The 144,179-nt window shown below is 36.4% G+C and overlaps 4 protein-coding genes and 7 pseudogenes across 4 annotated transcripts; 2 read left to right on the top strand and 9 right to left on the bottom strand.

Moving 5' to 3' along the window:
* Window positions 1–1,819: 1,819 nt before the first annotated feature.
* On the bottom strand, window positions 1,820–2,753 carry LOC136144486 (olfactory receptor 6C1-like; annotated as a pseudogene).
* An 8,347-nt stretch (window positions 2,754–11,100) lies between these two features.
* LOC136144487 (olfactory receptor 6C3-like) lies at window positions 11,101–18,226 on the bottom strand (annotated as a pseudogene).
* A 3,188-nt stretch (window positions 18,227–21,414) lies between these two features.
* Window positions 21,415–22,367, bottom strand: LOC136144428 (olfactory receptor 6C1-like; annotated as a pseudogene).
* An 8,508-nt stretch (window positions 22,368–30,875) lies between these two features.
* On the bottom strand, window positions 30,876–31,818 carry LOC136144434 (olfactory receptor 6C3-like; annotated as a pseudogene).
* A 15,156-nt stretch (window positions 31,819–46,974) lies between these two features.
* On the bottom strand, window positions 46,975–48,555 carry LOC136144488 (olfactory receptor 6C76-like; annotated as a pseudogene).
* Window positions 48,556–54,883: 6,328 nt separating this feature from the next.
* Window positions 54,884–56,824, bottom strand: LOC136144489 (MLV-related proviral Env polyprotein-like). The gene has a single exon (XM_065902385.1). The coding sequence runs from the start codon at window positions 56,822–56,824 to the stop codon at window positions 54,884–54,886; it is 1,941 nt and encodes a 646-aa protein (XP_065758457.1).
* Window positions 56,700–62,279, bottom strand: LOC136144406 (uncharacterized). The gene is given in 1 exon segment (XM_065902241.1): window positions 56,700–62,279. A coding segment is annotated over 1 exon segment (5,229 nt). The 5' UTR covers window positions 62,053–62,279; the 3' UTR covers window positions 56,700–56,823.
* Window positions 62,280–67,730: 5,451 nt separating this feature from the next.
* On the top strand, window positions 67,731–68,659 carry LOC136144223 (olfactory receptor 6C74-like; annotated as a pseudogene).
* A 19,400-nt stretch (window positions 68,660–88,059) lies between these two features.
* LOC136144491 (olfactory receptor 10C1-like) lies at window positions 88,060–94,783 on the top strand (annotated as a pseudogene).
* A 30,482-nt stretch (window positions 94,784–125,265) lies between these two features.
* Window positions 125,266–126,213, bottom strand: LOC136144169 (olfactory receptor 9S13-like). The gene has a single exon (XM_065901841.1). It carries the CDS (start codon window positions 126,211–126,213, stop codon window positions 125,266–125,268), a length of 948 nt encoding a protein of 315 aa, XP_065757913.1.
* An 8,202-nt stretch (window positions 126,214–134,415) lies between these two features.
* On the bottom strand, window positions 134,416–138,585 carry LOC136144492 (endogenous retrovirus group K member 19 Env polyprotein-like). Its single transcript, XM_065902390.1, has 3 exons — window positions 138,530–138,585; window positions 138,077–138,196; window positions 134,416–135,137 (listed from the first exon to the last, which is right to left on the bottom strand). Exons 1-3 carry the CDS (start codon window positions 138,583–138,585, stop codon window positions 134,459–134,461), a joined length of 855 nt encoding a protein of 284 aa, XP_065758462.1. The 3' UTR covers window positions 134,416–134,458.
* Between the last annotated feature and the right edge of the window lie 5,594 nt (window positions 138,586–144,179).

The raw sequence follows: 144,179 nt of genomic DNA on the forward strand, positions 1-144,179 counted from the left end.
TAATCAGTACATTTTCCATATGATGTCATACTCTAATACTTAAAACAAGCATTTTTAACAAGAAAATCTCAATTTTGTATATAGTAAAACTTTGCTACTGCTTGTTTCTCTACTACTGATAAGGCATATCACTTAAAGAGGCAATTAAAAGAATTGTATGTATAAGGTATTATCTCAAAATAGCCACAAATATGAGAAAACTATTAAAAAAAAACAACAAAAAAACCTTAGTTATTGATTATCAAAAGACCAGCTCAACATCAAGCATTTATTTAAACATACAACTGACCATAGCAACTGTAGTCATATTTGGTATCCAGCAACTACAAATTGGCAATTGGCTTGGGTGCTTGCCATATAACCACTACAAAGATTAAATCATGTGCTGCTGCAACTGCTGACCTTCAACACCCCCTGAAGGAGTGAGGGTAGAGAGAGGAAATGAGTCATTCTCTGCTCCAGGAAAACTGCCAAGACAGGTCTTCAGATAGTTAGATACACTCAGGAGCTGATTTTATGTGCCCAATTATTGTATCTCCCCATATCTAGAAAAGTACTAAAATTCTTCATGGTGCAAATTATTTCTCACAACTGGCAGAAGCTTCACAAGACCTGCAGAAATTCTAAAATAAATATGTGCTTAATTGCATATAATCCCCATTTGCCAAAATCACATGTATACTACCCTTCCCCTGTACCTCTTTGGAACAGTTTTTCAAGTTTCTCAGAGTTATTTGAGGCACTGTCTCCTGGGTTGCTCATATTGCTCACCTAAAAACTTAACACAAACTCTCAAATTTTTTTAAGTTGCCAGTTTCTTCAGGCTTTTTAAAAGAGTTGTTATCATATACATGTTAATATTGACATTCCCCCAAAGCAGTGTCTGTATCATAATTTTCCCTAAGCAACTATTCATTATAATAGTTTTTGAATTGAAGAATAATATAGTGATGTTGGAATGGTATCACAGACTCAATGGACATGAGTTTGAACAAATTCCAGGAGATAGTGAGGAACAGGGAAGCCTGGCTGCAGCCTTCTGCAGCCGGGGAGTCTGCAGTGCAGCACAGGGTCGCAAAGAGATGACTGAGCGACTGAACAACAGCACAGAAAATGTTAAACTCGATTACGGGAAAAGCTTTTTGATTTCTCAAGAAAATATAATTACATTTTTCTTTTAGTTGTACTGTTTTTCACAAAGTTACAAAGCAGGCCACAGTATGAAAAGGAGAGCAATTGCAAGATTCTAGTAAGACTGTCAGATTATGTTTACAGTCTTTGTGTAGTAAATTAAAAATAAAGCTAAATATGATTTGATATTCATTTAATTTCTAGAAAGATTGATTTCTGGTCAACTTGTACAACACTATTCTCTCTTGTGTGCACCTGCTCTGCCTCTTTCAGACTTTAATTTTCTAAAAATTAGTGTGAAATAATGAAATAAAAAATGGTTCAAAGGAAATAAAATCACTCCCATAGTTACAGACTGGAAAAACCAGCCCTAAAGGAAGAAAAGTACATGAGAGAAGGATTGCAAATTGAATGGAAAAAAAACTGTACACATATGTATAACCATATATTTGTGTATATGTGTATATATATATAAATATATATATATGAAGAATTCAAATTTGAATGGCAAAAAGAAAATATACATATGCAAATATCCTTGATAAACTGCTGGCAATAAAAATATGAATGATGAAAAATGAATCTAGGGAAGCTGTGTGGATATTAGTAGATTTTGAAATTCCTGGATTTTAATTTAATTGATTTTCATTCATATGTGTCTAATTCATAAAACAGGACTTTTATTTTTTCAAATGCTTGAGAAAAATACAGTTCTCCTTACCATTTCCATGAAGGCTTGCTTGACTTGCTGATTCCTTAGGGTATAAAGGGGTTCAGCATGGGAGTTATGAAGGCGTTTAGCACAGCCACTCCCTTGCTCAAAGACACCCTGTCCTTTGCTGATGGATTCATATACATGAAAATGCAGCTGCCATAAGAGATGGAGATGACAATCATGTGGGAAGAACATGTGGAAAAGGCCTTTGTCCGCTGAGTGGTAGAAGGGGTCGTCAAAATTTTTTGATGATATATTATATATAGGACAGAATTATTAACGCTAAAGTGAACAATAGAATAAACACAGCACAGGAAAACCCTACTATCTCTAGAAATTTGGTGTCTGAACAAGAAAGGTATAATAAGGGAAAATAACCACAACTAAAATGGTGGATAACATTGGACTTTCAGTAATCAAACTGTAGGAGGAGCTTGATTAAGATTGAAGCCAGCCAAGAGGCCAAGAAAAGGAGTGTGCAGACTCTGTGATTCATGATGGTCATGTAATGCAGCAGTTTGCAGATGGCAATGTAGCAGTTATAGGACATGGCAGTCAGAAGGTAAAACTCAATGATTCCCAAGAAAATTAAAAATAATAATAATAATAATACCTGAGCTTTACAATCATTAAAAGAGGTGGTTTTATCTCTTGTAATAATGGTGGCCAAGAACTTGGGTATACTGACAGTTGTGAATGAAACTTCTACTAAGGAGAAATTTCTGAGGAAGATATACATGGGGATTTGGAGGTGGCTGTCCCACAGAATCAGGGTGATAATGGTCAAGTTCCCAGTGATGCTGAGCATGTAGGTGATGAGCAGAAAGATAAAGCTCACAACCTGAAGCTGTGGGTTATCTGACGGTCCCAGGAGAATAAACTCTGTTATTTCTGTGTAGTTTCTCATTTTTTCTTATTCTTCTTTTGAGTAACCTTCAGGAGAAAACACAAAGAGAAGACACGGAAAAGGGGATTATCCATGTATAGCACTGGGATTTGTCTCTGGAAGTAAACCTACTATGCCCTGCTAACATAATTCAGGAGATTGTTTAAAAGTTAATGAAATAGATAACTTGTTTTGAAGAAAGTTTTTACTATATGTCAGATTTGTGTTTCACATAGAATGTTATTTTATAAAATTCCTAATTTACAAATTGACATCAGGCTAAAAATATTTTTAAAAATCTTATACCAAAAAAAAAAATCTTATACAAGCAACAAATCCTTCACAGGAAAACCAGGAATTATATTCTATGTTTTTCTCAAACCTAGTATTTGCTACCTGTTGACTCTTAAAAAGAGTCTCCACAGGATCCCCTCCTACTGGGATACTCTTTATCTTTTCTTCAACCTCAGCAAATCATCCTATCCTCACAGGACTGAAAAAGGTCAGTTTTCATTCCAATCCCTAAGGCAATCCTAAAGAATGCTCAAACTACCGCACAATTGCACTCATCTCACACGCTAGTAAAGTAATGATCAAAATTCTCCAAACCAGGCTTCAGCAATATGTGAACCGTGGACTTCCAGATGTTCAAGCTGGTTTTAGAAAAGGCAGAGGAACCAGAGATCAAATTGCCAATATACGCTGGATCATCGAAAAAGCAAGAGAGTTCCAGAAAAACATCTATTTCTGCTTTATTGACTATGCCAAAGCCTTTGACTATGTGGCTCACAATAAACTGTGGAAAATTCTGAAGGAGATGGGAACACCAGACCACCTGACCTGCCTCTTGAGAAACCTGTATGCAGGTCAGGAAGCAGCAGTTAGAACTGGACATGGAACAACAGACTGGTTCCAAATAGGAAAAGGAGTACGTCAAGGCTGTATATTGTCAGCCTGCTTATTTAACTTATATGCAGAGTGCATCATGAAAACCTCTGGGCTGGAAGATGCACAAGCTGGAATCAAGATCACCAGGAGAAATATCAATAACCTCAGATATGTAGATAACACCACCCTTATGGCAGAAAGTGAAGAGGAACTAAAAAGCCTCTTGATGAAAGTGAAAGAGGAGAGTGAAAAAGTTGGCTTAAAGCTTAACTTTCAGAAAACTAAGATCATGACATCTGGCACCATCACCTCATGGGAAATAGATGGGAAGACAGTGGAAACAGTGTCAGACTTTATTTTTTTGGGCTCCAAAATCACTGCAGATGGTGACTGGAGCTATGAAATTAAAAGACACTTACTCCTTGGAAGGAAAGTTATGACCAACCTAGATAGCATATTAAAAAGCAGAGACATTACTTTGCCAATAAAGGTCCATCTGGTCAAGGCTATGGTTTTTCCAGTGGTCATGTATGGATGTGAGAGCTGGACTGTGAGGAAAGCTGAATGCCAAAAAATTGATGCTTTTGAACTATGGTTTTGAGAAGACTCTTGAGAGTCCCTTGGACTGCAAGGACATACAACCAGTCCATGCTAAAGGAGATCAGTCCTGGGTGTTCATTGGAAGGACTGATGCTGAAGCTGAAGCTCCAATACTTTGGCCACCTCATGTAAAGAGTTGACTCGTTGGAAAAGACCCTGATGCTGGGAGCGATTGCATGCAGGAGGAGAAGGGGACGACAGAGGATGAGATGGCTGGATGGCATCACCGACTCGGTGGACATGAGTTTGAGTAAACTCCGGGAGTTTGTGATGGACAGGGAGGCCTGGCATGCTGCGATTCATTGGGTCGGACACGACTGAGCGACTGCAAAAAGTCGGACACGACTGAGCGACTGAACTGAACTGAACTGAATGTCTGTCACCTAGCTTCTCGTATACTGATTGTTTCCTAGTGTAATATAGAAGAGCCAAATGTGTCAGGAAAAAGGCCATTCAGTGCATATGTTTCCAAAAGGAAAATCATTGAAGATAAATATTTGTCTACATGACAGATCTCTAAATTTTGAATCAGACTGGCACTCTTCTTCTCAACCTCCTACTCATCTGAAGCCCCAGATAATGGAATAAAGAAATCCAGGTCATGTATCTGTTTTGGTGGTCTTCTCAGATATTAGATGATCAAGAGTAGAAAGGAGGCAGAGTGGACATTAAGTATATTGGATCTGGGTCATGAGCTAAGGAAACCAAAGTGTGTCAATATCTAAAATAAAACATTATCTTCAGGAGAAAACTATTTTTCTTCCAAATCTCTCCTATCTACATATTATTAGCATCCTCTCTTTATATATATGTGTGTGTGTATATTCTGATTTTTACATTATGTTTTTATTTTATCTACATTAATATTCTCTTAATAGAAGTTCTATGTTGTCAATCTACTAGTATAGTCTATGAAAGAGCAATAAAGTCTTTATTTTGTCATCATAACTAACAGAAGCAGAAATCATTGAACCAGTTTATTTCAATATCTGCTTCATTGACAATGGTAAAATCTTTGACTGTGTGGATCACAACAAACTGTGGAAAATTCTTAAAGAGATGGAAATACCAGACCTCCTCACCTGTCTCTTGAGAAACCTGTGGGCAAGAGGCAACAGTTAGAACCAAACATGGAACAATGGACTGGTTCCAAATTGGGAAAGGAATACATCAAGGCTGTATTGGTCACCCTGGTTATTTCATTTCTATGCAGAGTACATCATGTGAAATGCCAAGCTGGATTATGCACAAACTGTAATCAAGATTGCCCGGAAAAATATCAACAACGTCAAATACACAGATGATACCACTTTAATGGCAGAAAGTGAAGAGGAATTAAAGAACATCTTGATGAGGGTGAAAGAAGAGAGTGAAAAAACTAGTTTAAAATTCAATATTTAAGAAACTAAGATCATGGCATCCAGTTCCATGAGTTCATGGCAAATAGAAGTGGAAAAAGTGGAAGCAGTGACAGATTTTCTTTCTTGGGCTCCAAAATCACTAAGGACAATGACTGCAGCCATGAAATCAAAAGATGCTTGTTCCTTGGAAGAAAAGCTATGACAATCTTAGACAACATATATAAAAGCAGAGATATAACTTTACCAAAAAGGTCCATATAGTCAAAGCTATAGTTTTTTTCAGTAGTCATGTATGAATGTGAGAGTTGGACCCTCACATAAGAAACACTGGGCGCCCAAGAATTGATGTTTTCAAATGATGGTGCTAGAGAAGACTCTTGAGAGTTCCTTGGACTGCAAGGAGATCAAACCAGTCAATCTTAAAGGAAATCAACCATGAATATTCAATGCAGTGACTGTTGGTGAATGAAACTGCAATACTTCGGCCACCTAATGTGAAGAGCCAAGTCATTGGAAAATACCCTGATTCTGGAAAAGATTGAAAGCACAAGAATAAAGAGGCAGCAGAGGGTGAGATGGTTAGATACCATCACTGACTCAATGGACATGAATCTGAGCAATGTCTGGGAAATAGTGAAGGACAGGGAACCCTAACATGCTGCAGTCAATGGGGTGGCAAAAAGCTGGACACAACTTAGTGACTGAATAACAACAACAATAACAAATTTCAATATCATTCATTTTGTGACTTCTCATTGACTTGTAGCTTTTACATCCTAGTGTCAGGAGAGAAGTTTTTGCAATAGAATACTTAATTTCAAGGTGTGGGTTTGTTGATTTGTAGCATGTAATTTATCATAACATTGTGAAAATTCTCACAATTTTTTTCTCTACAAACCTGAGCTCTCTTTTCATTTACTCCTCTGTATAGCAAAAAGTAGGGCTGCTGTTGATTTAGGGAAAATTCCAACTGACATCAATGGTGGCCAGTGCACTGGGGAAAAAATGTGATGTTCATGTTAAAAATGAACCTATCCTTTTGATAATCCTCAATGACTAGAGAAAAAAAGTTTAAGAGCACTTATAAAAAAATAAGCCTTACAAGGATAATTTCTGTAGGCAAATTTATGGCAACTAAAGTATTTGATAGATATTTAAAATTTAAAAGTCATTGTTCTCAATGAACAATCCTCTACAATTAACAGCTATTTATGACTCAAATTTGTAAATAATTTCTGGGGTGTGAGGTGTCAACCATTCCTGGGATGTTTTTGGTAATGTAATGAAGAATATATCCAAGTCTCTAAGTCATCATTTCATACTTTCCTTACTAATGGCTCATTCACATTTTTTCTAGTCCCAAGGAACTTAGGATAGCAAGCTTCATGTTCCTTTCTGTCTCTTTCTCTTTAATGAACTCTAGTGTCTTGGATAGTTCAGGGTCAAATTAGGCTTGTGGATCTTTGAAAATGAAAATCAACATATATTATAAGCAAATGTTTGCCATTGAGCTAAATAAAATTTGGGGTTAAATAAAATAACTGGAAATGATTTTCAGGAGGGATCTGCTACTCCATAGTAAATTATAAGTATGACTTCTTTGAGAAAAGATCACCAGCATTCCCTAAATGCTACAATTTGAAAAAGCAACAATATATAAATGTCTATTAAGGATTGAGAAATTGTTTTCCTTATTTTATCTAAATTGTGAGACATGGGTGGGAAGCTCCATAAATTCCACAGTATAATTGGAAACATAAATTAGCTTCTCACATTCTCTTTATGTACTGACTTTACTATTCCTAACTTTTTAAGACTCCTAAGAAGTCATAAGTAATGCTATGAACAAATATAAACTCAAGAGAGTTTGCACCATCAGTATTAATAAAGGTGCATACGTGCTCAGTCATGCCCAACTCTTTGCAACCCTATGAACTGTAGCCCACCAGGGCCCTCTGTCCTTGGGATTTCCCAGGCAAGAATACTGGAGTGGGTTGCCATTTCCTCCTCCAGGGGATCTTTCCAACACCAGGATCAAGAACCTGAATCTCAAATCTCCTGCACAAACAGGTGGATTCTTTAACACTGAGCCACGTGGGAAACTCTAGCATTATTACACAGCATTCTAATTATCTGTCTTTCCCTATTAATAAAAGATCTTTTTCTTGGTGTTAAGTTTATAAGTTAGGATAATTTGTCATAGAAGAGAGCAGAATATTGGTTAAATTTTACATCTTGGGTAATAATTTGGATTTAAAACAACCCTAATTTTTTTCTAGAATGATTTGTTCCACTGCTGACTGTGCTTGTTGACATTTAAAACCATGTAAGAATTTCAGCATGACTGTATTTGAAGAAAAATTCATGAGTCAATTTAGATTATTTTCAGATTATAACTTTAAGACTATTTTTGAATAGTCCTACAGTTATTTCAGAATTCTGTTTCTCTGACTCCTCTGAAAAAATACAACTTACTTTTTCTTAATAGAAAAGGGGAATCAAATCAGTCAGATCAACACCCAAACCCGTATGATTAGGAATAATGAAGGAAAAAAATGTAACCACCTAAATCACTCTTAGGATCTGTGGGTTTCTGTAGAGATATTCTATTTCTCCCTAAATGTCTGTTTGTTAACTAGTATCTATATTTGAAGATAATGTTTAACCTAAAAAGGAAAAGAAATTCTTATAAAAATATAACATCAGGTCTTAATTTTAATTATTTTCTGTGGGATTATTGGGGATTTGCATTACAAGATATCTGGATTAAAAATACAACTCTCTCTGAGTTATATGTTTTTCCCACCACTGTGAAAACGAGGATAATATTTCATAGAATTATTGTGATGGCTAACAATTAAGAGTAAAATTAAATTATATAAAATTTTAAAGCATGTATTCCCACATGGTAAATACTGTTCTCCTTATTATTCCTACAAATAAAATCAACTATTACATTTGAGGAATATGGTCCCACAATAAAACAACTAATAAAAATAAATGAAAAAAACCAATAGCGACCATTTTGGAGGAAACCTACTTGAAAGACAGGGCTAAGATTTATGTACTTATCTCATTGATCGCATTGATTCATTGCAATAAACTTATGTTACCTTTGAAAAAATGGACAATGAGAGATTAATTATTATAAACAAAAGCATACAGTCAGTTAAAGGTCGAATTGGAATTCTGTACTCTTTCCTCCTGAAACTGAAGCATGTGTTACTTAGCAGACATATATTCAATGAGCAGGACCAAACTCAGAGTAATTTTCTGAAAATAATAAATTAGTATGACAAACAGGAAACATAAACAGACTCATTCTTCAGAATCCTTGATATATACAAGAAGGAATGGCAACCCCAAATTATTCATTATTTATTTCACCTGATGAAATGCTAAGCTAAGAATTAAGAAATCAGTGCTAAGGAAAGGAAAGTTTTCATTGGCTTTTATTTTACAATCTTACCTCTATTTCTACAAACGCATCACATTAAGTGGCAGAAACTATTAAAAAATATCGGTAGCTATTTCAAGTTTAGGTTAAAATATTTAGCATTTGTAAAAATACTCTATCTCAACACATTTGCAATTATCTTCTTTCTATAGCTATTTTTCATTGATGCATTTTGCTTTGTAGCCATGGGAGCAAAAATGGTGAAGGATAGCAAGATATCATTACTGTGGTTCTTTATGGACATGATTTTTATATGGATTTTTAACCTGCATAAGCCACATGCAGTTTTATCACAACATATGCCCATGGCTCATGGGAAATACTCCAGTGAATCAAATGTGCCAACAGAGGCAAGAGAAAAATATTCTAAGGATTATACATATGCTATCAATATTTGTACCTATATTGAATTAGAAAACTTGGTGGATGATGTCCAAAGAGACAGAAAAGCATGAGAAGTAGGGCAGAAACATATGGAATATTTGCAAAATTTTTGGAAGAGGTTTTCTAAATTTGGTAAATCAGGATTTCCTTAAAGTATAGACATTTCTTGACCTCGCTGACTGAAATATTGGGATGAATGAATCTCATGTGTAAGCACTGCATTTCCTTTCTTGTGTAATAAAATGTCCCCATAAAGTGGCTCACTAAGCTATTAAGTATAAAATAAAGTATTCAAAAGATTCAATAGAGAACAATGAAAAGTAGAATGAGATACAATATCATGCTCAGTGAATTCCCATAGAAGGCATGAGAAAAGTTAGATTAAATAAATTTTAAAGTCTTCAATATGTTCCAAGAATTTTACCTTAATAATGGTGCTAATTGTTGAGAAGTATCTACTATTCAGAGGCCTCTTTTCATTTGATTGGTGGGCTGGGTTCTGGTAATTAATGAAACCATAAAACTTAGGAAATCTGCAGAAATTTATAATTCAGATTCCTTTAATCTAATTTTAGAAATGACCAAAAAAAATCTCCACATCTGTTGACTCAATCACTGCTATTCATTCAACAAACATTGAGAACCTGCTGTCTTAGATACTATAGGAACACTGTAGATACAATTAGACTCAAAATAGATATGAACCCAGCTTTACTCAGCTTGCTGAGGAATCTCCAAACACAAATCTGAGGACAGACATCCTCAGAAAAGATTGGAAAGGCCCCCAGAGTCTCTAGGTGGACTGAGCAGTGATGGTTTTCCCTGAACAAATCCAGCTTTAAAAGACTGGGAGAGGTGGCTGTTTCATCAAATGTGTACATAACAACACCAATTTACAAGGGACATAAAGAAGAGAAAATGATGCAAATAAAATGAATCTCAAAAAATAGACCCTAAATAAATGTAGGTTTATGAACACTTGACAAATAATTCAAAGTAATTATCAGAGACATGAGTATTAAGTTCTGGAAAGTAGCAGTGTTTCAGTTATATTATTTTTATTTTTAATTATTTGATTATAAATATAATTTACTATGCATTTTTATAGAATTCACATATAAATTCTATAAAAATACTTAATATTATGATCAATATTTACCTTCAATATATATATTGCATTTCACAAAATAAAAACCTCTACTTTAAAAGTCCAATGCACAAATATATTATCTCTTTGGACTGACTTTCGTGTACTATCACACAGAATATATAGCTTCTCTAAACCATAGGATAGGAAACTATCAGTGTTCACATTGAAAATACATAGGAAATTACACATAGGAAATTAAACTCTGCATTCGAAGTATAGTGTGGCACTTCATAGGATCCTTTCAGGGACTGATTAACAGAATTAAAATGATCTTTTCACAACGCACTTTGTCTTAAAGAAATACATTTTAATCTACAAAAGTTCTGTAGGAGGAGAAACTTCATATATTTTGAAATGTCGATAAGCAAAGCACTGGAAAAAACTTAGCTTGGAATTGAACGTAACAGATTAGGAAATATAATAACTGTCATGTGGCAGGTTAACAGGCTATAAAGAGCAAAGTTAGTTATTAATGAATAGATGGTTAGGAATTTCAGGATTTAACCTAATTGTTCTTTAAAGTGTCCTTTACTTTTGACCCAAAAAAAATTTATTGGCAGAAAAAACTGCTTTATAGACCATGTCTTTGAAGGCTTGTTTCACTTGCTGGTTTCTCAGGGTATATTTGATGGGGTTCAGCATGGGGGCCACAGAGGTATTGAGAATAGCTACTCCTTTTGTCAATGATGCCTTTTCTTTGGCCGAGGGATTAGCATACATGGATATACAGCTTCCATAGGAGATGGAGATGACAGTCATGTCAGAGGAACAAGTGGAGAAGGCCATTTTTTCTCTGACTGGCAGATGGGATTCTCAGAATAGTCCTGATAATGTATATATATGACAAAATCACTAGGGCCAAAGTGAACAGCAAGGTAACCAAAGCAAAGTGTAAACCAATTATTTCTAGGAACCGTGTATCTGAAAAAGACAATTGCAAAAGGGGGAAATAGTCACACAAAAAGTGATCAATGACATTGGAAGCACACTAATCCAGCTGGAGGAGAAACATAAGGGGCGGGAAAATGGTCAGAAGCCCACCCAGCCAAGCACAGAGCACAAGCAGGCTGCAGACTTTCCCGCTCATGATGGTTGTGTAATGCAGGGGCTTGCAGATGTCAACATACGACAATGGCAATTAGAATGCAAAATTCAGTCACCACCCCCCATGAAAACAGAGAAAAATATTTGGGCTGCACAATTGTAAGAAATGGTCTTGTCCCTGGTGATAATTGCCTCCAGCGATCTAGGGATGCACACAGCATAAAGGAGATTTCTAAGAAAGAGAAATTTTGTAGGAAAAAATACATGGGCGTCTGGAAGATGCGAGTCCACCCAGGTTAGGGTGGTGGTAGTCAGGTTTCCAGCAACAGTTAATACGTATGTGATAGATAAAAAGAGAAAAATCACAATCTGAAGGTCAGGATCATCAGAAAGGCCTAGGAGGACAAATTCTGTGATCATGGTGTGGTTCACTTTTCTCTCTTTTTTTCTGGTGTTTTTCTTCTTTTAAACATACTTAAGTGGAAAGTACATTAAAGGGAAGAGATGAAAGATATAATTCATTGTGACCAATATCATCATCATTAATGCAGTTCTAAAACATTCTCTATAACTCATGTCAATGGTATTTTATTTTGATTATCTTATTTGCATTATTACTTAAAACATATTTGTGAATCCTGCTTCACATACTAATTCTTTGATTCTAAATCTAGCAGATGATAGGAAATCTTCATACAATAAGTTACATTATAGAGAGATGATAAGTGAAATCAATGCTTTTTTGCTTTGTCCAATTAAATCATTGTAATTTTGCTGGAATAATCCTATAAAATATATGTTTTTCTTTTTTCTTGTCATGTATTTATTAGAAGATACTACTACCTAAAACAGAAGTGGATGCTATCACTTCCTTCACAAGATCAAAACAAAACTTAAAAAACTAAAGTAACAATCCAATACTTTTATAGGGAATTAATGATTTACTTAGCAAATAAAATAAATGTTTAATGATGAAATAGCTTAATTACTAATTTTATTTTATTAGTATTTATAAATGTAATTATCAAGATCATATGAGAACACTGTATATATTCTATATATATATTTACAATAAATAGAATAAATAGCCTAATTATTTTATTTAATAGTGGACGTATTCACTTATTCAATGATTTGTCTTATAATTCCATTGAAATCATTAATATTTGGCATCTACTATGATTTTCTAGGAATGTATATATGGAAACAGTTTTATGTTTTAGCTTAAAACGATATGCAGTATTTATATACTCTTCATTTTGCACTGAAGCACAAATTGAAAAGTAATTCCTTGCTTTAGATCTTAGCAGTTCTGTTACCCATATTGTAGCCCAGTGCATTTTCTGCTTGAATATCATCTCTTAGTTATTAAGCTTTATGAAAAAGTGTTTTATTCCCTTGTAGTTCTGCTCCCCGTTTTTCATTTGCATGAGATGACTGATTCAAAGGGATATTCCAGATATGTACAGCAAAGCATCGCCTATGCATTCACACCTCTTCAGTTAATGCCCAGCTCTGTTGCATATATCTTTCTGTATATTTGATTTGCTAAAAACCGTGAAAACTCCCTTCTCCTTATTTCATATATTCATACTTCTGCTATGAAAAATAGAATGCAAAATAATTGCTTTTCTGCTAGACACTACCAAATGTCACACTAATCAAATTGGATTTTTTTCTCTGTTTTATGATGATTCATGAGAATAAAAATGTTCAGAAACCTTAAGAAGATGTAGAAATATACTATCCTCTTCAGTAACATTGATCTAGAAGTTTAAGGGGGAAATATTTACAGAAAGAATTACAAGGGATATTGCAACATTTAGTTTTACAAGTACAGATTCTGGTGTCTCTAGGACTAGGATCTGGGGTACTCTGGTTGCACTAAAAGCCAAATACTCAAATCTAGTTGTTTTGACCTATGAAGAAAGATGTGTATTGATCTCCTAGGAACAAAGCAAAGTCCAGGCTGCATCTGTGTTATGCTGTGGACCATGGGGGATTTCTGGAAGGCCCCCTTGGCTTCTCAGTAACCTTCTGACTCTCTTCTATAGCAGTGTCCCTTGAGAATGGTTATGTTCATCCTACAGAAGACCTCAATGATGACATCTACAAAATAATCACTTTCATTAATCACAATTATTTATTTGATGAGTAGTAAAATAGATGAAAAACTTTACAAAATAACAATCTACTTTATTTTTAATCTTTATATATGAAAATTTTCTACATATACAAATTTTTTGCTTATCCTTTGACTTTATTATTTTTGGAACTTCACAAAACAAGGCTATTTCACATTTCTAAGTTATATGATAACTATTATAATGCACATAATGTCCTCACAGTTTTTAAAAATGGCTGTTACATAGGTTAACTGAATAACCTACGATATCCTCACTAACGATAGCAATACTTAATTGCAGTGACAATTTTGTCCATCTTATTGTTCATCTTGGCCTTTGCATGTCTTTATCATGTCTGACATACTAGTGAGAAATATCACAAAATAACAAATATCTTGTTTCTTTCAGGTTCTAGTCAGGGAATTATTGTTCCTTATTTCCTTTGTTGTTGTTTTCATTTTTCCCCAATATTTTGATAGTGAAAATCATATGTAATCAGCTAATAATATGCCATATATTGTTATATAATTATTAATATATAAATAACACATATAGAATAGCTACTTTACATTAAATACATTTATATCTTTCAATGAAATAACTTTATTTAGCATAAAGAATACGATAATGAATTTATATAATAAAATAATAATAGAGTCACTAATGCAGAACTAGATCACTGCTGGGGGAAAGTCTGCATGAGAATTATTTACTGGAAGAGAGGCATTAGGAAAGAGTACAAGGAAAAATAGAAGAAAATGATAGCATAACTCGTATCTATGACAGGACATGTACTGTTTTTATTTAACTCAGGAAAGGAGCATTTTGGCAGATGTGTCTCTATATCACAAGGATTGATACCTTTGTCCACTTCATCTTTTTTTCAACTCTATTGAGACACAATTGACATATAACATTGTGTAAGCTTTAAGTGTACATGCTGATTTGATTTATTTTTATGTTGATTTTATACACTTATACACTGTGAAATGATTATCACAGTGGGTTAGTAAGCATATCTATCACTCACATAGTTCCTATTTACTTTTTTTGTGGTGAGAGAATTTATGATTATTCTCTCAGCAATTTTCAATTGTATAACACAGTATTCTGATATCAGCTTTGTGATGATAGCGATATGATGAATGCCTTTACCCTAAGAGCCCAATTAACAAGCAACAAGGTCACTAGATTAAACCCTCATCTTCATGATAGAGGCTTAATCCAGGTTTAGATCTGAGGTTTTTTTTTTTTTTCTTTTGCAATGATACTCCAGAAATATGTTGAATTGATTTTTTTTCATCCTTAGTATTCATCGTTGATCAATGGCTGGAGCCATTATTTTTTGTGGTACAAAATGGCTCTATTATTTTTAATCTGCTTTCCAGTAAGCATTTTGTGTCATAATATTGCTAACACTTTATACATTTTTCCTGTTTCTTGACAGTCAGGGATGATAGTTTGAAGTTATCTGTTTTTATTGATTAATGTTAACACTATAAATTAAGCAAACACAAGTTTTTTGTTTTTTGTGTTTTTTCAAATCAGTCTCTTATATTGGCTATTATAGCTCACTGCTGCTGCTGCTGCCGCTAAGTCACTTCAGTCGTGTCCGACTCTGTGCGACCCCATAGACGGCAGCCCACCAGGCTCCCCCGTCTCTGGGATTCTCCAGGCAAGAACACTGGAGTGGGTTGCCATTTCCTTCTCCAATAAGTGAAAGTGAAAAGTGAAAGTGAAGTCGCTTAGTCGTGTCCGACTCTTAGTGATCCCATGGACTGCAGCCTACCAGGCTCCTCCATCCACGGGATTTTCCAGGCAAGAGTATTATAGCTCACAACCTCATGCAATTACACAACTTTTCTGAGCATCAATTTACATATTTGTAAAAACAAGTAGTGTCTAATCTGCCAATTAGTTCTGAAGTTTAAATAATTATTTTTTAAAGTATGTGAAAACAAATATTTAGACAATCACCATTACTCTTACACTACCTGGAGTTTTATAGGAATACTATAAATAATATATATTTCTTGTAGAGAGTATTTATTCTTTTAGTTCATATGCTGAACTAGGTATGTCAATTTATGCCTGCAATGAAGAATTGTTCAATATACAAAAATCAATCAATGTGAGACACTACTTTAACAGAACAAAGGATAAAAATCACACGAGTATCTCAATATATGTAGAAAAAGCATTTGGCAAAATTCAAAAACCTTTCAAGATAAAATCTCTCAACAAACTAGTAATAGAAGTTACCTCGACAGAACAAAGAGCATATATGAAAAGCCCACAGCTAGTATTATCTGTTGTTGTTGTTCAGTTGCTAAGTTGTATCCAACTATATGCGACCCCATGGAATGTAGCATTCCAGGATCCTGTCCTTCACCATCTTCCAGAGTTCGCTCAGATTTATGTCCATTGAGCTGGTGATGCTATCTGACTATCTCATTCCTTTGCTGCCTCCTTCTCCTTTTGCCTTCAAGCTTTCCCAGCATCAGGGTCTTTCCAATGAGTTGTCTCTTAGCATCAGGTGGCCAAAGTATTGGAGCTTCAGCTTCAGTGTCAGTATTTCCAGTGAATATCGAGGGTTGATTTTCTTTAGGATTAACTGGTTTGATCTCCCTGTAGTACAAAGGACTCTTAATAGTCTTCTCCAGCATCACAGTTCGAAGTCACCAATTTTTTGGTGCTCAGTCTTTATGATCCAACTCTCACATCCATACATGACTACTGGAAAGACCGTAGCTTTGACTATACAGACCTTAGTTGGCAAAGTGATGTCTCTGCTTTTTAATACACTGAGTTTGTCATAGCTTTACTTCCAAGGAACAAGTGTCTTTTATTTTCGTGGCTGCAGTAACCATACACAGCCAAAAAAATTTTGGAGCCCGGGAAAATAAAATCTGTCACTGTTCCTACTTTTTCCCCATCTATTTGCCATGAAGTGATGGTGTTGGAAGCCATGCTGTTAGCTTTTGGAATGCTGAGTTTTAAGCCAGCTTTTTCACTCTCCTTTTTCACCCTCATCAAAAGGATGAAACACTATACTCAAAAGTTAAAAACTGAAAGCTTTTTTTCCTAAAATTAGAAACAAGCAAGGAGGCCCTAATATTCAATATAGTACAGAAAGTGCTAGTCAGGATAATTGGTCAAAACTGATCAGTCAATGAAACAGTCATCTCTATTGCAGGTGACATGATATATAACAGAAAACTTTACACATTTTGTTAAAAAGTTTTAAAATTGCAGAACATAAAATCAACATTAAAAATTTAAGTTGCATTTTTATACTATTAATAAGCTATCTGAAAAAGAAATTAAGTAAAAAATGAAAGTTGCAATAGTACCAAAAGGAATAAGATATTTAGGAATAAACTGAACTAACAAGGTAGAAGATACATGCACTGAAAAATGCAAAACTTTGATGAAACTAAAGACATAAACACATGGGAAAACATTCAGTACACATGGATTAGGAATCTTATGTATATGTCCTGCTCCCCAACAAAATCGACAGATCCAGTGCAGTCCTGTCAAATACCAATGCCATTATTTTTTTACAGAAACAGAAAAAAATATATTCTAAAATTTATAAGGAATCACAAAAGACCATGAATAGTCAAATAAATCTTAAGAATAAAAACTAAAGCTGGCTCCCAATTGAAAGCTATGATAATTAAATTGATAGAGTACTAGCATAACAATAGCCATCTTAACCAGTTACACAGCATGGGGAGTTCAGAAACCACTCAGTTACATACAGTCAAAAGATCTTTGAAAAGGGTGCCAAAAACCAATGGAGGGGAAAAGACAGTCTTTTCAAAGAGTAGATATGGGAAAACTGGGCATCTACAAGCAAAAGAAGGAAATTCTATCCTTATCTTTCACTGTACACAAAATCAACTCAAAACAGATTAAAGCTTAAACATAAGACATAAAGTTTTAAAACTCTTTAGAAGAAATCATAGGGGAAAAGCTGCATGATATTGAACTGGGCAATGATTTAGTGGATATGACCCCAAGAGCATACACAGCAAAAGTAGATAGAACAGTGGGATTACATCAAAATAAAAAGCACTTTCACCACCAAAGAAAGAGTCGACAAAGAGTAGAGTGAAGAAACAACCTATAGAAAAGAATATTACAAACACTGTATCTGATAAGGGGTTAATGTCTAAAATATGTACGAAAGTCTTATAACTCAGTAGAACAGAACCAGGACAAACCCCCAAAACCTAATAGCTTAATTAATAAAAGGACTGAAGACTCAAGTATACATTTTTCCAAAGAAGACAAACAAGTATAAGGAGATAAATGGCCAACAGATATATGCTGGATGCTTAATGTAACTAATGTTCAGAGAAAGGAAGATCAAAAGGACAATATTAAATCACCTCACACCTATCAGGTTGGCTATTATCAAGATGATAAAAGACAAGTGTTGATGACAGTGTGGAGAATTTAGAATCCAGATACATTGTCGGTGGGAATGCACATTGTGCAGCCACTCTGAGAAACAGTACAGATTTTCTTTAAAAATTAAAAATAGAACAACTATGTTATCTTGCAACCCCATTTCTAGATATGTATTTAAAATAACTGAAATCAGGGTGTCTAAGTGGTAGCATTTTCATGTTCTCTGCAGCAGTATTCACAATTGTTAAGACATGGAAGCAGCCTACATGTCTAGGGAAGGATGGATGGACACAGAAAACATGGTAAATGCACTAATGGAATAGCATTGGACTATTATGCAGCCCTAAAAAAGGAACAATATCCCAATATATAGAACAGAATGGATGAAGCGTGAGAGCCTCATGCTAAGTATAATAAGCCAGTCATAAAATGTTAAAAACCACATGAATTCACTTAGGTGATAAACCTCAAATACTCAAACTCATAGATTCAGAGAGTGGAATGGTGTTTGCCAGGGGGTAGAGGGAGAGGGAAATGTGGATATTGCTAATCAATTGATGCAAAGTTTGTCATAGTTAACACTGTATTGTGTTTTTAAATTATTAAGGGGATTAATCTCATATTAAGAGTTCTTATCACCTCAAAAGTATAATCTGTATATGTCTTTAATGGTTAGATATGCAGGATAATGGTAACAATCAGTATTATGATTTATTGATAGCTAATTATGTTATATGCTTTGCAAATTCATTTTCATTTCTAGAGTAAGTTATGTAGACCTGGCTTACCTGAACTTATACCTGACTTACTGATGGGGAAATGTGTGCTTAGAGGTTGTAGAGGCCTTAAGTATGTCAGACATTCACCTTATGTGATACACAAACAGTGTTTGAGAGAGGATAGAAAGAAATGGAGAACCCACCATTAACCTCCCTTTAACATTTGAATCCCCTTCAATTTTCCATCACTCCCATCCTCACCTCTCCCTTTTTTTTTAAAGAAAACCTGTGATATATCTCTCAAGTGTGTATATCTCTTAATGATTATTAAGAATGTTGTACCACTAATTAGGTTTGTATTTTCTATTACTAAAATGTGGTTTATATAAATGAGGGGTTTTTTTGGTGTCTGTAATCACTTCACCTACACTCATACACCCACCTTTCCAAATACTTTAGGCACCTATTAAGGCCTTAATAAGTGGAGAAGTATTTCAGCACATGAAACCCTAATTTTCTATAAAAAGGGGAGATTTTGTTTTGTTATCAAGATTTTAGCTTCTACAAAACTTAAGTGATTTTGTTATAAAATAATTTAAGGTATAAATAAACAAACAAATATTTTAGGGATTAAATAATTTAGATATATGCCCTGTTTCAAACCAGTCCTGAACGTTGGAAGGAGCTATGTATATATTTCAGCCAGATAAGAAAATGGAGCTTACTTTCTGTGGAATTGGAGAAAGTGAACTTAATCCTACATATCTAAAATGGCTATTTCTTCACCATATTCTACCACATATGTACGTGTCTATTGACATCTATTGAATTACTATAGGATTTTGAAATAGTGATATATCTATCACTCTATTTACAAAAGTACATATTGTTAAAAGTGTATGTTTTTAACTAATGAAGAAATTATTCAGTTCAGTTCACTTCTCAGTTCTGTCTGACTCTTTGCAACCCCATGGACTGCAGCACGCCAGGCCTCCCTGTCCATCACCAACTCCTGGAGAGTACTTAAACTCATGTCCATTGAGTCGGTGATGCCATCCAACCATCTCATCCTCTGTCATCCACTTCTCCTCTCACCTTCAATCTTTCCCAGTGTCAGAGTCTTTTCAAATGAGTCAGCTCTCTGCCTCAGGTGGCCAAAGTATTGGAGTTTCAGCTTCAGCATCAGTCCTTCCAATGAACATTCAGGACCGATCTCCTTTAGGATGGACTAGTTGGATCTCCTTGCAGTTCAAGGGACTCTCAAGAGTCTTCTCCAACACCACAGTTCAAAAGCATCAATTCTTCAGTGTTTAGCTTTCTTTATATTCCAACTCTCACATCCATACATGACTACTGGAAAAACCTTAGCCTTGACTAGACGGACTTTTGTTGACAAAGTAATGTCTCTGTTTTTTAATATGCTGTCTAGGTTGGTCATAACTTTTCTTCCAAGGAGCAAGTGCCTTTTAATTTCATGGCTGCAGTCACCATCTACAGTGATTTTGGAGCCCCCAAAAATAAAGTCAGGCACTGTTTCCCCATCTATTTGCCATGAAGTGATAGGACCAGTTGCCATGATCTTTGTTTTCTGAATGTTGAGCTTTAAGCCAACTTTTTCACTCTCCTCTTTCACTTTCATCAAGAAGCTGTTTAGTTCTTCTTCACTTTCTGCCATAAAGGTGGTGAAGAAATTATTAGGACATACCTTATTAAAGTGTGGCATAAATAATCTCTCTGTTTTTAAATGAAAATATTCACATTTTTCAATAAACTATATAAAATTTAAAAACATTTACCCAGATAACTAGTGAAGGGACTTCCCTGAAGCTCTAGTGGCTAAGAATCCATCTGCCAATCAGGAGACACAAGTACAGTCCCTGGGACAGGAAGGTCCCATATACCATGGAGCAGCTAGGTCCCTCTGACACAACTATTGAGCCAGCACTCTAGAGCCCACCAGCTGCAGCTACTGATGCCATGCACCACAATTAAGGAAGTCTGCATGCCTAAAGGCCTTGCTCCACAACAAGAGAAGCTACTGCAAAAAGAAACCCATGCATTGCAACAGAGTAGCTCCATCTTGCCTCAACTAGAGAAAGCCCGGGAGCAGCATGAAGATTCAGTGCAGTCAAAAAATAAATAATAAACAAGTAAATTTTTAAAAAACTATAAAATGGTGAAAAGAGTTTCTGTCAAATATACTGTAAATGAAATTCATAAGATTATATTTCCTGTGCTGAGTAAACTAAATATCACATCCAAACTCAAAACAGAATTTATATTAAACAATTTTTAATTTAAGAAGTTGCAACTAACGAAATTTTCAGAAGAATGAGAGTCAGAAATGCATAAGAAAAGTTGTTTAAATTGAATGAGAAATATATAAACAAATATGATTTTAAACTCCTAGGAATAAATAGAATAAACAAGGTTAACAGGGAAGCCATTGTGATTTGAATAAGTTATTAAACTTCTTGATTATATAGTTTTTAAAGTTGCCCTGCAAAATGTCTCTACTTTATTATAGCACATCATTTAATTTGCTTCTGAAAAATAGCCTTTCTTGCCATATCCAGACCCAGGGAGGCTTGTTTGACTTGCTGATTCCGTAGGCTGTAAATGAACGGGTTCAGCATGGGGGCTACTGAGGTGTTTAGCACAGCCACTCCCTTGCTCAAAGACACCCTATCCTGTGCTGAGGGTTTAATATACATAAAAATGCAGCTGCCATAAGAGGTGGAGATGACAATCATGTGGGAAGAATATGTGGATAAGGTCTTTGTCCTCTGACTAGTAGAAGGCATTCTTAAAATTGTTCTGATGATGTATGTATAGGGCAGAATTATTAATTCTAAAGTGAACATTAGAGTAAGCACAGCACAGGAAAATCCCATCATTTCGAGGAAGTTTGTGTCTGAACAAGACAGGTGAAGTAAAGGAAAATAATCACAGGCAAAATGGTCAATAATACTAGACCTACAGTAATCAAGGTTTAAGAGCAACATGAGTGCAGGGAATATGATTAAGAATGAAACTAACCAGGAAGAGAAGACAAGCAGTGTGCAGACCCTGTGATTCATGATGGTCATGTAATGCAGGGGTTTGCAGATGGCAATGTAATGGTCATAGGACATGGCAGCCAGAAGGTAAAACTTAGTGACTCCCAAGAGAATGGAAAAAAAAAAAAAATAACTGAGCAATGCAATCATTAAAAGAAATAGTTTTATCTCCTGTAATAATGGTGGCCAGGAACTTGGGTATGCTGACAGTTGTGAACGATACTTCTAAGATGGAGAAATTTCTGAGGAAGAAATACATGGGGATTTGGTGGTGGGCATCCAGCAGGGTAAGGGTGATAATGGTCAGGTTCCCAGTGATGCTGAGCATGTAGGTGATGAGCAGAAAGACAAAGATCACAACCTGAAGTTGTGGGTCATCTGACAGTCCCAGGAGGATAAACTATTGTTTCTGTATGGTTCTTCATTCTTCAGCTGCTTGTTTGTTTTTCTCCTTCCAGGAGACCTACAAAAGAAAGCACAAGGAATATACTAGAAGACAGGATTACCAAATATCCTAGTGTAGACCTAGAATTTGATGAAATTAGTATGTCATTTCACCTTCAGGGGAAATTTAAAGCAAATTGATAATGACATTGATCCTTAAGTTTCCTCTGTTTAATAAGTAAAACACTCTTTGATTAAAGGAAGTTTAAAACTGTAATATACAAAGCTTGTAGGGCAAGAATTTTTTCCTACACTTTTTCTAACACCAAATGGTACCTGTGAACTTTCAGAAACATACCCACCAGGTTTCATGAGAATTGCCTTTGTGATAATATCCCAATGCCTACAGTTTTCCTCTGGTGTAACTTAAAAACTTAATTATATTGAGAATCTTTAAAATGGAGAAGATATTGCAACTTTTAAATAAAAAATGACTATTTTGTCCTTGGTTTCTCTGGTGGCTCAGAGGTAAACTACCTGCCTGTGATATAGGAGAATCAGGAGAAGCAGGTTTGATCTCTGGATTGGAAAGATCCCTGGAGAAGGAAATGGCAACCCACTCCAGGATTCTCACCTGGGAATGGACAGAGGAGCCTGGCATGCTCAGTCCACAGGGTTTCAAAGGAGTTGAACACAACTTAGTGACTAAACAACAACAAAACAACAAATCAAGTTTTGTTAACACCCAGTTTTTTCCTTTTTTTAAGATTTTTATATGTGAACTATTTTTAAAACCTTGATTGAATTTGTTAGAATTTTTTTTTTTTCTGTTGAGGTTTTTTTGGCCATGATGCATGTGGGATCCTAGATTCCCCATCAGTAATCCAACCAGCACCCCCTGCATTGGAAGGCAAAGTCTTAACCACTAGACCACCAAGGAAGTCTTTCAGTTTTTTCAACTCTTACTACCTCACTGGAAGTCAAAAATGCTAAAGTCACTGCCACTGGCAACTGCAGGTTTTAGAGATAGAGGGGAAATGAGATAGACAATAATGTAAGCTTAAGGTTGATATTGTCTTAATCCCTGGCAACATTTTATAATATTACAGCATAACTATGTGTCATCATTATGGACTTTATTCTCATACAACCTATTTCTCTTTATATTTAAAATATTACTTATATGTTGTTATTATGCTGATGATTAATAAGTAAGATAATTGTCCTTCAAGAAAGCAAATGTTAATAATATATTTATTTGCACATGTTTTGGAAATAATGAGTTTTAATTTTTCTTTTTTGGGGAGTAAAACTTAAATGATATTACAGAAGACTGAGGATATGTAGGTTTTAATCCAATTTACTTACTACATCTGAAAGTCACTCAGTCCCTTCATGCCCCATCTATGCATACACACTAATATAAGTCTATCTCATAAAGTTATTTTGACCATTAAGTGAGCAAATACATGTGAAGTATTTTGAAAAATGCTTATCATTTAATAAAACCCATTAAGGCTTTGTTCAATAGAGAAAACATTACCTAACCACTGAGCTGAAAACATTTGGGATTTAGATGTTGTGCTATGTAAAAACTTACATCTAAGATAAGTAGTAATGCATAAATAATTTAGCACCAAGAGAGTCACATAATAACAATAACAGCAACAGCAATGAAAATAGAGTAGAATCACCTGACTATAGAGTACCTGTCAGGCATTTTGGGAAAGTGAATCTTATCCTCATTCTTCCACTTTGGGTACATGATCACTTCTCCCAACACAGTGTATCTGCTTTCTCTACTCATCACTTCTCCCTTACTTTCCACAAACAATCCACTTCTCTCATCTTCAGCTAGGATTTGATCACCACATTTGAGACATGTTAGATATTTGCAAAGACATCAGCATTGCTACCAATGGTCGCTTCATTTCTCTGCTCCTCATTAATATTAGTAGTCTTTCTGAGAAAGACTGTGAAGGTTGTATTAAATAAAATATATGTATGTGACTAGCATAAAGGGTAGAATAGTTGAATGATTTTCAAATCACCTTTTTCCTTATTTCCGAACAGATGTAATACTCATGGTATGAGTTCTGTAGGAATTTATATTCATCCTTTCAAACCCACCTCACATACCACAGAATCTCTTGTGAACTCCTCTTTAGTCTGTGTAGAACAAAGTCTTACCTTCAAAGCTATGGCAACATGATCCAGTCCCTAGTATAGTGAGAGTAGATTTAAGATAAACACTTATCTAAGTAAGTAATTAATGCTGTTTGTTGTTGAATTTCATACTGCCACTAAATGCAACTCTCCATTTTAAGCCAAATTCTAGACTATATATCATGTCAGTTCTGTCTTTATTTATAAGATGCATTTTCCTACTTTACCTACTTTTCAGGATGCATTATCTGCTTAAGTTAAATACCCTGTATTGAGTAAATTTATAACAAAGAACATGTAAAGGAAGCTGAATTTTTTATATATAATTTTAAAAAATTGTAAAATATTATTTCAAAATTAATATCCTTAATTTCTTTACAATTCATTCATTTAATGAATTCTACTCCTGCTCAGTAACATCACTCTTCCTTCATCTGGATTTGCCTTTCATTGAAAGCACTAGTTTTTCATAACACTTTGAAGTCACAAAATACATTCTCATAAACTGACAAATTTTAGTTTCAATCTCAAGATTGAAATTTATGCAATAACTTACAGACATTGAAGAGTCAGGTTTCTTTTTAATTATATTATTACTATTATATGATGAACTATGTGTCATTGCACTGTATTTTTAAGCCTATTTCAACTTCATTACATATTAATTATCCTCTTAAGTTCCCTCATATTTTTAATTATTTGATGAACTATAATATCATGATTTACACTTTTTGCTGCTGACTAAACTTGTGACAGAATGTATGAAGAGCTGTGAAGAAAGATATTAGTAGACATTAGAAGAATTCATATGAGCATTACTGGTAATGGGCCCTAACATAGCCAGTCTTATAGGACCAGAGAAAACAGGCTTAGGCAAACTCTAGCAAGAGAAAATTTAATAGCATAAAATTGTGAGTCGTATATGAAACTTTGTATGTAAAAAAAAATTATGAAAATGCAATGGATTTTATTCATTTACCAACATCAAATAAGACTGATAAAAATTTATCAGCATTCATTCCTTAAGAGAAACACATTTAAGAGATTTAAACCACTGCAAGGATGTATTCATGCAGAATATGAACAATATCTCCAAGAATTTAACTCATGTTTTCAGCTTTTATTTCTGAACCCAAGTCCATATTTCCCCCTGGAAGAAGGTGGTTTAGGTTGCTAAATTTTGTATTTCCTTCCACTCATTTCATAAAAATTAATTCTTACTTGTTTTCTGAGAATCCTTGAGACAGACTCTTTGAGGTATTCAAAATTAAATTTAGCAATATTATTTCTAATTTGTTAAAAAGATGACTGCAAATCGTCTTCAAAATGTCATTCTGAAAATATTCCTATATCCTGCCCTTCCTAAACCCCTATTATCATGTTAACATTGACAATGAAACTGTAGATACATGTATGATTTCTTTGATACCCAACTTGAAAAAGTAACCCATATTAATGAACACATTTTTTTTAATTTTATTTTATTAGTTGGAGGCTAATTACTTCACAACATTTCAGTGGGTTTTGTCATACACTGACATGAATCAGCCATAGAGTTACACGTATTCCCCATCCCGATCCCCCCTCCCACCTCCCTCTCCACCCGACTCCTCTGGGTCCTCCTGGTGCACCAGGCCCGAGCACTCGTCTCATGCATCCCACCTGGGCTGGTGATCTGTTTCACCATTGATAATATACATGCAGTTCTTTCGAAACATCCCACCCTCACCTTCTCCCACAGAGTTCAAAAGTCTGTTCTGTACTTCTGCGTCTCTTCTTCTGCCCTGCATATAGGGCCATCGTTACCATCTTTCTAAATTCCGTATATATGTGTTAGTATACTGTATTGGTCTTTATCTTTCTGGCTTACTTCACTCTGTATAATGGGCTCCAGTTTCATCCATCTCATTGGAACTGATTCAAATGAATTTTTTTAACGGCTGAGTAATATTCCATGGTGTATATGTACCACAGCTTCCTTATCCATTCGTCTGCTGATGGGCATCTAGGCTGCTTCCATGTCCTGGCTATTATAAACAGTGCTGCGATGAACATTGGGGTGCACGTGTCTCTTTCAAATCTGGTTTCCTCAGTGTGTATGCCCAGAAGTGGGATTGCTGGGTCAAAGAACACATTTTTTTAAAGGAATAAAAGATATTCCTTTGAGAGACTGAGACAGGCATCTTAGATCGGTTCCATTTTATTTCTGGTGTGCTTTGTTGTTGTTGTTCTTTTTAAAAAATTTTTTGTACACTGGGAGGAAAAATCTCTTAGTAATGCAATGACTTTGAAGGTATAGTTGGTACAGCTTTTACTGTATCTACTAATTCTCTCTTCTTCAGTTAAATTTCATTGCAGGTCTAATGAAAACTTTGACAAATCATACCAGAAAAGTAATGTGCTTCATTCATCATATCATTATTTCTTTGTACTTTGTGAGTTTAAAGGGTGTGTTAGGGTTTAGGTTAATGCAGTAAGAAAAGGGCAGTTGTTTAATTACATGTTGTTTGTAACATTTAGTTTGGCTTAATATTATCTTGGACACTGCTCAGTCATTCTGAACTTTGGGTCATGACACTGGGATCTTTTAAGAATTTGTCTCATCTTGAATGAAGCAAAGACTCCTCAGGAGTTCCTCAGGAACCAGTCAAGTGGTTGGAAGGATTGTTTCATTAGATACTTTTTTTTTTTCCATGATTATTTTAGAGGACTATTTCCTTGAAGAAAACTGATTAATTTACATTTCTTTATTTCAATAGGGATAGGCAGGTTCAATTCTCAGCATATGTACCAGTGCTCACAGAGACAACACAAAGGGAAAAAGAGATTATAAATCACATTTAATAAGAAGTCCAGAAATAGTAACATTTATATCTTTGGAGGTTTGTGGTGAATATCAATTCATAACCTCACACTTCCAGTTCATTTGTTAGTGATCTATAATTTAAACAATGAAGGGAAAGTAAATCAACAAAAATTATTGCTATTATTATTATGTTAAGATTATTAACATACTATTAATTCCTTAGTTATAGCATTCTAGGGTAAATTACTATCACACAAAATATATGGGTATTGCAGTGAGAAAAACATGAATTAAAAATACAAATGAGCCATTTAATGGATGTATGACTCTGGATGAGCTAATTAATTTTTTAAGCTTCAGTTTTCTGTGTTCAAAATGGAGCTGAAATTTCAAAAGTATTTCTTAGAAATAATTGCAATAACATATATGAAATCATTCTAAATCCTGTGGCACTTAATATATGTTAAGAAGACTAATTTTCTTTATTTTTATTTACTTTAATTTTCTTTTGATTGTAATTAATTCTCAACACTGGGAAGGATAATCATAGCAATTATGTTTTTAAAAAGGTATTACTTATTTCAATGAAATAATAACTTGTATTTTATTTCATTTAGCCCTTATAACATACCTATGAACCTTTAATCTCTATTCCCAAATAAATAAATAGGCTAAGTTATGTTATGTACCTTAGATGTATTATATAGCTAGCAAAGAATATACCAGAAATTAAAGTGTATTCTCTTAAACAAATTACTGCAAAGCCTGTATTCAGTTAGAAACAAACAACAGAAATAGTAATTATCTGCCTTTATTTAATAGTGAGGGCTTCCCTGATGGCTCAGTGATAAAGTATCTGCCTGCCAATTCAAGAGATACTGGTTCGATTCTTGGGTGGGGAAGATCCCCTGGAGAAGGAAATGGCAACCCACTCCAATATTCTCGACTGGAGAATTCTATGGGAAGAGGAGTGGGCTATATAGTCCTAGGATCACAAAGAGTTGGACATAACTGAGTGACTAACACTTCCACTTCCACAGCAAAGTGTATTAGTTATACATATACACACATCCACTCTTTTTTAGATTTGCCTTCCATACAGGTATTACAGAGTATCCAGTACAGTTACCTGTGCTGTATAGCAAGTTCTTATCCTATCTAATTTGTTGAGTTGATAAGTAATTAATCACTGATAAAATTTGAGAGACTTTCACTGCTATTTGCCAAACTTACCTCTGATTTTTGTACAAGTTTGCTAACATTCGAATGGCTGCAATATAAACATATTAGCAACTACCATGGTTGCAATCCATTTCTGCAAAAAACATTTCTTCTCATTGCACAAATTTGCTTTCCATTGTCAAAGTTTTGGCCTTAATTTCTCTTTTGTTCAGAGAGAAAATGTTTATTTGACAATAGAGAATGAAAAAAAGCAAATATATGCAAGATAAAAAAAAAAATCAGGTGTTTAAAAATCCTCTGGAATTGTTTCTGTATAGATTTTGAGCTACTTAATGTTTTATCTATTCTCTCTCATACAGGCTCAAGGGAACTAATTCAGCAAATCAAAATTGCCAAAGCAGAAATGTACACAGGACACTAAGGAATATAAAACATAAGACACATTAGTATTAGAATTAGGAAAGAAAGCTTGAGAACAGCATCCAACGAGACCAAAACAAACAAACCAAAAAAAAAAAAAAAAAAAAAAAAAACCAAGTGTGAAACCTTTTCCCTTGTCATCATTTTTAGACTGATATTAGCAACCAATTATGTTAATTTCAGTACAGATTTCTACCCAATACTCCATGCCGTTTTTTTAAACTGGTAATCTATCATAGTTAACTAACTACTTTCATTAACTCCATTATTTGTAATCTGTCTTCCAGCAAAAAGATTTGTTACCATTATACTGCTATACATTAAAAGTATAATCGTTTATACTTTTTTCCTACTCCTTCTGTTGCTCAGCACAACAGGAATTGAAGAGTATCTTGTTTTGGTTAAAGCTTTAATCCATATGCCAAGCATAACTTTAGGAGTTAGTACCTTGGGTAAATAGACTATAATTATATTAACATAAACACCCCCAAGTTAAATGATGGGACTGAAAGGCAATAGAATCATGCAGGCCCTTAGTAAAGGCTGTGTAAAATTTGCAGGTCCTTACAGAGTTTCAAATAAGTATACAGTCAAACATATAAACACTTTTTGTTTGCTTTTTCAAATTGAGCTATCATGTTGGTTATATTGGAGAAGGTGAGGGCAACCCACTCCAGCATTCTTGCCTGGGAAATCCCATCGACAGAGGAGCCTGGAGGGCTACAGTCTAAGGGGTCACAGAAGGGTCAGACATGACTAAACAGCTGCATTGATTAATTAGGCAAATTACTCAGGCAAATCACTCAAATTTTCTGAGCATCTATTTACACATTTGTGTAAGAGACAAACATGCCTAATTTGTCATACAGCCTGTCAGATGGCTCAGTGGTAAGGAATCTGCCTGCCAGTGCAGGAGATGCAGGAAACTCGAGTTTGATCCCTGGGTCAAGAAGGTCTCCTGGAGGAGGAAATGGCAACCCACTCCTGTATTCTTGCCTGGGAAATCCCATGGACAGAGGAGCCAGGCGGGCTGCAGTCCATGGATTGCAAAAAGTCAGATACAAGTTAGTGACTGAGCACACGTGCAATTTGCCATATACCTGTAAGATTACATAAGATATGAAACAGAACATACTTAATTCAGCATACACAATGGAATAAATGCTCTCTATAGAAGAAATATTATTCAAGAAATTTCTGTTAAATTTTCAGGTGGCATTAGAGTAATGGTAGCTGTCTAACTATTCCTTTTTATGTATTTATAAGAAAATGTAGATACATAAGGAGAGTATATAAAATAAACATAACATATGCCTTCAGCATAACTAAGAATTAGTTATCTGAAAGTAGGAAAATCAATATCCAAGTGCATCAGATGAGTGGAAAGAACTGGACAGATACTGCAGATAGTGTGCAAAAAATATGATTTTTGATTATTTATTTCATATTTCACAACTTTAAGAAATTGCCATATTAATACCAAAAGATAAATTTAAGAGTAAGCTGATTAAAACAATGTTTAGTCCTTTAGAAATTACTGTATTAAATATTTTTATTAAATATTATATTTTTATTATTCAGAATAATGGATAAAACAATTTATGTTCTAAAGTTACTGGTTTTATATTTGGAGCTGTAAGCGAGTGATTATATGGAAGCTATAGATGGCTTGAGAGAAGGAAATACTCCATAGATACCTTTGGAGAAGGAAATGGCAACCCATTGCAGCATTCTTGCCTGGAGAATCCCATGGACAGAGGAGCCTGGTAGGCTACAGTCCATGGGGTCACAAAGAGTCGAACATGACTGAATGACTTCACTTCATGGGTAGCTCGAAAGGAAGACACAGCATAGCCAATTACATTAAAAAGGAAATTTGAGCTAATGAGCTCAGCAGTGCAGATGATATCGGTGAGATGGAGCTAGGTGGATACTGTAGAAGTTAAATTGCATTCATTCATGGTAATACACACTTTCATTTATTTCTAGAAAATATCACTTTATGAAAAACGTTTTTGAAAGCTTGTTTTACTTGCTCATTCCTCAAGGTATAAATAAAAGGATTTAACATGGGGGCAATTGAAGTGTTGAGAATAGCTACTCCTTTGGTCAATTAAGCTCTTTCTGTTGCTGAAGGCTTGGCATACATGAATATACAGATTCCACAGGAAATGGAAATGACAATCATGTGAGAGGAACATGTGGAGAAAGCCTTTTTCCTCTGAGTAGCCAATGGTATTCTCAAAATGGTGCTAATAATGCACAAGTAGGATAGAATCACTAATGCCAATGTGAAGAGCAGAGTCACAAAAGCAAAGTAAAAGCCAATCATCTCTAAAAGCCCTGTATCTGAGCATGAGACTTGCAAAATGGGGAAGTAATCACAAAAGAAGTGATCAACTATGTTGGAAGGACAGAAATCTAGCTGAAGGATAAGCATTAGTGGTGGAAAAATGGTAAGAAATCCCCTTAGCCATGAACTAAAGGCCAGCAAGGTGCAAATTTTCTTGTTCATGATGGTGGTGTGATGGAGAGGCCTACATACCGATGGCAACATACCGATCATAAGACATGGGAGTGAGAAGGAAAAACTCAGACACATCCATGAAGATGAAGAAAAATAATTGACCCAAGCAATTGTTATAGGAAATAGTCTTGATTTTAGTAATGATTGCCCCCAAAAACCTGGGGATAGAAACACTGGTGAATGTAATCTCTAAAAAGGAGAAATTCTGGAGGAAATAATACATCAGAGTCTTTAGATGACAGTCTGTTAAAGTGAGGATGATGATGGTTAGGTTTCCAGCAACACTCAATACATAAGCCAGAAATAAAAAGATAAAAATGACAACCTGAAGCTCTGGGTTGTCTGATATGCCCAAGAGGACAAATTCTGTAAGAATTGTGTGGTTTCTCATACCAATTTTATTGTCTTTAAGCCAAATCTGTTGGTATAAAACAAAACAAAGAATAAGTGAATAGTAAAGGAATTGAAGATTTAACCATTGGAATTATTAGCTCTCATTAAATGAAGCACTGGACCTTTTTCCCTGTAAGAATTTTTGCAATATCCACTCATTCCTACTAAAGCAAAATACTTTACACATTGTCTATTAAAAAGAAAAATGCGTTTACAGGTCTATGTTAAAAGTCCCCACATTAGTGATTTGACATAAAACCTCTACATAGGACAAAATTTTCTATATGAGCAAATATCTTTTAACTACATTTTCTACAACCATATTTACTAGCCAAATCTGTAATATAGATATTAAGACATTAGTTTCTAGTTTCCAGGATACTGTGCTTATAGGATTGAAATATCTAATTTTGAGTTATGGTTCTGATACTATGTACAAACCGTATTGCTTAGAAGACTTCAGGGGCAACTGATGACCCAATGACAATTCCTGAGCTTAATAATAGCTGTGACTTTTTCTTTCTTAGTATATATTTCTTCAATATGCCCAAAATAAATAAATGTGTTTACAATCACATACACATAGAACTAGAATTGCCTTGCTTATAAATAAGAACAAAGTTCTACATTATAAGAAAGAAGAAATTAGAGACATTGATTAATGCCCATATAGAGCTATATCAATATTGCATTTCTATGACATACTGATCCTTTTATATCATTTTTACATCTCTTTAAATTTACAGTCACCTCATTTTTTAAATTTTGCTATATTTACTCTTTTTACCCTTATGTGTCTGAGGACAGGACAGAACACAAGAGGGAACCTTCTGATGACAAAATACCCCATTGACTTCTTTCTGGGAGGTTAAATCATTAGAATAAATAAAATTTTGTTTAAGATTTACTGTCTAGTAACCAAAATTGTTCAAAAGTAATCTATATAATTTTTATTCATCTTGATCTTTCTTTATTCTTAGCAACCAGAACTGTATCTGTGTGTAAGCTCTTATTAATATTTATTTTCTTTTTATAGCGTGAACTAGAATAGTCAACAGGTGATAAGTATCAAAGTTGTATAGTGCCTTCTTTTTTCTCTTTAAGTCCTTCCTAACAATCAGCATTTTCTTCTTCTAAGAATAAATATATTTTGGTATACATATTAGCAAAATTGACAGATCAAAAGGCAGAAACTACTGTTGTATTTTGAACAATGATTGAAATATTAAAATACAAAACAAGTAATAGTAAATATGTTAAAGAGTAAATATGTTAAAAAGTAAATATGTTAATTTATTCTGACAAAATAAACTTTTGGATGGAAAAAAGGTGAAATACACATTTAAAAACTGGGAACACTCTTACTTTCTGATACATCTAATGATTCCAGTCAGAAATATAATCCCAAATTTTCTTTATTTAAAATATGAGATGTACTTTAGGAGATTTTTTGGTCATTATCTCATCCTTGTCTCTATTATATAAACGTAGCTTACATAGAGAAAACACAGGCTTGATTTCATGAATATTTTCTATAAACTCTGCTACAAATTTTTTTTTTTCATTTCTTTCATCTTGCCATATAAAAGTAAACATTATCCTGACTGAAACTTTAAGAAATTACTCTTGGAATCCTGAGAGTTCTTGTAGGAAAAGTTCAAGAAACATTGCTTAATGACTGGAAGATAAAACATCTCAAAGCTCCCTGGATAAGATGAATATTGACTATGACCAAAAGATTAAGCATTTTTAACTTCTCTTGTCGCTGCTTAAATCTCTGAAACCAGAGGGAAGATAGAAAGGGTGTAAAGGAGAAATAATTCAAGAGATGTAGTGACATTATGACATACATTTTCCAGAAGCTAATGAATAGAGCAGTATAAAAGCAAAAGCGTATCAACCAGGTGGTTTTCCTTTGGTTGGACTTAATTTTTCTAATAAGCACATGGCACTCAGTCCACACATGGGAGATAATTTATCCTCAGTTCCTTTGGGGTGGGTTGAATACAGGGCTGAGCTACACCACAGTGGACCCTTCACTAAGTGTAGTACCTATGTTTCATTCATTTTCACATCTCCGCCTGCACAAAGTAGAATGAAAGAATAAAGAAAGTATTTTAATATCCTTAAAAATAAGAAGAGTGCTTGAAACTTCAATATTTTTCATTCTAATAGTTACATATGCTTAATGTTATGAGAATCAAGTATGAGAGAACCAGTATCAAATCAGCAAATTGTGACATATGGACTGACCTTATGTTTCCAAATGAATTTTTGTTTGCCCTCAAAGCTTAAAATTATATAGTGTCAGATTTTTGTACTGTGTTCTGCTACATATTTTTCTATATATTCAGCTATAAACATAGCCACATTCACACACTCAGAGATACATTTTTTCCTTCTTACATTAATGCAACTTTATTACAGAAAATAATTGACAATTTTCCTTTATTTGCAGTTAATGATATGTCCAAGGTCAGGGGTGGCGGCTGAGAGGAGCTACCCCACATTCAAGGTCAGGAGGGACGGGTAAGGAGATACCCCCTGTCCAAGGTAAGAAGCAGCAGCTGTGCTTTGCTGGAACAGCCATGAAGAGATACCCCATGTCCAAGGTAAAAGAAACCCAAGTAAGACTGTAGGTGTTGCGGGAGGGCATCAGAGGGCAGACACACTGAAACCATAATCACAGAAAACTAGCCAATCTGATCACAGGACCACAGCCTTGTCAAACTCAGTGACACTAAGCCATGCCGTGTGGGGCCACCCAAGATGGTCGGGTCATGGTGGAGAGGTCTGACAGAATGTGGTCCACTGGAGAAGGGAAAGGCAAACCACTTCAGTATTCTTGCCTTGAAAGCCCCATGAACAGTAAGAAAAGGCAAGATAATAGGATACTGAAAGAGGAACTCCCCAGGTCGGTAGGTGCCCAATATGCTACTGGAGATGACAGAGGATGAGATGGCTGGATGGCATCACCGACTCAATGGACATGAGTTTGAGTAAACTCTGGGAGTTGGTAATGAACAGGGAGGCCTGGCGTGCTGTGAATCACGGGGTCGCAAAGAATTGGACACGACTGAATGACTGAACTGAACTGAATGGATACTATTTGTTGTCAAATTATCTAGATGGAACTCATTATAACGATTGCATAGAATACCAGAGGAGATGTATATAATTTGGTAATTTCATTGTTGATTGAGATTTAGGAAATTAGTCTGCTACCAATTTCACATCATTGGTTACAATGCTGTCTATTTTTATGCATTTTTGCACACATAGAAGTATTGATGTAACATATATGCTAAATTTTGATAGATTCTTCAAAATTTCTCTCCTATAGGCAAGAATGAACTCTTTCAGTGCATCCTAATCAGTACTGGATGCATTCACAAATTTTACAGAAGGATGAAAATGATGCCACAATTAATTTAATAAAAAGATAATATCATAAAGACCACATCATGGTGCCTAGGTGACTAGGTTTTGAGGTAAAAGAGAGCCAAGCTCTTTGTAAACTTTCCAACTTGATTTAACCATTCTGAGGTTGCTCTACCCATAAAATGAGAATCCTAACAGTCCTCATTCATAGTATACTGTAAAGATTAAAGTGATAATATATAAATTAGCAGAATAGTCACAACTCAGGGATCAAATCCAGGTCTCCTACTTTGCAGGGAGATTCTTTACCAGCTGAGCCACCAGGGTTGCCCAAGAGTACTGGAGTGGTAGCCCCCAGTGGTACTCAATGGATAGGATAGGGTAGCCTATCCATTATCCAGCAGATCTTTCTGACCCAGGAATCAAACCGGATTCTTCAGCATTGCAGACAGATTCTTTACCAACTGAGCTACCAGGGAAGCTCCAGTAGAGTATAAACGTTAATATTACTTTAAATTTCATATTCTGCAATTAATAGATTGAACTTTTTTATTTCAATTTCTCATCCATGAATAGTCTATTTTAACTTGTGTTCACTTTTACTTGGCTTTGTTGTCTTTTTATTTATTAGTAGGATATATCTGTTATGACTAGTAACCCCCAGTCATATCTGTGACATGATGTTTTCAGAGATGATCCTTCATTTTTAACTTTTAATTGAGTAATTCAACTTTGAAAGTTGTACAGTCTGTCATGAATTCTTGGTGACCTATTCTTCTTGGTACATCCTTCCAAGTATTTCAAAACTCTATAAATATCTGCTTATATTCAACACTTCTATGACTTTGCTTTCTACATTTTTGTCTTTGTTCCATCCAGAATTTATTATTATATGAGATATGGATTTTTTTTTTTTTTTTTTTTTTTTTGCTTTTTAAATGAATAACTAATTGCCCTGACATCAATGGGCTAGATACAGTATGAGAGTTTGGGCATGGGTTGCTAAAAGCATCAATGTCCTATTATCCCCTGTTAGCAGATTCTGTCTAGCTCATTGTTTTCATTAACAAGATTTGTATGTCATCTTTCAGCTGAGAAAGTAACTGACTCAACTGAAATATTGCCTTGCTTTGAGAAACTCATAATTCTCATATTCCAGTAAAGGAGATTTCTTTGACTTCAATATAAAGAATCTAATTATAGCAGAGTCAAAGTCCTGGAAGACTGGATCCCCTCCTCCATTCAGACCTACCGCCTCACATCCACCTTCACTTTTTCACTGGAGCATACTTGTGTTTTTTGTTTATTTGTTTTAACAGTCTGATAATCTGCCTCTTGGAAGTGGTTTATTTGAAACTTCAATTCTCTTCTAGTCATCCGATAAATCTACTTTAACTTTATCCTTTATGGCTGAATCTTTTATTTTCCTAAACTCTTACATGTTTCCATAATGCCTTTTACTTCATCTTTGCAGTAGTAATTATGTTTTAATTGCTAACATGGTCGCATTCTCACTAGACTGTAAGTTTCACAGTATAAGTGGTAAGTTGCATGTGTGGCTATTTAAATAAAAATATGAATTTGTTAAAAATACAAACTAAAATCCTCAGTTACATTAATTTCAAGTACTCCAGAGTCAAATGTGGCTAATAGCTAATATATTGAATAGAACAGATTACAGAGCATTACCATTAATGCAGATAGTTGTATTGAACATTTATTTCTCTTTCCATTACTCTTGAAATATTGCTTAAGTGCATGGCATCTTTCTAGAACCCAGGCTCTGTGTGACCTCTGTTCTGACCTTATCAAATTGCTCATCATTTCTTGTATTGCTAGGCATTCTCTCTCTCTCTCTCTCTCTCTCTCTCTCTCTCTCTCTCTCACACACACACACACACACACACACACACACACACATACATGCATATATTTTTCTTTAAGGTTTTATCTAAATGTCATATATTCCTTGAAATCTTCTATGGTTTGCAAATCCTGGATTAGGTGCCCTCTGTTCTTTGCTGTCCTAAAACTTTGCACACTTATCTTACTCTATTGCAATTACTCATACATATATCTTTTTGCATTCTAATGCTACATAATGTGGACAAAATGGCCTTTGTTTAATTCATCTTTATATATCTTAAGCCAAGAAGAGAAATGCAACCAAACTTGATTTATATATATATAAAATGTTAATATATTTAAAAGTTTGGGTTATCCATATATATATATATGGATATATATATCCATATATATATATATGTTACTGTATTTTAACTACTAATCAAATTTTGTTAAGAAATCTTTCATCAATGTTTAAGACAGATATTGAGTTGTAGTTTTCTCTCCTTACAATTTATTTTTCTGGTTTCAAATTATGATAATGCTAATAAAAAGTTGGTAAATTTTTTTATTTGGGGAAGATTTTTAACACCACCTTCACACACTTGCATAGCTATAGAGCCAGTCATGTCTTCTTCAGTGAGTTTCTTATGTTTGTGTCTTTCAAGAATAGGTTCATTTCATTTGTTATCATATTTATGATCATGATATTATTTGTAATTTTTCCTCATTTCCTTTTAATGTCTGTGGTATCATGAATATACCTTTTATTCATTATAGATATTAGTAGTTTGTGTCTTTTCTTTTACCTTGGTTAGCCTTGCTAGATATTAATTGATTGAATTAATTTTTCAAAAAAATAACTTTTGTTGCTTGTGCTTATTAGTATCATATCAAAAAAAAAATCATTGTGAAGAGCAATGTCAAGGAAATTTCTCCTATGTTATCTCAGGGTTTCATAGTTCCAGGTCTTACATTTAGGCATTCAGTCAATTTTTAGGTAATTTTTGTTGAGTATTATAAGATATGGGTCCACTTTCATTCTTTTAAATATTCAGTTTTCACAATTACATTTATTGAGGGTACATCTTTACACATTGAATATCTGTAACTTCCTTGTAAAATATTATTTGAGCACAGAGGCAGTGGTTTCTTTTGAAGCACTCAATTCTGTTATCTATGCACCTGTTTTTATACCTGTTCAGTTCAGTTCTGTTGCACAGTCATGTCTGACTCTTTGCGATCCCATGACTCACAGCACTCCAGGCCTCCCTATCCATCACCAACTCCTGGAGTTTATATCTGTAGCATACTGCTTTGATTCCTATAAGTCTGTAAAATAATTTGACATTCAGAAATGTAATGTCTCCAGCTTTGTTCATTCTCAGGATTGTTGTGGATATTCATGGTCTTTTGCATGTCAATATGATTTCTATTCTGAAAAAATGCCATTAAAACCTTAATAGATATTTTACTTAATCTATACATGGCTTCAGGTAGTATGGACACTTACAAATATTAATCCTTATAATCCATGAACAGTATACTTTTCCATATATTTGTGTCTTGTTCAATTTTTTTTACAGTGCTATATAATTTTAGGTCTACAGATCTTTCACCTTCTTGGTCAAATTTATTCTTAAGTATTTTATTGTTTCTTTGTTGTTATAAATGGAATTTGTTACTTTTGTCAGATAATATGTTGTTATCATATACAAGCACAACTGATATTTGTATGTATATTTTTTATCCTGCAATTTTGCTGAATTTGTTGATAAACTCTTAACAGTTTTCTTGGGTTTTCCATATATAATATCATATCATCTGCAAACAGAAACATTTTTAATTCTTCTTTGATTTTGATGCCTTTTATTTCTTTTCTTTCTTGATTGTTCTGGCCAGGACTACCAGTACTGCGGTGAATAGGAGTGGTGAACAGGAACACCATTGTCTTGTTGCTAATCTTCAAGGAAAAGCTTTCAAACCTCCTCACTGTGTATAATGATATGGAATTGTCATATATTACCTTTTTTATGCTGAAATACATTCTTTTTTTGAAGTATGTTCTTTCTGTATTCAATTTGTTGATATTTTGTTGCTTTCTCATTTTTCTTCATCTAGTTTCATTTGATGAAGATGTAATTAACATATATATTATTTGAATTTAAGGTGATGGTGTGACTTTTTGCAACCCCATAGACTGCAGCATGCCAGGCTTCCTTGTCCTTCACCAACACCCAGAGTTTGCTCAAACTCATGTCCATTGAGTTGGTGATGCCATCCAGCCATCTCATCTTCTGTTGTCCCCTTCTCCTCCTACCTTCAATCTTTCCCAGCATCAGGGTCTATTCTAATGAGCTGGTTCTTTACATGAGGTGGCCAAAGTATTTGAGTTTCAGCTTCATCATCAGTCCTCTCAATGAATATTCAAGACTGATTTCCTTTAGGATTAACTGGTTTGATCTCCTTGCAGCCCAAGGGACTTTCAAGGGTCTTCTTCAAAACCACAGTTCATAAGCATCAGTACTTTAGTGTTCAGCCTTCTTTATGGAACAATTTGACTTACATACATGAAAAGATTACCACAATATGTTTAATGAAAATCCATCATTTCATATCAATTCTAGATTAACTAAAAAATTATTTTTATTTGTGATAAAAATTCTTAGGATTTACTGTCTAAATAACATTAATATCCAATATACAGCAGTGCTAAATATAGCAATCATGCTATACATTACACCATTTGTAGTTACTTAGACTTATAACAGGAAACTTGTACCTTTGACCACCTTAGTCATCATAGGAAGACAATGCATTATTATTGCTTATATTCCAACCATGTAAATTTCATCTTCATGACTCATTTATTCTGTAAGTGGAATTTTTTACCTCTTCACCTGTTTCAACCATCCCTTAACCCCATTCCATCTTTTTTCTCTATATCTATGACACATTTCTGTTGTGTTATATTTGTTCATTTGTAGTTTTTTTAATATGTCACATGTAATTCAAATCATATGGTACTTATTTTTCTCTGTCACATATATTTCACATATAACACTCTCTAGGTCCATTCATGTTATCCCAAATGGCAAGATAGCATTATTTTTTTATGGCCGAGTAATATTGTGTTTATATTTTAATCTATTCACCTATTGATGGGAATTTGGGTTGCTTCTGACTATTTTGACTATTGTGAGTAATGTTGCAGTGAAAATAGGGGTACATGAATCTTTTCAAAATAGTGTTTTGTTTTCTTTGGAAAAAAATACAAGAAGTAAAATTGCTGGATCCTATGCAGGGTTTATTTTTAATCCATTTAAGAAGCTCCAAAATGTTTTCCATAGTGGCTGCACCAATTTACATTCCCAGCAAGAGTGCAAAGAATTCCCTTTTCTCCATATCCTCACCAACACTTGGTTTTGTTATCTTCTTAATGACAGTGATCTTGACAGTTGTAGATGATATCTAATTGTGGTTATGATTTGCATTTCCCTCATGATTAGTGATACAGAGCACATTTTCACATGCTATTGATCTTCTTCCTTGGAAAATGTCTATTCAGGTCCTATGTTCACTATTAATTATTTGTTTATTTTTATGTTGAGATGTAGGAGTCTTGTGTACTTTTGGATATTAATCTTTTATGAGACTATTTGCAAAAAAGTTTTACAAATAGCTTTTTCCATTCAATAGGCAGTTTCTTCTTTTTGTTGATATTTTCCTTCACTGTTCAAAATGTTTTACTTTGATGTGGTCCCATTTGTTTATTTTTGCTTTTATTGCCCTTGCTTGAGAAGATATATCCTAAAAATTATTCCTAAGACCTATATCAAAGACTGTACTGCTTAAAATTTCTTCTACTAGTTTTATGATTTGGGGGTCTTAAAATAAGTCCTCAGTTCATTTTGTCTTTATTTTTGCAAAAAGTGTGGTAAAGTAGTCCAGTTTGATTTATTTCCATATGGCCATCCAGTTTTCCCAGCACCTATTCATTGCAGAGGCTGTCTTAACCATATGATAGTCTTGCCTCTTTTGTTGTAAATTAAATGATCATGTAAACGTGGGTTTACGTCTGTGATCTCCATTCTGTTTCCTTGATTCTTCTGTCTGTATCCTATGGTGCCAGACTGTACACCAGGGTAAATGAAGGGAAGAGGTATAATCTATAACTTCAATGATTTTATAGATTACTTAGTATAGTAGTACTGTAAATAAATATTTAGAATTTAAGTTTAATATATAGATGTATACATTCCTTAGGTTCAGGGGAAGGATTTATCTTCTACCTGGGAGTGTTGTACCAGGCTGACAATAGAAAAACTATCAGAGTAATTACATAGATTTTATTCCTGGTAAATAATCACTCTTGAATATTACTTTCAGCAAAAAGCCTACAACTTAATGCTTTCATATATGCAGTCTTTTGTAAGGAATGATATCATCACAGAGAAGAAATTGAGAACAGCCATATAAAAATTGTTCTCAAACTCCTGTTAAATTTTTTCACAGTAACCACTCACAATGAGTCAAGAAGACTGTAGACTGCATTTGTTTTATACAGTTTCTTCATTTTACCTGTGCCTGCAGTGTTCTTTGTTGATGTTGTTATTTACTTGCTAAATTGTGTTCAACTCTTTTGCAACCGCATGCACTATAGCTCTTCAGGATGCTCTGTCCAATGTGATTTCCCAGGCAAGAATACTAGAATGGGTTGCCATTTCCTTCTCTAGGGAATTTTCCAGACCCAGGGATTGAACCCGTGTATCCTGCTTGGCAGGTGGATTCTTTACTATTGAACCACCAGGAAGCCCATGCACTAAGTTACATTTTTAAAAAAAATCAAATTTGAAAACGTATCATAAAGCTGCAGGCATCAAGAGAGTGTGATACTGGAATAACAGTTAACATACAGATCAAGGAAACAGAATGAAGAACTCTAAGGTATAACCACACATTTATGGTTAATAGTTTTTTTAACAAAGGTGACAAAATTATTAAAAGAAATAACAGCTTTTGTAAGAAGTCATGTCGGGAAAACCAGATATGTACATGCAAAAAAAAAAAACTTTATCTCATCCCATATATAAAAGCTATATATAGGGCTTCCCTGGTGGTCCACTGGTTAAGAGTCTGGCTCCCAATGCAGGGGACACAGGTTCCATCCCTGGTCCAGGAGGATTTCATGTGCTGAGGGACATCTAAGCCCAACACCACAACTACTGAGCTTGAGCTTGAGAGCCAACAGGCCACAAGTACTGAGCCAAGGCCTGTAAACACTGGAGCCCACGCACCTAGAGCCCGCGCTCCACAACAACAGAAGCCACCACAATGAGAAGCCTGAGCACTCCAGTGAAGATAGCCCCCACCTGCTGCAACTAGACAAAGACTGTGTGCAGCAACAGAGATGCACTACAGACAAAAAACCATAAAATAAATAAAGAAGTAATAAAAATAAACAAAAAAATTTAAGAAAAGACCATATATAAAGATCAACTCAAAAGAAAGAAAAGATTATTATGGGCACTAAACGTATATATTTCTTAGAGGAAACCATATGTATAACTCCTTGTAACTTTGAATTAGGTAATGATTTCTTAAATATGACACCAAAAGCACAAACAGCAAAAGAAAAAAAAAATTAATATGGCTTCATCAGAATTAAAACTTTAGTGATCAAAGGGCTCTATGAAGAAAATGAAAATGCAACCCAAAAAGGAAAAAAAAATAAATAATCACAATCATGTATGTAATAGGTTTTGGTGCTTTTTTTTTAAGGGTCTTCCTTGGTGGTTCAGATGGTAAAGAATCTGCCTGCAATGCAAGAGACCTGAGTTCAAACCTTATTTTTTCTTTTTTTTTTTAAGACTTGTTGAATGCAAACTCTCTGTAGATGGAGGTTTTCAGAGTTTTAAAAACAATAACAAGTACTTACTCCCCTACTTTTCCATAAAAGAGCAGATGGATAATAGTGTTGGCTTAAAAATGGTAACATGAACCAGAACACAACTCAGGTAAAATTATTTCTTCAGGTACACACAGATGATAGTTTTACCGTTGAATAAATGCCTTTGTGATTTTCTTTTCATATGTATTTCTCTGATGGAATATTATATCCGGAATAGAAATCTATATATTTTAAGGAGCTTTTGTAGTTTTTTTTTTTTAAAGAATCTGACAGTATATAAATCAAAATTCTTTCTTAAAAATCATTATATTGATATATTTAAGTGAGTATGTACAGGAAAGTAAAAGTGTTAGCCACTGAGTCATGTTCAACTCTTTGCCACCCCATGGACTATAGCCTGCCTAGCTCCTCTATTCATGAGATTTTCCAGGCAAGAATACTGGAGTGGGTAGCCTTTCTTTTCTCCAGGGGATCTTCCCAACCCAGGGATTGAACCTGTGTCTCCTGCAATGCAGACAGATTCTTTACTGCGTGAGCCAACAGGGAAGCCCAAATGCATCTGTATAAACTTTGACCCTGTGCATGCTAAGTCACTTCATTTGTGTTTGACTCTTTGCAACCCCATGAACTACAACCCACCAGGCTCCTCTGTCCATGAGATTCTCCAAGCAAGAATACAGAGTGGGTTGCCATTCCCTTCTCCAAAGGATCTTCTTGACCCAGGGAGCCAACTCGCAGCTACTGCATTGCAGGTGGATTCTTTACCGCTGAGCTACAGGGGTAACAGGAGTGAGCAGAGAGGAAATTCCAAGATTAAATTCATTTTTAAAACATCCTTAATTTTTCTCAGATATTCAAATTCTTAACAGCACATCTCAGTTTTTTCTAAAGATCTCTGGAGATATTTCACTAAGGTTTGAATTCACGGATACTATTGCATTTTAATCCTCAAATAATTCATTTAGTATAAATATTAGTCCTCTACCTTGTCTTCTTGACTCCAACATTTGGACATCTGTCTTCAATACAGTTAACAGAGTGATCCTTCTAAAATAAAAATCTGATTATATATTTACCACTGGCTTCTGAGTCACCTATAGTCTATGTTTCTATACTCCTGTTAAACTGAAAATATATATTTATTGATGAGAACATGGAGTTTAAATTTAAATAAGCTAACAAGGTAGGTGATTCTTATCTCTTCCTAATATTTAGGACTTTACACCTATCAGATAAAGAACAAGTACATTTTTGGACATAAAAATTTCTTATGATTTGAGGTCTGTCTTTTTTTTTTTTTTTTTTCCCTTGAGTGGTTAATTATTATCTCAGCTGAGGCAACATCTTCTCTCAAGTGCAACTAGCATTTCTTGACAGTTCAGTGTAGGCCAGATGCAGATTGTGCATTGGTTTATATAATGTGTCATGTAATCCTCAAAATAACATTAAAATAGAATTATTGCTATTATATATATTTCATAACTGGAGAAACTCAGCAACATAGAGTTTGAGAAATTTGATCAAGCTCATACATATGTCTAAATTTTAGCCTTCGATGACTGGCCAAAAGATCAGACTTGTGATATCAGCAAGTTGCACTTGAAGTATCAATACCTACTAGAGCCCCAGTGGTGCATGAGTGCTAAGTCCCTTGTCTGACTCTTTGCGGTCCTATGGACTGTAGCCTGCCAGGCCCCTCTGTCCATGGAATTCTCCAGGAAAGAGTATTGGAGAGGGTTTCCATGTCCTTCTCCAGGGGATCTTCCCAGGGCAGGGATGGAGCCCGGGCTCCAGTGTTGCAGGCAGATTCTTCACCGTGTGAGCCACCAGTAAAGCACACAGCAGTGTTTCGTAGTCACTAATTATAATCTTTTTCTTACTTTATTATTTATACTACACACTGTTTTTCTTGACTAATTTCCATAATTGGCAGGCATTATTCAAAAAACTTTCTTTTTCTTTTTTACTATTTTAAAATAAAAGCTATCATTGAGTTCAGTTAAGTTGCTCAGTCATGTCAGACTCCTTGTGACCACATGTATTGCAGCAGACCAGGCCTCCCTGTCAATCGTCAACTCCCAGAGATTACTCAAACTCGTGTCCGTTGAGTCAGTGATGCCATCCAATCACCTCATCCTCTGTCGTCCGCTTCTCCTCCAGCCTACAATCTTTCCCACCATCAGGGTCTTTTCAAGTGTGTCAGTTTTTTGCATCAGGTGGTCAGTGTATTGGAGTTTCAGCTTCAGCATCAGTCCTTCCAATGAATACTCAGGACTGATTTTCTTTAGGATGGACTGGTTGGATCTCCTTGCAGTCCAAGGGACTCTCAAGAGTCTTCTCCAACACCACAGTTCAAAAGCATCAATTCTTTGGCACTCAGCTTTCTTTATAGTCCAACTCTCACATCCATACTTGACCACTGGAAACCATAGCCTTGACTAGATGGACATTTGTTGGCAAGATAATGTCTCTGCTTTTTAATATGCTGTCTAGGTTGGTCATAACTTTCCTTCAAAGGAGTAAGTGTCTTTTAATTTCATGGCTGCAATCACCATCTGCAGTGATTTTGGAGCCCAGAAAACTAAAGTCAGCCACTGTTTCCACTGTTTCTCCATCTATTTGCCAGGAAGTGATTGGACCAGATGCCATGATCTTAGCTTTCTGAATGTTGAGCTTTAAGCCAACTTTTTCACTCTCCTCTTTCACTTTCATCAAGAGGCTCTTTTTCTTCTTTGCTTTCTGCCATAAGTATGGTGTCATCTGCATACCTGAGGCTACTGATATTTCTCTCAGCAATCTTGATTTCAGTATGTGCTTCATCCAGCCTGGCATTTCTCACAATACATTCTTCACATAAGTTAAATAAGCAGGGTGACAATGCACAGCCTTGACGTACTCCTTTCCCAATTTGGAACCAGTCTATTGTTCTACCTACAGTTCTAACTGTTGCTTATTCCTTAGTACAATTAAATAAATCTATTTGATTTTCTTGTTTGTGTTATGATTATCCTTATTTACAACTAGATTACATGATTCTTTAAAAAAAAAAAAAAACAAACTCAAGTGCTATACTTTGCTTTTGTTTCCCTAACAGTATATGCTAAATATATGCAATAGTATAAGTGAATTAATAATTAACATTACTCTTTACAATCAATAGTTATACTTTCATTTAGACATAATATCTCAAAATAAGCTGGTTATTATTACATTATTATTTTTAGTTATATACTTATGCTATTATGTAGAATCTAAGGAACATAGTTTCAAAATGAATAGGGAATAGCTGATAAGGTACTAAATGTGATCTTACTAGGCTGCCTTTTATTCTTAATCAAAGTTACCTAGATATAGTACACATATATGACTCAATACTTACTAACTACACAGAATAAAATGTAACAGAAATATGTCATATGATTTTTTATTACACTAGCCTAATGTGAGTGATTCCTTTTAAATTTTAAAGACAAAAAATAACACTGTTTTCTCTAAAAACAAACAAACAAAAATTTAGTCTCAATGTCCCCCTTTCAATATCTTTATTTAAAAACAATATAAAATGTGCAAAGGACATAAAACCAGGAATAAACAGTCTCAGAGAAGCCATAACATATCATTGTTTGGAACGTATTAAGCTTTTACAGAAACTCAAATATGAGAACATATGTAGAACATATATATCTGAACATATATAGAAATACTTTAAGTCTCCATGAGAAATACATAAAGCTTGTTGAAATAACCTTTCAAATATTTGTTACACTTAAGTGAAAGAAGAAGAGTGGAAGGGATCAAATTTGAGCTGCTTGTAATGGAACAGAAAAAGAAAGTTTTGATATTTTTAAATGGAAAACATGATTGACATAAAACAGCTAACATAAATACCATGACACTTCAGAAAGAAGTGAAAGGACAAATAATAAATAATACAATAGGGAAGCTGGGAACAAATTCAAGTTCCTCCTTTACTATTTTCCTTAATTATTAATTTCCCTCATATAACTCATTATGATTTTACTTGAATAAAATCAGAAGTCTTTGTAGCAAGTTTTTAAATGCTTGCTTCACCTGCTGGTTCTGTAGAGTATAAATAAAGAGTTTCAAAACTGGGGTGACAGAGGTATTGAGAACTGCGACTCCCTTCACTAAGGAGATCCTCTGCTTGGCTGAAGGTTTCACCTACATAAACATGCAGCTGCAATATGAGAGGGAGATGACAACCATGTGAGAAGAACAAGTGGAAAAGCCTTTTTTCTCTGTTTGGCAGAAGGAATTTTTAAATTGTCAGGGCAAAAATCTGTTCTATACATCAGTGTCTCTTTTTCTGTTTTGCATATAGGGTTATCGTTACCATCTTTATAAATTCCATATATATGCGTTAGTATACTGTATTGGTGTTTATCTTTCTGGTTTACTTCACTCTGTATAATGGGCTCCAGTTTCATCCATCTCATTAGAACTGATTCAAATGTATTTTTTTAATGGCTGAGTAATATTCCATTGTGTATATGTACCCTAGCTTTCTTATCCATTTGTCTGCTGATGGGTATCTAGGTTGATTCCATGTCCTGGCTATTATAAGCAGTGATGCGATGAACATTGGGGTACACGAACAGACTTTTGGACTCTATGGGAGAACGTGAGGGTGGGATGATCTGAGAGAAAAGCACTGAAACATGTATATTATCAAGTGTGAAGCAGATCACCAATCCAGGTTGGATATATGAGACAAGTGCTCAGGGCTAGTGCACTGGGATCACCCAGAGGGATGGGATGGGAAGGGAGGTGGGAGGGGGGTTCAGGATGGGGAACACATGTAAATCCATGGCTGATTCATGTCAATGTATGGCAAAAACCACTACACTATTGTAAAGTAATTAGCCTCCAACTAATAAAGATAAAGGAAAAATAAATAAAACATAAAATAAAATTGTCAGGGCAATATATGTGTATGATAGAATCACTAATACAAACGTGATCAGTAGAGTCATCAGGGCTAGGATGAAACTCAGTATTTCAAACAAATGTGTATCTGTACAGGAGATTTGCAGGAGAGGAACAGTGTCACAGTAGAAATGATCAATGACATTGGAGTTACAGAAATCCGAGGTTAAGCCTAAAATGAGTCCTGAAAAAATGGTGAGGAAACCAGCCATCCAAGAGCTAAGTACCAGCTGGATACAGATTTTGTTGCTCATGATGGTTGTATAATGCAAGGGCTTACAGATGGCAACATAACGATCATAGGACATGGCAACCAGGAGATAAAATTCGGATGCACCAAGAAGAAAAGCAAAAAGCAACTGAGCTGCACAACAGTTATAGGTAATGGTTTTGTCACCAGTTTCCATGATAACAAGCAGTTTGGGAATACAAACTGTTGTATAGGAAATTTCTAAGAAGAAAATTTAGAAGAAATAAATACATAGGATTCTTGAGATGAGAATCAAGCCAAGTGAGGGTAATGATAGTCAAGTTGCCTAAGGTGCTTAACAAATAGGTGAGAAGCAGGAAGATAAATAGCACAATCTTCAGTTTGGGGTCCTCTATCAGTCCTACTAAGATAAATACTGTCACTGATGTATGGTTTTCCATTGTTGCCTCCTGATCTGCTTCTAGTCCGGTGAAAATATTGAGAAAAAAAATTATTATGCAAAGGGACCAGAAAACATGAATATAACAATTTCAAAACATTACTAATTGCTAAAGGAGTACTTTTTCGATATGATTAATGTAAGATAAACTAGCGAAATCTGTTACTTTTCTTTTAGGTAAAAGAAAATATGTTGAACAAATTTGATGAAATAAAAGAGTACCTTAAGTCATTTTTGTATTCTGGTTTAGTTACATATATGATAATGAAGTGAAGAGATGAATATGTATGTGAAAAAAATTGATTTATTTTTTCTTAATATGTTAAATATGAGAACATTATATTAGCTTACACTCAGTCTTGCTGATGATTACATAAACAGCATTGCCTCAAGAAGCTGACAGTGAGGGCAACAGACAAGCAAGAAGCAAATTGTATATAAATGTGTATGATGGTTGAAAACAGAAACCCAGCTTTAGACTTAAGATACATAGTGGAAATAATTCAGTATAATAATGTCCATACTTCTTCAGTTTGGCCTTTTACCAATCTACTAAACTAACTAAAACTCTTTTCTACAGTTCTTTCTGATTTTTTTTTTTTTTTTGTAAATTAGTGTGATGTATTTTGTCCCTGTTTCCATCGCTTCTATTTTTCTGTCACTCTTCTCTTTTACCATGTCCTATTCCAATATTACAGAGGAGGAAATGGCAATCCAGTCCAGTATTCTTGCTTGGAAAATCCCATGGATGGAGGAGCCTGATAGGCTACAGTCCATGGGGTCGCAAAGAGTCGGACACAACTAAGCGACTTCACTCACTCACTCACTCATTCCAATATTAAATTTATCTGATTACATAGAGAACCTGACTTGAACAAAATTAACCAGATTTAATGTTTCTTCAGATTATAGTTCTGAAAATTGGAAGAGAATAATAAATCAATATGCAAAATTAGTAAGGGTTCAGCATGAGGGAAAATGAAATAGGGTAGAAGAATAAAAGGAAGAGAAAAAGGAGAATAGAGGCAAAGCAGAAAGGGAAGATAATAAAGACAAAGACCTATCATTAAGAGTGAATTTCTCTTCAGATAAGAATTCTATTTACCTCTTGGTTTTTAGACTGATCTATAGATCAAGGTACCAAATATGTCATTTACCTTTACTGAGGTGAATAAAAAAGAGAAGCTTTAGTAAATTTTACTGTAATGATCTGTGTGTGAGAAGGTTTCAGACACTTGCAAGTAATACTGACTGCCCTGAAAATATGGTAAATCAAAAGTCAAGCCACATCAGATGAAGTTGATTATGTGACTGAGAATTTTATAAGCTCTTACTAAGTTAAATGTCATGAATCCTCCTAGGTATAAATATGTCATCCCTTGAGAGGAAGCCTCTGCTTTGATGACTTCATTATCAGTTATGCTTCTTTGGTGACTTCACCATCAATAACAGATGTTAACTAACCAGTTTTTATAGGTCTATGGAGAATGCACTGTTGTGCATTGTAAAGGTATAAGACACTGTCCAAGAGAGAATTGCAGTTTACCAATGTTTTGAGGTGAAAGCATGCAAGTGTGCATGTAGCAGTGTACAATGCTCCATGGACTTAAGGGTAAACAAGACTCGTGTTTACTATATGGCATTGGAGACTAGGAGAGAAGATTTATCTGAGGCTTGGGACTGTTGGGGAGATGAACAAGAGAGAATGTTGAAAGAGAGGATGGATCCTCAGTTGGGCATTGGAGACAGAGTAGGAAGCAGAATAAATCCTTTTAAGTAGGATAAATAGTGTCAACAAAGCTACATAAGAATGAAAACTCATGAATTAATAAAAATTTACCAGAGACATTATGAAATGTAAAGTTTTCTCCAGGGAATATTTAAGGCTCTGGAGATTCTGACTATTAGTACCAAAATATAATAACATCTTCCTAGTATTTAGACACATTTTCCCAAATCTAAGGGATAATTTCTGAGGAAATTCACTGTATTGTAATGGCAATAGTCACTTGAGTCAGAAACAGATCTATCATCCCAAGTCAGAATTAAATTGGACCTAGTTTTCCTTTTGCTCCATAACACTCGATATACACTGGAACTGTTTATTTATATTATAAATGTATATAATATATATAGAAAGTTTATTAATCTTATTTGTATTTACATTAAAAACTGAAAGGAAATTCCCTCCTTTCAAAATCATGATAAAACTTATTTAAAAATGGTGACATTTAATAGATCAATTTCAGGCCACCTACAATTAAAATAAAATTCCCTGGCTTACACAGCTGGATCTCACGCTCCAGGGAATCAACCAGAAATAGAGAGATAGAGAGAGATAAAGAGAGAAAAAGAAGAAAGAAAGACACGGGGACCGAAGCTCTGATGGAGCAAAGGTGTCTTAATCAACATGGTGTGGGCATATATACTGCCTTACAAGGTAGTTATTCTCAGCAAAGATAACGATTAAAATTCCAGACTTACAAAACATAAGGCGATCCTTATCAAAGAATGAGAGTCATAAACAATCACTTTTACCGTATGGTTCATAAAAAGGAAGAGGGTTCTTATTACCGTATTGAAAAACTAACAAAGGACATGCCTGGATTCCTCAGCCCCGCGAAAGGCATGCCTCTCATCTTAATTCCTGAATGTTCAGAAATTAATAAGGACCAGAGGATTCCCGACAGATCCAAAACAGCACACAGGAAGCCTCCTGTTAAATGCTTCCTGACAATTAAGTACTCCTAGAATTTTTTTAATTTATTTTCAATAATATGTGGATTTATATATCAACTTGCAAAATATACTGAAACTTACAGACTGTTACTCTTAATTGCAAATAAATAGAATTACTTAGGCAAAAAAAAAAAAAAGTGCTTTTAATGTTCACATTCCTTATATTTCTGTTGAAGAATAAAGAACTCAGATTTTTTTTCTTTTTTCCTTCCATGGAGTCACAGTGAAATAGGTAATTTTTAAAATAAATTTAACACGTGGAAATTTTGTGATTAGCCATTTGTAGCTCAGATCAGCAAATTATAGACTATCTAAATATCTCCTTTATTCTTTATATTCACTATATTTTAAGTTAATAATAATACAGCATAGTACTAAAATTAAACAACTATTTATCCTAGCAAGTGATTATGGTTATTTCCAGGATATATCCTAAAGAGTAAGCAAATCTCTCCAATACATTCAGATTCAAAGGCATAGTTTCCCTGAGGATCTTTGGTATGTTAGTAAATAATAAGCCAAAGAGAAGTCAATATGGATACAGACTTTTTTCCTATCTCCTTTAACTACATTCTCAGGAGTTTCTCAACAAAAAACACTATATTGAAGTCGCCATGCACTCATTTTACCTTGATTTATTTATAAATTTATTTATTCCTTCCTTGAATACATATTTGTCATGTGCTTGAAATGTGTCAAGCATGCTTCTATGTAATGGACATAAAACCATAATCAAGATACATGAATATAAATGTCAGTATATAAAGGGTTAAGAATTAGGTTCAGAGCATACCTGGTGGATTTTCAGTTTTAATTCAACATGTAAAGTTCTGAGAAGTCATCACTCACATCTGTATTACCAGAAAAAGAAGAAAAAAATTGAAGATCAATGGCTTTCTTGTGCCTATTAGAGAACTGAGGTAGCAAGGCAAACCACCACAGCAAAATCAGGAGAAACAGACCCACCCAGAGAGAGGGAGCCAAGACCTGCTTATTTGGATCCAAAGCCATAAGCTGACTGTTTCAGTGCTTCAAATTGATAAATTGATACATGCTGAATGTCTACATATGGCAGAGAGTGAAGAGGAACTAAAAAGCCTCTTGATGAAAGTGAAAGAAGAGTGAAAAAGTTGGCTTAAAGTTTAACATTCAGAAAACTAAGACCATGGCATCTGGTCCCATCACCTCATGGGAAATAGATGTGGAGACAGTGGAAACAGTGTCAGAATTTATTTTTTGGGCTCCAAAATCACTGCAGATGGTAACTGCAGCCATGAAATTAAATGATGCTTACTTCTTGGAAGGAAAGTTATGACCAACCTTGATAGCATATTAAAAAACAGAGACATTACTTTGCCAAAAATGGTCCGTCTAGTCAAGGTTATGGTTTTTCCAGTAGTCATGTATGGGTGTGAGAGCTGGATTGTAAAGAAAGCTGAGCACCAAAAAATTGATGCTTTTGAACTGTGGTGTTGGAAAAGACTCTTGACAGTCCCTTGGGCTGCAAGGAGATCCAACCAGTCCATCCTAAAGAAAATCAGTCCTGGGTGCTCATTGGAAAGACTGATGTTGAAGCTGAAACTCCAATACTTTGGCCACCTTCTGAGAAGAGCTGACTCACTGGAAAAGACCCTGATGCTGGGAAAGATTGAGGGCAGGAGGAGAAGGAGATGACAGAGGATGAAATAGTTGGATGGCATCACCAACTCAATGGACATGGGTTTGGGTGGGCTCCAGGAGTCCAGGGACAGGGAGGCCTGGTGTGCTGTGGTTCATGGAGTCGCAAAGAGTCAGACACGACTGAGCGACTGAACTGAACTGAATGACTAACTTGAACATTTATTAATTTTGAAAAACCAATGGCTTCAAAGTTCCTGCATTTGAAAAACAGCCTATATTTACATAATCAAAATTCAAACTAATCCCAAGTATAATAAAAGACCTAAGAACCTCATGATCCAACTACTAAACACCATAGATAATGAGAAAATATTTAATGTGGCCAGAAAAGAAAGGCTAATTACATACTATGAACACTGGGGAACAACAGCATAAAAAATTTCTAACTTCACAAAACTGGAGGCCAGAAAACAAAAAGGAATCTTTATAGAGTTCTGAAAGAAAAAAAAAAAATTGTCAACTCAGAATTCTGTACAGTGAAATTACCCTTCAAAAATGAAGGGGAAATAAAGATATTTTCAGATAAAGTAAAACTAAGAGTATTTTCCATTAATGCATTTACTCTCCAAGAAGCTGTCAACAGTATAAATTATGCATGGGAATTTTCAACAGATGCCAAACTGGCTTAGAACTGAAGTGTGTAACAGAGACTTGGTAGGGTATGAGAAAGACAAATATTACAGCAGTATAAACAAAAACATAATTTGTTTTTGTCCCTTTTAAATGTTCATACTGGTAGGATGAAAATATTCAATGAAGTCTTTCAGTTTCTAAGCTAATATCCCTGCAGTGCTGTCAGGAAGCTGGATGAGTTCTATTAATATCTTGTTTATTCACCATTCCTACTGTAATCATTCATCATCAATGTGCCAAATAGCTAGCCATCACATCTACATAACAACAGTGAGATAGGGTAGAGAGGAGGAAAAGGAACCCTGTTTATCAAAGACTAATTCCTAGAATTTGCACAAAGTATCTTGATTTACATTCTTCGGACAGAATTTATTCACTGGGTCACAAGTTGCAAGGAAGTCTGGTGAGAGACATAAATAAATATTCCATTAACACAGAAGAAGTGGAGAATGTTTAGTCATTAGGGACTATCAATTTAAGACCCAATAAAAAGTAACACAAACACTAATGAAAGGAAGCTTTTAAAATAGAAATGGAATTGCATAAAGAACATGAAACATCTAGAGAATTAATAATGGTGCATTCAGTATGAGGTACAACTCTTTTCTATGACAGGCTAAATTCTTACACTGTCTTACATGGTCACTTTTTATTACCAATGAGAATTGTAAGACCCAAACGTCAGGTCTCTGTTCCGGAGAGGAGCTCCCGCGACTCAATAAACAGTCCAGCAGATGCAATATGCAAGAGGCTTTATTGTCGGTTTGCACAAGCCGGGCGACTCTAGTCTCCTCGGAGGCAGAGTCGCACCGTATAGCAGTGTAAGCTGACTTTTATAAGCAGAAGTCACATTGTCAGCACATCCAGTACAGTGAATGAATAACATAATGTACACCGTTGGCACATCCAGTACAGTGAATGAATAACATAATGTACACCGTTAGCACATCCAGTACAGTGAATGAATAACATAATGTACACCGTTAGCACATCCAGTACAGTGAATGAGTAACATAAAAGTAACATAATGTGTATCATATGGGGTCATCTTATCTGTGAGTACAGGTGCTTGACGTCAGTTGGTTCCGGAAAACAGCAGGCTTGTTTGTGCAGTTATTGGGAAACCTATAGACGTTCCGTTTACATTTCTCTATCCTTATTTTGCAAACGGAAAATTCTGCGCAAGTGGAAAATTTACACAGGCCAGGGAATTTCATGGTGTTTTTCAGATTCTTTCATTCCCCCCTTTTCTTTGTCATTAGTTTTAATCTTAAAACTCAGGGCTCTTGTTGTTTTAACATTTGATATTGTTGGGTGAGCACTAGTGCTTGGACCACCGATAGCCTATTTTTGATGAACTGTAATAAGCGGTTTAAAATGCAAGGCCCGAAAGTAAGCAAAAGCAAGAGTATAAAAAGGGGTCCTATAAGAGTAGAGACTAGGGTAGTTATCCAGGGGGACCTGTTGAACCATCCCTCAAACCAGTTTTGTTGTGCGTCTCTATCTTTTTGCCGCTGGTCTAGTCTATCTCTTAGCTTTGCCATGGAATCTTTTACTACCCCAGTATGGTCAGCATAGAAGCAGCATTCTTCTCCTAAAGCAGCACAAAGGCCTTTGTCCTTTAAAAATAGCAAATCTAGCCCTCTTCTATTTTGGAGTACCACCTCCGACAGGGAGGTAAGGGATTTTTCAAGCAGGGAAATAGAGTTTTCAATTGCTCTAAGGTCTGTATCTATGGCAAGCTGTAACTGGGCTAGCTGCTGGCCTCCTTGTATTAAGGCGGCCGTCCCGGTTCCGATCCCCACTGCAGTTCCCCCAAGTCCAAGCAAGAGAGCTAATGTCATAACCGGTTCTCTTTTCTTTCTTCGTCTATGTTCAAGAGTATCTAACAAGGCTTCTTCAGAATGGTAAAGAATACGAGGCATCACTTGAGCGAGTACACAGAAATCTTGGGTTAAGTCCATGACAGCGGCTGACACACAGGGCGTGAGCCCGGTGTTACATGCCCACCAGGTATTGTTGGGGGGGACCAGATAGTATTCTCCCGGGTCTACCGTAACAGTCTGATTGCATAGCCCGGCATGGTCAGCGGGGACCTTTCCAATACAGAGTCCTTGTCCCCCTACCTGAGGCAGAGTGAGCCTGTGCAGGCCGGGATTGTTGCATTGGTCTGGGGCCCGGGTGGTGTTGGAGAAGTTTCCCAATGTGGCCAGTCCCTCATAATAGGGGGGGCTTGTGGCTAGGCAGAGCCCGCATCCCTCAGTGGCAGCTGGGTTGGTGGCGTTCAGGGCCTTGTAAGCTCCTTCTATGAGACTCATTAACCGATCTCCTGAGCCTGGGGGTTTAGTAAGAGTAGGGGCTACAGTCATCTCGGGATCTCCAGTCTCTTCTCCCTTGGAGGCGTGGGTAATATAGGGAGAGGGTGGGGCAGCGGCTGCTTTGCTGGTTTCGGGTCCGATCTGAGTAGGGGCCTTCTGATCCGATAATACTAGATTCGGCCCGATCGGTCTAAGGTCACTTACTGGGGCAATGGTCCTGGATATGGAGAATAGGGTGAAAGGATCATAGCCAGCCCGATGTAGTCTTAGCCCCCAGGTTTTTAGGGTACTCCAATCTGCTGTTTTCCCCTTGCTGGTAAACTGAATGAGTAGGGGATTACACTTGCCCCCGGGGGTTGCCCCAGTGATATTCTGTTTTTTGATATCATAACAAGGCCCACAGTCCTTTTTTTGTCCAGTCTTTCCACAAACCCATGGCCCCGGCCCTGTATAGCCACTAAGCGGCTTTCTCTTGACTGTGATTAAATCCCGGGCTGGATAGGAGGGTACCCAGTGAGCTTCTCCTGTTGTTTCACATCCCCAGGCCTTGCAGAATCCCTCTGGGGGCCCTCCGCACCTCTGGACTTCAGGACGGGTCCGTGAGTGACCCGGACATACATAAAAGTCAAGTGCTCGGGTTTTTACCCGCCACCCAGGGTGTAAGCATCCATATCCAGGGAAGGGCTCTTGGGGATTGGGATCCCAGCTTTCTCCCACTATGTCACACAGATCTACAGTCAAACTGGGGAAATACATGGAGACTGGGGCTACACCGGTAGTTTCAGTTGCTGTCTCTCCGGTTTCTGTGTTGAAAACTCTCCAGGTGATACGGTACACCTGGTGGGGGCTCCCGCCCTCCTGAACCGAGGACGAGACGCCCCGGACAAATAGTAGAATCATTATAAGCGAGAAAGTCTTAGCTTTAGAGGATTTTGAGTGCGGTGGAGTTTCCATCCGTGTTCTGGCGTCTCCTTGCAGCAACGGCCGGGTGCAGCTTTTACGTGGGAAGCGTGTATCCATGCTGCAATCCCGTCTACCTTTAGTGCGGTAGGAGTGGTCAAGAGGACGGTGTAGGGTCCTTTCCAGCGAGGTTCCAAAGTCTTGGTTTGATGTCTCCGCACCAACACTGTGTCACCGATTTTAAAGGGGTGGGGACAGGAAACAGGATTATCCACACGGTATGCAGCTGATACGGACTTCCAAATTTCTTGTTGCACCAGCTGCAGAGCCTGTAGGTGGGCCTGCAGGGTAGGGGAAGTCGCAAGGACATCAGGGTCAAAGAAGGATGTAGCTGGTGGGGGGCTTCCATAGATGATCTCAAATGGGGTGAGCCCGTGTGGGCCAGGGGTATTTCTGGCTCGATATAAAGCCAGTGGTAGGAGTTGAACCCAGTCTCTAGTGCCAGTCTCCAGCGTTAATTTGGTTAAGGTCTCTTTAATTGTTCTATTCATCCTTTCTACCTGTCCTGAACTCTGGGGTCTGTAGGCACAATGTAACTTCCAATCAATCCCCAATGATTTGGCCACCAACTGACTTACCTGGGAGACAAAGGCCGGACCGTTATCTGACCCGAGTACCTTAGGTAAGCCGAATCGGGGAAAAATTTCTTCGAGGAGCTTCTTGACCACAACTTGAGCTGTTTCTTTCTTTGTGGGATATGCTTCTACCCATCCTGAGAAGGTATCTATGAACACTAGCAAATACTTGTTATTATATAGGCCTGGTTTAATCTCGGTGAAATCCACTTCCCAGTGGACTCCAGGCCTATGCCCCCTGGCTCGAACTCCGGAGGGGAGTTTTAGTCTGCCAGCGTTTACTTTTGCACAGGCCTCACAACCGTTTACAATTTGTTGTATCAGTAAGTCTCTCTGAGGGATGTAATAGTCTAATTTATTTTCATTTAGGAGGTCAGCCATTTTTCTTTTTCCCAAGTGGGTCAGTCTATGCAGGTGAGTCAAAAGTCTCTTGGCAGTGCTTTGAGGCATCACTGTTTTCCCTTGGTATATCCATCTGTTATGGACCTTGTCATAGTCCGCCCCAAGTCCTTGAAGAAAGTCTAGGTCTGCTTCACTATAAACAAGTGCCGCATCATCATCATTTTTTGATGCTGACTCGAGTGAGACAGTTAGTATTTGGGGGCCTAATGCCGCTTGTTTAGCAGTTATATCTGCCAGCCGATTTCCCCGTGCAATGGGTGTATCTCCCTTTTGGTGGCCTGGGCAATGGATTATCCCTAGTTTCCTTGGTAAGAACAAGGCTTGTAGTAAATCTAATATTTCTCTTTTATTTTTTATTTCTCTGCCTTCTGAAGTCAGCAACCCCCTCCTTCTATATATTTCTCCATGTACATGTGCTGTGGCGAAGGCATACCGGCTATCAGTGTATATGTTGGCTTTCTTACCTTCCGCCTTCCTGAGTGCCTGCGTGAGGGCGATGAGTTCGGCCCTTTGGGCCGAGGTTCCCGGAGGCAGAGCGCTGGCCCAAACGACGTTTTCTCCGTCAACTACTGCAGCCCCGGCTTTCCGCTCGCCCTCTAAAAGGTAGCTGCTCCCATCCGTAAACCAGGTGATCTCTGCGTCTGCCAGTGGTTGGTCGGTGAGGTCTTTCCTGGTTCCATGCACTTCTGCCAGGATTTGCTGGCAGTCATGTGGGGTCCCTTCTTGGGGATCCGGGAGGAGCGTAGCAGGGTTGAGGGCGGCGGCTGGACCGAAACGCACTCGCTCCGTATCCAGCAGCAAAGACTGGTAGTGAGTCATTCGGGCATTTGAGAGCCAGCGGTCTGGAGGCTGGCGGACTATAGTCTCTACAGCATGGGGTGCAGTTATTTTAAGGGGTTGGCCCATGGTTAATTTGTTAGAGTCTTTGATAAGCGTGGCAATGGCCGCCACCATCCGTAGGCATGGTGGCCAGCCTGCTGCAACATTGTCCAATCTTTTGGAGAGATATGCGATGGGCCTCTTCCAGGGTCCTAGCTTTTGAGTTAGTACCCCCTTAGCAATCCCTTGTTTTTCGTCTACGAAGAGCTCAAAGGGCTTTGATATGTCCGGGAGCCCTAGGGCTGGGGCACTCAAGAGGGCCTTTTTGATGTTATCAAATGCTTCTTGTTGGGCCTTTCCCCAAAGGAAGGGGGTGTTTTGCTTGGTTAGGGGGTAAAGGGGTGCTGCCATTTCTGCGAACCCAGGAATCCAAAGCCTACAGAATCCCGCAGTGCCTAGAAACTCTCTCATCTGGCGGGGAGTTGTTGGGGGCGGTATCTGTGATACCGTTTGTTTCCGGGCTTCTGTCAGCCATCGCTGTCCATTTTCTAGCTGGTACCCCAGATAATTCACTTTAGTTTGGCAAATTTGGGCTTTCTTTGCCGAGGCGCGGTACCCCAGTTCTCCCAGAGTCTCCAACAGGGCCCCCGTACCTTTGTTGCAATCCAGTTCCGTGGGGGCCGCCAGCAGCAGGTCATCTACATACTGCAGAAGCACCAGGGCGGGGTGTTGTGTCCGAAAGGCAGCCAGGTCTTGATGTAGGGCTTCATCAAACAGGGTGGGGCTATTTTTGAATCCTTGCGGTAGTCTAGTCCATGTCAGCTGCCCCGACAGGCCAGCTTCTGGATCTCTCCATTCAAAAGCGAACAAGGGTCGGCTTTGTGGACTTAGCCTCAGGCAAAAGAAGGCATCTTTTAAATCCAATACCGTATACCAGGTATGGGAAGGGGGTAGGGTGCTAAGCAGATTGTACGGGTTCGGCACTGTTGGGTGGATGTCTTCTACCCGCTTGTTTATTTCTCTCAAGTCCTGCACTGGCCGGTAATCTCCCGTACCTGGCTTCTTGACAGGGAGTAGGGGAGTGTTCCAGGCTGATCTGCAGGGCTCAAGGACGCCCAGCTTGAGGAGCCGTTGTATATGGGGTCTGATTCCCTTGTAAGCCTCCTCAGACATGGGGTACTGTTTCACCGAAATGGGGGTAGCTGAGGATTTTAATTCAACGACAATGGGCGGCTGTCCCATTGCTAGCCCCATTCCTGCAGTCTCTGCCCAGGCTAGAGGGTACTTCCGTATCCAGTCTTGGATGGGACCCATTGGCAAGGTTTTAGACTCTAATAATTTGTATTCATCTTCTAACTTTATGGTCAAAATTTGAAGGGGGGCCCCTCCGGGTCCTGTAATGGAGGCCCCCTTTTCATGAAACTGAATTTGGGCTCCAACTTTAGAGAGAAGGTCCCTCCCCAACAAGGGGAACGGACAGTCCGGAACATGGAGGAAGGAATGAGTCACCTTACCGGAGGCCAGGTGCACCTTCCGTTCAGTAGTCCATCGGCACAGCTTTCCTCCTGTAGCTCCTTGTACCCACGCGGTCCTGGTGCTCATGGGTCCGTTGGTCTGGGTTAATACAGAGTGCTGAGCTCCTGTGTCCACCATAAAGGTCACTGGCTGCCCCCCTATTTTTAATGTTACCCGGGGCTCAGGGGGGGGCTCCTGGCCCTGACTGTCCTAATCTTCATCCAAGGACAAGACCTTGGAGGATTCTCTTCGCAAATCCCGTGGTTTCTTTGGGCATTCTTTTATCCAGTGGCCTCTTTCTTTACAGTAGGCACATTGGTCACGGTCTATTCTCGGTTGCCTATTGCCTCCCAACCTATCTCTCCTTCCTGGCTCTGACCTAGGCTGAACTACGGTGGCCAAAATTCTGCTCAACTCTCTGTTACGCCTTTTTTCTCGTTTCTCTTCTTTTTCTTCCTGTTCTTTTCTCAATCTGTCCTCTCTCTCTTCTTGCACTTTCCTAAGCCTTTCTGCTCTTTCTTCTGGAGTTTCTCTCTTATTGTAAATCCTTTCTGCTTCTCTCATTAGATCCTGCAAGCTATAATCTTGAAGTCCTTCTAACCTTTGTAATTTATTTCTAATGTCCGGCGCCGACTGCCCTATGAAGGCCATGGAGACATTTCCCCTATGCTCGGGGCTACTAGGATCGAAAGGGGTATACATACGGTATGCCTCCATGAGCCTTTCAAGGAAAGCTGCCGGGGTCTCCTCCGGTCTCTGTGTTACTGCTCTTACCTGGGCCAAATTGGTGGGGCGTCTCCCGGCTCCCTTGAGACCCGCAAGGAGAACCTGGCGATAGAGACGGAGCTGCTCCCTACCGGCAGGGGTGTTGTAGTCCCAGTCCGGACGCGTCAGGGGGAAGGCTGCGTCAATTTCATTTGGAAGGGGAGTAGGGGCCCCGTTGGGCCCGGGCACGTTTTTTCTTGCTTCCAGGACAACTCTCTGTCTCTCTTCTACGGTCAGCAGAGCCTGCAAAAGCTGTTGACAATCATCCCAGGTGGGCTGATGGGTTAGTAAGATGGACTCAATTAACCCCGTGAGGGCTGTTGGATCTTTAGAGAAGGGTGGGTTATGAGTCTTCCAGTTATACAAATCAGAGGCCGAGAATGGCCAGTATTGGACTTGGTTTCCTGGTCCCCCCACAGTCCTCAAGGGAAATAACTGGGACCTCCATTCTCCCGATCCTCCCTCTCCCTGATCTCTTCGTTGGCGCAACCGGGAGGCGACGGGGGATGAAGTATTAATCTCCCCGCTGGTCGCCGCTGGGCCGGTGGTGTCAGGGGAGCGGGCCTCAGGGGAGGCGGACGGGGGCGGCCTGGCCAGAGAACCTGGTACTGGAGGGGGTTGATAGGGAGGGGGAACTTCAGACAGGAGATCAATTAGAACTGGATCTTCCGGCGGGATGACTGGTTTCGTTTTGGCAGTCAATTTTTCTTTTTCTAAAATGGGGTAAAGAGAGGACTGGGCTGGTGGGGCCGTGGGTATATCGGCACCGGGAATCTTCGGCTTTTCTGCCACGAAAGGTGCCACCCAGGATGGCGGGTCCTGGGCCAGACTCTCCCAGGTAATTATGTAGGGGACTTGGTCAGGGTGTCCATGAAGTCCTGTGTCAAACACCCGTTCTTTGATCTGCAAAATACAATCAATGTTAAAACTGCCCTCCTGAGGCCATCCCACATTGAAGGCTGGCCACTCGGAGCCGCAAAGGGTTTGCCACTTTTTCCTCCTGATTTCTACTGACAGGTTACTGGCTCGTCCTTTGACGTCCTTCCAGTGCTCTAGAGTCAAACTTAGGGGGGTAGTTAGTCTGGGTCCCATGCCGGAGGGAAGGGGGACACAAAAGTACACCAACACACAGACAGTACAGACACACAGAATGCAGACCAGAAGCCGCGCGGCACAGTATCGGCGCCAAAGTTCAACTAAAGAATCAGACGGGGGCAGAGGCCGAAGTCGTTGACCCCCGGGGTTGAGGACGGCCTGCTCGTCCCCAGCCACTCAGAACCCCCCCGGAGCGTCCTCCAGGGTTGAAATTCGGAAGGCCTATGACCCGTCGGTCCGCTTCACGAATTTCTACTAAGCCCGTACCGTACGGGTACTAAACACAAAGCACAAAGGACAACAGTCAACACAAACTCACTGCCGGCCGGACTTACCTCCTGCTGAGGTCTGGTATTGAATCCGGGGTCTCCTCGATCCCGGACGAGCCCCCAAATGTAAGACCCAAACGTCAGGTCTCTGTTCCGGAGAGGAGCTCCCGCGACTCAATAAACAGTCCAGCAGATGCAATATGCAAGAGGCTTTATTGTCGGTTTGCACAAGCCGGGCGACTCTAGTCTCCTCGGAGGCAGAGTCGCACCGTATAGCAGTGTAAGCTGACTTTTATAAGCAGAAGTCACATTGTCAGCACATCCAGTACAGTGAATGAATAACATAATGTACACCGTTGGCACATCCAGTACAGTGAATGAATAACATAATGTACACCGTTAGCACATCCAGTACAGTGAATGAATAACATAATGTACACCGTTAGCACATCCAGTACAGTGAATGAGTAACATAAAAGTAACATAATGTGTATCATATGGGGTCATCTTATCTGTGAGTACAGGTGCTTGACGTCAGTTGGTTCCGGAAAACAGCAGGCTTGTTTGTGCAGTTATTGGGAAACCTATAGACGTTCCGTTTACATTTCTCTATCCTTATTTTGCAAACGGAAAATTCTGCGCAAGTGGAAAATTTACACAGGCCAGGGAATTTCATGGTGTTTTTCAGATTCTTTCAAGAATGATTTTTTTTTCCTGTTTCTGTTTCCAAGACATTATCTATGTATTTAGGATTTCAAAACATGAATATGTGGGAAGGCAAATATATTAGAGGAATCAAAACTGAATTCTCTGGAGACATAGTTTAAGGTAGTATAAAAAAAAGAAAGAAATATATATATATACATAATTATATTTTTTCAAATATTTAGTGCATGGAGAGAACTCTTGTATAACATATAAATTTGTTATCCTTTGGGAATGGGTTTCTTAGATTTCATATCCTCAAAAGATTTCTTCACAATTATTCATTATTTTCCTTCGGGGCACAGAAAGTATAAATATTCCATGGGATCAAGTGTTGAATAACTTTATATGGCATAGCATGTAATACTTCAAAATATATTCAATACATATATAAACAAATTGTAATGGGGAAATGCAATACACTAGTCAAAAACCATGAAAACAAGTTTTAATTACAAAGCATTTGCATTTACAAATTTGCTAAAAAATAGATTATAAAAAACAATCATTCACTGAGGGGTGGAGTGAGATCCACTCAGAGAAGAATAAAACATCAGCATGCTCTGTTCAGTATGATGATAAAAAAAATTAAATATTGAAGCAGAGATGACTTTTTCTGAATAAATCTGTGTATATATCTTTTCTGAAAAATATTTAAGTTTTTAAGTGATTTTGGCAGACTACTTGAGTCCAAACAGATGAAAAGAATTGATATGCCTAAAAGGTGGCACTAGAGGTAAAGAAGCCATGTATCAATGCAGGAGATGCAAGAGACGCCGGCTTGATCCCTGGATCAGGAAGATCCCCTGGAGTAGGAACTGGCAACCTGCTCCAGTATTCTTGCCTGGAGCACTCCACGGACAGAAGGAGTGTGGAGGGCTACAGTTCATCAGGCCACAGAGTTGGACGTGGTTGAGCACCTGAGCACACAAATAAAATTTAAAAACCATATTTTTTTTTTAAATACATTTTAACCTACTTTTGGTCTATTTTTACCATAAGTATTAACTTCTTTTTCTAAACCTCTTACAGTTTGATTTAGGGAAAATGGTAAAAGAAAACATATGGAATAGAGTGGTAATTTAGTATTAAAAAATCTTCCTTTAAAATTTATCTGATCTTCACAATAGCTAACATAACTAGATATCATTGCATTCATTGGGCCAGCATCTAATGGTTTCGTAATGTGAGCCTTGTAATTCTTTTACACTGTGTGTTGGGATTAGTTGCTGTGTGTGATTATTGAATTTCAAACAAGAAATGATTTGATGCAGTAAAATTCTGATTTAGGTGTTTTAGATATACATATTCCTATAACTGTTTCCACTGAACTGTGTCTGTAAATGAAGAAAACTTTATAGCAGCTTGCTCCATAATTATGCGAATATAAAAAGAATCTCTATGAAAAATAACATCATATCCTTTTTACCCATATCTGTCTACATTGTTAATATGATTTTGGCAGCAGGTCATATTTTTTATTATAGACTCTTCCCACAAACTCCTTTAGCTACTATTTGGAAACAACTTTTATTTGTCGTTTTATGTTATTTTTATGTATAAAGATGCCTTTTAAATAATAATGTGTGTTTTAGAAGTTGGAAATAATAACTTTGACATCCTCCATACAGAAAAGCTTTAATCTAGTGACCATCACCAAACCTTAATCATTTTATGTGTTTGATGGTGAAAATATTGAGACAGGATTTTTTTCTTAGAGATACCATTAATCTTTCATTTTGTAAAAGAAATACACAATAATTTGTCCTATAATTACTTATACAAGATGTACTTTTAAGAGAAAAACTTTGGAAAATACAGTTTTTCAAACTTAATACTGATTTCCAATTTTCTGAAAGGCGGTTGCTGAATGAAAAGACTCCGGGATTCTTGGCTTCTAGACAATTCAATCCAGGGCCAGAGACGAGGCTGGATCACTCAGAGCTTTTATGTAATAAAGATTTATTAAAGTATAAAGGAGATAGAGAAAGCTTCTGACATAGGCATCAGGAGGGGGCAGAAAGAGTACCCCCCTGCTAGTCTTCAGCTGGATGTTATATAGTCACTGGCAGTCTGTTAATGAAAAGAAAAGAATGTCTAAAACAAAGTGGCCCCAGGCCCCTCATCCGTAAGATGCATTTTGGGATAATCTTGGCACCAGATGATTCATTCCAGGCCATAAAATGGTTGGTTTGAATCTTATAGAAGGGCAGATTACCATACAAACAGTTTTGTTTACATAGATTAGGGAAACAATATCTGAGTTTAACATACTGGTTTGTCAAGTAGGTTCTGAGCCATTAGGCAAACTGACTTGAAGACAGTCTGGGGTAAATGCATATCACATTAACAGCTTAAGAAAAACATTTCCATAAGAAAAATGTATTGGTTAACTCAAGGTTTGAGAATAGTTAACTTTTATAGTTAACTTCAAGTGAACTATTATGGCAACACAGTATTTTAAGAGAAACCTCCTTTTAAAATTGTATAGAGAAGGAATTGCAAACCGTGCTACTATGAACATTAGGGTGCATGTATCTTCTCTAATTAGAATTTTCATTTTCTCCAGCTAATATATATGGCACGGAGTGAATTGCCAGATTATATGGCAACTCTAGTTTTCTGAGGAACATTCATACTGTTTTTCATATGGGCTGTACCAATTTACATCCCCACTTTCTCCACATTCTTTCCAACATTTATTTGTGGACATTTCAATGATGGCCATTCGGACCTGTGTGAGATGGTTCCTCATTATAGTTTTAATTTGCATTTCTCTAGTGATTAGTGATATTGAGCATCTTTTCATTACTGTTGGCCCGCTGTATATCTTCCTTGCAGAAATGTCTATTAAGGACTTCTGCCTATTTTTTGATTGGGTTACTTTTTGCTGTTGCTGTTTAGTTGTATGAGCTACTTGTATATTTTGGTACTTAAGTATTTGTCAGTCACATCATTTGCAAATATTTCCTTCCAATCAATAGGTTGTCTTTTCATTTTGTTTGCAGTCTCCTTTGCTGTACAAAAGCCTATAAGGTCTTTGGCCATCTGATGCCAGACACAACTGAGCACCTTCACTTTCTTTCTTTCTTAAAAAGGATTGATTTTTACACTCTCCTTCTGATATTTCATTGTTGGCATAAAGAAATGCAACTGATTCCTGTATGTTAATCTTGTATCCTGCTACCTTGCTGAATTCATTTTTCGTTAGTTCTAATAGTTTTTCATTTCTAGTAGTTTCAGTTCTAATGTGCGATGCTGTGCAGTGCTTGGTCTTCAGTCATGTCTGACTCTTTGCAACCTCATGGACTGTAGACCACCAGGTTCCTCTGTTCATGGGGATTCCTCCAGGCAAGAACACTGAAGTGAGTTACCACTCCCTTCTACAAGGGATCTTCCCAACCCAGGAATCACACCCAGGTCTCCCTCATTGCAGGTGGATTCTTTACCATCTGAGCCAGCAGGGAAGTCCAAGAGTACTGAAGTAGGTAGCTTACCGTTCTCCAGGGGACCTTCCCAACCCAGGAATAGAACCGGGATCTCCTGCATTGCAGGCAGATTCTTTACCTGCTGAGCTACCAGGGAAATCCTTCAGTTCTAATAATTCAGTTCTAATAGTTTAGGGTTTTCTGTATACAATATCGTGTCATCTGCATCTAATGACAATTTTACCCCTTCCCTTCAAATTTTGGTAATTGTTACTGCTTTTTCTTGATTGAGTGCTCTGACTCAGCTTCCAATACTACATTGAATAGAAGTGGTGACAGTGAGCATCCTTGTTTTGTTCCAAGTTTTACTGGGAAGGCTTTCAACTTTTCACTATTCAGTATTAGGTTGGCTGTAGGTTTGTCATAAATAGCATTTATTATGTTGAGATATGTACCCTCTATACTCACTTTGGTGAGAGGTTCTATCACAAACGGGCATTGAATTTTATCAAATGGTTCTTCTGCATTTACTGAAATGATCATGTGGTTTTTATTATTTCTTTAGTTAACATGGTGTATCACATTGATTGATTTGTTTATGTTGAGCCATCCTTGTTACCTTGGGATGAATTCAACTTGCTTGTGGTGTATGATTTATTTTTAATGTGTCGTTGGGTTCATTTTGCTAATATTTTGTTGAGAATTTTTGCATATATATTCATCAAAGATATTTCTTTTGGTAGTGTCTTTCTTTGGTTTTGGTATCAGGGTGATGGTGGCTTTATAGGATGACACTGGGAGTGTTCTTTCTTTTTCAATCTTTTGGAAGAGTTTGAGAAGGAGATGATATAGCCTTCATAGCAATTAAATTTTGGTTTTAGTATGCAGATTTCCTTAATTGAACAAGAAAAGAAAGTCATCAATACTCTGGTAGATTATCAAGTGAGAAATGTTTTTCCATGGATTTAAAGTCCAATATTCCTCTATTTTTTTCACATAGAAATAAACAATTACAGTTATTGTATAGATTATTTTTAGCAGAACTGCAAATTAAAGATTGAATTCTCTGTCCATATACTCTGGAAATGCAAACTATTTTTCTTCCTGATGTAACTATCTTTAAAACATGAATAAGCATAGTGTTATTCTAGCTGAAACATCTTTTTGTTTAACTTTACCTTAAACACTAATTATCACTGTTACTTTTCCTTTGGGGTCATGATTTTCTTTCTTTCTTTTTTACTATGAAGACCTGGAAAAGTAGAGGACAATGATGGGAAACCATACACAAGTGAAAGTGTTTATTCTAGCAGGTTTAACTGATGACCCACGATTGAAAATTATATTGTTCATCTTCTTACTTCTCACTTACTTATTAAGTATCACTGGAATTTGATCATCATCACACCTACCCTGGTATATCCTCACCTCAAGACCCTAATGTATTTTTTCCTCCAGAATTTTTCTTTCTTAGAAGTCTCCAATACTACTACATTCATCCCTAAATTGTTGGCTACCATGGCAACTGGGGGCAAAACCATTTCTTATAATGGTTGTGTAGCTCAAGTGTTCTTTGCTTTCTTTCTTGGAGCATCTGAGTTTTACTTGCTGGCAGCTATGTCCTATGACCACTATGTTGCCATCTGTAAGCCCCTGCATTACACAACCATCATGAATGATAAAATCTGCATTCAATTTGTCTTCTGTAGCTGGCTTGCCGGATTTTTTGTCATCTTTCCACCACTCTTCTTAGGCCTAAATCTTGACCTCTGTGCTTCCAACACTGTTGACCATTTCTACTGTGACACAACTCCCCTCCTGCAGATCTTCTGCTCAGACACAGAGATCTTTGAGATGATGGGCTACATCTCAGCTTTGTTGACACTTGTGGTCACATTGATAATATCATATACCTATATCACAAAAACAATTCTAAAAATCCTTTCAACTAATCAGAGGAAAGAAGCTTTTTCAACATGTTATTCTCACATGGTTGTGATAACTCTATACTATGGCAGCTGCATCTTCATGCATGCTAAACCATCAATCAAACAAAGAATATCTTTTTCCAAGGGAATTGTAGTGCTCAATACCTCTGTTGCACCACTTTTGAACCCTTTTATCTACACTTTACAGAACTAACAAGTGAAAAAAGCCTTTGTAAATATGATACACAGGATTCTTTCTTTCTCAAAGAAGTGAATAGGCTACTGCACTATACATAAAGAAAAGTAACAAGTGTCTCAATAATAACAGTGTGCTCAATAGTAGCTTCCCTATCCAGTGAAGTGAAAGTGAAAGTTGCTCAATTCTGTCTGACTCTGAGACTCCATGGAATTCTCCAGGCCAGAATACTGCAGTGGGTAGCCTTTCCTTCTCCAGGGCATCTTCTCAACCCAGGGATTGAATCCAGGTCTCCCGCATTGCAGGCGGATTCTTTACCAGCTGAGCCACAAGGGAAGCCCTCCCTATCCATAGTTACCCTCAATTTTTCCCTTTACCTTCTATCATATTCATCTTAAATTTCTCCATGACGCATTAACAAAACTCTGTGTTCTGTGAAGTTAGTTTTCTTTATATTTTTCAATAGACTTTCCCCCTCACCTCACTTCCTTTTCCTCTTAATATATAAAACAAATTGCACTAATTTTTCAATATTTTTTTTATTTTAAAATATTGTTTAACTTAATTACATTTAATGTAGCATATAATCCAAAGGTTAATATTCTATTTGTGATCAGTGACAATATACTTAAAACTAATATTCATTTATATTATTTGTCATACTAACCAATTTTTTGGTGCACATTCTACTCAAAGTAATTAAAAGAAAATTTTGGAGATTAGTCATCAATGTTGATGCACATCTTTGAAATGTCTATTTAAAATGTGTGACTGCTTTACTAAAGTACTTTCTGTAGTAACTCAGAATTTAGGATAAAGAACATTTGAAAAATACTATCTAAAGAAGCAGAATAAAATATAGGCAGGAAGAAACATGTAATATATAATTGATTGGACAATTTTACATGTTCCTGTACAATTTGTAGAATTTACTGGATCTTAAAATTGTTTGGTTCATAAATACGATTTTAGAAAAAATGGTTATTTAAACAAATTATTACTTTTTCCCCCTGATAATTTAGCTTTTTTCCCCCTCATTATCAGAAAGTGATCCTGAAGCATTATCTAGCTTTCAGAAATCTTTCAGAAATTCTCCAGGCAAGAACACTGGACTGGGTTGCCACGCCCTCCTCCAGGGGATCTTCCTGACCCAAGGATCAAACCTGTATCTCTTTTGACTCCTGCATTGGCAGGCAGGTTCTGTATGACTAGTGTCATGTATACACACACACACACACACACACATATATATATATGGCTTCCCTGGTGGTTCAGCTGCAATGTGGGAGACCTGGGATTGATCCCTGGGTTGGGAAGATCCCCTGGAGGAGGGCATGGCAGCTCACTCCAGTATTCTTGCCTGGAGAATCCCCATGGACAGAGGAGCCAGGCGGGCTACAGTTCATGGGGTTGCAAAGAGTCAGACACGACTGAATGACAAGGCACAATACATACATATATATATACATACACACACAGATATATATATATATATATATATATATATATATGTATATATATGTATGTATGTATGTATGTATATGTATATGTATATATACATATACATACATATACATCTATGTGCATGTGTGCTCAGCCATGTCCAACTCTTTGTGACCCCACAGACTCTATGTAAGTAAAGCCTAAGGCTCTCAAATTCTGATCACTTTTAATTTTATTAATGAGCTCCTTCCATCCCCTCTCCTCTAGCAACTTGTATCTATGATTCTTTATGTCTAGTTACATTTAAAATATAAGTAAAAACATATGCATTTTTCTCTGTCTGATTTATTTAACATAGCATAGTACCCTCTAGGTTCATCCATGTTGTCACAAATGGAAAGATTTTGTTCTATTATATGACTGAGTAATATTCCATTCCCACGTGGTGCAGTGGTAAAGAACCTGTTTGCCAAGGCAGGAGACATGAGAGATGCAGGTTCTATCCCTAGGTTAGCAAGATCCCCTGAAGTAGGAAATGGCAACCTACTACAGTATTCTTGCCTGAAAAATTCCATGGACAGAGGAGTCTGGCAGGCTACAGTTCAGGAGGTCATAAAAAATCAGACACAACTGAGCAACTACACACAGACAGACAGATAATATTCCAGAATCTGCCTGCAATGCAGAGATTCAGTTTTGATCACTGGGTCAGGAAGATCCCCTGGAGAAAGAATGGTAACACACTCTAGTATTCTTGCCTAGAGAATTCCATGAACAGAGGAGACTGGTGGGCTACAGTCCATGGGGTCCCAAAGAGTTGGACATGACTGAGTGACTAACACATACTGCTATTTCACAGGCAAAGATTTAAATATTTGTCAATTGGTGAAATATTACTGGTTGAGGGATGCTAAAATCCTCTTTTATTGACTTCTTAGCAGAATGTTTCGCTTTTGTTGTTGTTATTGTTCAATCTCCAAGTCATATCCGACCAAGTCATATCTTTGTAACCCCACGGACTGCAGCACACACAGGACTCCCTATCCTTCACTGTTTCCTGGAGTTTGCTCAAACTCATGTCCATTGAGTCATCCAATCATCTCATCCTCTGTTGTGTCCTTCGCCTCCTGCCCTCAAAATATCCCAGCATCAGGGTCTTTTCCAATGAATCAGCTCTTCCCATCAGGTGACCAAAATATTGGGACTTTGGTTACAGCATCAGTCCTTCCAATGAATATTCAGGGTTAATTTCCTTTAGGACTGACTGATTTGATCTCCCGTCTGTCCAAGGAACTCTCAAGAGTCTTCTCCAGCACCATAGTTTGAAAGCATCAATTCTCTGGCACTCTGCCTTCTTTCTGGTCCAATTCTCACATTAGGACCTGACTACTGAAAAGACCATAGCTTTGACTATATATGGAACTTTGTCAGCAAAGTGATGTCTTTTCTTTTTAATACTCTGTCTAGGTTTTTCATAGCTATCCTTCCAAGAAGCAATTGTCTTCTAATTTCATGGCTGCAGTCACCGTCCACAGTGACCTTAGAGCCCAAGAAGAGGAAATCTGTCACTTCTTTTACATTTTCCCCTTCTATTTGCCGTGAAGTGATGGGACTGGATGCCATGATCTTAGTTTTTTTAATACTGAGTTTTAAGCCAGATTTTTATTCTCCTCTTTCACTTTCATCAAAAGACTCTCTAGTTTCTCTTTGCTTTCTTCCATTAGAGAGGCATCATCTGCTCATCTGAAGTTGTGGATATTTCTCCCAGTAACCTTGATTCCAGCTTGGAACTCATCCAGCCTGACATTTCTCATGATGAGCTCTCCATATAAGTTAAATAAACAGGGTAAAAATATAAAGCCTTGTTGTCATACTCATTTCTCAATTTTGAACCAGTCAGCTGTTCCATATAAAGTTCTAACTGTTGCTTCTTGACCTCCATACATGTTTCTCAGGAGACAGGAAAGATGATCTCTTATTTCTGTATCTTTAAGAGTTTTCCACAGTTTGTTATGATTCACACAGTCAAAGGTTTTAGCACAGTCATTGAAACAGAAGTAAATGTTTTTTTCTGGAATTTTGTTGCTTTTGCTATGATCCACTGAATGTTGGCAATTTGATCTCTGGTTCCTTTGCTTTTTCTAAACCAAGCTTGTACATCTGGAAGTTTTTGATTCAAGTACTGCTGAAGCTTAGCTTGAAGGATTTTGAGCATAACCTTACTAGCATGGGAAGTGAGTGCACTGTCCAGTAGTTTGAACATTCTTTGATACTGCCCTTCTTGGGAACTGGGATGAAGATTTACCTTTCCCAGTTCTGTGGCCACTGCTGGGTTTTCCAAATTTGCTGACATATTGAGTGCAGCACTTTAATAGCATCATCTTTTAGGATTTTAAATAGCTCTGCTGGAATTCCAGCACCTTCAGTAGCTTTATTAGCAGCACTACTTCTGAGGGCCCGCTTGACTTCGCACTCCAGGATGTCTGGCTTTAAGTGAGAGACCACACCATCGTGGTTATCTGAGTCATTAAGAGTATTTTTTGTACAATTCTTCTGGGTATCCTTGCCACCTCCTCTTAATCTCTTCTGCTTCTGTTAGGCCCATACTGTTTCTGCCCTTTATTGTGCCTATCTTTGCACAAAATGTTTCCTTGGTATTTCCAATTTTCTTAAAGTGACCTCTAGTCTTTCCCATTTTATTGTTTTCCTATTTCTTTTCATTGTTCACTTAAGAAGGCTTTCTTATGTCTCCTTGCTATTCTTTGGAACTCTGCATTCAGTTGGGTATATCTTTTCCTTTTTCCTTTTTCTTTTTTTTCCCTCAGCTATTTGTAAAGCCTCCTCAGACAACCATTTTGCCTTCTTGCATTTCTTTTTCTTTGGGATGGTTTTGATCACCACTTCCTGTACAATGTTATGCACCTCCATCCATAGTTCTTCTGCACTCTATCAGATCTAATCCCTTGAATTGATTTATCACTTCCACTGTATAATAGTAAGGGGCTTGATTTAGGTCATACCTGACTGGTCAAGTGATTTTCCCCACTTTATTTTTAGCCTGAATTTTGGTATAAGGAGTTGATGATCTGAGCCACAGTCAGCTCCAGGTCTTGCTTTTGCTGACTGTATAGAGCTTCTCCAGTACTCTGGCTTGGAGAATTTCATGGACTGTATAGTCCAGGGGGTCCCAAAAAGTCGGGCATGACTGAGCAACTTGCAGTTGCATAGAGCTTCTTCATCTTTGGCTGCACAGAAATATAATCAATGTTATTTCATTATTGACTATTTGGTGATGTCCATGTAAATACATCCCTTGAGTTATTGAAAAAGGGTGTTTTCTATGACCAGTGTATTTTAGTTTACTGATTCCTAAGATGTCAAAATTCAGTCTTACCATCGCCTGCTTGACCACATCTACTTTACCTTGATACATGGACCCAACATTTCAGGTTCCTTGCAATATTGCTCTTTACAGCATTAGATGTTACTTTCACCACCAGGCACATCCACAACTGCGTGTCATTTCTGCTTTGGCCCAGCCACTTCATTCTTTCTGGAGCTACAAGTAACTGCCCTCCACTCTTTCCCAGTAGCATATTGGACACCTTCCAACTAGGGGGCTCATTTTTCTGGTGTCACATATTTTTGCCATTTCATACCGTTTATGGGGTTCTCATGGCAAGGATACCAGAGTGGCTTGCCACTCCCTCCTCCAGTGGACCATGTTTTTTCAGAACTCTCCATTATGACCCATCTGTCTTGGGTGGTTCTGCATGGCATGGCTCATAGCTTCACTGAGTTACGCAAGCCCCTTCGTCATGACAAGCTGTGATACATGAAGAAGCAAAAATGAGATACTAAACATTAAACCTCTAATAAGTATTCTTATATTTTTCCTGAATTTTATATGCATATAATTTTGAATATCATTTATATTACTGGTTTTTAGACTAAGAATCTTTGGTTCAGAGAGATTTCAGGTTGATATATTGCTATGCTAATTCATGCTTTGTACAATTTTTGTTAGTTACCAATTTTCTTCCAGAAAAATCATCCGGACTGAGTTTCTGAATTGTCTATTTAAATTTTGCGTCTATGTCTGTATTTACATGGTTTAAAAGAAATTATCTCTGTCAATCTAAGTTTAGCTACACATCATATTTATTTCTGAAAACCCCACGGTAAGCAAATGTACTGAATGACTATGATTAATGGACTGCTGATGATGTGTCAAACAACAAATGAGTAAACTAATGAGTCATTACCTGTTGATCTAAATAGCCAATGAAGTAACAAGCTAACTCACTTTTTAACATCAATTTTGTGTTTGGTATTTAGGCGTTTTGATGTAATCATGACAAGGTGTATAAAATCTGACAAGTTCTACATTTTCAAACATTTTTCTCCTTCATGATTTCCCAAGGCACTCTTTTAGTATCTTTCCTACTGGGTAGATTCATCATTATTAAATGGATAAACAAGGAATTCAAGAGTACAAAATTGGCACTAAGTAACTATGTACTTTAGTAAAAGTTTGTTAATATTTCTTGGACTCAATTTTTTCACCTGTATATTAAAGTGATTATAATAGAAGTATCTGGAGTGTCTTTAAATTTCAAAATTACTCATGCTATGAATCTGATCCATGCATTCTGAAAAAGTTAACACGGTCAAGAAATGATCAAAAAATGTCAGTTTTTACTTGTGGAGACTTTGTCTAAGGATATCAGATTATCAAGATTTAAAGTTTAGTGTGCAATTTAGATGGAGAAGGCTCTTGCCTGGAAAATCTCATGGAGGGAGGAGCCTGGTAAGCTACAGTACATGGGGTCGCTAAGAGTCGGACACGACTGAGTGACTTCACTTTCATTTTCACTTTCATGCATTGGAGAAGGAAATGGCAACCCACTCCAGTGATCTTGCCTGGAGAATTCCAGGGACGGGGGAGCCTGGTGGGCTGCCGTCTATGGGGTCGCACAGAGTCGGACACGACTGAAGCGACTTAGCAGCAGCAGCAGCAGCATGCAATTTAGAAAGAGTATGAGTTAAGACTATAAAATCATTAATATCATAGACAATGCTAACATAGTTTTATATCTTTGTAAATGAGAACCAGAACAATAACTATGCAAGACACTAAATTATATGAAATTTTCTATAAAGACATTTTTAACTAGCTTAAATTTGAAATATTCTTCTACCTCTTTCATGGGTTTATTCAAAGAATTTGTGTACAAATCCTCATTAAGCATTTCCCATTGATGCTAAAACAAACATAAGCTTATTTTCCCTTCTTCAGAAATGTTTTACCTCAACTACTGAGTAATGCTTACATTCTCATTAAAAAATCATTGTAGAAAGACTAAGTTTAAATCTGAATAACTTGAAAATAACCAACTTTATATCAGTTCACTAATATATTGATTACACTATTGTCAACAAGCTAATATAAATTTCTTTGATGTAAGTATAATTCAGGTACAAGTATAGAGATTGATGACTACACGGTCACGGGCAAGACAAGAAAAAATTCATTTGTAAAAAGCAAACTATTAGAAATCATATTCCCAATTTGACTTTTGTCAAATCTTCTTTTTCCTTTTAAGTGAAATACAGATGAAGAAAAAAGAACACAAGTGTTAGAGGACACATACACATACACAACAGAGAATGACCTTTAAAGTTTTAAGAACATAAAGAGGTGACAAAGTCAGCTTAATTAAACAAGTAGTTATGCTGTTTCAGTGTTTGGATAGGAATATTAACAATATAGAAAATATTTTTAAATTAAGATAATGTACGTCTATGGTCTTCCAAACATTTATTATATAATAATGAAACTCAGTTTTACTTTTTTGAAAAGGTTATTAACTTACTGACCAAATGTTTGAAGGCTATTTTCACTTGCTTGTTCCTTAGTGTATAGATGAAAGGGTACAAGAGAGGGGCAACTGAGGTATTTAAAACAGCCACTCCCTTATTAAAAGTTGCAGCATCCTCCACAGAGGGATTTATATACATGAAGATACAGCTTCCATAAGAAAGTGAGACCACAATCATGTGAGAAGAACAGGTAGAAAAAGCTTTTTTTCTTTGTTGAACAAATGGAATTCTCAGAATTGTCCTGGTAATGTATGTATAGGAAAGAATCACCAGCATCAAGGTGAAGATGAGGGTAACGGCAGCAAAGACAAACTCAATCACTTCTATGAAATGTGTGTCTGAACAGGATAAATGCAACAGTACTGTATAGTCACAACAATTATGATTGATGGAGGTGCAGAAAGGCAGCTGGAGAGTCATTACATGGGGCACAATGACAACTAAAAAGTCAGAGACCCAGGAACATAGGACAAGTTGAATGCAGTCTTCTGCTCATTAGAGTCGTGTAATGTGGCGGTTTGCATATGGCAGTGTATCGATCAAAGGACATGGCAGCTAAAAGGTAAAATTCGGTTGCTCCCAAAAGGATGGCAAAAAAGTACTGAGTGAAACAACCAGCAAAGGAAATAGTCTTGTCTCCAGTTCCAATATTGACTAACAATTTGGGAACAAAGCGAGAGATAAAAGATATTTCCCAAACAGAGAAATTCCGGAGGAAGAACATAGGAGTTTGAAGGCGATAGTCCAGCAGGGCCAAAATGATGATTGTCAAGTTTCCCATGACACTTAAGACATAGGTTAACAGCAGAAAAGGGAAAAACACAGCTTGAAGCTTGGCATCGCTTGTTAGTACAAGAAGGCTGAACTCTTTATCACTGATGTTTGGTTTCCCATAGTTAACGACTGACAAGTTAAGGAAGAATAAATTAATAATGATAATGGTTGGAATAAAAGTTACCAGGTTTTACTGAAAAATAAAATCAAACTCAAAACAATTAGAAGTAAAATTTAAAACTCGGAATCTTTCTCGTCCCTTTATTTTTTCAAAGTCAGATCTTTTAATGAAGCAATTAACACATTTTCTATTTTGATTCATAAATAACAAAGATACTACTTCTTAGAGACATTTTCAATTGTTTCTTCTAAAATGTATCAATATTAGTTTTTCATCATTGTTCCACCTGTTTGCACTTTCCTTTGTATTCTTTCTAATTTTCTTCTCTAAACTATTGGATGCTGTCACACATACTTACACAAATATAAAGAAAATTTAGAGAGTAGATTTTATTTGGGATTTCTTAAATCAGCCTTTTAACTCAGTTTATTAGCCAACAAATATATATAATCCAAGGTATGAACTTTAGGAATAAAACTGGACTTGCTCACCTTTTTTTTTTTTTTTTGCTGTTTTGCATCTTCTCTTATTTCAGATTTCTCATTTTGAACAATAATTCTGTTCCCCTACTGAAGTTCAAAGAGTGGATAGATTTTTCTTTTAGTTCTGAAGTGTTTGGAACTTACAATACTGACAGTTTCAGTGTCATGAAAAGTGTTCAAAAAATGACATCACCATTTAATATAGATATATGGATTAATCCATCCTTGGTGAAATATTAAATTTAAAAAAAATATTGTGCTTTCTTGCTATTAGCAGAATCTTCCTATCAACCTATTACAGTTCCTTAAAAGTCAGTTCAAGTTCTGCTCTCCGTATAATTTTATCTGACAAACACAATTAGCAATAATTGTTTCTCTTCTTCTTTATAAAAATTTATCAAAAAGTAACACTGGGTCAAAAAGTCAAATTATTTTCTAATTATACCAAATGTGTACACTTTATCCAACTTTTACTTAAATCTATAGCCCACAAGAACAGGCTCCAGTTTTCTTTATATCTTTTTTAGAGAGGCTAGAAAATTGCACAGATTTGGTAAAAATTTCAATGCAATATATTTTTTTTTACTTCTCTTTAGATTCATGGGGCTTCCCAGGTGGCACTAGTTGTAAAGAACCAACCTACTAATGCAGGGGATGTAAGAGATGCAGGTTCAATTCCTGGACTGGGAAGATCCCATGGAGGAGGAAATGGCAACCTCCTCCAGTATACTTGCCTGGAAAATCCCATGAACAGAGGAGCCTGGCAGCCTACAGTCCATTGATAGACCTATTTAATTGAATACGTAGAGCTTTATGCAAATCGAAACTCCAACTAAGTTTATGCATACAGTTTCTCAGATTTTTCTTTTAATATTTTCCATAATCAGACATGAAAAAAAAAATATTACAAGAATGATTTTCCTATGCAAAACATTGTGAGGTTTCTTTTTCATTTACCTATTGTTTCACTACTTATGTTGACATATGTTCATATGATGATATACACTAAGGCAGTGAGAGTAATACATTACATCCTTATCAAGGTAAAAATTCCAGAAATATTTGATATACATAAAAAGGTAACTTTGCAGGGAAGATTTATTGTATGATAGAATTATGTCTGGAAAATTTGAAGATTCATGTCTCCTGATATTATAACTATAACCAATTTGCACTTTTGTACAGAATTGTCTCTTTGTTAACTACCTCTATTTAATGTATTAACATGAAGTTATAACATATTATGCAGTTATACACTATTAGTGTATTAAAAATCCTGTTATGTTAATAATGAGATAAATGTACCAATAATGTAAATTTAAATGTTAATTGATTATGGTTATCTATGTCAGAATATATTATCTTGACTACTTTGTAATGAGTACAGATAAATGACTGTGAGAAATTAAAAATTATGCACAAATAATGAATTTCATAGAAATATTTTATATTCAGAGACATACTAGGATAATACTTCCATTATCAAAAGCTAACTCATTAAATTGTAATATTGCCACAACTACCTTAAATAAATCTTGAGATTTGAACAATGAGTAGTGATTTTCTCCTTTCTACATAAAAATACCTAGTGCATCATATAATTTGAATATATTGATGTTAATCTACTGGTTTGAGGTCTTAGCTATTAAGTTTCAAAATTCTACTTTGGAAATTCATTAAACAATCAATTATATTCACTAAACAACAAAAATACTCTGAAATTTTCATTGTTTAGCATTTTTGACAAAATAAAAACTTTGTAAATAATTTCCACATAATAGAAACACTTTACTGAATGAATAAAAGATTTTTAAAATTACAGCAAAAACACTTTTATATAAGTAATCTCATCTATTAAATAAAAGATGAACAAAATGATATTTTTATATAAGAAGAAAATTTTATAGCAAACATTTTAGCATAATAGAAGAAGATAATCCTTTAAGATTAAAATTAGTGTTATTTCCAGAAAAAGAATATATATATACTCATATATAAAATCACATCTATATATCATCAAATAACAAATATTTCATTCAAACAAGATTTATTTAGCAAAAGATATATTTGTCATTAAAAGGCATACTGCAAAGACACTGATTTTTAAAAAGATAAGGCTTATTTGTAGTTGAAAAGATTTTGATAAACTTTCCCAGACTTTTATGGATATCATTAGTTTTAAATCCCTTCAGAATGAATTATATATAACTCTCAAGTTTAGAGAGTCATATTCTGAGATATATTAGAAAGATATTTTGTCTCTTTCTGCAGTGGCCTCTAAGCATTAGAAACCTCTATCCCTTTATGAAACATTGTTCTCGATTACATTTAGGAGGAATGTTAAGAAAACTGAATCCATGAAAAGTAGGAATTAGAATAGTCAAAAAACAGGAACGTGGTTATTTATTTTACCACTTCAAGTTCTAATTCTGTGAGTGTGGCATAACATTTTTTCAGCTTGAAAATACCTTTTACTTTTAAAATAGAATGCTTTGAAAAAATTTACCTTTATTTAAATCAATCAAAATTGTATGAAAAAGAATGTGTGTGTGGTTATGTCAACAAGTGAACATGAAAGGTATACAAACAAAACAATAATGAGACACATCTCCACACATCTTTAGTTAAATGCTGCAGTCATCAGCCCTCTCCTATCTCAAATGGGTAAATCAGTTCTACCTTCATTCTAAATCAGCTCCTTTTGTGGCTGAAAGAGAGAATATAAAGTTTTAGAACCCACTGGGAAATCCTCCCTGGGCCATGAGAATTTATCCGCTTCAAAACATTCAGGAAGAGCCTGGTTTTCTCTCCTAACAAAGGTGGGTCAAATTAGAAGGTAGAAGAAGAAAAAGGCAGACCTGTGTAGAGCGTATACCCAGGCTGCAATCCCCTGCCAAATCTTCCCTACAATTTCATTGCTCTTAGAAATTATCTATCACTCTTTTTCATATTCACTTTGCTCTGAGTGTATATATTGCTGTTTCCTGGTCAAGAAAGAGCATTACCAACTCGATGCTCTTCCATCTTTCTGCATTCTTTCTCCAGTCATCTCAAGACGAGTTCCCCCTCCTCACTCAGATCTCAGAAGTGGGCATGCCTCACAGAATCCTCCCTGACCACAATTTAGGACAGTCACTACTCAGTCACGTCTGACACCTTAGCTTGCTTGATATTTAATACAGAGTAGATTTTTTTTATTATTAACATCACTCCTAAATTTTATTCTTTTTTGATTTGCTTTCATGTTTATTGCATATCATCCTCACTAAAATGTAAGCTCCATTAAATGAAGGAGTTTATTAATACCAGGTCGTAAGTAACTAGGTGTTATGAAAGTGACCAGTACATATTTAAAATTCTATTAATATATGTGAATTGCATCTTTTTTACCTGAATCTTATTTAATATCAATTTTCTCTAGGTTTGAGCTATTCTAGCATATCATATTTTCATGAGAGATCAATAGTCTTTAAATTCCTTTTCTCTAAATCAACCCAAAGATACTCCAACATAGAAAAAAATAAGGTTGACAGACTAAAAACAGAGCAAATTTCAAATAAATATTTGGTTTATATCAAGTACTTGAAATATACTGATCTGAAAGGATCTCTGAAGTATTCGTTTAAGAAAATATATTTCACTCTAACATTTCCTATTTAAGGAATAACAAGAGAAAGTGCTTGAAATGCAAGGTGGCTAGTTTCAATACTGGGGAACCATCACAAAAGAAGTGGTCTATGGTGCTTGGTCCACAGAAAAGATGGGCCATCAACCAAGCTGTCTGTAGCATAGACACGGGAACACCAGACATCCAAGAACCTACAGCCATCCACAAACATAGGGACCTATTCATTATGGCTGAATAGCAGAGAGGATTACAGATGGCCACAAAGTAATCATAAGCCGTCATAGAGAGGAGGAAACATTCGAAACTGCCGAAGAAGAAAAAGAAGTACATCTGGGTACCACAGCCTACAAAAGAGATGCTTTTCCTTGGGGATACTAGATCTACCAAGATATTTGGCACCATGACCAACGTGAAACAGACTTCAAGAAGTTACAAGTTCCTGAGAAAGAAGTACATGGGTGTTTGAAGAGCAGGATCCATACTGGTAACTGTGACAATAAGGAAATTATCCAATAAAGTGACTATATGGATGGATGACCAGGAACAAAGCAAAGAGGGAAACTATCATCTCAGGGATGTTTGTAAAACCATGAAGAATAAATTCAGTCACTTGGGTGTGATTTTCACAGATCTTATATTAGACCAGTTTCTCTCTAATAATCAAAGTATATGTGTCAAAGGATCAAAGAATATTTTTTAAATATATATATTATCAAATATAATAGCAAAATCTATAAATGTATCTTTGTTCTCAGTTGTCTTACCATTCAATTTCTCTGAAACAGAATATCTAAAATAAGATTAAATCAGAGCAAAGAAATAATTTGCATGAATATCACTAATTGCTTGTCACCTAGGTGCAGTTTATCTCTCACCAGTTATGATGGTCTGCAGCTCATGTTCTTCATCAGAGGCATGCTATTTTTCAGGATGAAGTAGAAACAGTTTAGGCAGCTAATAACTAAAATAGAATCACTTGATAATTTTAAAAAATATATCCAAGAGGTATCCAAGAGGCAAAAAGATAAAAGTTGGGCTAGTTTGACTTTTTTAATCTTAGATTATAAGTGATATATTTCTACCAAAAAATGGAGTGCATTTTATACAATACACTACTTCATCCAATATATATACACATATATACATCTTATACGTACATACACATATAAATTATATACACATGTAGATACATATATATGTATATATGAGGGAACCTCAGTAAATAAACATAGGTAAACAAACATAACAGGTACTCATGATTTCAGTACTTTGTGCAGTCCTCACAGGACTGCTAATTTATGTGATTTTTCATGGTGCTTCTTGAACCATAATTTCACATCACAGGACCCAAGTTCTTACTATGCACAAAAGTATAGTCATATCATTTGAATTGGGCTTTTTAAAAATAGCAAACTTCTGAACAAACATAACCTGCAATCCAGAAGTCCTCCTTCCAGCACTCATCTCAATTCCAATCCATCGAAACAGTTCTGCTTCCCACTGTGTTGTGACTTTGTTAAATTAACATATGTTAAATGGAGCTCAGGGGTGTAGGATGGTGAACCCTGATTCAACAAAAGATCACAAAGGAAAGTGAAATGAAGTTTATTACTCTCAGATTCTGGAGGATGAGTTATATGAGGAAGACAAGGCAAGAGTGCAGGCAAAAAGAAAGGCCAAATGTGGGGTATATGCCTTTATCATGGTCCAAAGGTGGAGTATTTTGAAGTTCCTTGGCCAAATTGGTTAATTCAAACAAAAAAATGCACAATTTTGGTATGCTTCCCATGATTATTTTTCCCCCCTAAGGGGGGCACAAGGAAAAGGCCCTCCCTGGGAAATAGCAGTGACTGTTTATAACAAAGACATTTGGGGTGTCATGTCAGAAATTTACATTTACTTATGACTCTTGGGCTGTTGTCTAGGGTATGTGCTCAGGGGAGGGGTTAATATCAGTTTAAAGTCCCTGCAAATCAGGGACCGATAATGACTCAGCAGTATTATGAATTAATTTACCTAAATTCTCAACAAACTGTCAGTCTTTTCCAACACTGCATGGACAAAGTGGGAGCTAGTCCCTTATTATTGTGTATCCACTAAAAGTCCACTCATGGAATTACTAATTCAATTAGTATTATCTCAAACACAATATCTTCTTTAGAGTAGAACATTTTGATTGAAAGTAGAATTATATAAGTATTTTCTATACAGATCTTACTCAACAACAGCATATCAAATGTTAGGGATCACAAAAATATATGTTGGAAAACATCTATTTATAAAGCTACATTGGAGCTGAGCTGAACAATGTTTCCATTTTTTTTTTTTAGATATTGGGGTTACATAAGTATTAAGTATTAGATCAATTATATTGATCTAATATTGGTATTAAGCCAAATTGATAAGCAATTGATCTAAGTATTAGAACAATTATTTTATAAAACATTTTTCAAACTTAGTTTTAAAATCTTAGTTTATTTTATAGTCAAATCATGTTTAATACAGATTTCTCTGAAAGTAAGGAGTTGAAAATACACACTATTTGAAGAATTCTGTTTTAATTCTACTGCAGTGTTATATGTACTTTGGTAATATCTCACCTATTTTGCGTACCACAAGTCCTCAAACCAATATCCTCTACAACAGAAGGAAAGAAACTGGTCATCCCAGGCTGCCCATATTGATGGTACTTCATAATAATAGGTCAAGACACCACAGTGATTGTGATCACTACCTTTCACCACTATTGCAAATTCTGCTTCAATATCATTCACATCAACAGTAACAATAACAATAACATTATTCCTGGCATATTTAGAAAAACTTATAAATAGCTTCGGCGGCTTCCAAATTGGCTCACTGGTAAAGAATCCACCTGCCAAAGCTGGAGAAGTGAGTTCGATCCCTGGGCTAGGAACATCATCTGGAGAAGGAAATGAAAACCCACTCTAGTAATCTTGCCTGGGAAATCCCATGGACAGCGGAGCCAAGTGGGCTACAGTCCATGGGGTCGCAAAGAGTCGGACAGGACTGAGAAACTATGAACCAGCAGCAACATAAATAGTTTCAGATGCATTATCATCTTCACCAGCATTTTGTAACAATTCTAAATTCACTGTGACTCTAAATATACCCCATAATTTGTCTGAGGAAAAAAATTATGAGAATTGAATAAGGTATCAAGACTTTATAATAGTCCAACAATTTGTAGTGTATCTCTAAAATACCTCAACCATTACTGCCTCTTAGATTTCTAATACTGAAGTGGCAGAAAACAATAACAGGTTTAATATCTAGTCCTGGAGTGACCAAGGTCTATAATGTGATATCCACGGTCTCCACTGTGAGATAAGAATAAGGCAAGCCAAGAAGATTATCAGTTTCTTTATTTGATAATCAATGATATACATATCCTACCTTGTGTAGGCATATTTAAATTCAATAAAGTTTTGGAGAACTAGAGATTTTTACTGTAACAAAATATACCTCCAAATATCCCTCCCCCCTTTCTATATCCTAAAACAAAAACAAAAACAAAAACAAAAACACTGCTTACATTGCGTATATCTTTTAAAAATCAAAAGATTCATCAGCAGTGATGCTGCAATAACTACCACAAATTTATAGTGATGCCTTTTTTAAAAACTTGTAAACTGTAGATGAGTTATCAGGATTGCTACATAGCTCTAGAAAATGTATTATTTTATTTATTACATGGAATTCTAAAAATTTAATGACATTTACTTAAGTCCACTAATTTTTGGACTATGTTTTGAGACCAAAGAGTTTCTCACTTGCTATTAAGCAGGCCAGCGTCAAAATTTTCTGGAAAATATGCCACCTTTCTCATAAATATATGTTTTCTCATAAAAGTCATTACAAATCATTCAGCTTCTTTAACTGGAACAGCACTTCTAAGAACCTAAAATATAAATTATAAAAATTGGAGAGCAAATAACCCTCATACCTGAATTTAAAATACATTGCATGGTTATAATACACAGCATTTCTTAAATAGCCAGCCATTGTTTTCTTATTATCTTCCTCAGAATTCTGTAGCTTTCTAGACAGAAAAAACACTCTTATTGTTTTTTGTTTTACTTAATAAAGCATCAAGCTATTCCTTTTTTCATGACTAAATAAGCTTATAGGTTTATTTTTCTTAAGATGATTGTGTTGTGTATAGATGCACAGATAAAAGTAGTTTTTTTTGGGGGGAAATGAGGAAAAAATAAATCATACAGAAATATCTGGATATATCTTCCCAAAGAAAACTACATATTTCTTAATTAGAAGATTAATAATTTTTTTAAAGATAAGTAATATCTTGTGAGAATTGTAAACTGATCTTGAAATCTGTCACATTTCAAATTTTCAGAATTAAGCAAATAACTTTGACAGGTTAACCTACTTTGTATTGGCACTAAATGGTTGATATACTCCTGTATTGGTATTTAAGTGTGATTGGCCTTGGGGAAAATGATCCTTGGGATATTAGAAGGGATTGCTGCTAATTAAAGAACAGTTTTACCTTATAGGGGAGAATATCGAATTTTCAAGAAATTGTTTATATTTTAAGTCACAGTGGCTGCAATTCCATATGTATTTCTTAATAATAACTATTTGTGGTGGGTTTATAGGGCACACTGGTCAATCCCTTGGGATTACAATTATTAATACACTAAGACTATGTGAGGAACATAGATTTTAGCTTTCCCTGTAGAATATTTTGTGGGATAGATTTTGGCCACAAAATGATAGAATATATTTGTACCACATCCTTGAAACTTAAATGATTTAAAATTTTATTTTTTAATTCATTTTTTAAATTTTATTTTTAAATATATATTTTTAATAATAACCTTTTTAAGTGATTAAACTGTGCAAGTTAAATTGATTATTGGTATGCGTTTATTGTTTTATACATCAGATAGTTTGCCTACAGATTTGTTTAACCATGAGAAAACTGTAAACAGTTCCAAGATGAAAGCAATATCTTATAATAACTAATATGGTAATTGTCATAAAGTGATAAACATTTCTTTCTTTCTTTTTTTAATCCTTAGAATGTATTCTCCTTGGAATTTCAAAAGCTATTTTAATTTAGTGGGCAGAGACATAACATTATTATTTGAAGTATTTTTCAATGAGCTAACAAAGCTGTATTTTATTATATTTGTTGTAGAACCAACTCATAATAAAGTTAAAATAGTCACAAATTAGCACAGCAAAAATGATTTCCAAAAATTTTAACAAAATGTGTAGTAGTAAAAAAGCCTTGAAAAAGCCCCAGGAGTTTAAATTTTATGCATGAGCAGGAAACATAACAAATAACTAAACAGGAAAATTTACCACTTCCAATTTTACTTCCTTCTTGAAAAGTAAAAGGGAAGCTTTGTGTATTTGGATTTAATCTTACATAAGGATTAAATTCTTAATCAGTCATTAGTTTCCAAAAAAGAAAAAAAAAACACTAAATAACAATGCTATAATAGCTTAAAATTCTTTTTCTGAAATCTTCAATTGGAAACACCTACCTTTAAAGCTATAGCAATATCAAAGGAAAAGTTATAAAATATATTTAATCTATTTTAATTCATACCTGTACCAAATAAATAACTATAGAACATATGAAAGATACATTTGTAACACTGGGCAAGAAAAATCAAATAAAAATGATGCATTACTGACTAATGTTTGTTTTGTACCAGCTTTTGTTTTGTTTTCAAATTTTTTAAACAAAAGTTTTATTAGATATCAACAGGATGACTATGAAAACCCTCTCATACAAAGATGATACAAACTTCAATGAGGTTATTTTTTGCTTCTCTGTTTCTAATTAATATCAACTCTCCAAGAAAAAGAAATTCAGATAAAATATAGTTCCTTGTGTAGGTGTACTAACTGCCACTTTTGAGAACCCCAGTTCCTTATTAATAATTTCTAAAACCATTATACAATGCATTCACTGGTTACATATCACTGCCATCTTGTGGGTAGTTCATTTTAATTATTTTAGCTGAAAATTTTTCACGCAGTTATAATTTGGGATTTGCCTGGAAACAAATCAGTGATTCTTTTCCTATAGATTTCTTAGTTTGGCTACTAAGTGGCAGGCACAGTAGGTTTGAAAGGTAAAACACAGATTTCCATCTCAGAAAGATTATACTGTTTGTAATTCTCATTTGATGAAATTTGATGAAATTCATGTGCTGGGAGGCAGAACATGAGATCCCACCCATGACAAGGTCATGAGGAGAAGACCTGACAAGCAAGGCAGAGCCTTCAAAAGCTTTCAAAAAGCTGCCCCAGGGCTCACCTTAAAGATGATCTCTGTCTTTCTGATGCTTGCTATATTAGACTACTCCCTAATTTCTGTGACACAGGTAGAAGGCCTTCCTTGATCTCTTTCCAAACAGAATCAACTTAGAACTTTAATTAATATGTCCTCCGGATGGTGGGATCCTATAAGATTATCCAGGATGAAAGGAGTGTTTCAATTTAGACCCCTTTGCTGGCATTCTAGCCTGCTTGGCAAAAGCATACTAATGCACATGACCGCTCACAACACCTTAATCATAAACAGCATAAAGAACCTGATCACACAAAAGGCCCTAATAGGCACAGAGCCCTTCAGGGGGTGAGGAAGCCCTATTTGAGAACAAACAATATTATTCTAAAAGTGGTTATAGCTAAATATTTAGAGAAAATAAGAGTTTAGAATTGTTAATTTTAACCAAGAATGCTAAACAGGCGCTGCCTCGGCGGAGCTGCAGAGTCTTTGTGTGGTAAAACTTTTAGATAAATTTAACTGATAACTTCTGCAAAAGGACTGACCTTTATGTTCAACAACAAAGAATAGATTATGGAAAACAGCTTTGCATTCACCTAGGTCAAAGAATGTCAATAGGCCCCAAGGACAGAAGATAATGTACAAGACCCTCACAAAGAAGTATGCAGAAAACACCCTGATTTCCTGAAGGACAAGCTGATGTAATATTAAACTAGCTTCCCCTTAAAAAATGTACTAACTTAAAATATACAGTAAAAAATAAAGATTTGCCAAACTCTGCTGCACACCCCCAGTCTGGTCTCTCTCTCTCTCTCTCGCTCTCTCTCTCTCTCTCTCTCTCTCTCTCTCTCGCCGATGCCGTTCATCCTGAGGGTACCCCTGGATCCTGCTGAGGCTGGACCCCGGCATTCAGGTAACCACTTTTCATACTGTTCACGGGGTTCTCAAGGCAAGAAAGCTCAAGTGGTTTGTCATTCCTTTCTCCAGAAGACCTATCCAAAAAAGATCTTAATGACTCATAAACTACGATGATGTGATCAATCACCTAGCGCCAAACCTTCAGGAGCGTGAAATCAAGTGGGCCTTAGGAAGCACCACTATGAACAAAGCTAGTGAAGGTGATGGAATTTCAGCCAAGCTATTTCAAATCCTAAAAGATGTTGCTGTTAAAGGGCTGCATTCAATATCTGGAAAACTCAGCAGTAGCCACAGGACTGGAAAGGACAGTTTTCATTCCAAACCCAAAGAAAGGCAACACCAAACAATGTTCAGCTACCACACAATTGCACTCATTTGCTAGCAAAGCAATGCTCAAAATTCTCCAAGCTAGGCTTCAACAGTATGTGAACCAAGAAATTCCAGATGTTAAAGCTGGATTTGGAAATGGAAGAGGACCCAGAGATCAAATTGCCAACATCCACTGAATCATAGAAAAAGCTTGATAATTCCAGAAAAACATCTACTTCTGCTTTGACTACACTAAAGCCTTTGACTGTATGGATCACAACAAACTGTGGAAAATTCTTAAAAAGATGGGAATACCAGACCACCTGACCTGCCCCCTGAGAAATTTGTATGCAGGTCAAGAAGCAACAGTTAGAATCAGACATGGAATGGGTTGGTTCCAAATGGGGAAAGGAGTACCTCAAGTGTGTATAGTGTCATGTCACCCTGTCTATTTAACTTATATGCAGAGTACATCATGAGTACATCATGCCAGGCTAGATGAAGCACAAGCTGGAATCAAGATTGCAGGGAGAAATATCAATAACCTCAGATATACAGATGACACCACCCTTATGGCAGAAAGTAAAGAGGAACTAAAGAGTCTCTTGATGAAGGTGAATGAGGAAAGTGGAAAATAGGGCTTAAAACTCAACATTCAAAAACCTAAGATCATGGCATCCAGTCCATGGCAAAGAAACGGGGGAACAGTGGAAATAGTGACAGACTTTATTTTCTTGGGATCCAAAAATCACTGCAGATGGAGACTGCAGATATGAAATTCAGAGGCTTGCTCCTTAGAAGAAAAGCTATGACCAACCTAGACAGCATATTAAAAAGTAGAGACATTACTTTGACAAAAAAGTCTGTATAGTCATAGCTATGGTTTTTCCAGTAATCATATATGGATGTGAGAGTTGGACCATAAAGAAGGCTGAGTGCCAAAGAATTGATTCTTTTGAACTGTGTGTTGGAGAAGACTCTTGAGAGTCCCTTGGACTGCAAGGAGATCAAACTACTCAATCCTAAAGGAAATCAGTCCTAAATATTTGTTCATTGGAAGGACTGATGCTGAAGCTCCAAAACTTTGGCCAGCTGAAGGAAAGAGCAGACTCATTAGAAAAGGCCCTGATGCTGGGAAAGATTGAAGGCAGGAGGAAAAGGGGATGACAGAGGATGAAATGGTTAGATGGCATCACCGACTCAATGGACATGAGTTTGAGCAATCTCCAGGAAATGGTGAAGGAGAGGGAAGCCTGGCATGCTGTAGTTCATAGGGTTGCAAAGAGTTGAACACGAGCGAGCAACTGAACAACGACATGTAACCACATACCTCAATACTTAAAGCAGTAATAAATATTCATTATCTTACAATTTCTGTGGTTGGTTCTGGAATTCAGGAAGTTTATCTGCAGAGTTTGGCTCAGAGATTTTAACAAGGTGCAATCAAGATATGATATCACTTTTATGTAGAATCTAAAAAATGTCAAATTTATAGAAACAGAAATAATTTCCAGAGGCAGGATGTGGGTGGGAGGAATGGAGAGATGCTTGTCAAAAGATACAAACTTTCAGTTAAAAGATGAGCAAAATCTGAGGACCTAGTATACCATATACCAGATCCAGTGGCTATACAAGCACACCTAATTTTACTGTGCAGATACTGGATTTTTTAGAAATTAAACATTTGGGGCAATTGTGCTTTGCACGTCTATCAGCACCATTTTTTCCCAACAGCATTTGCTCAAGTTGTGTTTCTGTCGTGTTTTGGCTATTTTCACAATATCTCAGATTTTTCTCATTGTTATTAAGCTTCTAATGGTGACCTCTTTGGTGATCTCTGAAGTTACTATTGTGATTGTTTGGGGATGCCACAACCACAACTGTATAAGATGGCAAGCTTAAAAAATGTGCCAGTTACACAGGTCAACTGTTCCTTGCCTCCTCTCCACAGGCCTCCCTGTTCTCTAAGAACAACAATATTGAAACTAGGTAAATTAATAACCCTAAAATTAAGGTTATATTATTCTATTTTCAAAATGTATGTGCAGGGGAGATGGGGAGCTACACTATTTAGTAAAACTCCTTCACAACAGCCATTAAGTAGACTTCTAATTCTCCATCTTGAAGACATATCAAATAACAATCGTAAATAATCTCATCTTATCTTTGATTTTCTCTAGATATAAGTCACCTGTCTTTCTCCTCCCTTTCATGGCCAAATGTTTCCAACATGTTGTTTCTATTTTTTTTTTTAATTTCTCAACTTCTATCTATCCATACATAACTTGAATCTGGTTTGCCCTCTGATCTCTCTCTCAAAAAATTTTTTCTGAAGTTTCCAATGGCCAATGTGTAGCTTAAAATTAATAGATAACTCAAAGATATTTTTTTTCTCAACTTCTCATAAATATTTGGCACACTTAGTCACTTCTTCCTTAAATAGTCTTTTTTCACCTTAGGAAATACTGTTTCCCATGATCTACTCTTTCATCCCAAATCTTTTGTTTTCAAGACCACTCACAAACTCATTTTCTAAGGGGTTAAAGAAGGATACAAGAAATCATTGTGAGAGTTAAAGTCCATATTTTGTTTGTATTGCTGGTAGGGCTCATTCTCATATGGTCACTGTATCACCAAATGGGACCTTTTACAAAATTATTCAGGTCAAAATCAGATGTGAAGCAGCATTAAGAAAGAATTTTGAATGGACCTAGAGGATTGTCATACTGAGTGAAGTAAGTCAGACCAAGAAGCAGAAACGTTATATGACATCCCTTGTAAGGAGAACCTAAGAAGATGTGCTACAAACAAACTTATTTATAAAGCAGAAACAGGCTCAGACTTAGAGAATGAACTCACAGTTGTCGATGAGAAGGACAGGTGAAGGGATAGTTAGGGAGTTGGGGATGGACAGGTACACACTGCTATATTTGATGGATAACCAATAAGAACCTACTCTATAGCACAGCAAATTGCGCTCAATGTTATGTGGCAGCCTGGATGGGAAGGGGATATAGAAGGAGAATGGATACATGTATATGTATGATTTGAGTCCCTTTGCTTTCTACCTGAAACTGTCACAACATTGCTAACTGGTTATACTACAATACAAAACAAAAAGTTTAATTAAAAAAAAAAAAAAAGGACTTTTGACTTTCAAATATCCTACATCCAACCATATACAATTGACTCTCAAATAATATGGGAGAAAATGAGCATTGCCTCCTCTTTGCCAGCAGTCAAAAATCCTTGTATACCTTACAGTCTTCCCTCTGTGTCTGCTGAAGCATTTGCATCCATGGATTCAACCAATCAATGATCATGCAGTAACTATTTATTGAAAAAGCTTTCATGCAATAAGAATCTGTGTTATATTTCCTTTCAGTTAAATCTATGTTGTTCAACAGTCAACTGTACTCCTCTTCCATTTTAATACTATTCCCTGGCTTCAGAGCTAGACTGAGAAATAGTCAACACAGAGAACAGATGGAGATTAAATTTTTTAAATGTAGCATTAACTTTTTACTTTGTTTTGTTTTATTAATATTTCACTATAAAGACACATGAAAGAGGTTGTTTTCATACCTTGACTACTGTTGAATAATGTTGCAATGAACTTGGGAGTGCAGATATTTCTCTGAAATAGTCACTTTTTTCCTTTGGGTATATACCCATTAGTGAGATTGCTGGATCATCTGGTAGCTCTATTTTTAATATTTTAAGGACCCTATATATATTATTTTCCATAATGACTATGTTAGGTTACTTTTCTTTTAACAGCACACAAGGATTCCCTTTTCCTGCCAGCACTTATTATCTTTTGTCTTCTTAATAATCACAGTCCTAGCAGATGTGAAATGATATCTCAAAGTCATTCTGACCTGTATTTCCCTTATGATTAGGGATGTTGAGCACCTTTTAATATAAATGCTGGTATTTTATGTCTTTTCTGGAGAAATGTATTTTCAGGTTCTATGCAAACTTTTTAATTGTGTTATTTGTTTTTTTATTTTTTGAATTGCATGTGTTTTATGTATTTTAGATCTGGACCTTTACTGAATATTTAGTTTGCAAGTATTTTCTCTCAATCTATGGTTGCTTTATCTTATTTCAAAAATTATTGCCAAGAGGAATATTATTCAGGCACAAAAAAATGAAGAGAATCCTGGGACAATATGGATTTACTTGGGGGATATTTTGCTAGGAAAATTAACTCAGACCCAGAAAAATAAAGATACGATTTCACTTACATGTAATTATCAAATTTTAGCCTCCCCCACCAAGACCATGTATTTGCTGTAATACAAATTTAATCATGCACAATGAATAAACAAAATGCTATCTGTGGGTTTATTGAGCCTACTTTGTGTCCTGAATTTGTTCGTTTGACATCATGAAGATTTGAGCATCTGCACATCTAAAAAGCCTAAAGAAAAGTAATATGGAAAAACCCATACAATTCAATAAGTGTTTAAAGGGCAAGCTGCAAATCCACTAGAAACATTTGGTTTCACTCACTGAACTTTAAATGATGTAACTAACAGCAATAGATTAGCTCTGGGAAATATATTTAAATAATGAAAACCAAATTAACATTAAATGTTCATCATTGTTCTTTTGAATAAAGTTCTCTTGAGACAAATATAATTAAACTGTGCAGTGGATGTAATTGCTACAATCTCTAGTTAGAGTAGAAATACTGCCTAGTCTATCACCATGTTATAATGTGGAATTGTCAGAAGCCTAGAAGGACAACAAGGAAGAGAAAATTTGCCTTGTGATTCTTGGTACATTCTCTCATTCAAATTTCCTATAAAATTACATTGATTACAGAAAGAACATTCTGTTAGTTTTGGTTTCCATGGGTTTTAGCTGTCCAATTATGGTCCTATTATATTCAAATCAAAATGAATAAAATTATGTATTAATAAGAGTACAGATAGGTGGCTGTAAATTTACTTCCTTTGAAATGCTTACTTGTGGATTTAAGGCAAAATGTGGAATTCAGAAGAACAGAACATAGCACCTTACATTGTACTCCTCCCTACACTTAGCTTTTATATGACTCCTTTAATTTAGAAAGCTCTCATGGATATTATTCATCTAACAGCCTGTGTATATGAGTAGAATAACAATAAGATAAAAACGAAACGTCAGATGATATAATTTAAGGCCATGTTTTCTCTCAAATTCTGTGAAAATCCAGGACTCAAAGTCAGGAAGAAATGCTGCATTCATTTTACTGGGTAATCATTTCAAATCTTTTAGCAGAAGGAATACAAGTGTGTAGGTTCTCATGTCAGACCACTGACTCTAGAAAGTTCCACAGAGACCTATGCTAGGTAACCGGATTCCTTTAGGTGTCACTTCTACCCTCCCTGCTCTCTCCACAGATGTCTAGCTCTGAGCTTATAATGAATGGAAACCAGTCCTCTGCACCCACTTCACAGTTGTGGGATTTTCCTCTCTAGCAGTGTTGCAACCTGCGCTGTTTATTGTATTATTAACCATTTACGTGTTTACTGTGGGAGGAAACCATCTCATCATTGGCTTGATCTGGGGCACCCCTTCCTTGCACATTCCCGTGTATTTCTTCATGGTTAACCTCTCCTTTATGGAGATGTGCTATATCACTAGTGTGGTGCCTCAGATGCTGGTGCATTTGCTTGTGGAGACCAAGATTGTAAGCGTGGGGCGCTGTGCAGCTCAGACGTATGTATTCAGCATCTTGGGACTGACAGAACGCTGCCTGCTAGAAGCCATGGCTTATGCACTTTGTAGCTATTTGCCATCCTCTGCATTACTCTTTCCTAATGGACCCTCATGTGTGTTTGAAATTGGCTGCAGCATCTTGAACCACTAGGGGGGTGGTGGAATCAGCCCAGACCACACGGATCTTCACTCTGCCCTTCTATGGAACAGAAAGGATCCAGCACTTTTTTTTGCGACATCATGCCTGTGGTGAAACTAGCTTTTGTTTATACTTCCCACAATGAGACTGTGATGTTTGCTATCTCCGTGCTCTTTATCGTGACCCCCTGTCTCCTCATTCTGTGCTCCTATGTGCACATTCTGGTGACCATCCTGAGAATCCCTTCAGCCACTGGCAGAAGCAAAGCTTTCTCCACTTGCTCTTCTCATATTCTGGCTGTTTCTCTCTTCACGGCACTGCCTTGTTCACTTACCTCCAACCGAAGGCTGCACACTCCCCAGAGACAGACAAGACAACCACATTCATGTACACAGTGGTCACACCTGCCCTGAATCCAGTTATCTACACCTTGAGGAACAAGACGTGAAGGAAGCCTTTCAAAGAATAACACTAAAGAACACTCACAGACAAATGACCTAAACCTGTTTATTACCAAACTATTTAGAGACCCATGTATCTGCCAGAAGTATTTTCTGGATATTTTCCTCCTCCAATTTTCCTGGATTCCAGAATAAGGGTAATATCCTGGAAGAGAGATGAAGGAAATCTCTTTACTAAACTTGTGTGACATTTTATTCTGGAGCTCCACAGCATCTCCTCCGCATGTAAAAGTTTAAAAAGTCTTTTCTTCATATATCATGAGAGAAATATCAGTACTGACTCTTGGTTTAGCAGAATGAGGAGAGACTCCAAAATGGAAACATAAAAAATGCCTTTTGTGTAATGTATGAAAGGAAAAAAGTGTGAACAGATCTTGAGTTTAAGTAATAGAAAGTTGTGGACACCAATGAGATGCTTTCCCATGCACGACTGCTTCTAGGAGACATGCCCCACATAGCTCTGTCATGTTAAGACTACTTGACGTCTCTTCCAAGGCCCAACATGTTGCTTTAACCAGAAACAGAAATCTTCAGTAGTTAGTACCTCCACGTACCTCCAAAATGACAAAAACCTGATATCACATCTATTACTCTATGCTTTTCAGATATTAAAGCATTTTAAAATCATGTAATAAATTTAATATTATACTTGCTGTACCTATTGTTTTACATATGTGGCATGAGGGCAGTGGAGCTTGGTTTACTCATTAAGCGATTTCAGAAGTGGCCAAAGCTGAAGTAAAGAGGCACTTGAAGTTCTAAATAAGACGGCAACTGAGTCAAAAATAATTGCATTTATTAAAAACATAGAAAATCACCCTAGGCACCTCCATGTATCCACCCACATGTGTGGCAGATTGAGGGGGGCGAAGCAAGTTGGAAATGCTACACTTACAAAACTGTGGGTTCTCAGGCAGATCTTCCTTCTATCTCTCACACAGATGGGAAGGGAGAGCTGCAAGCATGTGCAATCATATTCAGGGTGGGAGGGTGTTAAGAGTGCCTCAAAGATAATTACTGTAGAAACTAGAAGGTCTATTAAAAGGAGAAATTGGATAAAAGGCTCCACTCTGAAGCTTGCTGAAATGTAGCTTGTGGGGCAGCTGAACTACTTCCATCTGACAGGAACTTCAGATGACTAAATGTTAAAGACAGAATTTGCTTTGTATCCCCTGGAGCTTGGGTCGGGGGAGGGTGTGGATATGGAAACATAAACGTGAGGGCTGCTTCACATACAATTACTGCCATCCTTTGTATTGAGGTTCACTGTAGGAATCTTTAAAAAGCAGAGTTAGAAACAAATAAAGAATACTTAAAAAAATAACCAACTTAGGTATAAATTTACAAAATATGCTAATATCTATATAAGGGAAACTATAAATCTTTGATGGAAGATATCGAAGAACCAGAAAAATGGAAACCTAATAGCTTTGTACATCAAAAACTGAACCATGTTGTATATTACATCCTATAACTTCCTGGCCCTCACCCAGTAAGGAAATTTGCCCTTTTCCTCTCTCTCATTCCTAACTCACCAATTCACCAGACCACATAGGGTCTAGAATTTGTAATGTATTGGATGAGTTCTGAACTTAAAATATGATAAACTTTTTCAAATTCAAATTCACTATATTTCAATAATTAAAAAATCTGCAAGTTATAGTAACTGACAGAGCTAGTTCAGGGAAATAAAAGGGAGAATCAAAAGAGCAAAATTAAACAGTTATTGGAAAAAGTAAAACCATTTTATAGTTATGTTCCTAAAGAATTGAGCATTCTGTTACAAATATTTGATTTTTTTTACATGAAAGCAAGTGACACACATAGCCTTGTTATGTTATATGCTATACCCAGGGTATATGTTATACCCTGGCTTATGAAGAAATTTGAATGGAATCATCTATCATCTTATTATTTTCCAAGTTTGAGAATTTAGCAAAAATATGTAGCACCTTATCAATGGCAAACTGGTAATCTCCTTTATAATTAAAATTTGATCTATAAATTCATAAAATATGTTCACAGAACTTATTCACTTTATGTTCAAAAGTCTTCTTTCACTACTATTTTGGAAATTTCCAGTTATATTAATAAAAAAGCTTTTAATGCAGACTAGAAATATTAAAGTCAAATTTTACTTCTTAGAAGATGTTCGCATTCTGAGACCACACATAAGGAAACATCAGTATTGGAAGAAGCTGCCATTTCAAAGCAATGGAAAAACAACAGAGGAAGAGCAAGTATTGGACATATTTGAAGTGTGTCTTTTTGGTAAAAGTTTATTAGCAAAAAGTATCCTTTAAAGCTCTTGAAAACAGTTATTATTTTTAAGCTTATTTTGTCCTGAAAAAATCATATTTAGCCATCTCCAGTAAATGATCAATAAGAACACAAAGAACAACCTCTGAAGCTGGCTGATAATATGTAATATATATGGTTCAATGGTACTTAAAATATGCCTTTGTTTCATCATAATTTCAATGCATTAACCACTGACACCCCATGGAACCAATCTGAAATTTGAAATCAAGTTTCTAGTTGATATCTCACTCAGAAATCCAAGGTATCTCAATTGGACATACCCAAAGCAAACTTATGAGTGAACCTACCCTGAAAAACATGTCAAAAATTTCCATTCTATCTTAGTACAAACTACTACACCATCCAGTCTGTATGGAAGACAGGAGTCTTAGGATTGTCCTTGTAACACAGCTCTCTTTGTGACTATATTCAATCTGTCACAAAATAATGGCAATTACACACAGGAAACATATGAAAATCCTTCACTTCTTATTTTTCTTGTCGTAGTCCAAACTGTCATCATTTTGACCTTTAATTGACCTCTCTGGTGGCTCAGTGGTAAAGAATCTGCCCGCCAAGATGCAGATTCATTCCCTGGGTCGGGAAGATTTTCTGGAGAAGGGCATAGCAACCCACTCCAGTATTCTTGCCTGGGAAATCATGGACAGAGAAGCCTGGAAGGCTATAGTCCATGGGATTGCAAAAGAGTCAGACAACATCTTAGTGACTAAAGAACACATTTACTTTGTGTATGGTGTTATAAAGTGTTCTAGTTTCATTCTTTTACAAGTGGTTGACCAGTTTTCCCAGCACCACTTGTTAAAGAGATTGTCTTTTTTCCATTGTATATCCTTGCCTCCTTTGTCAAAGATGAGGTGTCCATAGGTTCGTGGATTTATCTCTGGGCTTTCTATTCTGTTCCATTGATCTATATTTCTGTCTTTCTGCCAGTACCATACTGTCTTGATGACTGTGGCTTTGTAGTATAGTCTGAAGTCAGGCAGGTTGATTCCTCCAGTTCCATTCTTCTTTCTCAAGATTACTTTGGCTATTCGAGGTTTTTTGAATTTCCATACAAATTGTGAAATTATTTGTTCTAGTTCTGTGAAAAATACCGTTGGTAGCTTGATAGGGATTGCATTGAATCTATAGATTGCTTTGGGTAGAATAGCCATTTTGACAATATTGATTCTTCCAATCCATGAACACGGTATGTTTCTCCATCTGTTTGTGTCCTCTTTGATTTCTTTCATCAGTGTTTTATAGTTTTCTATGTATAGGTCTTTTGTTTCTTTAGGTAGATATACTCCTAAGTATTTTATTCTTTTTGTTGCAATGGTGAATGGTATTGTTTCCTTAATTTCTCTTTCTGTTTTTTCATTGTTAGTGTATAGGAATGCAAGGGATTTCTGTGCACCATACACAAAAATAAACTCAAAATGGATTAAAGATCTAAATGTAAGACCAGAAACTATAAAACTCCTAGAGGAGAACATAGGCAAAACACTCTCCGACATAAATCACAGCAAGATCTTCTATGACCCACCTCCCAGAATATTGGAAATAAAAGCAAAAATAAACAAATGGGACCTAATGAAAATTAAAAGCTTTTGCACAACAAAGGAAACTATAAGTAAGGTGAAAAGACAGCCCTCAGATTGGGAGAAAATAATAACAAATGAGGAAACAGACAAAGGATTAATCTCAAAAATATACAAGCAACTCCTGAAGCTCAATTCCAGAAAAATAAACGATCCAATCAAAAAATGGGCCAAAGAACTAAACAGACATTTCTCCAAAGAAGACATACAGATGGCTACAAACACATGAAAAGATGCTCAACATCACTCATCATCAGAGAAATGCAAATCAAAACCACAATGAGGTACCATTACACGCCACTCAGGAAAAAGTCTACAAGCAATAAATGCTGGAGAGGGTGTGGAGAAAAGGGAACCCTCTTACACTGTTGGTGGGAATGCAAACTAGTACAGCCACTATGGAAAACAGTGTGGAGATTTCTTAAAAAACTGGAAATAGAACTGCCATATGACCCAGCAATACCACTTCTGGGCATACACACTGAGGAATCCAGATCTGAAAGAGACACATGCACCCCAATGTTCATCGCAGCACTGTTTATAATAGCCAGGACATGGAAGTAACCTAGATGCCCATCAGCAGATGAATGGATAAGGAAGCTGTGGTACATATACACCATGGAATATTAGCCGTTAAAAAGAATTCATTTGAATCAGTTCTAATGAGATGGATGAAACTGGAGCCCATTATACAGAGTGAAGTAAGCCAGAAAGATAAAGAACATTACAGTATACTAACACATATATACGGAATTTAGATAGATGGTAGCGATAACCCTATATGCAAAACAGAAAAAGAGACACAGAAGTACAGAACAGACTTTTGAACTCTGGGGGAGAACGTGAGGGTGGGATGTTTTGAAAGAACAGCATGTATATTATCTATGGTAAAACAGACCACCAGCCCAGGTGGGATGCATGAGTCAAGTGCTCAGGCCTGGTGCACTGGGAGGACCCTGAGGAGTCGGGTGGAGAGGGAGGTGGGAGGGGGGATCGGGATGGGGATTACGTGTAACTATATGGCTGATTCATGTCAATGTATGACAAAACCCACTGAAATGTTGTGAAGTGATTGGCCTCCAACTAATAAAATAATATTAAAAAAAAAAAATAAATAAAAACACATTTACTAGGAAGGACTGACCTTATTCAGTATGTTCCAAACTACAGTCATGGTGATAGTTGCAAATTAAAATTTTCAGTAAACCATAACCATGTCTGAGTGTATACAGTAGGTTCATAACTTAGAATAGAGACTAACATTAAGAACATAGCCAAAAAAGATCCAGCTCCTTTTTGCTCAAACAGACCTCATCTAGCTCCATGCTCTCTCTGTTCTAATTTCAATGACTTTCTTTCAGTTTCTTGAATATCATCTCACCATGTAGACAATGCTTTCTTTCCCTAGAATCTCTCTCTCCAATAAATATGTTGTCGTTGTAACTATTCTCTTCATCTAATTAATACAAGTTCTTCAAATCTCAAATCAATAACCACTTATTTATGAAATCTTCATCTCCCTAACTACATATGTTCTCCCTATTATATATTTTATGACACTTTTTAACTTTCTTTGGGTCCCAAGTTTGCTTTCCATATTTATGGTGCTTCAGTTGTTTATTTTTCTTTCTTTTATTATTAACTCATTTGAAACATTCAAATTTATATTCCTTCTCCAAACTGCTTGATATTACCCCTACAAACCTTGTTCTTTTCAGATATTTTTATATAGTTAGACAATTAACCGTTCTGAAAATGTACTATAGATCTTCACCCTGAGCTACCTCTCCTTAAAAGAGAGGGAATACTAATAATTAGATCAAATATACATTTGGCACCTAATCTAGGGCAGGCATTGTCCTGAGTGTTTTACATAGTATACCTCCCTTATACCTCACAACACTGCAATTGGGGTATTATTATTTCTATTATAAAAATGAAAAGATTGATGCATAGAAAATTTAAGAAACTTGCCAATGGTCACTAACAACATTTGTAAATGATAACTTCTTTATCTTAAATATTATACTACTATATATTTTAATTTATCTATTTTTTTAATTGAAGGATAATTGCTTTACATAATCTTTTTTTGTTTTCTGTCAAACCTCAACATGAATCAGCTACAGGTATACATATGTCCCCTCTCTCTTGATATCTTTTTTCTTCAAATTACACACTTCTATTCAGTATAACACTTAAACTTAGAGGTGCCTGAATGGTGAAGCAGTTCACTTCCTGCTTGTTGCAGATATGAAGAAGAAGTATTTATAGAACATGCTCAGATTTTTCAGTCAATTGTTCATAGGACATTCCCCACGTTATCTTAAGCCAGATGTAGCAATGGGACCTACAGGTACACTGGCAGAGTGCATAACTTGTTCTCAGAAAAATCTAAATACTTAGGACCTGGTCCCAAATATGAACTTTTTGTTGATAAAGGAAACACAGGATTTAGGAGGTTTAAACTTGAAGAATGAACTGGATAGGGTGAAAAAGTTTCTTGAGCATAAAAGGGAGTAAATGAAGAGGCTGAAGAGAAAATCTAGATATGGATTGTTAATTCAGTCATATGGTATCCCCAAAGCAACTGAGTCAATTTATATTTATAATTTCAAAAATTTGATAGGAAATTAGACATGTATAAAATACTCTGTATATTTTCATCACAGTCCACCGACCATGGGCACAGTTCAGTTCAGTCATTCAGTGATGTCCTACTCTTTGCTACCCCTTGGACTGCACCATGCCAGGCTTCCATGCCCATCACCAACAACCGAAGCTTACTCAAACTCATGACTTTGAATCAATGATGCCACCCAACCATTCCATCCTCTGTCGTCCCCTTCTCCTCCTGCCTTCAATCTTTCCCAGCATCAGGGTCTTTCCAAAGGAGTCAATTCTTCGCATCAGGTGGCCAAAGTATTGGAGTTTCAGCTTCAGCATCAGTCCTTCCAATGAATATTCAGGACTGACTTCCTTTAGGATTGATTGGTTGGGTCTCCTTGCAGTCCAGGGTACTCTCAAAAGTCTTGTCCAACACCACAGTTTAAAAGTATCAATTCTTCGGCACTCAGCTTTCTTTAAAGTCCAACTCTCACATTCATACATGGCTACTGGAAAAACCATAGCTTCGACTAGATGGACCTTTGTTGGCAAAGTAGTGTCTCTGCTTTTTAATATACTATCTAGGTTGGTCATAACTTTTCTTCCAAGGAGCAAGCATATTTTAATTTCATGGGTGCAGTCACCATTGGCAGTGATTTTGGAGCTGAAAAAAGTAAAGTCTGTCACTGTTTCCATTGTTTCCCCATCGATTAGTTTTCTGAATGTTGAGTTTTAAGCCAGCTTTTTCACTCTCCTCTTTCACTTTCATCAAGAGGCTCTTTAGTTCTTTGCTTTCTGCCATAAGGATGGTGTCATCTGCATATCTGAGGTTATTGATATTTTTCCCGGCAATCTTGATTCCAACTTGTGCTTCATCCAGTCCAGCATTTCACATGATATATTCTGTTTATAATTTAAATAAGCAGGGTGACAATATACAGCCTTGACACACTCCTTTCCCAATTTGGAACCAGTCTGTTGTCCCATGTCCTAACTGTTGCTTCTTGACCTGCATACAGATTTTTCATGAGGCAGGTGAGGTGGCCTGGTATTCCCATTTCTTGAAGTATTTTCCACAGTTTATTGTGATCTACATAATCAAAGGCTTTGGTGTAGTCAATAAAACAGAAGTAGATGCCTTTCTGGAGCTCTCTTGCTTTTTCAATGATCCAACAGATGTTGGCAATTTGATCTCTGGTTCATTTACCTTTCCAAAATCCAGCTTGAACATCTGGAAGTTCTTGGGTTGGAGGAAAGAAATCTGTTTTAAATACATTTCACTATCGTTTCCTTTCTACATCCTTTATTAATTTTAATGCATATGAGACATCTTTTGAATTCTATCTCCTTAGCAATCATTGTCTCTTTCCCTTCTTTTTCATTGGAAAAGCACACCTTCCTGATTCTCAGACTACATGTTAGCACTGTAGAATATGGAAGGCTTGTGACCAAGGCCTCAGAAGATATTAACTCAAAATCTGATACACGATCTTGAAAGGTTCAATCAAACTAACTCTTGAGTTTTTATTTAAGCAAACAAGAAAGTGATATCCCTTTTTGTTAGACTTGAACTTGGGAATATAGAACTCTGGAGTACCAAAGGACTATAGCATAAGCAAAGAGAATATTGTGATTATGATGTCAATGAGAGGAAAACACTACCTAGAGATGCATATTCTTGAGTCATGATGACTTATAGGCAAGTGACTCTAGCTTTAGTAAAAACATATAGTTTTCTACTGTGGACAATAATGCCCTTCCCTTCTTTTACCATTTTCTTACATCATTCTAAGATGAGGTATTACTTACCAGTAACTGAAAAATGCAATAGCTCAAAAGCCATTATAGCTGAAGTTTTAGAGACATCTCTTGTTCTTCAGTCACCAAATCATGTCCAACTCTTCATGACCCCATGAACTGCAGCCCACCAGGCTTTCCTGTCCCTCACCATTTCCCAGAGTTTACCTAAGTTCATGTTCACTGAATCAGTGATGTCATTCAACCATCTCATCCTGTTGCCCTCTTCTCCTTCTGCTTTCAATCTTTCCTAGCATATCAGCATATTTTCCAATGAGTCAGCTGTTTGCATAGATGGCCAAATTATTAGAGCTTCAGCTTCAGCATCAGTCCTTCCAAAGAGTATTCAGGGTTGATTTCCTTTAAGATTGGTTTGAAATCCTTGCTTTCTAAGTTGCTCTCAAGAGTCTTCTCCAGCACCATAGGTGGAAAGTGTCAATTCTTTGGCGGTCTGCCTTCTTTATTGTCCAGCTCTCACATCAGTAAATGACTACTGGAAGACAATAGCCTTGACTATATGGACCTTTGTCAGCAAAGTGACATCTTTATTTTTTAACACAGAGTCTAGGTTTGTCATAGCTTTACTGTCAAAAAGTAATTGTCTTCTAATTTCGTGGCTATAGTCACCATCCACAGGGATTTTAGAGACATGGATATTGCTATTTTTTAACTCTCTCTTGTTACTCCCCTAAGAAAGATTATTTCCATGCATTCTTTTTTCTAGCTTTACATATCTTTAATGGTTTTCCCTACAAATTTCATGAATTAAAATAGATTTTAACAATTCCATTATTTAATCAAATATAACATGCATATATTCTTTAAGAGTAATTCAAGAATAATGTAGCTTTATTCAATAAATATCACTTATATAACATAGGTAAATAATTCATAGGTCTCCATTTTGCAAGATTCCTGAGACATCTAATTTTGTGAGGTTTTACCATTTACCTCAGAAGGAAAAAGTTGAACAAATTATATCATGCAAAAGTAATCTTTGTGATCAGATCACTTGATTCAAGAGAAACTTTCCACACAGACCAAAGTATATAATCAATGTCTAGACCCTTTCCTAGACAGAGATACTTGTGATATCTTTTGTAGCTAATTTTTGAATTTTTAAAAGTAACAATTAGCTAAGAGTCAAAAAATAACATTTTATCAGTTTCTATATACAGTTGCCACTAGAGAAAAGCAGATGCCAAGTGTTTATTAATAATTATTGATTAAGTTAGCAACATTGACCAATCTGGTAACAAGGATAAAAACCTAGAATAGGATTTTGTATACTTAGAAATTTTTACCAAATTATGTGTTTGCAATATAAACAATGCAATTAGTTCAAGCTACTAATTGCCAAAAATGTCTTGCAAGGAAGGAAATATACCTATACTCACATCCTACCAGTTAGCTAAATTAACAGGCGGTTTATTTCACTGTATAGATTTAGGAAGACTATGTATTTGTCCATGAAAAGATCCCTAGCAGTGCCATCTGGTGGACAGAATCTACAATGCTTGGACCTGAACTTAGGTAAAGTCTAAAAATTTTTGCTTAAAAAAAAAAAAAAAAAAAAAAAACTGACTGTGACATTTTAGTTCTCAAGATAATGTGACATATACAATTTCACTAAATTATTATATTGAATAAAATTATTGTTAAAAATTCACCCAAAGAAATAGAATCATTCCTTCTTTGCTTCTTCAGTCAATTTTATGTGTATGTCCAAGGAAGAGTGACCTACGTCTCGTTTTATGTCATTTAACTCTGTTATTCTCAATAGCATTCACAACTCCCTGGAATCCTCCAAAATAATTTATATTCTGCTAGAGAGGAGAATGGCTACTGACAGAGCCATTAATGATTTACAAAATATTCAATTCAAGAAGTCCACAGATCTCTCTATTTTTCAAGGAGCAAGCACTGAATAAATAATTTTAAATAAATAATAATTCTGTTCAATTCTAAATGTTACTACCTATGAAAGACCCCTGTGAAATAATAGAGCAAGAACATAAAGGTGGACAGGATTGCTATGTTTGGTCATGATAGACAAGGATTAACTGAAGTCACAAGGGAAACTGAATATTATACAAGAAAACTGAAGTCATTATCATTACACATGTAAAAGGACAACAGGTTTGATTTATTCTCAAAGATGAAAATGGTAGCATTTAAAGCGATAGGAGGAACTGACAGGAAAGCATCTTTCTGCTTAGTATGAAAAAAAAAAACTGTTTTAAGAAGCAGAGCCTCTTAAAAATGAAATAGACTGCCTTCAAAAATATGAAACTTTCAATTGATGAGACTATTCAAGTATATAATTGGTTATTCATTTCCCCACCCTCTATCTTTAGGTAGAACATGATTTCCAATATTTGGGGGGATTATTTATATACATGAATTCTGTAAGTTCAACAACTATATTAAATATGCCATTAACCGTTAATAATAATAAATTTCTGTACCACAATCATCTGATAGCCTATCATTAAAACTGAATTTCTTAACTAAAAATGATAACAAGAATATCTTTCTACTTTAGGGATAATCTTTAAAATTTAAAATATTACCTCTTTTACTTAAAATGATAAATCCCCCGCCTCTAATAGATATAAGGTCCTGAGAAATGTAAAAGAAAAACATTTGATTTATAGCTTAACTATTGTATTTAATGTCTGGAATTAGCCTCAATCAGAAGGTATAAAGTGTTTTATTTTTTATTAACAGCTAATATAGTGCCTTGCTTTCATTTCCAATTATTCTGAAAAATATAAGTAGAAAGACCCTTTGCATTGTTTTATGTAGATTATAGACAGACATTTACACCATTTCACCCTCTCCTTTCATATTTACCAATTTTAATCATCACAGTCAGTGAGTCCCTCCCCATAATCACCTTCCCATAGTTATTTTGAACTCTTGGTGTTTGATAGGATGAAAATTCTTTTAAAATGGCTGAGAAGAGCAGATGTTTTTGAGGAGATTTAGGCAAGGATTATTTTGGTAGCCATTCATCAGATCCTGTACATATTTGTTATTACACATTGCTTGTGATATGATTTTGATATTTAGTTGATATCAAAACCTAAATCATGAATGATGAAATTAATTCTTTATTTTCTTCTGTGGCTGTTCTGGTTAAAAGGACTAACTGAGAATATTGCTAGAGCATCATACTACAATAGTTTCTAATGTAGCTCAAGGCAGCTGCTCAATCTAATCAAACAAACAATAATCTAAGGAGATTTTATATGTATAAATACACACACACACACACACACACACACACATATGTTAATATATGTTTTGCTATAGAATATGTTACAGAAAAATCCAAACAAGCTTTTTGGCCAATGCTATATATAATCTATTATATATATATATATATATATATATATATATATATACACACACACACACACACACATACATATATATTCTATATATGTGACCTTGAAGGGCATACAAATGAGTATGCTAATTCACTTAAATAAAGATTGTAATATGTTTATTTGACTAACAGAAATATCTTCATTCATTCTCCAATAATAGCATCTCAAGAGAAATGGTTTAATTGCATTTTACTATTCAAACTGATTTTTTAAATACAAATGTAAATATATATTTAAAGTGCCAAGAAATTGGGTAAAATATTGTTTTATATGTGTGTTAGAAGTAAGAGAAAGACTGAATAAATTTGTCCATATGTTAAATAAAGTCTTAGAGAAACTATTTTTTTTCCAATTTATTCTAGATATTTATTCAACCTGATGAATAATATGTTTATTTCCACTAGAGGAAAAATAACTGTAAATAAATTCTAAACTAACTTTCAGACATTAAGAAGTATAAAATGAATTTAAACATGAAGTTACAAATCACTCTTTCAAATATATTTATTTTTTAAATAAGATGTGATCAAGAGCAGATATAAATCCTCACAAAAGAAGTCAGAAAATAATAGTGTTTGCATATACGAAAATGATTTTTAACACGTTGACTCTTTGGAAACTACTTCAATAATGTTAACATTCACCAAGAGATTCTTGTGAGTGTGTGTGTGTGTGTGTGTGTGTGTGTGTGTGTGCAAGTATGAAAACTTAAGTAAACACTTGTCTCTGTCTCTATTATTTTTAAACATGTATGTAATATATAACTTAAAACTGTTTCAAGCTTATCTTGCCCTATAATCACCTATTTAGAGGTTTCCTAAAGTTCTTTCTAATTTTGTTCTTTGACTAAATTTACTTTTTAATAGGGCCCGATGAGACTGATTAAAATTGTGAGTTATTTTACATGGGCTTTATGTAAGATAATTCATAGTAGAATACAAAAGTTTCTTTCCACCAGTGGGGATCATTCAGTCACCCTGGTGCATCCTATAGCTAATTATGGTACAACAGATCAATTTGTTAGAGGAAGTTTGAGAAATTAGTTACCATACATCCCCAACTGTACTTTGAGACCAGTGGAGTCCCATTTTCTTATTAACTTTCTCAAAGCCATGATTCCAACTCTCTTACCTACCTCTCTAAATTGGCACACTTAACTATGAAAATGCAGTGTTATTTTAGACACCCATTGGGAATAACACTATTTGGAAACTATCCGAGTAGAACTGGATTCAAATATGAAACCCTGAGGATGACTTAATCTTTAGTTAAAAATATTTGTATAAATACTCTCCAAGGACAAAGATGATCAATGGCAACAATAAAAGAGTGCCTTGTGAGTGTTTGATTGGTCTCCAGGGTTTGCTGCATTAAAGACATAAATTTCTTTTAACTTTAACTCCAGAACGCACATTAGACAATTTAAATTAGACAATTTAAATTAAAAGGGTAATTTACAGGAATTCTGTCATCTTGCACAATTAAGACGATACTCTCCTCAAAAAAAAAGTTAACCAGAAAATGTCCTTACCAATTACACAAATCCTTAGGATTACGTGGAATAAAACATACTTATCAAGAAATATTTGTTCTTATCTATTCTAGGTTTGGGTAAGATATTATGAAAAAATATGGAACTAGGAATAAAAAGAGCTGGATTCTAGTGGTGAATTGGTACCAGAAAGAAATGTGCACATAGGATATTCATTCTACATTTTAAATTCTCAAGAATTTTATATACCTCAGATTATTTTAAGTCTAAATTTAAAAATCCATACAGACGAATGTATCCTCCATTTTCTGGTCTATTCCCCTGACTCAATCATATGCAACACAAATGAACAGATACATATCATATTTTACAGAAAATAAAGCAAACATCTAAAACAGGAGACTTGTCAGTTTCTTTAAATTACTCAGCCTAGGTTTCATAATTCTGCTTGTCATGCACAAGATGTCATAGCTAAATGAGTCTTCAGAAATTGCCATGGTTTGCTTCTTCAACTATTTCTTGGTCCAATTGATAATAAAGATTATAATATAAAAAGCATAGCAAAATATATTTTTTAAAATTTAAATACATGGTTAAATTGACTATAATGAAAACTGTATTAGAGAATATCTATATACTTCAAAAACCAGTAACAGACTAGATGGAAGAATACATAAAATATGGAAAATAAGAAACTTTGATAAATTTTTGTTACCTATATGTTAAAAAGTTTATCATTCAAACATAAAACATTTCCCCCAAAATATTCATAGAAAATGATTAATTTGATAACACATTAAGTTAAAACTAACATTTATGACATATAGGACAAGAAATTTTCAGAAAAATTATAGTAAAAGATGAAAATAATTTTAAAAAGAGAATAAAGGAAAGGGACCTAACTGATTTTGGAAATGAAGCTAACAATACCAGAAGTATTCATTCTAATAGGAAATTAAACTTGCAATTTGAGATAATGGAAAGTAATTTTATGTAGAACTAGTAGTAGTATAAAGTTATAAAATGAAAATATACTAATATTGAAGATGCTATGATTCTTAAATACTTTCATTCTACAAAAATAAAAATAAAGATTGAATTAAAAAATAATAAAGGCAAGAGTAGAGAATTATCATGGTTGTCATTAATGAACCATTTATTTCTCACAAGTGTATGCATATTATAAACTTATGAAATCGTGTATGTACATATGTGTTTCTTTACTGAATTATTAACATATTTATGAACTTATGCTAGAAAGTAAGAGCATAAAGATCAATAGGAACATTACAGAATGACATGGAAGCCAGCCTTCAAGCACAGCACAATTTGAGCATCAAGACTGATAGTAAAATGGTGCAACCTGCTAAATAATATAGTGTGGCTCAGATGGTAAAGAATCTGCCTGCAATAAAGGAGACTCGGGTTTGATCCCTGGGTAGGGAAGATATGCTGGAGAAGGGAATAGCTAACCATTCCAGTGTTCTTGCCTGGAGAATACCATGGAGAGAGGAACTTGACGGGCTACAGTAATGGATCGGAAAGAGTCAAACATGACTGAGTGACAGAGCACGCTCTGAATCTATAGTGATTTATTAATCAAATATGCGTGTACACATGTATGTATGTATTTCGGTTTCCCTGATAGCTCAGTTGGTAAAGAATCCACTGCAATGCAGTAGACCCCGGTTTGATTCCTGGGTCAGGAAGATCAGCTGGAGAAGGGAAAGGCTACCCACTCCAGTATTCTTGAGCTTCCCTTGTGGCTCAGCTGGTAAAGAATCTGCCCACAATGCAGGAAACCTAGGTTCGATCCCTGGGTTGGCAAGATCCCCTGGAGAAGGGAAAGGCGCTCCAATATTCTGGTTGGAGAGTTCCATGGATTGTATAGTCCATGGGGTCGCAAAGAGTCAAACAGAACTGAGCGACTTTCACTTTCATGTATGTATTTCAAATTGAACAACGCTTAACTTTAAAGAGAAGGCTAGAAGAGACTTTTGTGTAAATGATTAAAGCAAAAATTATCAGGAACATGACCAAATGAATTCATCTGCCACCAACTTGACACAATGAGAAGACAGCATCACTTCTGTGATATTCCTATTTCACACTGAAAGAGACTAAGAATGCAGGGCAACAAATGTAGGCAATCTCTGCTTCTAATAGAGACCTTCTGCTATAAAGGTTATCACTGGGAAAACTGGGACCAGTGTATATGTGTATCGATCATCGAAACACTAATTTTATTGATATATCCTTCAGATATATACCCAGAAGTAGAATTGGTTGGTCATATGGTAGTTCTATTTTTAATTTTTTGAGGAACCATAAAAGTGTTTTCCAAAGTCGTCTACCAATTTACAACACCACTAACAATGCACTAGTGTTCCCTTTCTCTATATTCTCACCAACACTTTTTACTTCTTGTCTGTTTTATAATAGCCAGCCTAACAGGGTGAGGTGGTTTTGATTTGCATTTCTCTGATGACTAGTGATGCTTAAGAAATTTTCATATACATGTTTTCTTTTTTCAATGTCTATTCGGGTCTTTCTTCTGCCCATTTTTAAATTAGATTATTTGTGTTTTTGCTACTGAGTTGTAAGGATTTCTTATTATATATTTTAGATTTTTATTACTTACCAGATATGAGGTTTGGAAATAGGTTGCCTCTGATTGTTTCTTTTGCTATGCAGAAACTCTGTAGTTTCATAGAGTCCCACTTTTCTTTTCTTGCTTGTGCTTTTGGTGTCCTATCTACAAATCACTGCTGAGACCAACATCAAGGAGCTTTTCCCCTACCTTTTCTTCTAGGAATTTTAGAGTTTCAAGTCTTACATTTGAGTCTTTAATCTATTTTAAGTTACTTTTTGTAGGTGGTATAAGGATCCAGTTTTATTCTTTTGCAAGTGCATATCCAGTTTTCCCAGCACCATGCATTCCCTATTGATTATTCTTGATTCTGTTGTCAAAAATTTTGACTAAATATGCATGGGTTCACTTCTAGGTTCTCAATTCTATTCCACTGGTCTACGAATCTCTTTTTTTGCTAGTAAATCCTACTGTTGTGAATCCTCTAGCTTATTGGTATAGTTTGAAATCAGAAAGTGTGATGTCAAATACATTTTTAAAACTCTGATTTTGATTGGGGTTTTATATGAAAATTGTAGGTGACTGAAAATATGCTACATTTTTTGTCAATTTGCAAGGGCTGATAATTCGATATTTTCGTGAGCAGCCCTCAATTTATTTAATAAATTGCTTAGGAGCCTTTGTCCAAAAGTTTCCCTTGTGACTCAGCTGGTAAAGGATCTGCCTGCAATGCGGGAGACCTGGGTTTGAACCCTGGGTTGGCAAGATCCCCTGGAGAAGGGAAAGGCTACCCACTCCAGTATTCTGACCTGGAGAATTTCAAGGACTGTATAGTCCATGGGGTCGCAAAGAGTCAGACATGACTGAGCAGCTTTCACTTTCACCTATGGGTCTTTGTCCAAAGTAATGTGATGCCCCAGTTTTAATCTTTTTTTTTTCTTTTTTCAAAATTGATCTGCAGAGTCTTTTGTGGTTCCATATCATTTTTTTTCTTCAATTGAGGGAATTTAATAAGTACCATATAAGCAGTTTGCACACACAGCAGATTCCATATCAATTTTAAGATTGTGTTCTTCTATCTTTATAAAATGACATTGAAATTTTCAGAGATTTTACACTGGATTTATAAATGGCTTCGTATATCATAACATTTTAACAATATGAATTTCTCCAACTCATGAAAACAGGGTATATTTCCATAATCTGTCTTCTTCAATTTCTTAGTTTTCTAAGAATAGATCTTTCTCTTCATTGGTTAAACAAAAAGACTCTAGAAACCAAAACATTGTATTAGTGGGGGAAAAAACTAAACCAATAATTCAATAAGCAATTATGTAGAAAGCAATAAAGGCAATATTTAAATAATCTGATCTACAACATTTAGATGTCTTATGTATAACAAATAGCACTAAAGAAGGAGGGAAGTGATAAGTTAACTGAGAAAACAAATATATGAAAGTAAAAAAACTGGAAAAAAATAACTAAACATGCACTATGTAAGGATAAGAATGCTCGGTTAGCAATATTAGTATCAGACAAGTCAGATTCCAAAACAAAGTATTTAACGAAGGACAAACAATATTGGCCCACTTATTAAAGTGATAAATAGGTCGATAACACAGTAAAAATCAACAATTATAAATGTGGATGTCCACACTAACAAAACATCAAATATGTGAAGCAAAAATCAATAAATGCAAATGGGAACATAATGAAAATCAGAATTATACATGGTGAATATAAATAAGCCTCTCTTGATAAAATATAAAACAAATATAAAAAATCAATAAAAACATAGAAGACAAGTGATATTATCAACTATCTTAATCTAATTGATATTTTTTGAGAATTACATTCAACATTCTTTAAACATTTCTTGCAACAGCAATCTTTTAGATCGTACATAAAATCTTGACCAAATAGATAATATCCTGGGCCATATAAAATTCTCAGTATATTTTAAAATAGTTGAATCACTCAGAATGTGTTCCCCTACCACAACATTTAATTAGGAATAAAAAAAAAGGCTTCTAGAAAGTCTCCAAATGACTGGAATAGCATCTAAAAATCCATGGGTCAAAGCAAGAATAAATAAAAATAAAAATAAATTAACTGAATGATTTACATTGAATTTTATTGGAAAAAACTTATCAGAATTACTGAGATTAAGCTAAAGTAGGCCTGCAGGAAAATATATAGAAACTAACGTATAGATAGGATAACAAAACAGTATGAAATAATTGCTTAAGCTTCTACCTTAAGAAAGTAATAAAATAAGAAAAACCAAGATGCAAAATAATCTGAAGAAAGGAAGTAATAAAGATAAGAAGAGGAAGCAGTAAAATTTAGGAAAAAAAAAAAAAAAACGGGAAAAAAGAAAAGTAAATCATTATATATAAAAAGTTTCCAAGAAAACATCAATAAAATTGATAAACTTTAGCCAACTAATAATTAGAAAATTTGATACATATTAACCAATGTCAGGAATAAGAGAATGTCTATTACTATTAGGGAATTAAAAGACTATTAGGGAATATTATGAACAATGTAGTTTGAAAATTTTTAATAACATAAATGAAAAAATTCCTTAAAGGACAAAAATATCCCATTTACTCAAAAATATTTAAAATCAAAATTTTCAATAAAATGTGAGCAAACATAATTTTGCTAAAGGATTTAAATAAGAATGACAAAGTGTGATTTATTTCTGGAATGTAAGGATAGTTCTACACATGAAAATGGATCAACATAACACACCACTTTAAACAAATGAAGAGGGCAAAAAGCATTTTTTGCTTTTTGATGTCAAAAAAACATTAAATTATCTAAATTTATGTCACAAAAGCATTTAACAAAAATCAATATACTTTCATGGCAAAAACATTCAGCAAACTATGATAGAAGGAAAGGACCTCATCATAATAAAGACCATATATGAAAAACCCACAGCAAACATCATATTTAATGATAAAAGACTGAAACTTTCCCCCTAGGTTAAGAAACAAATTAAGAAACACTTTTGACAATAGTTTTCAACACAGTACTATAGTTCTAGAAAGAGGAATTTTGACAAGAAGAAAAAAAAAAAAAATGCTTCCAAACTGGAAAGAAGGTAAATTATCTCTATTTGGAGATAATATGATTTTATACACAGAAAACTTTAACTATCACATACACACACACACACACACACACATACACACACTCACACACAAAATAAACTCTTAGAACAAATAAATTCAGCAAAGTAGCAGAATACAAAGTTACACAAAAATCAGCTGCATTTCCATATATTAATAATGAACAACTAAAAAGAAACCTATATTCAGGTCAGGAAGCAACAGTTAGAACAAGACATGGAACAACAGGCTGGCTCCAAATAAGAAAAGGAGTAGGTCAAGGCTGTATATTGTCACCCTCTCATTTAACTTGTATGCACAGTACATCATAAGAAACGCTGGGCTGGAGGAAGCACAAGCTGGAATCAAGATTGCCAAGAGAAATATCAATAACCTCAGATATGCAGATGACACCACCCTTATGGCAGAAAGTGAAGAAGAGCCTCTTGATGAAAGTGAAAGAGGGGAGTGAAAAAGTTGGCTTAAAGCTCAGCATTCAGAAAACTAAGATCATGGCATCTGGTCCCATCACTTCATTGGAAATAGATGGGAAAACAGTGGAAACTGTCTCACAGTTTATTTTGGGGGGCTCCAAAATCACTGCAGATGGTGATTGCAGCCATGAAATTAAAAGACGCTTACTCCTTGGTTATGACCAACCTAGATAGCATATTAAAAAGCAGAGACATTACTTTGCCAACAAAGGTCCATCTGGTCAAGGCTATGGTTTTTGCAGTGGTCATGTACGGATGTGAGAGTTGGACTGTGAAGAAAGCTGAGCGCCAAAGAATTATTACTTTTGAACTGTGGTGTTGGAGAAGCCTCTTGAGAGGCCCTTTGACTGCAAGGAGATCCAACCAGTTCATCCTAAAGCAGATCGGTCCTGGGTGTTCATTGGAAGGACTGATGTTAAAGCTGAAACTCCAACATTTTGGCCACCTGATGCAAAGAGCTGACTCACTGGAAAAGACCCTGATGCTGGGAAAGATTGAGGGCAGGAGGAGAAGGAGATGACAGAAAATGAGATGGCTGGATGGCATCACCGACTCAATGGACATGGGTTTGGGTGGACTCCAGGAGTTTGTGATGGACAGGGAGGCCTGGCGTGCTTTGGTTCATGGGGTTGGAAAGAGTAGGACACAACTGAGCGACTGAACTGAACTGAAAAGGAAAATTAAGAAAAGTATTCTAAGAGTAAAAATAATAACTACAATAATAAAATATTTAGGGATTAACCAAGGAGCTAAGACTACAAAACATTAACAAAAGATTAAAGACATAAATAAATGGAAACATATAGCATGTATATGGATTGGAAAAATGAAAATTCTTAGGATGTTAACACTACCAAAAGCAATCTACAGATTCAATGCATTCAATATCAAAATCCCAATGAAGCTATTTTTTTTTTTTGCAGGAATAGAAAAACCCATCCTAAAATTTATATGGAATCTCAATGAATCTCAAATAGTCGAAACTGAAAATACTGAAAAAGGAAGAATAAATTCCTCCTTTTTCAATAGTGAAATAAGAATGACAAAACTGATGAAATAACACTTCCTGATTTCAAAACTCACTACAAATCTGTAATACTCAAAAGAGTGTGGAGTTGGCATAAAGACCAGTTGATAAGAAAAGAGAGTTCACAAGTAAATTTTCATACATATTGGTCAATGGTTTGTTAGAAGACGCCAAGACTTTTCAATGGAGAAAAGGCAGTCCCTTCAACAAATGGTGTGGGAAAACACCACACAGATATCCACACAGACAAGAATAAATTTGACTCACTACCTAACAACAGATACAAAGTTTTAACTCAAAATAGATGCATACCTAAAGGGAAGACCTAAAATAATAAAACACTAAGGAAATAAAAAGGACAAAACTTCACAACTTTGAATTTGCCTATTATTTTTTGGATATAACACCAATAGAATGGTGTATCTATATTTATATATGTATATATATATACAAATTGACCCTCACAAAAATGTAAAAATTCTTTTCATCAAAAGATATTATCAATAGAATAAATTGTAGCCACCTAAAGAATGGGAAAAAATATTTTCAAATCTTATATTTGATATGGTTTTAGTACTCATAGTATATAGGAACCTCCTAAACAGAAAAAAAGAAAAGAAAGAAAATCAGATTCAAAAGTAGTCAAAGATACCACCTTATAAACAATTAGGATGGCTACTATCAAATAAAACAAACAACTTTTATGAAGATGTGGAGAGACTCAAACCTTTATACACTGTTGGTGGGAATGCAAAATGGCGCTGTTGTGGAAAGCAGTAGAGCAGTATCTCAAAAAAATAAAAATGCAGCTAGCTTATGATCCAGCAATTCCACTTTTAGGTTTATACTCAATAGAACTGCCATTAGGGTGTCAAAGGAATATTTGTACACCATGTTACTAACAGCCTAATTTATAATACCTAGTGTGGAAGCAACACAAGCATCCATTGATGGATGATTGAGTAAGCAAAATATAGTATATACATAGAATGGAATATTATTCACTATAAAAAGGAAATAAATTCTGACATCTGCTACAACATACATGAAACTTGAAATATTATATTAAGTAACATAAATGTTAGTTGCTCAGTCATGTCAGACTCTTTGTGACCCCATGGACTGTAACCAGCCAGGATTCTCTGTCCACAAGAATCTCGGGGCAAGAGTACTGGAGTGGGTTGCCATTTCTTCCTCCAAAGCAATATAAACCAGTAACCAAAAAGACATATCCTCTATGGTTCCATTTATATAAGGTAGTTAGAGAAGTCAAAATCATAGAGACAAAAAGTACAATAGAAAAAAAAAAAAAGTACAATAGATGGTGGTTTCCAGCAGCTGAAAGTCTGGGGAATGGGAAGCTGTTGCTTTTACAGAGTTTCAGTTTTCCAAGGTGAAGAGAATTCTGGAGATATATGATGATGATGGCTGCACAACAACATGAATGTACCTTCAATCAGTGAACTGTACAATTCAAATGCTTAAGACAATAAGTTTTACTTTTTAAATTTTTAAAATATTCTTTTTTTTTTAAATGTGTACTATTTATTTATTTATTTATTTATTTATTTATTTATTTTTGGTCATGCTGGGTCTTTGTAGCTGCAAGCAAGCTTTTCTCTAGTTGTGGTGAGCAAGGGTTACTCTTCATGGTGGTGCCCAGGACTCTTAGGGTGGCTTCTCTAGTTGCAGAGCACAGGCTCCAGGCACACAGGCTTCAGCTGTTGCAGTCCATGGGTTCAAGAGTTGCAGCTCGAGGGTTCTAGAGCACAGACTCAGTAGTTGGGACACATGGGCTTAGTTGCCCTGAGGCATTTGGTGTCTTCCCAGACCAGGGCTCCAACAAGTGTCCCCTGCATTGACAGGTGGATTCTTACCCACTGAACCACAAGAGAAGTCCATAAGTCTTGTTTTATATATTTTACCACATTTTTAAAACTTGGACAAGAAAGAGATAACCTAAATCACCCTTTATCTAAAGATATTGAGTTTATAGCTAAAAGCTTCTCCACAAAGTAAAGTCTAAATTGAGATGGATTCAATGGTGAATTCTTTCTAACATTTAAGAAGAGAATAATGCAAATTGTACAAAATAGCTTGCGGAAATTTAATGAGGTCAGTATTACTCAGATAAAAATTCCTGATATGGCCATTGGAAAAAAACAAGCAAACAACAACAAAAACTACAGATAAACTTTCCTTACAAACAAAAAAGATAATCCTTAAAGATGTATTATTACTAGTATCCGAGACCATCTAAAAAAATAATAAACACATCATGACCAATTGGAACATACAGCAATGCCAGGTTATTTTAATATTTGAAAATCAAAGCTATTCACCATATTATCAGACATAAAGAGAAAATATAGGGGGAAAAAGAGTCCAAAGGTACTCTTAGCATATATGGTCTATTAATTCTTGACAAAGGCGAGAAGCTAATTCAATGGAGAGAAAATAGTCATTTCACCAAATCCTGCTGGAAAAATTGTACATCATTATGTGAGAAAAAGAAACAACACCTTTTAGCTCATGTCATATACAAAAATTATTATGAGTACAATTTTAAAAATCTACAAGAAATATAGCATAAACATTCTTATAACCTCAGTCTAGGCAAATATATCTTAGTTAAGATACATGAGAGAAAAAAATAAATTCCATCCTATTAAAAAATAGTTGGTCTTCAAAATATACTGTTAAGAAACTGAAAAGGCTAGCAATAAACTGGAAGAAAGTATTTGAAAAAGGCTTGTCTATTAAAAGATAGTTATCCATAAAAATTTTAAACCTTTTACAACTCAATAATTAATAGGCAAATTTTAACAGAGACATTATCAGGCAAGATATATCAAATAGCCAAGTGAAAAGATCCTTAACATCAATAGTCATCAGGCGTGTGCTCAATCGCTCACTCATATCCAACATTTTTGCAGTGCCATGAACTGTAACTCGCTGGGCTCCTCTGTCCATAGGATTTCCCAGGCAAGAATACTGAAGTGGGTTGCCATTTCCTTCTCCAGGGGATCTTCCCAATCCAGGCATCAAACCCAGGGCTCCTACATTGGGAGGCAGATTCTTTACCACTGAGCCACCTGGGAATCCCCCAATTGTCATCAGGGAAATGTTAATTAAACTATGGTGAAATAATACCTATGCACTGGAATGGCTAAAATTACAAACACTGAGAATACCAAACGCTGATAAGAATTTGAACACTCACACATTGCTAGCAGTAGTGTAAAATGTATGGCCATTTTGAAAACTAGCTTGACAGTTACATTTAAGTTAAGTGGGATCCCCTCATGGGTCAGACAGTAAAGAATCTGCCTGCAATGCAGGAGACCTGGCTTCCATCCCAGGGTGGGGAAGATTCCCTAGAGAAGGCGATGGCTACCTATTCCAGTATTCTTGTCTGGGAAATCCCATGGACAAAGCCTGGAAGGCTATAGCCCGTGGGGTTGCAAAGAGTCAGATAAGACTGAGGGACTAACACTTTCACTTTTACACTTATCTAAAGCAGCAATTTCACACAGTTATATCTCTGAGGGAAATGAGAATTCATTCCAATACTTTTATGGAAAGGCAAAAAATATGTAACAGTCAAAAAAATGTTTTTAAAGAAAAAGTTGGAAGACTTATACTGCTTTGAAGATTTAATAAAATGCTATAGCAATCTGGAACCATTGCATTGACATATGAATGTATCAGTATAGCATAAAAGAGAGTGCAAAAGACTGTACATGTATAATTTACTGATTTTTGACTAAGATGAATTCATTGGGGAAAGATAAGTCTTTTCAACAGACAGTGCAATAACAACTAACCATAAGCAATAAAGAATACAATTCTTGATCACACTTTATATCATACCCCAAAACTGAATTAAAATGAATCATAGATAAAACTAAAATCATTAAACTTACAGAAAAAAAAAAAACAAAAACAAAGAGTATCTTAGCAAACTTGAAGTAGGCAAGAATTCCTTATACATACAAAAAAAAAAAAAGTAAAAATAGCACTATATTAGGATTCTAGAGAAAGTTATTAAGCACATACATTATACTACATTATAATTTTAATACATCTGGATTTCAAGTACAGAGAAAGGAATTAATAGTAAGCCTTGTTTCATGCTACAGTATCAACTTGGACCCATATATGAACATTAACCAGGTGGTTTTCTCTTATCTCATACCAGCATCCTCCTAGCCTAAGGTAACATTCAGACTCCCTTGTTAATCATTCAGTTGATAACATCTAATATAATTTAAGTAATATTCCATCTTATTTTATTTTAGCTGTTTTTACTTTACTAAAAAGTATCACATAGAGAATTTCAAATAATTTATACCTTCACTCTCCCTTCAGGAAGGTAAAGCTTAATTCCTTCCCCCTTAAGTGGGAGCTATACTTAGTGACTGGCTTCCAAAGAGTACATTATGGACAAATATAGTATAACTTTATAGAGAAGAAACTGGATAAACACTACCTCAGCCAGATGAATATGACCAGGGATTAAAAAATATGGATAGTCGTTCTTGTCCAGTCTTTCAGTGGTGTCCGAAACTCTGCGACCCCATGGACTGCAGCACTTCAGGCTTCCCTGTCTTTCACTATCTTCCAGAGTTTGTTCAAACTCTTGTCCATTGAGTCAATGATGCCATACAACCATCTCATCCTCTGTCACCCCCTCTTCCTCCTGCCCTCAATCTTTCCCAGCATCAGGCTCTTTTCCAATGAGTCAGCTCTTCATATCAGGTGGCCAAAGTATTGGAGATTGTTTCAGCATCAGTCCTTCCAGTGAATAATCAGGGTTGCTGTCCTTTAGGATTAACTGGTTTGATCTTCTTGCTGCCCAAGGGACTCTCAAGAGTCTTCTCCAGTACCACCATCTAAAAGTAGTAATTCTTGGGCACTCAGACTTCTTTATGGTTCAACTCTCACATCCGTACATGAATACTGGAAAAACCATAGCTTTGACTATACAGATCTTTGTCGTCAAAGTGATGTCTCTGCTTTTTAACCCAGTATCTAAGTTTGGCACAGCTTTTCTTCCATGCACCTTTTAATTCCATGGCTACAGTTACTATCCACATTGATTTTAGATGAAGCACAAGCTGGAATCAAGATTGGCAGGAGAAATATCAGTAATCTCAGATATGCAGATAAAATTTTCCAAACAATTTTCCCATCACAAGCAAGAGAAAACCTTTGCTTTCATAGGGACAATATCCCTCCTGTTGAGAAGGTATTCTGTAGACCACATGGTCTCACACATGGACACAGACTTCTTACATTTATCCCAACTTAATGGATATAAAAATGGTATTTTATTATAATCTTGATTTCCATTTATTTGATCACTATACAAATCCCAGTGACTGGTCATATCATTTACCATTCTGTGAAATGTCTGCTAATACATTTTTCTTATTTCATATGGGTTAACTGTACCTTCTTTACAGATTTGTAAAAGCTCAGTATATAATCTTTCTGTTGTATGTATTGAAAACCTATTCTTTCTGGTTGTAGGTATTGAAAGCACATTCTTTAAGCCTGCATTTTGCCATTCGACAAAAACCCTTGGATGAGTCAAAATATTCTTAATTTTACTATATTTACAGGAAGATATATATCTGTAAATATATATTTATTTATATTATATATATATTTATTATACTGTAAATGTGTATGTTTATATACATATATATATAGTCTCTTATATGTTTGAACCTCTTTGGATTTAAGTATGTATTCTTTGGAAAAATGTCAGTTCAAGTCATCTGCCCATTTTTAATCTGGTAATGTGTTGTTTTGCTGTAGAGTTTTATGTGGTCCTTTTAATTGTGGTTACTAACTCTTTATATAATAAGTTCAGTTCAGTCACTCAGTCATGTCCGACTCTTTGCGACCCCATAAATCGCCAGGAAGCCCATGAAGTGATGGGACCGGATGTCATGGTCTTGGTTTTCTGAATGTTGAGCTTTAAGCCAACTTTGTTACTCTCCTCTTTCACTTTCATCAAAAGGCTCTTTAGTTCTTCTTCACTTTCTGCCATAAGGGTGGTGTCATCTGTATATCTGAGGTTATTGATATTTCTCACAGTATTCTTGATTCAAACTTGTGCTTCCTCCAGCCTAGTGTTTCTCATGATTTACTGGGCATATAAGTTAAATAAGCAGGGTGACAATACATAGCCTTGACATACTCCTTTTCCTATTTGGAACCTGTATGTTTTTCCATGTTCAGTTCTAACTATTGCTTCCTGACTTGCATATAGGTTTCTCAAGAGGCAGGTCAGGTGGTTTGGTATTTCCATCGCTTTCAGAATTTTCCACAGTTTATTGTGATCCACACAGTCAAAATAAGTAGTTTACAAATATTTTCTCCCATTCCATAGGTTCCCTCATTTTATGATTATTTCTTTGCTATGCAGAAGATTTTTAGTTTCATGTATTCCCACTTGCTTATTTTTGCTTTTGTTGCTTATGCTTTTGCTTTCATACCCAACAAATCAATATCAAGACTGATGTCAAGGAATTTTTTCCCTACGTTTTCTTCTGGGAGTGTTACAGTTTCAGATCTTATGTTAAAGTCCTTAATCTATCTTGAATTAATTTTCATGGTTGGTGTAAGATAGTCAGTTCAGTTTCATTCTTTACATGTGAATATCCAGTTTCCCCAACATCTTTCACTGAAAAGACTGTTCTTTTATCACTGAACACTCTTGGCTCCCTTGTCAAATATTAATTGATAAGTTATGTATGGTTTATTTCTGGGCTTTCAATTCTAAAACATTGGTCTATGTATCTGTTTTAATACCAGGACCCTACTGTTCTGATTACCATAGCTTTGTAAAATAGTTTGGTATCAGGAAATAAAGGCTTTACTTTTGTTATTCTTTCTCAAGATTACCTTAGCTATATCTGGTCTTCAGTGGTTCCACACAAATTTTAGAGCAGTTTTTCTTCTATGTTCATGAAAAGGAAAAAAAAAAATACATGCCATTGGAATTCTGATAGACATTCCATTAAATCTATAGCTGAGTTTGGATAGTATGGACATTGTAATAGAATTAGTTTTTCCAATTCATGAAAAGAAGATATCTTTCCATTATTTTTCTCCTTCAATTTCTTTTATTAACATTACACTTTTTAGTAAATAGATCATTTATTTTCTTGGTTAAACCAACCAATCCAGAGTCATATCCACTCTCTCTGGCCCTCACACCACAGCAGAAAATATCCCTCTGCTTAATCATCTCAAGGCCAGGAAACTAGGTACAGCCCCTATAACCCAAAACCCTTTGAAATTATTCAAAGTAGCCAATTCTAACCTCTTCACCTTGCTCTGCCTTGCCTTTATCACAGACACCCTAACAAAGGCAGAGAGCTTTTTCCTTGCATTATTAGTCCTTTCTTGGTGTCATGTGTGTCTGATTCATTGTGATCTGTGAAGTCTTGAAAATGTGCCTGTGCATTTGAAGAAACAAACACATCTTTCAGTCTTTATTTCTTGGTTTTGGCAGGTAAAGTCTTTCCCCTCTGGGGACCCTGAGCTAATGGAATTACTTCTGATACACATATAAATAGAATAGTCTTTTAAATTAAATATTGTAGTTGTTTACTGCTATTGTATGCACACGCAATTGATCTTCTGTGTTAATCCAGACACTTTCATAAATCCTCCTTTAGATTGTTTTTGTAAATTATCATATAAATGACAGTTTAGTACTACATTTGATCCCCTATACATTATATTTATGTTTATCATTGTATTGCATTTGTTAGATTTCTAATAGCATGTTGAACTGCATTTAGGGATAATGGACACTGTGTCTTTTTTGCAATTTTAAAGAAAATGCTCCTAATATTTTCTCAATGAAACTGTGTGTTCATTCAGTTTGTAGCTATAATTTAACAGCTTAATAAAATTTAGTTATTTTTCTAATTTTACTGCTTTTAAAATCATAAAATGCTGTTACAACTTATCAAATATTCCTTCTACACTTTTTGTGACAATTCTTTTTAAAATATTTCAGTCCGTTAATATGTCAAATATTTTTTGACTTTTAATGTTGCATTAAACCACCACAATATTTAAGGTAATTATGCTCTAATTAAATTAATTAATTAAAATTAAATAATATGTCAAATTTAATTCTGCATTGTCTGACATTGAGCCATCAATGCCTACCTGCTATATTTACAACTTAGCCATAATGATCACCTTTTATTATATTCAATATGTTGAAAATCCAATTTGATAATGCATATTAGGACAACATAGTTTCCTTAAATTGTGGAATATTTACAAGTTTAATAGCTAACTAAATGTGCCCCAGAAATTCCACCATAAAGGTTTTTACAGTTTAAATCCTTTGAACTTAAGACAATAAAGCTAGAAATCAACAATAAAAATATATTGTCTAAATAAATCTACTATGCTGAAAGAGCAAACCTCATCTACATAACCCTTTAATAAAAAGAATATTAAAATGAAAAATTATTTATATTGAATATATAATAATGAAAGCAAAGGAAAATTATATTGAAAGCTATATAAAAGTCTTAAACACTTTCTATTAACACAAAAACAGAAAATAAACCAATCAAGCCTTCAATTAATGAATTCAGAAACAAAAGATTAACAAAACCAGAAAAACCTTAGGTATATTAAAATAATCACAGAGGTATGCAAATGTTCATAGAGATATTGATTAATGAACATAATGTGTGTATTTATCAATTAATTTAAATAGCACAATATTTATGAGTTGCAGTTTGGAATACATCTAAACAAAACCAAACTAGAACAGGAAACCTATGTAACACCTATGTCATATCATAAACTACTTTGAAAATAATTATATGGAACTCAAAATTCTAATGATATAAAGTCAAATTCATGGCAGATTTAATTAAGGAACTAAAATGGAATAAAATCCTAAGAATTAAAAATAAAAATACATAATTACAGACATTAAAAGAATTACATTACTATAAGACACTATTTTATATCACTCCATGCCAATGTTTTTTTTTTTTTCAAATCTAGAGGAAAATAAGAGTTTTCAGTCAATATATAGATTACAAACATTACAAGAAAGAAAGCAATGAGATCAATAAGTATGTGTTTAGTCCCTAAGTCATGTCCAACTCTTTTGTGACCCCACTGAATGTAGCCCACCAGGCTGCTCTGTACATGGGATTTCCCAGGCAAGAACACTGAAGTGGGTTGCCATTTTCTTCTCCAGGGGAATCTTCCCAACCCAGAGATCGAACCCTCATCTCCTGTTTTAGCAGACAGATTCTTTACTATAAACCACCAGGGAAGCCCTCAATAAACACAAGTAATAATAAAAATATTACCAAATATTTATTATTAAGATTCCCCATTACAAACAGGTTTACAGAAACCATACCACATTTACGTATTTGTTCCTTGATGAAATCATTAATGTTTGGACTATTAAGGATATTATAGGTGTAATACTTTGTACCACTCCTTCATATAATTGTTTGAGCAAGGCCAATGATTTATATTACTGTGGCACTTTCAACTCTCATTTGCAAAGATTGGATACTGGCAAACTCAATTATGATTTGGAGAAAACAAATTCCATAGAAATTTTAATAGTGTCTCTTTCTTTTTCCCCCAGATACATAGATGGATATAGAGATATTCATATAATCATATATATTTTCAGATATTATATTAATACATTTAGTGTGTGTACTTATTTATCAGTACTGTATTCATGAGTTGTAATTTTGAATATACCTAAGCAAAACGTCGGACACGACTGAGTGACTGAACTGAACTGAAGCAAAACAAACAGAAACAAACCTCTCTAACAAACAGATATCACACCAGAAAATAACTATGAAGAAATATAAAATATATATAAAATATAAAATATATATAAAATATAAAATATCTATATTGATTTTCATTCATTTTTTAATAAATCTATTGATGCTAAAAATAAATTCAAATCTTCAAAAACATAGATAAATTAGTTAGAATTATTCCATAACAAATTATTACATATATTGATTTTAGTCTAGCCTACAGTTTTACAGATGGCCAGAGGTCAATGAAAAGATTTTTTTCTCAAAAATATCCTTTTCACAGAATTTTTTACTTCCCTATTCCTTAGACTATAAATCAGAGGATTCAACATAGGGATGATAAGAGTGTAGAATACAGCTATAATCTTGTTTTTCTCTGGTGAAGAGATGGCTCCAGGCTGGGCATACATGAAGAATACAGTTCCATAGAACAAACTCACCACAGTAATATGAGAGCTACAAGTGGAGAAGGTCTTACTCCTGCCATGAGCTGAGGGGATCTTTAGAACAGTGGAGAGGATACATGCGTAAGAAACCAGAATGACAGTTGTGGTAGTGATGATGATGAGGGCAGACAGAATAAACAGTACAATCTCATTCACCAAGGTGTCCACACAGGATATCTTGATCAGGGCTGGGACATCACAGAAAGAGTGGTCCAATCTGTTTTCTCCACAGAAACGCAAACTGAAGGTGAAACCTGTTTGGATCATGGAATTGATGCAGCCACAGATGTAGGAGGCAATCACCAAACGAACACAAGCCTGCTGGGACATACGGACAGCGTAGAGGAAGGGCGAGCAAATGGCTGAGAAGCGATCATATGCCATCACAGCTAGAAGAAAGCCTTCAGTCCCAACAAAGAGAGCAAAGAAAAAGAACTGGGTTGCACAGCCATTGTAAGAAATTCTCTTGTCTTTGGATAAGAAAGTGGCCAGAGTTTTGGGAGCAATGACAGAGGAGTAGCAGAGATCTAAATAAGACAGATTTCTGAGAAAGAAATACATAGGGGTATGAAGTCTGGAGTTGATTTTAATGACAACTAACATGCTGATATTTCCCACCACAATGACCATGTAGATAAGCAAGAAGAGTGAAAATAAGAGAATCTGTACATCTGGAGATGTTCGGAATCCCAGCAGAATAAACTCCATCACTTCTGAGTAATTCTTATTCAGTTCCTTCTTCATAGCTGAGACCTATATGAGAAAATCAGTGGATGATCACGAACCCTATGGAATGCCTTATCAACTTTCCATTCTTTTTTATAAATTGAAATATAGTTCATGTACAATATTAAATGTTATAGGTATATAATATAGTGATTAAGAATTTTGAAGTTGTACTCAATTTATAGTTATTATGAAATATTGGCTATAATCCTTGTGTTGTACAATATATCCTTGTAGCTTATTTTATATATAACAGTTTCTACATTTTACTCCTCATCCCTATATTTCTCCTTCCCCCAACCTCACCCCAATGGCAACCACTAGATTGTTCTCTATATCTGTGAGCCTGCTTCTTTTTTGTTATAGCCACCAGTTTGTTATATTCTTTAGATTCCACAGATAAGTGATATCATACTGTATTTGCCTTTCTCTGTTTGACTTATTTCACTTAGGATAATACCCTCTAGGTTCATCCATGTGGCTGCAAATGAGAGAAAAATACACTATAGGAATATGAAGTTCTCTTGGCAATATATCTAACAGAATAACTTTACTTTTGGAAGGACCAGTAGCCAAATATATATAATTTTTTCTAATATATTCAATGTCAATGATATGAGAAATGTAGATGGGCAAAAGATGTCTGGGACAGTGATGCTATGAGTTATTTTATGTTCGTTTGTTCAGAACTTTGGAATTAGATGGACGAAGTCCAAATTTCACCTCTTTCAACCTGAAATCATCTAAAACCGCTACCTACATTTTCAATGTCTGAAGTCGTCTTCTGTGAAATGGGAGGTAATAATAATACCTGCTTTATAGGATTATTGCGATAAAAATGTGAAACTGAGTATGAAAAGCAGTATTTGCAGTTACTAGAACATCTTAAATTCAAAATAAATGTTAGTCAAATTAACAAGCAAATAGCCATGTTAAAAATTACTTTTGTTTTAGGAATGAATATCAGGTGAAAAATTAGGTCAATTCTTTTCCCTATCACAAAATGCAGTTAGTTGGACTGTCTTAAAACATCCTGCTATCTAAAAGACATTAGGAAACATGGGATTACAGTTTCATGGGATGGAATGAAGCACCAGTCTTACAGTCATCTGAAATGATGAATGAACTCTTCCCTCCTACACTAGCTACACACCCTTCGACCTCTACTCCTTTACAACTTAACTCTGTCTGCTAGTAGGTCTGCTTCCTTTCTGCAGCCAGACTCCAGCACATCTTTTTCCTTTAATGTAAAGCATTAACATCTCAGTATATGAATCATTGTTTATACAGAAGCAAACTTTATTATACAAGAAGTACAAGATTAACTTTCTTAAGAAGTATTTTTTCCTTGTCTATATTATTAATCAAACAGAAGACATTAATGGAAATACATAGAGCAAACAAAATCTGTGTTGCACACGTTTTGCTTTTTAAAATAACTATCAATGCTTAATATCAAACACTAAAGATGTATGTGGATAAAACATCAATAATTTTAATATATCTGAAAACTTAAATCCAAGTGGAAAAGGTGAAATTTTATGTTATAAATTTGGGTCCATTTCTCTCTTTAATTTCTGAAATATAAAAAAAAACTTCCCATCAATAAAGTAAATGTCATATTTGAAGTCATTTTAATTTGGACATTTTTATAAAATCAAAATTATAATAGAGTCAGAAAAAGTGAAACCAATTTTGCTTCTGTTACTATTTTTTTATGAAGTAAAAAATGTTTTATTAGCTAAAAGTGTGGCACTTAATGCACATAAGCCTAAGTTTTAATCCAGGTCCTGACACTCACTGGATAAGTAATCTTGGGCAAATTGTTCACATTCTATGAACTTCTGTCTCGTCATCAGCAAAATATGTCTTAGAACATCTATCCCATAGGGTGGTATTGAAAGGATTAAATTAAGTGATGTATATAAATTGAAGAAAATATGTAGGACCTGGGAAATAGAAAGTGTTCATTAAGAGTGAATATATTAGAGATTGAACATATTTTTTTTTTCCAAATTAAGAAATCTATCTTTAAAAAAGTTGTGATTTTTTAAAAATCAGGTACCTTACTTGAGATTCAGCAGATACCAAAAGAAGCTCATTGAAGAATTTTAATAGCTCCTTTTTCCATTAAAAGAAGCTTTGAAGAAAGATCAGTTAATTGCAAACATGTTTAACAGTATACATTTGATCTATTCAAGTGAGGGCACCCAGTAACCAGACCTATTTATTTCTAAGTCTCATATACCTTAGTTTTACTTGCTAGTTTTACCAAAAGAGGATCAGATTGACTCTTCAGTTTGACATCAAGAAATATCCTACTCTTTATATTATGCAAAGACTGAACCAAAAATTGCTCCTACATAAGTTCTAAATCCTTTGATCTAACCATGTAGTTATTCTTGTAAAAAAGAAAGTAAATTAGATATAGATATATAGATATGTGGTCTTTCTGAAAAGTAAAAAGGGCCCTAGAGGTCAATTAGGTCAATGTTTGCTAAATTTCCCATATGTTAGAATCATTTGGGGAGGTTTTGTTTTGCTTCACTTTTAATACTGATTCCTGGATCACGCCTCCTTCTTAATTAGTCTCAATATTGAAAATTGTCTAGTGAGATGAGTGTGGAGAACATTCATTTATATTTTATAATTCTCAACTGATTGCAATGAAGCCAGTCCGTACTTAGAAGTTCGAGGACAAGTGAATTTGGTCTCCTTATTGCTTCCTGGCAGAATAGCAACATTCTCAATCAAAGTCAATCAAAGTTATCATTAATCATACATATTCTTCTGGAAGGATATTTCCACCCTTCATTGAATTGATTTACAAATATCCCTTCCAGGAATTTCTGTCTTTGTTCAACACAAATGTGTAATAAATATAATCCATTTCTTATTTTCTGATGCCAGTGGATATCAAAACTATATCTCTAAATGCTGCATTTATAAATCATGCTCCCTGTCCCCCCTCAATTCTCAGGCATTCTTTTAGCTTCTTTACATTTATACCTACTTAAAATCACTGTGTTTCTACTACTTAGGTGGATTGTTAAAGAAGTTTAATTTGTTTTGCAAAATAAAAGAGTTGACTTCTGATTCTGGCAAAGAAAAAGTAAAAGAAACCAGATCTCTGCCCGAATCAGTAACAAGTCTCTTTCTTTCACTCTCGCTCTGGATCTCTCTCCTCTTCTCTCCTTCTTCCCTCTGATACGTATGCCACATAGACACACATATGCATAAATATAGTTCAAAACTATCCCACAAAGAAAAACGCTAGTTCAGTTTACTGGTGAATTTTACCAAATACATAAGTAAGACCTTAATAATAATTCTACATAAATGTTTCCATGGAATTTAAATGAGGGAATACCTCCTAATTTATTTAATGAAGCCAATATAAAGGTGGTATTAAACCAGACAGACACAGAACAAGAGAAGAAAATACAGGTCAATATCTGTTGCGAACATTAATGTGAAATTTCTAAACAAAAATTTAGTAAATTTCAATCCAACAGAGGACCAAGGGATGTCAAAGGGATAAGACACTAGGATGAAACAGACACTATCCCAGGAATGCATAACGATTTATTGTTCAAAAATAATGTAATTTACTATATTAACAAAGTGGAAAGGAGAATATATACACACAAAAACAGACATTTAATTCTGATAACTCTCAGCAAGTTTCCTCAGCCTGATAAAAGGCATCTGTGAAAAATCTACGGGTAATAATATCACCCTTAATGATGAAAGACTTTACCTGAAGATCAGGAACAAGACAAGGAGATAGAAAATTGTAAATATAATTGATATTAGTTTAGCAGAAACCTGGCAAGGATTCAGCATTATAAACAATTTTGTTGAAAGAAGATTATGTTTTTTCAAATACAACAACTGACAACTTTAAATTTAATGGGACAACTAACTGTTGTAATGGTTTGGCCTGTCTAGTCCCCTCTGATAACCTTGGGGACAACTCCAAACTGTGGCTCAGACAGCATTTAGAGAAGCATGTCGAACCAAAGTTTTCCCACAGCAATTTGCTTAAAAAAATCAATAAATTATTAGGAAAATTTAGTGTTTATGTTAAGAATTTATTCACTAGTAATAACTTTAACAAGAATACAAAAAGGACTATTTTGAATTATTGATTTACTTTGATATATAAGCACTTATATAAATGATTACTAAAAAAGTTGTTAAATATTTTGATTATTACCCCTTTTGTTAACCACTGAAATAATTGAATCATAAGTCAGAACTCTTCCTATGATAAAAAATCCTTTGTCAGATGGCAACTCCCATTAATTCCTGGAAAGCTTGAAACAGTGAATAATTTCAATGTTATACAATCTCTTCAGGATTTTTAAAATTGAAGAAAAATCTGCCATCTTTCAATGATAAGACAAGTTTAAGTACAAAATGTGTCATTATTAGTATGAGGAAACCAAATAATGATCCATCTTGATGATGAATATATACATACAACAATTCTAAATAAAATCCAATAAAACCCATGCAAAGGGATCTCAAGATAAAACAAATTCAGATATAATGTAATTGGAAAATATTTTCCATTTTCTGTTCATCTGTTTTTTGAAACAAGTGGTAAGATCTCAGAGGACTTATTTTTGGTGAGGGAAATAACAAAAGGAGGGGAGAGAACACAAGACTCACAGTATGAGAGACAACTTTATCTTGGAAGACAGGGAGGTGTTTGGGGCTTTGCACATTGCTGGTTATTATTAGCCCAACTCCGCTCCTCAGGACTATCTGATGGGGATGGAGCTAGGTAACAAGGCAATAATTAGAATTCTTCATCATTCTGGAAGTTCCACTCTACCATAGTACCTAGAATCTTGCCTTGGTATTTAGTCACACAACAGCCACCAGATGGCAGCAAACTGCAGCCGGATCCAGCCTTTGCTCCTGGAGCCAGAATCCTCCAGAAATCCTTAACAGTCCAGCACGTCCTTGCCTGCATCACCTCATTCTATTTCTTTTTTAACCTGTTTCCTCATATTTTATAAACTTTTTCTTTATCAATTAACTGTTAAAAGAAAACAATTTTTTAGTCAAAGTGAGACTCTAAGCCTTTGGAAAGACTCACTGAAAATTTGGCATAGTCTTTGTTAAGGAGACATTCACTTGCTATGGCAGGAAACAAAATAAACAGACATGACCCATTTAAACACAACAGAAAATGTGACACAGCATAGAGAAATATATGATTCTCACAAGTGTGATCTGACTTTTAAGAATTAAATTAACAAACTTTTCTACATATGGACATATAAAGAATATAATTTAAATATCTATAAAGCTAGTGACTTCTATTTCTTATCTGTTTAGTGATACAAAAATATTTTCTGGAAAAATTCCATTACATTCCATATCATTTGTTTTTATATAAGAATAACTGACAGATATGTATAATCTAACAAGGCTCAGAACAATACTATCTCTAAAAGTAAAAGATGAGTTTGAATAATTTGTTGAATCTTAAAGGTTGAAAGGGAAAATATGATACACTTGCTAATTACAGACATAAATGATGCAACATAGGCTTATACTTCTGAAAGATGGAAATAGCAGAAGCATTATTTTCCTCTAAAACAACATAAAAAATGGAACATACACAGAAAATACAAAAAATGACTTTAGTGAGTAAAGTGAAGCAAAAATGAAGACTAGAGTGAAGTGAATAAATAGATTTTAAAAATGAATGTAAGTGAAATATACTACCTTCATTTAAGAGAATTACATTTGTGATAATGGAAAGAGAACTTGATTTATAAAAATCATAGCTATGAGATTTCATAGAAAAACTGAAATTCAAAGCATAATATATATTGTGGATGATATACCACAAGGTAGGTAAATACAATAAATTTGAGTTTTCTAAATTATATTCGGTAGTTGAAAAATTACAATGCAGTCTTCTGTAGTTCTAAATGTATAATATATAGATTAAATATTTTAAAAATTGATTTTAAATGAGAGAGGGTAAACAAATATAAAGAGAGCAAATTCCTATAGGTAAACACAAATGATACATGCAATTTAAGGTTACATTTCTCAAAGTGAATTGGTAATTATTTATTTAATAGCGAAATACAAAAAAAAAAAAAAAAAGGAACACAGAACAAAGAATTTAAAATGGTAAAAGTAAAGAACAATAACAGATCTTTACAATTACTGCAAATGAGATTATCTCCCCTATTTCAAAATATAGTGTCTACTGTATATGTGGAGTGGGAGGAGAAGTTTAAATTGTTCAAAGTCACGGCTATAAAATGCTATAGTAAAAATTTTAAAATCAAAGTTTTTATAAGACACACCAGATAAAAATTTTAAATAAACACATAGCTCATCACAGTGGTGTAAGCATTTTCTTTGTCTCTCATTTAATCTACAATCAGTGAAGTGAAGTGAAAGTGAAAGTCGCTCAGTCGTATCCCAGTCGTATCCGACTCTTTGCTACCCCATGGACTATAAAGTATATGGAATTCTCCAGGCCAGAATACTGGAGTGGGTAGACTTTCCCTTCTCCCGGGGATCTTCCCAACCCAGGGATTGAACCCAGGTCTCCCTCATTGCAGGTGGATTCTAAAACATTCATAATTCAAATGTGCCTCTGTCCAACTCACCAGGACACACCAGAGAATTCCACACATCGGTGCCGGACCAGCCGGGAGATTTCAGCGAGCAACACGACGCGTTCCTTTAGGCTAAGAAATAAAGAGACAGGACAGATGGGGTCGAGAGGATCGCTGCAGTCAACGATGCTCCTTTATTTCTCTAAGCTTCATTTATACTTAAACCAAGAAGGAGACATCACAAAGAAAATTCTTCCCCATGTACATCATCTTAAGATAACAATAATTAGAACTCTCACTAGGCGTCAGAGCACAGGAATGGCATCCTGATTTAGATTAGGGGTAATCGTAAAAAAGCTGTCTGTCTGCGTCTTGTGTGCATTCAAGGCTTACTAGTGTTGTGTTTATCTTTGGATAGTAAATTCAGAGGGGTGGCGGGACAGAGAGCTATGTCCTTGAAGGAACCCTCGATAATCAAGGCGGCTCCCAGAGTCAGCTCTTTCAAGCCGCTCCCCGCAGCTCCCCCTCTTTTATTTAGTAAAAGGGCACGCCTGATTCTTTTGGCGTAAGTAATTACTGTGTAGGACAGCCTTGATGTCCCACAACTCTGTAATGAATTTCTTTATGATACAAGGAGCAATGCACACAGAAAGCGCAAACACTAGGAGCACAGCCACGACCCCTGAAAAAAGATGCCAAAGTGAGGTAATCGAAGGAAAATTGGAAAACAAACTGTTAACAAACTCTTCAGCATTTTTTGCCAAATCCATACTAGCCCGAGGAGCATTTTCTATATCAAGAATTTCCTGATGAAGTTGTAATAGATCCAAGGAAATGTTTTCATTATACCAAATACCATCTAAATGTAATTTTATCTTATTCCAAGGGGTCTCAGTATTATTATAAATTTTTGGTGTAACACAAATCCAACGATAGTTAGCATGACATCTAATTTTTGTTCTTAGCTTTAACCCTTGCACTTCTCCTCCCAAAAATCTTACTGCATCATAAAGCGCATTTAGCCTATCCTCTAATTTTCTATCTATATCTTCTTGAACTCCTAAAGCTTTTGAAGTGTTCTTTGCCAAATCATCTACAATATTAGCAGCATGCACAGATTGAGCTAAAGATACAGAAGCAGTAACAGCAGAAGCAATCAAAGTTATAAGAGTTACTACTCCCAGAATTATTAATCCTATCCACCTTCGTGGCCTAGCAAGGGCTGTACGCACTCTTTCCCATAGTTCAAGCCCTGACTCCTCATACCAAGGTTCAGTAAGGTTCACAGGCATCATGACGAAGGGCGGTTGTTTGACTATCAAAGCCCCAGAATTATTTTCCATACCTCTTATACAATTAGTCAGGGTACAATTAAAACAATGAATATAATATTGACTATTTTTCTTAGTAAGATTTACAGAACCAGCAATAATCATAAATGGATAAGGTACACAAGCCCGAGGATATCTCCAGGTTGCATTCCAAAAAAGTCCACCTTTAACCTTTTCTCCAGTCTGCAGGAAGGATCCGCTTGTTTCAAAAGCGGCCAGCAACTTCCAGACCTCAGTTTGATAAACAAGGGTGCCACCAAGATTCCAAATTCTCACTGCAAACTGTCTGTTACTTTCCTTTCCGGGGTTTCTCTCTGAGTCTGGCGACCAGTCTCACAGTGAGTGCGTGCTGTTAGGAATAGAATACACCGTAGCAGTCTCATTCCGGCAGAGTTTCCATGGCACCGCTATATGTTTCCCTTTTTGCCCCAGGCCACAGAATGGGATATCCTGGGGTCCCGTTCCGTTGCGTCGCTGTGCATGCCCTGTGAGCTTGGTCACACCAGGAATATCCACACTCCAGCCAGTGCTGTAATCAGAATATCCAACATCTGTAACAGTGAGACAACCTGAAACATTATGATTTCGGAAAAAGCACATTGGTAATTGTGAAGAGGATCCAGTATAAGAAATGTTGGCATTCTGCGGAAAAATATGTTTATCAGAAAACCCCCCCAAAAGTACTGTGTCATTCACATACACAGGAACAGAACTCATTTCCCATCCGACAGGCTGCAAAAGAGGGGGATCAGGAACATATGCCCAGAAGACATCAGCGTTCATGGAACTTATCTGGTTTAAAAGGAGTAATAAAGAAATTAATATACTAGTAGGAGAGGCGGGGGAAGGGTTTGGAGCATTCTCACATGCCATCTGTAACAGTGCCTGTATCTGCTGAGCTGTCGGCAGCGGGGCTGTCTCCTGGATTGTGAGCTGTCTCATTCGCTCCACCAGTGATCTCCTCCGCTGTGCGTACCAGCCTTTCCGGGAGCCAGCGCGGCGCTTCGGCATTCTGCGGGAAAACACAAACATGACCTCTCCCCCATGTTAGAACTGGATCCGGCCCATGCCATCTGCCTTCCAGCGGGTCTTTCCACCTGACTAATGGCCGAGCTTTTTTATTGTCATAGTGCCAAAAACGTTGAGCTGCTGATTTGCCATCCCGGTCAAGACTTAGAAAATTCAAAATGAATAAGGCATGGCTGAGGAGATTGTTAGGAGTAATAGTATACAAACTCCCCCTTTTTAATTTTTTTAATTGGTGCTGAAGGGTTTTATGTGCTCGCTCAACAATTCCTTGGCCCTGCGGATTATATGGAATACCAGTCTTATGCACAATTTGTAACTGGGCACAGAAGGCTTGAAAATTGCGACCAGTATATCCAGGGCCATTGTCTGTTTTGATGCATTTAGGTAGGCCCATAGCAGAAAAGCTCCGTAAGCAATGCTGAATACAATGCTTACTAGCCTCTCCAGGTTGAAGTGTGGCCATGAGGAAACCAGAAAAGGTATCAACAGTAACGTGCACATATTTCAATTTTCCAAAATCAGAAATATGTGTAACATCCATTTGCCACAAATCATTGGGGAGTAAACCCCGAGGATTGACTCCATAAGTGGGAAGAACAAAAAACTGCGGGCAGGTAGGACAAGTTTTTACAATTTGACGAGCTGCCTCTCGAGAAATTCCAAATTGCAGCCGTAAAGAATTGCTATTCTGATGGTGTATTGCATGAGAGGCCTGTGCCGCAGAGATAGGGGTTAAGGAAGAATAACATACCATACGGGTGACTTCATCCGCCAGAGCATTCCCGGCCATTAAAGGTCCAGGAAGGGCAGTGTGAGCACGTATGTGCCCAAAAAAGCAAGGATGAGTTCGGGCTCGAATGAGATTCTGAATTTTCAAAAACAAGGTTTGAACAGAGGGCTTTGCAGCTCCAATGAGGGGTACTGTTTCAATGACTGAGAGAGCTCTGACAACATAATGACTGTCAGAGTATAAATTAAAACTTTGAGGAACACGTTGCAGAGCTTGGAGTACTGCAAAAAGCTCTACTTCTTGAGCTGATGAATATGAGGTTTGACAATAATAAGATTCATTTTCAATCACCAAACTGGCCATACCATTGGAAGATCCATCAGTAAAGACAGTTATCCCCTTTTCCAAAGGGCATTGCTGCACGACTTTTGGAAAAATAAACTGATGCAGCTGTGCAAATTGTAACAATTTATTAGCAGGATAATGTTGTTTAATCTCCCCTGCATAGTGTGCAAGCGCAATTGCCCAATCATCAGAAAATTGAGAAAGCCATAACTGTTGTTCAGTTGAAAAAGGAATACAAATAAAGTGGGGATCCCTTCCTAAATAATTAACGGATTCCTGTCTGCCTTTGGCTATTACTTTAGCTACAAGAACATGATAAGGACTTAACACCCGTAAAGGAGAAACTGGCAAGTAAATCCACCTTAGAGGGTTATCTTGAAACAGGACACCTGTAGGTGAATGTTCTGAGGCAAGGATAAAGTCCCCAAGGCCTTTCATAGTCACAGTAACTGGAATGCTGCTGTGATAAGGCAGTTTCCACTTTCTGAAGAGCTCGCTCCCCAGCTTCTGTAAGGCTGCGTGGGGAGGTAGGATTATTATCTCCCTTTAAGATATCAAAAAGAGGCTTTAATTCATATGTTGCAAGATGTAAATAGGGCCTAATCCAATTAATGTCCCCGAGCAACTTTTGAAAATCATTAAGTGTTTTCAGATTATCTCTTCGCAAAGCAATGGGCTGAACTCCAAATGTCTCCCTTTCTAAACGAAAACCAAGATAGGAATAAGGAGGAAAAGTTTGCACCTTTTCTTTGGCTATTATAAGCCCTGCAGCCTTCAAAGTTGGTTCCATGAAGGCATAAGCTGCTAACAGATGTTTTTCATCAAAATGTGCCAGCAGTATATCATCCATGTAATGCAAAATGTAAACATCAGAGTATTTTACTCGAGTCTCTTCTAATGCTGCTGCAACAAATTTTTGACATAAAGTCGGACTATTAGCCATACCTTGAGGCAAAACTTTCCATTGATAGCGGCGCATTGGTTGAGAGAAATTAACAGATGGAACGCTAAAGGCAAATCGAGGACAGTCTTGAGGTGCTAAGGGAATAGTATAAAAACAATCCTTTAGGTCTATGATTATTATATGAGCATTTCTTGGAATAGCCATGGGGGAAGGTAAGCCAGGTTGTAACGCTCCCATGACTTCCATAGTTTCATTAACCTTTGATTTACAATCTTTTGCCCAGTGTCTTCCTTTATTGTTATTAATAATTGCTGCACGAGTGCCTCCAGACTCTTTGTCGGAGGGGCAGCTGCTGCCTGCACATTTGAATCATCAGTTACAAGTAATTCCCAATGATCATCCTTATGGTAAGCAGCCGCCTGTTCCTCTAAACTTTCCTCATCCTTTGGAGTCAACATTCCCTCATTTTCCTTCAAAGGTTTGGCAAATTCTAATTCAAAGTTTGTGGGTCTTTTCCCTTCAGGAGTAGCATAAACTTTAGGAGTAGCATAAATTGGATCTTCAGGTGAGAGCATGTGTTTTAATTTACTCCCTTCCTCATGTTCAAAATCAAGGCAGTCTCTTATTAAAGACCATAATGAAAATGTCTCCACAGGAACCTTATTAGGTCCATGGAGAGTATAATATGTTTGAATCTGTTTCCCTATCTTTTTCCATATCTCTAAACTCATAGTCCCTTCCTGTGGAAACCAGGGACATACTTCCTCAACAAAACTAAGAAAAGTCTGCAATTTTGTTTTAGTAACCTGCATTCCCCGATGCTTCAACATTATCTGTAACATATGCACAAACAACTGACGACTATGATCTTGCCCCATAGTTTATACTCTCGACAATAAACCTTCCTACCCCACAATATTCAAGCAAATATTCTTTTACTTACTTACTGCACAATTTCCAACGGGTAGCGGCCGAGAGGAACTTTCGACGAGCCACACGCTTGGGCGCCACTTGCCGGACCAGCCGGGAGATTTCAGCGAGCAACACGACGCGTTCCTTTAGGCTAAGAAATAAAGAGACAGGACAGATGGGGTCGAGAGGATCGCTGCAGTCAACGATGCTCCTTTATTTCTCTAAGCTTCATTTATACTTAAACCAAGAAGGAGACATCACAAAGAAAATTCTTCCCCATGTACATCATCTTAAGATAACAATAATTAGAACTCTCACTAGGCGTCAGAGCACAGGAATGGCATCCTGATTTAGATTAGGGGTAATCGTAAAAAAGCTGTCTGTCTGCGTCTTGTGTGCATTCAAGGCTTACTAGTGTTGTGTTTATCTTTGGATAGTAAATTCAGAGGGGTGGCGGGACAGAGAGCTATGTCCTTGAAGGAACCCTCGATAATCAAGGCGGCTCCCAGAGTCAGCTCTTTCAAGCCGCTCCCCGCACATCGGCACATCTAAAGATGGGTGGACTGGAAATACAGAGGAGGCAGAGCCAGGGCTAAGCAGGGTGGGTGCCCCCAGCTAGGCCTGCAGTCCCAGAGAGCCCAGGAAAGGGGCACACAGGACCCAGGCCTCCAGGATGCAAGAGCAACCACAGCCACAAGAAAACAGGCAGCGGCAGAGCTGCGGCCCCTTTTGTTTAGCCATAGAGGCATCCGTGACTCTGGCCCCTTGCCCACCCTCAGCAGCCCCTGGGAACTCAACGACTCCAGACGTCGCTGAGGAACCTGTGACCATAGCTCCCCCGACACTTCTGTCCTCTCCCTGGGGTGGTGGAGCTGCCATCCCAGGAGACCACAGAGGTAGCCGAGGGGACAGCCACACCAGAGCCCTGGATGGCAACACCCACCACAGCAGCGGCAACGCCAGCAGCAGTGGCGAGGTGCTACTGACCCCAGGGGCACACGCGGTAACAATGAAGGCAGAGGTGATGGAAGGCGGCAAGTGCCAATCCTATCATATAACCAGAGGCAGCTCAGGTAAGAGAAACGGAAAACTGGTGCTACAGGACCATCTACCTAACACAACAAGAGGAACACCTCTAATTACTAATCTGTTGAATCATTATAATCAAGTTACCAAAAAAAAAAAAAAAAAGGCAGATTTACCTAAGGAAGAAAGATGTTCATTACTTTAAGTGCACTAGCAGAGAATAACTCATCAAGCACCACGAAAAACCACAGTAACACAGAAGCGCAAAATTAAAATGACAATTCTCCAGAAACCCAACTTGAAGACACTTCATTTGTTACATAAATACATTTCTGGTTTCAACAGAGACATGTTTTTTTAAAAGACATAAATGTAGCTAAAAGCATCTAAAAGAAAAGAGAAAAAACAAATGCTTATTTCAGAGAATAAACAAACATGAGACAGTCTCATGAATGGATACGATTCCTTACATATTCCTTAGAATAGAGTAAACCCTTTAGCAACCATGAAATCAAGCAATTCATGAATAATCAACAGTATGAAAAGCAAATATTTGTTTAACAGGAAGCAATTCTGCAACATAGATCTTATTTCCTCACCGTTTATATCATGATTTAAGCTTGCTAAGACGAACAAGTATTAGGGGGGCAGGGAATGCAGCGTCTCTCTCTAGTTCTTTGTACTTTTTAATTGATTAAACCAACAAACATAGCAGGAAGGGTCCTGAGAGAAACTCTTTCTTGGGGAGAAAAATCAGAGCAGTAGTCATTCCCTCTGCAAGAGACCTAAATGTCTCTCTGACCAGTGTATTGCATCAGAAAGCAAAAAATGAAAATGAGAACAGTAATTCCTCACCAGACCTTCAGAAAACCAGCAAGGCTGGGGATCGGGCACTTGGCTCCGCTCCTCCGATGCCTCCTGGACGGAGGAGCAGGCAGGAGCAGTGATGCAGCGCTCGGAGGCCCAGAAGGCGGGCCTCGTGCTGGACGGAGCACGGCGGCCTGGTGCTGATGCTCAACGAGACCCGACGGCTGTGGCAGCTCCTGCCGAATCTCTCGGCCTCCAGGACGCGAACCTGTGGCTCCAGGACGACCAGCTGCAGCTGCGCCGGCTCTGCGGCTTCCTGGACGCCCCCGACCGGCGCAAGGTGGGCAGCGCGCGACCTGTGGTGGCGTTGTTGGCGCCACCTTGCCTGCGCCTGCGGCACAAGGTGGCCCCGGGAGCATCTGAAGCTGCGGGAACTCGGGGCGCGCCGGGAGGCCCTGCTGGGCGGGAACCTGGAGCTCATGGAGCCCTGCTGCTGCTGCTGCTGGACCAGGAGGAGCGGGGACGCGGGCGGCGGCACCGGCTGCCACCGATCGAAGGACTGCCAGGCCAGCTTGAGCAAGCGGTAGGCGGGCCGCGTGGGCTAAGGCAGCAGGTCGACCGCCGCAGCGGCAGAGACCCAGGCCGCTACCCGCACTTCCCGGCCCTGCTGCTGCCCCCTCAGGCCGCACGAGGCCCCCCGGAAGAAAAGGCCGTCACCCCGCACACGTCCCTGGACGACCTGTTGGAGCCGTCTCACCACTGAAGCGTGCCCTATGGCCTGTGCGGTAAGGACGGCACCAGCCGGGCAGCGCGGGTCTCTGGACCACAACCCATGTCCCCCACGGGTGGCCCCCACTCCAGACCCCTCCTCCGGCTCCGGACGGGAAGATCCCAAGTCCATCTGAACTGGGGCTTTGAGTGGTGATTTTCTGGCTAAGTGATGGAGGCGTGGAATTCGCAGTGGACCCGGTATTTGAGTACGAGAGGCTGGAACTCTAGGGCTGGCTGGAGGAGCCACATCCCAGCCTGGAAACCCTTGTCTGGAAGCCGGCAGTTTTTCATGGGGGAAAAAAATGCAAGGCCATTTGCGCAAATGTGGAATTTCCTGTCTTATTTGTTGCAACCTGCCCCAAACCTGAGCAGCTTCCACGTGTGTGCTGAAATCCCACCCAAGCGTCTCGGTGCTGCCTGCCTGCTGGGCAGGAAGCTGGGCCAGAGGACCAGGGCTAAGAGCCTTCCTGGTCGGCCTTTAGTCCTGCCCTTCTCAGGATCCAGGGACGTTTCTCAACCGAGGCTCTAAAACCTTGCAGAAGAATATGTGCTTGGAAGGGGTCTGGCTTTTGGTCTCCGCGTGCCTCAGTTTCCTTCTCTGCAGAATGCAGTCGATGATCCCTACCCCTGGATTTGAGGTGGATAAAAGTCTCTGAAGGGGTTTGTAAACTGTTGGTCACATGGCTCAAATGGTAAGGAATCTGTGTGCAATGCAGGAGACCCGGGTTCGATCCCTGGGTCAGGAATGATAACTTGGAGGAGGAAATGGCAGCCTACTCCAGTATTCTTGCCTGGAGAATCCCATGGACAGAGGAGCCTGGTGGGCTACAATGCATGGGGTCACACAGACTCAGACACTGGAAAGTGAGTGACTAACACTTTCACTTCGCCAGAAGCTCCATGGTTGCCGGCTGCCAAGGTGAAGGTTGGAGGACTTTTAAGCCTCAGGAAAGCTGGGTCTTCTCCATCCCTCCAATGACTGTTAGGCAGATCAGAGGGGGACCCCATTCCCCAACCCTCTGGATCAGTGCCTCCTCCTTGCTACCCGGCTCCTCTCCTGCTTCCATGTCCTTCCATAGTTTTGGTGGCTCCTCCTTCTGGTGGCAGTTACTGCTGCCTCAGCTATTTGCCTGAAGGTAGAGATTAAACAGACCTTTCTGGTTCTCTTTGAAGCCTTTCCTAGTTCAGAGAAAATGTATCTAGGCCTTCAGTAACTGTTGTCCCCCAGGGTGACAGCCTGAGGATGGGATGGGAACTGGACCCTCTCTCTTGGGTTGGATGGCCAAGTGGTCTCTGCAGGTGCCTTGTGTTGCAGACTGGGGTACTAGGCCGGAGAAGGTTGGGTGCTAGCCCAGCGCAGTTTTTGTTTTACCTTCTCAGTCTATCAGTTCAGTGAAGGACTAGGGTTAGAGGGATGCTTTATTACTGATTAGCAATCAAAGGCTACAATTTGGGTTTCTCTCTTTATAACTCTGTAAACCCTTCATTCCACTGCTGGCTCCTTAAGGCCAGAGGGAGTAGCTCAAAATGAAGTTTTTTGATGCATTAGGGCTAGGCAGTCTAGGAATGAGAAGTCCTAGTCCCAGCCTCAGTGGAATCACTAGCTGGGGGTCCTTGGGAGGGTCAGATTTCTGGGCCTCAGTTTCCCCAAGCACAGTATGATACTGGGGATCACTGCAGTACTGTGGCTGGGAAAGGAAATGTTTCTGACTTTTAGCTGCATTGACAGGTGACCAGTGATTTAGGATGTGATTCTCTGCAGGGCAGTGAAGTGCTGGAGTGTCAGAGCATATTTGCAGAGAAGTTCTGTCATGTTTTGGACAAGGAGATGCAGACCCTCTCTGGCTCAGGGTTTTGCTGTCACAGTGCATGGTGTAGGAATTGAGGACTGGGCTTCACCTAAGGTTTCCCACCTCACTGGACAGCGAGTAGAATGGAGCTGCTGGGTTTCCTGCAGGATCCAAGTCCCATGCACACTCAGAGCAGGACTGCCACAGATGTCTTGGTGGCAGAGCTTTGGGTTGAGACGAAATAAAGAGTCAGCACGATGATCACAAGCTTCAGCTACAGGTGGGACTGCTGCCGTTCAGTTCTGTCTGAAAGTTCTGTGTGGCCTTGAGACGTTCCCCCAAAGACTGTGAGTAGGAGGCCTGGAAACAAGGAAGGGCCCTCCTCTTAGAGACCACTTTTCTGCACTTGGACTTGTAGTTTTAAGGTGAGTGGAAAGCAAGCTGGAGGTGAGAAAGATGACAAGCGTCGATCTGGGTGCTGGCAAAGGTGGAGTCAAATACCAGGCTTGTGCCATATGTGCTTGCTGTTAGCTCCTCCTCACAAAAGCTCTGGAAAACAGTGTTATTTCCATTTTACAGCCAAACATCCAGAGGCTCAGAGAGGTTCTGAGCATCTCCTTGGAGAAAAAAATTGAGATTGAAATGTTTTAGCTCCAATTGCCTGGATGGGTCTCCCAGGGATTCTCTACCGCTCAGGCTATGGGTGGGCTTCCTTTTCTGACTTATTGTCATTTTGGCCAATAATATTAATCAGCAGACACTAGGTGCCTCCCCATTCTTGATTCCTGACCCAGGTTTGCCCTTCTTCCACCCTGAAAGTGTCACTTCCTTATCTGTGACCACTGAGCAGATGATTGATAATTGCACTACCCAGAAAGGTCAGGCTGTCTTGTGTTCAGATTTCCATTCTTCCTCTCCTCTTGGGCAAGTTACTTAACTTCCCTAAGCCTCTCTCTGTTCTTCTTCTGTAAAGTGGAGCAGCACCTACAGTGTCCCCTTTATCCATGCAGGATCAGGGGAGGTCAGGATCTGCACACAGTCAGTCTCAACAGTTGTCAGTATCTTAGTCCTTCATATTCCTTACCAGGCTCCTCATGAAAAAAGATAGGGACCCATGGGGGTTTGCCAAATGGACATCACTGTTCTCTTTGAAACTCGGTTTGCTGTTTAGACAGAGAGCTTTCTTCATTTTCCAACCAAGCCAGTGTCTGGCTGCACCTGCCCCTGGGATAGGAAATAATGACCTTGTAAGTCCTTCCTTGAGGTGCCTTAAAGACCCTAAGTGTCTATCGTGGCAGGTGGCCCCTCGATATTCCAGGCAGTCCCTCACAGGGACTGGGCCTGGCTGCAAATGGGCCTTTCCCCTGGTTGTTTTATTTGACAGATATCTGGGTTGGGCTGACTAGTCTGGACTCTTTGCTCTAGTCCAGGGGGCAGACTGGGGCAGGCAAACCCCAAACACCAGAAAGTCAGGTGCATCACTTTGAACTGATTTTCAAACAGAAGTATTTTCAACAATTACTCCCCTTCCATTCCCCCAGATTGAATATGGTTCCCTGTGCATTACAATAGGACCCTGTTTTTATTTATTTTATATACAGTAGTTTACATCTGTAGATTAATAGATATTTTAAAATTCATATATATCACTTCATTATATTTAGAATACTTTTATTTTAAAAATTATCATTTCTGATGCTAAAAAATAGTATTTGTTATGTCCATCTTAGTATTAGAAGG

This window comes from Muntiacus reevesi, chromosome 11 (assembly GCF_963930625.1).
Source record: "Muntiacus reevesi chromosome 11, mMunRee1.1, whole genome shotgun sequence".
Lineage (NCBI taxonomy): Eukaryota > Metazoa > Chordata > Mammalia > Artiodactyla > Cervidae > Muntiacus > Muntiacus reevesi.

What these genes read in the sequence shown, in the direction of transcription:
- LOC136144489 (XM_065902385.1), bottom strand. Translation starts at nt 56,824, where the DNA reads ATGATTCTACTATTTGTCCGGGGCGTCTCGTCCTCGGTTCAGGAGGGC.
- LOC136144169 (XM_065901841.1), bottom strand. Translation starts at nt 126,213, where the DNA reads ATGAAGAAGGAACTGAATAAGAATTACTCAGAAGTGATGGAGTTTATT.
- LOC136144492 (XM_065902390.1), bottom strand. Translation starts at nt 138,585, where the DNA reads ATGTGCGGGGAGCGGCTTGAAAGAGCTGACTCTGGGAGCCGCCTTGAT. An exon ending in AGCCGCCTTGATTATCGAGG is followed by an intron (nt 138,197 to 138,529) that starts GTTCCTTCAAGG and finishes TTTATTTCTTAG; the next exon opens with CCTAAAGGAACGCGTCGTGT. An exon ending in CGTTGGAAATTGTGCAGTAA is followed by an intron (nt 135,138 to 138,076) that starts GTAAGTAAAAGA and finishes GTTTTCCCGCAG; the next exon opens with AATGCCGAAGCGCCGCGCTG.